General features: G+C 45.5%; 3 protein-coding genes across 9 annotated transcripts; 1 reads left to right on the top strand and 2 right to left on the bottom strand.

The window, feature by feature from the left end:
- Positions 1-37164: 37164 nt before the first annotated feature.
- HEMK1 (HemK methyltransferase family member 1) lies at positions 37165-62410 on the bottom strand. Of its 6 annotated transcripts, none has more exons than XM_053989452.1 (11): positions 61959-62407; positions 59425-59842; positions 58882-58973; positions 57812-57905; positions 46173-46322; positions 44072-44136; positions 42217-42266; positions 40899-41004; positions 40071-40166; positions 38218-38331; positions 37165-37878 (listed from the first exon to the last, which is right to left on the bottom strand). In XM_053989452.1, the coding sequence occupies exons 2-11, from the start codon at positions 59683-59685 to the stop codon at positions 37842-37844; spliced, it is 1065 nt and encodes a 354-aa protein (XP_053845427.1). In that variant the 5' UTR covers positions 59686-59842; positions 61959-62407; the 3' UTR covers positions 37165-37841. The 6 variants fall into 6 exon arrangements, 5 of the variants coding, with proteins under 5 accessions (XP_053845427.1, XP_053845426.1, XP_053845429.1 ...); XM_053989451.1 differs by having other exon boundaries at positions 62261-62407; XM_053989454.1 differs by having other exon boundaries at positions 59757-59842; positions 62261-62405.
- A 183-nt stretch (positions 62411-62593) lies between these two features.
- C13H3orf18 (chromosome 13 C3orf18 homolog) lies at positions 62594-73281 on the top strand. Its single transcript, XM_053989633.1, has 5 exons — positions 62594-62678; positions 66006-66400; positions 67748-67773; positions 69296-69425; positions 70716-73281. The coding sequence occupies exons 2-5, from the start codon at positions 66167-66169 to the stop codon at positions 70794-70796; spliced, it is 471 nt and encodes a 156-aa protein (XP_053845608.1). The 5' UTR covers positions 62594-62678; positions 66006-66166; the 3' UTR covers positions 70797-73281.
- A 2680-nt stretch (positions 73282-75961) lies between these two features.
- Positions 75962-126586, bottom strand: LOC128814176 (high mobility group protein HMGI-C-like). 2 transcript variants are annotated; one of them, XR_008439285.1, is made up of 7 exons: positions 126259-126586; positions 99819-99986; positions 82958-83169; positions 82281-82397; positions 81793-81840; positions 79961-80051; positions 75962-76936 (listed from the first exon to the last, which is right to left on the bottom strand). XR_008439285.1 is itself a non-coding variant. In XM_053989776.1 (6 exons), exons 2-6 carry the CDS (start codon positions 83045-83047, stop codon positions 76851-76853), a joined length of 432 nt encoding a protein of 143 aa, XP_053845751.1. In that variant the 5' UTR covers positions 83048-83169; positions 126259-126582; the 3' UTR covers positions 75962-76850. The 2 variants fall into 2 exon arrangements, 1 of the variants encoding a protein (XP_053845751.1); XM_053989776.1 differs by lacking the exon at positions 99819-99986 and having other exon boundaries at positions 126259-126582.
- Between the last annotated feature and the right edge of the window lie 17593 nt (positions 126587-144179).

Raw genomic sequence — 144179 nt, 5'->3', positions numbered from 1 at the left:
CTCCCCCCGGCAACGGGGGACACGGGGGGGCCAGGGCACGGCAGCGGGACAACCATGGCAGCGGAGAGGCCACACCGCACAGACCCGTCAGCTCTCCAGACACTCCCCTCTCCTCCTTCGTGCCAGTCCCAGAAGGATTGTTCTGACCTGCTTTTCTCGGTGCTGGCAGTGTGGACGAGCCCAGCTGCAGGCTGTCTGCACTGGCAGCCGGCAGCAGCGGCCCCCACCTCTCCCCCAGCTCCCCTGCCCGGCGCTGCCTTCCCTGCCCCTGCCATAGCCCAGCTTTGCTTTCAGTCATTTCAGCCCCTGCGATTGAAAACGACTCTGCCAAAGGCAGCAGCCACGCCTGGGTATCACACTGAAAATCCTTTCTAGCGTCAGCACACATTATACCAGGAAACGTCAGCGATAATAAATATCGCCAAGATGGAATCGTGCCATACAACAGTGAGGTCTGAACTAGGCTGAGCCTAACACAGCCAATCCAGGCTGGGCATAATCTCCAGTACCAGGTGGGCAGCTGTACACAAGGACCACACAGCAGTCCAGTCCTGGGCCCTCGTTTTATAGAGCACCTTTTCTACCCCAGGCTTTTTCAGGAGCCACCTTGGCTCCTAACTCTGCTCCAATCAGCTGTGTGCACAGCCAAGCACACACCTAGCTGTAAAATTTATTTCTAGATAAATAGATGGCTATAGCATGAGCCAAGACATGGCTGGGACCAAGTTCTTAGCTAATCCCATGCAATTTCTCTGGTTCAAGAAAACTGTGCCAAGCCGATGGAGAAGGAACCTGGCCACAGTCTGGGTTCCCCCAGCACAGCATTTAGCTGCAGACATTTCGAGTTTACAGAAGGAAGCTCACTGAGCACCTGGCTGACAAGTAACAGCCAGAAAAACCCAGAACATGGTAGATGAAAATCAGGAGCTGAAGTAAATAAACTAAATTGATTTCCCTGCTGTTGACAGCACATACTTTTCCTTCAATCATCTGCACTGCCATGAAAGGTGATGATATTGCTCCATTTACTGCGTTTTTCCTGGCCTGTCCCCAAGGCCACAATACTGTGTGTTTATTTAGTTTTTCATAAGGTCAAAGAAGCATATTGGGGTAAACCAGAAAGTCTACTATGGACTTTCACCTTTGGGACCTTAAACCAAGTGTGACAACTGCAATGAAAAATATTTACAGCTGTCTACACATATTGGGAGGGGGGGCTTTAGGAAGAAAGAGGGCTTTCAATCCCACATCCTTCTCAACAGCTTCCTTAAATATTATTTATTATATGCAAGAGGAAAAAGAAGAAAACATCAAGATTTAGACTATACAATGATCCCAGGATACACTACTGATCCTTTTGAGCCATGAATCACAGATCAGTGAGGCACTGGTCTGTGTGGAAGAATTCCAGCAATAAGCACTGTTGTCAGAGAGCGAGTACCTGGGGCCTCTGTGCTCACACACCAGCTTAAATGGGGGGGTGGGCAGAAACTGGAATAAGCAAGCGATGTGCAGTACTGCCTTTTCCATGGCATCCAAAGAAACACTGGCTTGGCTAATCAGCTTACTTTCCTTGGAAACCTCAACAGGCTGGAACTTCACATACTTGTACACCTTGAGATGTGGTTTGTAAAATCAGGCCATTGTAAAATCATGCACAGTGCCCAAAAGGCACTCTGGCCTGCTCTTCACAGCCCCATGGTCTCCATGGTCTATCTGGTGGGCAGTCCTTTTCCTGGTTGTAGAGGCCAAGGAAACAGCCAGAAATCAAGAGGACCATGAGCCTGACACCAGTCCACAACTTGGTCTCACTTTTCCAGAACTGCAAACAAAACCATCCCTTGCTACGCAAGTGGAGAACAAACAGCAAAAATCCACATTCCATGACACCTTGAGAGGTCAGAACATGGCAAATGGGGAAGGCCAGGAGCTCTTGCTGAAAACCCACTCACATGGACTCTGGAAAAACCTGCACTGGCTTTGACCCAGCAGCACAATGTCTACAGTGACCCCATGGGAATGCAGAGTCTGACTTCCCTCAGATCCAAGCCTCTTTCTGACACAGCAAGAAAAGAAGGAAAGACATAAAATACATACCACCATCACTAGAGGCAGCTGTCTTAACCAGCGGCTTTTAAGCTGCAGCCCTTAGGACAGGGCAGTTTCCATGGATTACTGCTGCCATCCACAAAAGATGACTAACTAGAGCATGCCTACTGCCAGGAGGACTTTCTTGTGGCAAGTCTTGAGTTACTCATGTTGAATGTGTTGACAACCAGTCCCCTAATGATGAGTGGCAAACAGTTTCCCTGAGTCTTTGAATGCCTTGGGTGGCAGCTGACAGGTGATGCTCCTCTTCCTCCACCCATACACTGATTTATATTCACTCTTTCTTAATTTAGCTCCTTGTCTTAAATTCCAAGTAGCTTCCTTGAGCAGTCATCTCTAAAACTGAGACTAAAATACAGCAGCTCCAGGAATGTGAAACAAGTTACAGATTCATCCCAGATATGTGAAAAGGTTAACCATGTTCATAACCCCCTCAGCACCATCATGTAAAGCAGAACCTCTTTTTCGAGTGGCAGAATGGCAGCATCAGATGAGCTGGGCAACAGCTTTAAGGAAAATTCTTTGGAGGTGGGAGCTGGGCCTCATCAGCTCTACTATGAGGACCCTAGAAGAAAATGACCTATTAGGTATTAATGTCTGGTATGTGTGGGATAAACATGCAATAGGCAGTTACATAGAAAACGTCTTCAATCTATTTAAGTTACAGCTGCTGTAACTCAAACTGCTAATAAGTTACAGACCATACAGCAAATTTAACTCTCACTCAGGCAGAACATGTGAGGTGATTTTACTGATACAGGAGAAAAAAGATGTAGAAAGCACTCCAAAAATAAAACCATCATCCTTTTTTCTTTCTATTTACAAACCCAGCCATGCTTTTTCCTTATTCCTCACTCCAATTCTGCTAGCCAAAACAGTGAAATTTTGAATCCCAGAAAAACAATCCCTTATGCAATTCCACCCTTTTAGCAACGTAAAACTGCACAAATTGAGTACATAACACACCATTTACATATTAACTTCTCAATACAGTGTGTACCATCACTGCTGCCAATCTGCACACAAAGGGTACTCAAGCCTGAAAAATCCTTGTCCTTAGTTCCTTCTCCATAACTTTGTGCTGCTATTTTGTCTTGCCTTTGACAGGACCTCAGAGCTTCCACCTTTTTTCAGAAAACAACTGAATCAGCTGAACAAGATGTTCCTTCTTTACTTCTTCATTCTGGATGTACTCTTTCTGAAGCCATCAAGGCACAACTACAACTAATATTTACTACTCAAGATGGTGATTAAAGTTGCTCATCACTGCTACAGCATCAGACACCTACCTGCCTTGTACCCTAGGTCCCATGGGATGGGAGTATAAGAAAAGAAGCATCTAGGAGGGAAGAGCTGTTCTCCACATCCCTCTTTAGTCCTTTTGGGTTCTCAGAGTTTATGCACAGCACCAACTCTAAGTCTGTTCAAACAACCATAGCCCATTTCTTAGAGAACCCCTTCAGCCAGCACTCAGGTAACTGCTGAATTTTTCCAGCAAACACCGGTGGCCCAGGCTCACCTCACAGGATTTTAATTCTATACACATCCCCAGCAGGTCTTTCTGCCCAGATAGCATAAAATGTAAAGTCATTCCCCACAGTGCTGGTTGCCAAACAGCGTTTGGATTGCCAGGATTTGACTTCATCGATACTCAGAAATTCTCCACTTTTCATCCCCCAGCTACACCTATCAGAGCTGGGCAGCCATGAGATTTATCACACCAGTTTATCATCCCTCTCCTGTGATGAACTGAGTTCCCTGCTGGGATTGGTGGAACCAAGACATGGGCAAAAAACCTTGAAAGCCTGATCCAAGCATATTGCATCAATGCTCAGTGCTGGCAGTGTGGCAGTGCTAATTACTTCACTGCCAATCAGTTTATCAGGAGCACCCAGCCAGTGTGCTCATCTTTCCAGTCCTCTCCTGTGTCTCCAAGTGCTCCACCTTTCCTTCCTCCCCTGCTGAAACATCTGGGTGGCACCCAGAGAACACCTTCTCAAAGGGCAGTTTATAGAGACAACAAGGGCTCTAAGGAACAGGCTGTAATTAAATACAGTGGAGAACACAGTGAGAAACCACAACATAAGTGTTAAGATGCTTTAGGTCCAGACTGGAGCATCTTCTCTGTTGCTTAGCATAGAAATATGGAGCTAGTGCCTATACAGAAGGGTAGAAGGCAGCTGGAACAGTGCTGCGTGGGAGAGATGCATTCATTCTCCTCCCTTTCCTAGGAAGGCTGGGGAAATTAAATCAGGTCCAAGAACTCTTTCTTCTCCATTAACACTCATCCATCACCACCTGTTTTGCAAGACAGTCTCTCCCATCCTCCTTGCTGCAGTCACTTCAGCCAGCAGCCAGGCTCTTCCAGGAAAGTGGGGAAGAGCAGAATCCCTCATCTGCCAACCACCCAATCAAACAGAGGGACAAGAGATTGTAAGAGGAAACACTGTTTTAAAAAGAAACTTCTTACTGATTCTTGGGATCTGGCTTCTATGTAGAATGACACACAAAGAAACTCTTACAACACACACAGTGAGGAATTCAGATTGGGGAAGTACAGACAGAAGCAGAGACAGCTCTGACCCAAGCTTGAAAACTTGCAGATCCTCAACAGGCTTGTGCTAGGAACTAGAAGGAAAAAACAACCTCTGTTAAATGTTCCTACTTGAGGAGCTGCTGAAAACGTGGTTTAAACTGTTGGGGTTTTTTTGACACAGACAATCTCCATGCCTGAATTTGAGGTGGGAGGAGGAAGTAAATGGCTGCCAACATAGCAAAGTCAGATCTCACCAGGGACAATCCTGAGTAATTGATCCTGAATGGAAAAAATGAACTCATGTCTTCTAAAGGGGTGACTTTAATTAAAAAAAAAAAAATCTCAAAACCAGTCAGAGCTCTAAACTCTTATGCCATTAATATCTTGTAGAGTATTTTCAATACTTCTCATCCATATGGTATGTATACATAAAAAGAGGAGCAACACACTTTTGTGAGATTCAGTTTTGGAAGGGTTGAACAAGAGCTGGTGAAAAAGTCTCTAATTCTATAGTCTGGGTAGCAGTACTGCCAGTGCAGCAGAGGGAATGCTTATTTACAGCCTGCAGCCAACCTAAAGAACAAGTGATCAGGGATTACAACTCACAGGACTCTGGCAAACTTGATTAGATTTACCAAGTGAAGCTTTCCAAAGCTGGTCATAAAACTCCCTTTCATCTCCCCGTGGATCATATGCAGCCAAATACAGCTACACCTGAGGGTGCCTTTGCCATGCTGTCCAGAGGCTGGGATTCAGCTCCTAAACTTTCAAAAGCACAGAGTCTCCAATGGCACAGGGGGCAAACACACACTGACCTGAGCTGCAGGGAAAGATGAATAAAACAGAAAATATGGAACAGTTTACTATAGGTTTGGTCTATGAGTCAACAATTTGTACAGTGTGCCCAGGAAAGGCTGGCAACCTGAAACTGATATAAAAATAGAACCTTTAAAAATAATTCCAGAACCAATCAAAACCCTGTAACAAACCCACTGAACATCAGGTTGTCACCACACTCTGTTGCGACATTGTGGAACTTCCCAGAAAAAAACATCTGTCCTCAGGATAGAGCCACTTGCACAAAGCAGAAACAGCCACTGCTGTCACACACACAGAACCACTGCTGTCACACACACAGCCACTGCTGTCACACACACAGAACCACTGCTGTCACACACACAGCCACTGCTGTCACACACACAGAACCACTGCTGTCACACACACAGCCACTGCTGTCACACACAGCCACTGCTGTCACACACAGCCACTGCTGTCACACACACACAGCCACTGCTGTCACACACACAGAACCACTGCTGTCACACACACAGAACCACTGCTGTCACACACACAGCCACTGCTGTCACACACACAGAACCACTGCTGTCACACACACAGAACCACTGCTGTCACACACAGCCACTGCTGTCACACACACAGGACCACTGCTGTCACACACACAGAACCACTGCTGTCACACACACAGAACCACTGCTGTCACACACAGCCACTGCTGTCACACACAGCCACTGCTGTCACACACACAGCCACTGCTGTCACACACAGCCACTGCTGTCACACACACAGAACCACTGCTGTCACACACACAGCCACTGTTGTCACATGGTGCATCCTGCACACACACACAGCCACTGCTGTCACACACACAGCCACTGCTGTCACACACACAGCCACTGCTGTCACACACACAGAACCACTGCTGTCACACACACAGCCACTGCTGTCACACACACAGAACCACTGCTGTCACACACACAGCCACTGCTGTCACACACACAGCACCACTGCTGTCACACACACAGCCACTGCTGTCACACACAGCCACTGCGGTCACACACACAGAACCACTGCTGTCACACACACAGAACCACTGCTGTCACACACAGCCACTGCTGTCACACACACAGAACCACTGCTGTCACACACACAGCCACTGCTGTCACACACACAGAACCACTGCTGTCACACACACAGCCACTGCTGTCACACACACAGAACCACTGCTGTCACACACACAGCCACTGCTGTCACACACAGCCACTGCTGTCACACACACAGAACCACTGCTGTCACACACACAGAACCACTGCTGTCACACACACAGAACCACTGCTGTCACATGGTGCATCCTGCACACACACACAGCCACTGCTGTCACACACACAGAACCACTGCTGTCACACACACAGCCACTGCTGTCACACACACAGCCACTGCTGTCACACACACAGAACCACTGCTGTCACACACACAGAACCACTGCTGTCACACACACAGAACCACTGCTGTCACATGGTGCATCCTGCACACACACACAGCCACTGCTGTCACACACACAGAACCACTGCTGTCACACACAGCCACTGCTGTCACACACACAGAACCACTGCTGTCACACACAGCCTACTGCTGTCACACACACAGAACCACTGCTGTCACACACAGCCACTGCTGTCACACACACAGAACCACTGCTGTCACACACAGCCACTGCTGTCACACACACAGAACCACTGCTGTCACACACACAGAACCACTGCTGTCACACACAGCCACTGCTGTCACACACACAGAACCACTGCTGTCACACACACAGCCACTGCTGTCACACACAGCCACTGCTGTCACACACACAGAACCACTGCTGTCACACACAGCCACTGCTGTCACACACACAGAACCACTGCTGTCACACACACAGCCACTGCTGTCACATGGTGCATCCTGCACACACACAGAGCCACCACTGCTCCTCAGCAGGCAGGAATGGTACTTGCTTGAGCATCTGCACATGGGTGCAGCCATACACAAACAGACCAAACTGCATGTGCAGGTGTTTATTGAATTGTACCAGCAAAAGCTTCAGTAAGAGATATTTGCAGTCATGAACTCAGCAAAGCAAAGAAATAAGATAAATATACAGTATTGATGTATCCCTCTTCAGGGAGGGGGTTTTGAGAACATGGAGTCTGCAGACTCAATTTTTCCTGGGCTCTGATGACTTTGTGGTAGAGACAGGTGAAGTGAAACCTGAGTAAGGTAACTCGAGCCAGAGAGTGAGATAGAAATAAACAATATTATTCCTGGAAAGAAGGGATAGTAGCTGTCCCTCTGCCAAAGTGCACTCCAGTCCAGAGTCTATTAGCTGCAGATTCTTTTCTGGGCTCCACCTCCCAGTGTCAGGGCAACAGTCCCAGGTCTTGACGTCAAAACTGCCTTTTGTTTGCTGCACAGACTTTCCCCGTGTGCAGGTTTAGCAGACCGAGGCACCGCAGTAGATGGGCAGAGAGCTCTGCTCTGGCCAGATCTGCAAACTCAACACAAGCCTCCAAGGAAAGTCCCCATCCCACATTACTAATATCAACCATTCCAGAGGGAAAAAAGCAATAGTTCAGTACGTCTAATTTGTTTTACATCTGAGCTGCCCTTTTGCTAACCTTTCATTCGATTTGTGCCCTGGGTTTTATCCTGCATTATTTAGACTGCAAGTGCTGCCAAGTAAGGACTTTTACCATAAGTATAAGACAAGGCTGTAAAACTACTTCCTTAGCTATTCTATATATTAGGAGAAAATCCTTACAGATGTGGGGGATAAACTGCCAGTGCTCCAGAGAGCTTGGGGGGCAGGAATGTCAGAGGGGGAATAAAGAATGAGACCAGGTTCTATCACAAAATCCTTCCACCTCTCCAAACCTAGGACAGCTATAGCCAAGTTTGGTGGTTTTCCAAAGTCAGAAGAGCAGTCTCCTCTACTCTCCTGCAGGGTGACCTGGACACACACAAAGGGTTCCTTGTCCTTTCCATCCACCTGACTCCCTGCCCCCAAACACAAGCTATCCAGTGGGAGCATAAGGGAAGAGGGACCTGCAGTAGAACTTGCTGTGTTAGGTCAGGCTTTCCCTGCTAGAAGCCCTTTAAGATACACCTATAGCAGTCACTGTAGGATTACACCATTCCCAATATAAATTTGACATTCTATTAGAACCTATAGCTTTTTTTTTAAAAAAAAAAGGTTAATAAACAGGAGACAAAAAAATTAAAAAGGAGCAGCACATAATGCACACAGAAATGGGCATGGTAAACACTTGCTACAGATTTCCAAGAGGAGATGCCAGTCACCTCACATGCTCACAGTTAAGATCTGACCATGTCTGCAACCCCTCCTTTTGACAGCAGTGAACCTGACATTGGCTGGAGCATTCCACAACACAGCTCTTCTATTCCCCTGCCACTGAGCATCTCCAGACCATCTCCCTCCACCTAAAGCAGAGGCCAAAGCTCTTAGTCATGTTCTCCAGACACAGATGTGCTCAGAGGCTCTCCTTGTTCCCCCTTCTGAAAACTGGGAAACCTTTGGTATGTCTCAGTTTTGTAAGACACTCCAGCTGGTGCTTTGTGATTCTTGCAGGAGTGCTGTTACTGGCTTACACACCTGTAATTGAGTGAAAAACATGACTATTATCTCTGGCTTAGGCATGGGGCCAGCACTGCTGGGATGAAGCTTTCCTGGGCTATTAGTAGCTAACAAGATGAGCAGCATTTGCTCCTGCTAATGAACACCAAAACAAAACCAAACCAACAAAAAAACCCAAAACCAACTTTCTGTGATCCCTGCTGTCAGAACAACAAAAAATTCTATGCTCAACCCAGGATAAAGCATTTCATCCCTTGTAGAGTGTTGATTTGGCAGAATGCAATCCTGGTGTTTCAATAGAGTCTTGTTGTCCATGTTCTCCTTCTGACACCTGCACAGAAAGCCAAACTTCCCAAAGAACTAACCCACATCCAGTTCCCTGGGACAAGCTATTCACTGACTAGTGTGAGTAAATCTTCATTCAAAAAGACACATCCTGATTAGGAGGAGGGAGACCTCACACAGCCACACTTCCCTCCCTTACCAAGCTACAAGCACACAAACACAGGAACTGGGTGTCACATTTATTCTCTTTTCAGCTCCTTCCAGTGTTTTCAGAGGAGTCATCTGACACAGAATGGAAAGGCCTGCTCATTTCTACTTGCTCTCTACCAGCAGGGAGACACAAGCTGGAGGTCAGGAGAGTGATTTCCTACTACTGACACACAGGTGGTATTGGGGGCAGATGTCAGAAGTCCAGCAGCAGCTGGAGCCTGATCCAGAGCTCTGCAGGGCAATGCTACACCAAACCAGGCTCTGACTTTCTATCAGCATGTCCTGGAAACCCACACTGCCAGGCAGGTCACAGTGGAGATAAGCAGGACTTAGACCTCATATGGATCCTTTCTTTTTTCATAAAGGCTTGACAAAATTGAGCCCTGGGGATGACTGACAACCTGAACTTATTTATGTCACAAAGTGCACTCTAGAACTAGGCTGTGATGCAGAGAGAGAATATTTCCAGGTGCTGAAGAGGCAGCTATTTCAGTAGCTCAGCAATCCCCTCCCACTCCACTGAAGTAGGTGAGCAAGTGCACAAGGCTTATTCCAAGTGCTCTCAATGCAGGAGTCAGCTCTCAAGAACACAATAGAACAAATGCTCATAGTTGGGGTGTCAGGGTGGAGCAGCTGCATGGGACTGGTTATTGGCCTTCAGGCTGCTGATCCCTCACAGAGTCGTATTTTCCAACCTCTCCCTGTCACTACAAGGGCTGAGAATATGCTCAAAAAAAAAAAAAAAAAAATCATATCCTAAACTATCTCATGACAAGAGAGACTTAGAAATCCAGAGGCTTGAAGGAAAACAGCAGCTATGCAGAGAACACCCTGATGCTGGAGACTGAAAGCTGGCACCAGCCTAAACTAAGAGCCAGCAGCAAGGCAAGCCCACCATCATTGTTTAGAATATCTGGTTTCAGTAATCAGCAGGCTCCATGCCACAGCAGCTCTGCCCACTCCCAGCTCCTACCCCTTCTCTCCATTCCAGACTCAGATGATGCAAGAACAAACTGCCAGACACAGGAGGATGATCACTGGTGCATTTAATTTGTAGATATATGATGGGGTGTTTCCAAATTAAATAATAGAAACCAGCCATGTAACTGAAAGTGTTCAGCTATATTCCAGCTGTCTCAGGGAGCCAAACAAAATCCTTACCACCTCCTGAGCAGTGAGTGGCTCTCCATACACTGCCTGCTGAGCAGAACTGCCTTCCCACCCCAGCTCAGAACACACAAGGAACATGGGGCAGGCACTTCCATGGCTGCCTTGACTTCCCTTTCTCTGTCACTTTTCTTTTTTTCTTGTGATGTTAGTGAAAAGACCTAAGGAAACAGAAGACCTGGGAGGAAGTGAGTCAGGAAACCTGTACCATGTTTCAGGGGAAGTGTGACTCAGAGTGCTCAGAGCAGAGCTCGCCTCTCCCTGGTGCCCTGGAGGAGGTGATAAGATTGTGTAATCCCCAAGATAACTTGCTGCACATCCTAATTCTGCTGATCCTCCCAGGGGAGGGGTGCTTCTGCCGAGTACTGTACATTAGCTGATTTCTTAGAATAAACTGTGACAGCTCCCTGTGAGCTCACTGCGTGGGAGGGGGTGCTGGGCTCCCTGCCTGCGCTCTCGGAAGAACCAGGAGCAACAGAAACACCAAATTTGTCAAGAGCACAGCAAAGACCTGGCAAACCTTGTTTGGTCTGTTTGTTCTCCTTGGGGACAAGAGTACTTGACAGCCACAAAGAAACCAGCTATAAAGTGGAGAAAGGATAAGAAAGAGAGAATTTAAGAAAGAACAGGACAAATGTGGTGGACACAAGAAGCGAGGAGGCAGTCTGCGCTGCTCAGGACTGGGGAGGGGACAGTCAGGAGCACAAGATACTGGAGGAAAGCAGGCCAAGCAAAGGAAAAGAGAAGGGCAGGGAGGATGGAGATAAGATCCCTGGGAGAATCCCTTAGGAGTGATGAGGAAAGTGCAGCAATAACAAAATGCCCCTGGGATGGAGACAGCAAAGAAACCTCACACTGAGGGAAAGAGGCCTCTGTCCCTTCTGAGTTCTCAGAGCACATCAGAGCCAGAGCTGGCATTTGTGGGTCTCTGCTCACCTCTAAGTGCCATTCCTGAAAAACAACTGAAGCCATAAAGCCAGGAGATGCAACAAGATACAAATCATCACCTTTCCCAGCCATAGAGGATTCTCTCTCTTTCCTCCTGGCAGAGCAGGGCCAGCACTCCCAAGCTGTGCCGCTGCAGCACCTGCTGCAAAGGCTCTAGGACACCAGTAGGCTTCTGGAAATTTCTGCTGTGCAAGTAAAGCTCCCAGGCACCTTTGGGAGCTTGATGGCAGCTGAACTCTCAAACTCCAACCCTCTGCTTTCTGGAGACCTACAAAATTGTTTGGCAAACAAGCTACTGAATATGAATGAAGAGAGAAGGAGCCAACAGTGATCAATCCACCCATTTCAGAGACTTTTACCCCCCGGTGAGAGGCAGCAAAGCTGCTGGCTGAGACTCAGAAGACCTAGAGCTTATTTCCCTTTCTTCCCAGACCTGTCAGCTATCCTGAGACAAACCACTTGTGCACCCTGGGCTTCCAGGCCCCTTTTCCCCCTTTATTTGCCTCACTGGTATCAAATACAAGCTTCCTGGGAGATGGCTTCCTGTAACATTAGATGCATCCCAGATTGCAAACTGCTGAATGGGTCTGTAATGGAAATGATAATGAGCACTTTAGGTTTCAAGCCTCATATTTCTAGGACAATTGTCACAGCTCATATGACCAAATATCCCAGGGCTAGAAAGCCTGGGAAGAACTGTGGATAGGACCTGTGTGCAGGGGAGCAACTGACCCTGCAACTTCTGGTTACAAAAGAGGAACATTTTTATCATAAAATGTAAATCAAAGAAAATTCTCATTCTTCCCCCATGAAAATTCTAGGCTGCTAGAAAACAAATTTGTTGGGAATTTGTGAGAGTTATCATAGTCTCATTCCTTATTTCACTGTGATCAACCTGTTACTCAGAAATATGATACTGTATTTTATTCTTGTGGGTGGTATCTGCGAGGCCACAGTGCAGGGACCAAACCCATCACTATCATGCCTGGTAAGTGTGTGTTAGTTATCCTGCACCCTGCAAACACTCACCCACCTTGTGAGCACAGCATAGAGATGGAGCTCTGTTCAGACAAGCAGATACACTCAGATTTCTGTTTAATGATGTTTTGTGGGCCTGACTCAGCTGCTGACACCTCCTCACCACATAGGATGCCTGCAGTCTTTTGTAGCAGCTCTGTTTTTCCCTTTGAATTTGTGCTAAAAGGAAAATATCAGGTGGAAGCTATTTTTCTAGTTAGTGTTTTTCAAGATGCTGCCTGGCCTAGATCAATTCCAAGAACTGAGGCAGTCAAACAAAGAAACCCTTACAGGCTGATCAGCAGCATGAGCATTGCTGCTCTGGCACCTTCCCACGATGTAAGAAGAATGAGCACAAACCAAAATAAGACCACACACAAGAGAAGGGCTGAGCTGTGCACTCGGGGAATTGCCAGTGGCAGCACCTCCACCCCCTTTGCACACCCACAGCTCCAGCACTGTGCCCCTGCTTCCCTGGAATACACACTCCAGGAGAAAGCTGCTGCTCCAGGCAGCTGCCAAAAACACAGTAGGTATGGGAGCTGCAGATGGCCTTGGTCACTCAGCTCGTTCCCCAGAGGCCAGACCCTCACCAAGGATCACCCCACAGCTTCTTCCCTGCCTCACAAGACTATGGGATGCTGGCTCTGAAGCCTAAAATTCAACTGAAGAGCAGTGTCCTTTTAGGGGACAGGATGGGGCAAAGCAGAGTCTTGTAGGATCCAAGTGCTTCAGCCCTTCTTCCTTCACCCTCCATGACAGGGGGGAAAAAAAAAAAAAATCTGTCACTTCCATGAACTCTGCACAGGTACAAAAATCATCTCAAGAAGTTGTCTCATTACATGCAGCTACCAGAAATGGTGGTTTTTGACACCCCAGGTTACCCCAACACCTTCTCTCCTTTGGGTGCCCTGTGCCAGATGCCCATGCTGGCACGCATGACAAGTTTGTTTTCTTTCCCAGGTTACTGCAAAGAGGAGCTGACATTAGGGGCCAGCTCTCATCAGAGTTCCACTGAGAAAGTAAAGTATCAGTGATGACTTTCTCCACTGAGAAAGTAAAGTATCAGTGTCATTTGAGAAGTCAAAGCTAATTTTAAGTACAGGAAAAGAAACAGTTTTTTTTTTTTAAATCCCTTGAATAAAGACAGTAAAAAACATTGAAAGAGAAAAACCTTTGGACTACTTTTATTAATTGCATCCATGGAAGTAACACCAGACATGCCTACATCTGCCTGTTCTGGTCACTTTAAGCTGTTTCCTGATCCCATCAGACTCAGCTAAATTTGGCACTGGGGCTATGGCTGTGACATTCACAGCTGGGGAATAACAAGCTTTGAATCAGTCTAAGTAAAGAAGCAAATGAACCAGTGCATTTCCAGTGGTCTGGTAATATAGAGTGTGTTTTTGAAGATCTCTCTGCCTGGGGACCCCACAGGCACTAATAAACTCTAATGATACCCAGCTGAACCACAGTATCAGTATATCCTACACTACTCAGGGAAACTGAGGCACTGGAGAACCCATCAAGCAACAAGAAACAGAATCCAAATCACAGGATCATAAACTGTAAACTCTTCCTCTCTATCTGTAACCCTCATAAAAGCAATTTCATTTAACTGACTGGAATTTACCCGATGGCACGTTTGTTATATGGCTCTACAAGCACAAAATCAAACATTCTATGCATCAGTGCACAGCATCAAGCTGAAACTGCCCTCTCAAGGTTTTTCTTAACTAGGGCAGTTCTGGGGAAGTCTGTGGCTGAGTTCTCTGCTCTGCAAAAGGCACTTCCCTCACTGAGCACAGAGGAGGACATGGCCACTGGTACAGCCTGGCTGAACATTTGCTCTGCTTCAACTCTGATGGGCAAAAAAAACAATAAAAGGGGTCCCAGCATAAACCTGGACAGCTTGAGTTACATCAGGGATGCATTTGCTGATGGTGTGACACTGCATTTCAGAGTGGCTTCCAGACACATGGCCACTCTGAAAGGGCACATTTTGTAGCCTGTCTTGGTGCAGTGAGGGTTAATGGTTAGTGAACAAGCAGGATCAAGATCAGCTCATCTTTTCCATTGAAGCAGGGAGTGCTACAGAAAATGCTGGTTTCTTGATGCTTGTTGTCTCAGTGACTTCCAGGAACAGTGAGCTAAACTCAGCTGCTCTTCCCAGCACCAGCTGAGGGGGCGGCAGGGGATGGAACATAGCCTGTTCTTGGAAGGCAGGAAAAAATAAGGCTCTGGCAGAGTTGTGCAAATTCTCCTTTCTCCCCCCTCCTCTCCCCAAAAGATTCTTTTCAACATCTCTTAATGCCTCACAGTACAGCTGGGTTGGTTTTCCTTTTATCATCAAGCAAACATAAGAGCCATGCAAGAAGGCAATTCTCAAGCAGAGAGAGGTTAAGTTAATCAAATAAATAACCAAGAAGCTCATCTCCATGAGCCCCCACATGCCCCGTGATCTTGCTCAGTTTAGTCCATGACCTACTGTACTTCCTAACATTTTCTTGTTAGATAAACACAGAAAGTTATAGAGCCATCCAGCTCATAGAACCTATTTTTGGCTGCTTTATTTTCAAGCATTATGAATTTCAAGGGATGATTGGATATTTGGACTTCTCCCAGCCTGGCTGACTGTGAAGGGAGCAGACAGTAATCTCATTGCTATTCTTCTGTGGAAACAAGCATCTTTTAGAGATGACAAGTATCTGGCTTGTAGGTACAGCACTCTGAATGAGACTCAGGGAAATGGAGCAGTCACCAGCTGTGAGGAATGTGAGAATGGCCTTGAGGCAGAGAAAAAAGGAACCAGAACGAGTTTGTTTCAGGGTTCCCCACAAGCTGCCCTAAAAATACAAGGCAGAAGCACAGAGCTATGAACAGAGGGAGAAATCCTGCTGCAATATTTGCAGTCAGTGGCACAGATGGCTGAGAATTCACACAGCTTTTACAAAATTCAAGCCTGATCTTGCTGGAAAATACAAGACATCCTGTGCCAGCTGTGCTGGGAGGTGTGACACCCGTGTGCCTCTCAGCTGGGCACTCGCAGCCCCGTGCCCTGAGCCAGAGCCGGGGGTGGCAGTGAATGTCCCCGGCAGCGGCTCTGAGTGGCGCTGCCATCCTGGGACAGGGCCTGGCCCGATGCCACCAGGGGCTGCTCCCCAAGATACGGGAGCTGCTCAGCTCACAGATAAGGCTCTGTCTCCACTGCAATCAGTCCCTCACCTACTGCAAGAGCTCCATGCTCTGGTTTTGTGTCTGCTGGGTGTCTCAGCTGCCGGATGGAAGGAAAGTTCCAGTCTGCCTGGTTACATGGGATGCTGGAGGTCCCTGCCATGCCAAGGTCTGGGAGACAAGCAGGCTGCATTCTATCTTACATGGATTTTAGGGATACTAAAAACCCACTCGGGGAATAGAACAGAAAGCAATGTAGAGTGAGCAGCAAATCACAAGGCCAGGTTACAGGCTGTTGAACATTTTCCCCTCTCTGATTTTCAGGTTCTCAAGCACCAGCTTAGAGATTGAAGCATCCTGCTGTCCCTCCAGGACTTCTGAACTCCACAGCATGATGCACCATTTATCTCTGCTCCCTTCAATTAGGAGCAGGAAGCAGAGAATTGGGCACTGGGCTCATTTTTAGCTGTGCCAAACTGATGACCCAGCTCCTTGCCTATAAATCAATGTAGATGTGCTCATTTATGCTCTGTGAGAAATCGCTTCATTAGCTAGAATTAAACAGAGGCCCAAATCATGCCATTTAAACTTGAACAGTGCTCTTGAACACCCTGTTCTGCCCTGGATCTGGGATTTGCTTGGTGCCTTCCTATATTTAGCATACAGTAATGTAATTGAAGCAGTAAAATTAGACCCACAAATAGACTGGTTTCTCAGTACTTAATCAAGGACCTTTTCCTAGAACTGCAGAGGGCTGAAATTAAAAGAAAGGAATGTGTGGTAATCAGCCCCATGGAGGCAGGAGGAAACCACCATGAGTTTAAACTCCAAACACACACTTTGGCCAGCTGAATGTACTCTTGTTTAAATTAAAAATGGCTTTACAGTGACCCAGGCCAGGGTCACATTGCACAAACCCCTTGAGAATGCACAGCCCACGTACAGGGAATTAGTGAGCAGATACAAATCATGGTCTGTGAGTCAATGAACAAAAAGAACGTTCTTGGAACCCCCATCTATAACAGATGAAGGAAACAACAGCTCCAATAACAGGTAACTCTGCAGCAATGCTAATCTGTCAGTCCTGTCAGTTTGTGAACAGCAACAGGTAAAGAAAGAAGTGACTGAAAGACAAACCCAGTGTGCAAACTGCAAAATGCATAAACCAGGCAGCAGTCGTACTGCAGCTGGAAAAAATGGCAGGAGCCTGCAGCACAGCACTCATTCAGATTCACTGATAACAGGTCTTAGAAGATAAATGGGAAGACTTCATTTTCTGGCCTTTTCTTCTGAATAATATATTTTTTACTGGCAGAGTGCTAAATAGGAGAATTACATTTAAAAAGAATTATTTTCTATTACCAGTTTTCATGTGCTTATTAGGGAAAATATCCTCTTCACATTCTAACCTAACAACTGCTGAAAGAATAAGACAAAGAAAATATTCTGTAAGCAGAAACATAGTCGGACATTTAAGAAGTGCTGAAATGCTTCAGAAACTGCAAAGCTTGTGGCTGACATCTGGAGCTTTGTTTTTATGGATTCCTACAATATCAGCACCCCAAGCCTCCCAGTGCCAGTTAGGACATGCAAAGAGGTAACACCTAAGGAGCTATTTTAAAATTCATTTCCAAGCTATATTTTCCAGCTTTGGTGATACCCTTGAAGAGGTCAGTGGTACCTCCCCATCTCTTCTGCTCACAGCCTGCAACTGTTCTGCAAACAGATGGAACAGCCTGTCGCGCTCACAGTATGCCCCTAAAAACATCCTCCAAGCAGCTTTTGCCAAAGAAGTTTTAGGACTGAAGTTACTTCCCAGATGTAGAAGCTACTGATTCCTGGAAATTTTTTTCTGCATAACATGAGATCTCTGCTAGATCAGACAGATAATGTAGAGATATTAAGAGTTTCCCTGAACTGGCTTCATTTACTGCATTCCACCCCCAGAAGAAAAGGACAAGCAGGGCCCCCAAGCTCACTCCCCTCCATCACCCTGCACAGAAAAAGCAGCACTGGGCTCTAAAACTGCATCTAAAAATCACCTACTGAAAACTCCAGATACTGAGAATTTATTACATAAAGCTGCACCAGGAAAAGCACTCCTTGTGCGGTGCAGATCTTTTCCAATGCAGGTCTACAAAACATTACAGCATAATTAAGCTTCCATAAATACTAATAATTCCATTTGTAATTAAATTTCTAGTTCCCACCATTCATCCAATGATTAATACTGCTTTTACATCAGCATTACAGATAGCAGCCTGATAATAGGAACAAAAGATTAGGCTGAGAAGCTCATTTGTAATGAATGGAGATGAATAATACCAGGTGCAAAGTGCAAGAGTACAGAAATTGAATGCCCCTATCTCAGAGCTAACTGAACACACAAAGGCCTCTCTATATGATACTCACAGGTACTGGCATTTCCTAGAAGACTGAGAAGAAATAATTTACCCTTAAATTATGAAACACTCACTGGAGATGTCTGAAAATACACATTAAATAGCAATTCAGGGAAAAGCACTCCAGCGTTTTAGGAAAACCAAATTACCTTCCTAGCAAGGTGGCTTTAAGAATATAAAGTGGAATTACCACCTCTGCCATTGTGGTGAACCCATCCAAGCAGAGGCACAGGAGAAGCTGTGAGACAAAGCTGATGGGGAGGTGGGGGACTGTGCATATATTTATATATTAAAAATACAATACATGTTTTGTATCATACAACTGAAAGCAGAATGAGCATATGAACAGTGTAATGTTTCATCCTTAGCCTTGCCTTCTTGGCAAGGGAGACAAGCAGGCAAAAGCTGTTCCTTTGATGAGGTTTCCCTCTCCTGCTCCACCCTTTTGCAGTGAGGAGCTCAAAGGCCTTGGCTTGGAAGCAGCACCCAGGCATGTCTGTCTTGTATCTTTGAAGCCTCCTCGGGCAGCATTTCACCCGTTTATATCCAGTTTGTTATGCAGGAGCAGTCTGGGCTGCCAGATCTCATCCAGGCCTCCAGCCCATAGCAGGGAAGCCCCTGGTAGTGCCCAATGGGGACACAGCCAGCACACAGAACCTTCCTGGAGATCATCTTGCAAATCCTGTCCTGGAGCAGGTACAAAGGTGGGACAACTCCCTCAGTTCACAGGCTGCTCCACAGAGCATCCAAGCCCTGCAGCTGGACAGTCCATGGCAACCCCAAAAGCTCACCTGCCAGCAGACCTTTCCTTCAGAGGGAAGCTCCAAGCTCTACAGACTCTATGGCCCCTTTCTCACCCATCAGAGGAGGAATTGCTGTCTTCAGCATCTGTATCATCATTTAGAATATTTCCATAGGAAATGAATTCCTTTGTAAGCAGGAGCTTAACTCACTGGTGGAGAGAATACCCAGGGATAAACAGCATGGGACCACCCCCACTACCTGTGAATCCAAAATCCACGTTGCTTTGGGCAATGGTGGCCTGGAACCTAAGCCAGCCCACTTGTCTCTCAAGTCAGCAGCACTTTGGGGCTTTTCTTGATCCAGAGCCTTTTAAAAATGTATTTATTTGATTCCATGACTCCAAACAACCTGTTCCTAAAGAAGCCAATTCGTCATTCTGTCCTGTAAGAGTCAGGAAAGGCTGTAAACTCAGCAACTACACAAAAGGATCATCTCCCTCAAGGCTTCTCCCTAAGCCCACAAAGAAAGAGTGAGACAGGGAAGGAGTCCTGTTGCTGTTGACCTTACTTTTAGAGAGACAAGATATATTCTTTTCATGGAGTGAAAAAGGTCTTTTGTTTATTCACATATTCCTCTATACAGAGTTTTACAAACATCTCGTGTCTATTCCCAGCTGGTCAGTAACAAGCTGTTACCCTGTAACAGTTCACCCGAGGTGTTTTAAGATATTGTTTGCATTCTTCTGGAAGGTTTGGAATAGTTGATGCAGGTGGCAAGTAACAGTCCCAAGCTAAGAATTTTTTCTTAGGGAAACAAGCTGGTTTTCACAGTTACAAGATGATATTATCAGAAAAGGCTGGCAGTTTTCTTACAGCTATGTCAGATCAAGTCAGAAGTCAGTTTGTGAGGCTTCTACAGGCCTGCTGCTTAGCCACCAGAGGCCTTCACTCTGAACACCCCACATGATTGTTTTGCTTGGCTAATCCAGTTTTCCTTTTGGCACATTAAAACCCCAGTGTACTGGATTTCCCCACCATTAAGACCTGCCACATGCACAGCACCTATCCTCTCAACACCTCTGCTGCGGCTCTTGCCTGCATGTTATCTGAACATGTCCTTTCTAAAATGCTTATTGCTAGTTAGTATTTTATAATACTTTTCTTTTCCTGGTGCCTAATAATTGAGAAATTAATTCATTGTCCTCCTGTGAGTCTAGTGTATTATTCTGCTGTCATCCAAACACAGATCAGAAATACTTACTAAATGCTTCTACTTATTGTCATCATCATTAACAATTGCAGCATTTCCATTTCAAAGAGACCTTATACAATTCATTTTTCTGTTTCAAGCAGAATGTTTAAATTCTTTAGTGTCCTTGAAGATAGCAGCCAAGGATAATTTTACATTTTCCTTTTCATTTCTAGTTTTCTGCGCTTCATTTCTAATTTATATTAACTGTGCTCAGCTCACCCTCCCCTTCCACATTGCTTTCACATTTTTGTTCCTAATGCTGTCTTCACCACTGAACAATGTTCAGCTTATGAAGATAACTCTTTCCTGAGGGCAAATTACACTTTTTTGCACTGTTTTAAAATAACACCTAATTCTAATATTGTTTTCTTACACAACACTTGCCAAGTTTAACTCAAGAAGTCTTTTACCTTTGCTTAAGTTATATTTTACAGTATTAGCTGGGAGAGTCTTCTTTTTATTTAGGTTTACATTTACCAAGGTCACAGTCATGCTGCCACTTCCAGCTCTAAAATCCTTCACTCCCAGATGTGCCGTGTCTGTTAAAACACTATTTAATGGTTTCTTGGAGTCCACACTGCACACCAATCCTTCCACTTGAAGAAGCAGCACCTGCTGATCTGTGTAACCAACCACCACATGTTTATCTTCTCAGGATGCACATTCCTGGACTCCCATTGTCCCTGAGTCCATATGGCATGAGGGACTAACATGTACCTTCATCCCCAGCACCAGGTCAGGACACTGCTGCTCTCCTTGGCATGCAGAGCATCCTCCCACTGCTCTCACTGGTGCTGAACTACATAAAACTGTAAGAGTTATACCTTAGAAGTGTGCTCCAAAAATGGGTGTGAAGGAAAGGAATTAAAATATTATGGCTGGGAAATTGCAGAGAGGGATAAAGTATGAGCCTGAATTCTGCACAGTGCTGATCCTGACACAGGCTGGCAGGGACCAAGGCAAGGACAAAAGGAAAGGCAAGGGAAAAGAGTAGAAATCTTCTTGGGTCTCTTTTGGCACAAAACCCTTCTAGGTGGAAGCAAGAGGAAAAAACAAGAATAGAAAAGGACCACATGAATAACAGATTTCCTGAAAAGCTTTAAACTCCCAGGACCATGGGTATCTCATGCCACCCAACAAGAAATTAGTGCTCTGTCTTGTCAAACTGTTTCCTCCTGACACCTTCACTGAATCATCCTGTACAAAGACAAACCTCCTCGGGGTGGCCAAAACCAACTGCACAAACACCTCCAGCAGGCTGCTGTTAGGCCCATCAGGATTAGAAAAGCATTCAATGGGAGGAAGCACATGACACTAAAGGCACAACTTCCTAGAGGTATGAAACAGCCCCTTTGCAGCTCTGCCCTTGCCTCCAGGACTGATGACAGCTGTCACCAATACCTGTGGTGACTGTTCCTGCTGCCTGTGCACTAGAGCAGCACAAAGCTAGGAACCCCTGGCACAGTTACAACCACAGGCAGAATTCCTCTTTGCTACCACTTAAGCCAGGAGGAGTTCTGAGAAACTGCTGCCACATGTTCCCTCCATGACTCAGTGCTTAACCAGCAGCTCTTACTCAGTGCTGGCTTCATTTTCAGACTGATTGCAGTGTAAGGTCCCACAATCAAAGCCTTGCAGAGGAAAACTGGAGCTGGACAACTGTGGCAATACTCATGTCTATGAAGACATCTAAATATTCTTCTGGCTACAAATGAACAGGAGCAGTGGTACTCAGGGATGAGATACTCAGGAAGGCTTTTGTCCTTTGGGTCCCACTTAGGCCCTCTTACCTGTGAAAAGTCTGTCCCAAAGCCTTCAAAAGCAGCCCCCCCCCATCTCTGAGACTCTGGTGACAGCCTGGCTCTAGCAAGAAGCCACCACTGAGGTCAGTTTAGCTGTCTGCCACCTCGGCCACGCCATGTCCTTACTGGCAGTGCTGTCACTCTGTAAGGGGTGAAGGGCCACTTCTCCCACAAACCCACATGGCACCTTCCCTTCCCCTTGCTGGCCATGCCTGGCGGTGGAGGTCACAGAGGTCTCCAGCAATGACTCACTGTTGACAGTGATCAGGGAATTCTGTGCTGATTCCCAGAGTAAATAGGTGTTTTTGTGGGTAAGTTTTTCCAGATCAGCACCCTGACCCTCCATCCAGGAGAAAGGCACTGAAATTCAGTGCTCTCCCCTCCGTGCAGAGGGAGCGTGGAGGAGGAGTGGGAGTGCTTGGCATAATGGGAAACAGCTTTGAGGAAACCAAGGAGCTTCTGTTCCACTTCCTTGTTCTCTTCTGACCAACCCTTATTTTACCCAACACAGGTAAGGCTGGATTTGTTTCCTTTCACTGCACATGGAACTGAGAGACAAAACAGTAACAACCCTGTGAAGTCAAAGCTTTCACCTATGCTTAGGTTAACGGGGGAAGGAGGGCCTCTGACTGCTACAGGGAAGGAACACTAGGAAAAGGAATATATTCACTTCTCAGAGAACTCTACAATTAACTGCACTACTCTAAGTTAAGATTAAGCACAATTCTCCACTTCTTTCCCTGCTCACACAGAAACAAACAGTGCTATTGAGGAATAAATATTTGGAGTGAATCAACACGAAGCCAATACAGCACCATTTTGCTGCAAAGTGCTGCAGCCTCATCCCCACTCTGTGCTGAGCAGCACTGATCCTGCCACAGTGTTTCCCTACCACTCTGTCAGGGAGGAAAATCAAACAGATGAAAACTTAATCAGTAACTGCTTTGAGACACCTTTACTCTGCCAGAGAGATGTGAAGAAGCACTTTTGTAAACCAGACCTGTGCCCAAGCTGCTCAAACACCCTCTGCAGGTGACTAACTCCTGATTTACACCCAGCACCTGAATAACACCTGCATCAGAGCAAGCACTTAACAGCCCTCAGCAGCCAGGAAAAGGCACTGGTCACAGGTGTCCCCACTCACCACATCAGTCATCAAATACTTCACACAAAGGTCAGCCACCCCCAACATGGGCCAAGCTCAGCCCACAACACTGGCAGAACACAAAACCAAATAAAGCAAAACCCAAATAATCTGGCCATAGTTTCTACTGTCACTTAAAAGAGAATGAAAAAAACCACCAAACTCTTTGATGCTCCACAACCTATGACACTGTGTGTTACATAAATGCAGCTCTTGGATCTCTCTGATTCAGGTAAAGTCACTGAAAAGCCCAGGAGCTCGATGTGAGCTGTCAGCTTCAAGTGAGATACCTTCCAGCAGAGCCAGGGGTGTGGAGACAACACCCACACAAGCTGGTGTGATCAGAGCAAGGGATCCTCTAAACAGCTTGGCAGAGATTTTATCAGAGCTGGGCAGGCACCAGTCATGGCCTGAGTCACTTGGCAGGAGCCACCTACCATTAACCCCTGCCAGCAGGGATTGTAGGTGGAAAATCTCAGGTGTGTTGCAGATCAAGGCTGTGTACCAGGTCACTCTGAGGGGTTGTGCTACAGATGCTTCACCAGGTGTCAAAGTGAACTGTGAAGGTATAAAGCCCTCAGAAAATGGGTAAAACAAGAAGTAACAGGCTAGAGACACCTCACACATATATCACTGTGATCCTCCATGACATTTGCAGCTGAACTTAACTTTTACCAGATGATGGCCTGTCTCTGTGTGATAGCCCTTACTCTGAGCCACTGAAATGAAAGGCAAATGCCTGCAGAGACTGTGCTGCTTCTCCTGGCCAGCAGCAGCCCAGAGGAGTCAGAACAAAAGGCACAACGCTGAGGCTGGAATAGTTCCTGATTTGTACAGTTCTTTTCAGGGTATTACATCATGTTAGTTCACTTCCTCGAGCGGATTTCCTCTCCAAGCTCTGGGACCACTGCCCTGAACACAGATTGCAGCATCATACACAGATCCCTTCCTTCTTGTCCTTCCTGATTGTTCAGCTGCATTTAGATCCCACCTCTGCACCCTGCTGACTGCTGCCTGGACTCCCTTGCAGTCTGATGTACAAAAGAAGTGTCAGTATCCATAATCCTAGACAGAGAAGTGGACATCAAGATCTACCTCCTCCTTAGGAGCTGGGCCATACTTCCCAGCTGGGCACTGAGCTCTGTATTACCAAGACTGTAGAATCCCAGGCGTAGTCAGGAGAGGAAAGATGGGGTAATCCCCCTGCCTGCTGCCTTCTTCCTCATTTCATTAATGCATCTTCTAATGCCCATCTGCTCCATCTTTTGATCTGCTGCATCCTCACAGAGACTGCGAGCAGTGATTGAACTGAGCATGGGAGACCCTCCATGTCCAAAATTACCAAGATATTTGCCCCTTCAGATATTTTTACAACCCAATGGTACAAAATCTAATGGTGTGGCACTGGTTATAACTGATATAGTTCAAGAACAGGCTCACTTCCCTTGAATCTGAACCAAGTCAAAGAGTTGTGCCAAGTTCCCTCCTGCCACATTCCCCATCTGCCATATGGAAGGCAGATATATATCCACATAGCTGGCTTGTCTTTCAGAGAAAGCGACAAGGTCCAGTCCATTGGGTGTTGGAATTGAGCACTGCACAAGAAGCACTAGGCTCCTAATGCCTTATGGATAATGGCATAGCTCATTTTAGATCTTCACCTTTCCTTCAGAGCAGGAAGAGACCATCTCAGCACAAGTGACCAGCCACACTGACACAAAGAACAACCCCAGCTGCCAAGCTGAGTGTGGAGACAGGAACAGCTGGTGGGAGCACAGGACAGGAGATGGGGTGTCCTCTGCACCAGAGCTGCACTAATGTTCTAACTGACACACAAATGGGTGACATAACTTCTAGGATAAAGGCCTTTCATTATTCAGTGCAGGGATTTTATCCCTTTAATGGAAATATCTTGACAGTTATGGGTAGGAGCATTCAGATTTTCAATTTATCTTGTGCACATACTTCAAACTCTATTTCTTCTGACTGAAAAAACTGTTCTGAGTCCCTTCAATAGGATTTAAGAATGCACCTTTGGGCATTCATGTACTCCACCCTGCATTATTTACTGTCCAACTGAGGCTGATGCAACCAGAGGAGGAGAATCTCATTGCAATGACCCTCACCTCTCTCACCAGTGGAAAGAATGAAACTCAGCTTGAGGGAGGTGCTAAGCAGGTCATTCTGACAGGATAAGCAGGAACTGTGGTAAAATGACCCCTTAATTGGGAAAAAAACACCTTGAAATTTCTTTTATCCCAGTTATGGGTACAAACCAGCAAACACCATTCACCTTCCTTCTCTTATTGGAGAAGTCTGCCTGGATTGCTCCACAGCTGTCTCTCCATCCAGCTGAGGGTGGGGTCTGACACTCACTGGTGGCTTTCACAAGCTCCCAGATCTGTAGGGCAGCCCTGTGGTTGTGTAAACCAGGCTAAACAGGATTTTGTGACTCAGTCCTATAGGCAGCAGAGAGATGTGGCAGTGACACAACATAAAGAGACACGGAAAACATTTTCCAAACATCTTCCATTATTCCGTGGGTGCTGCCACTCTGGAACATCCATAGGTGATTCTCTATATGATTTACAGAAACACACAAACTCTTGAGGATCCACTGTTCTCAGCTCAAACACCTGCAAACCCATGAAAGTTTCAAAACTGAGTGTGTACTCAGGGCAAAACCCCAAGTTTACAACTACTAATTTTTCAGAATTCTTTCAGTCCTCTCTTACATCCACTACGATTGATTACATCCCCTGCTCCAGTTTGGAGTGAACAGTAACAAGAAGGGAAAGCAAATGAGATTTGAGTCCTTTGTTTCTGTTACTGCTGTTTGTTGAAACTAATATAATAAAAATAGCCCCTCAAAGGGCAAAAGTTTCTTACATTAACTAAGAGAATTACAAAGAAAAGGCATGAAACCAGTACAACAAAATCACCTTCCTTGGTTTCATTTAAGATGTGAGGGAAAGAAGAGAAAGAATGGAGTGGCAGAGGAAGAAAAAAAAAACATGGAAAGAACACCAGAAATTTGTGTTGACTATCTCCTATACAGATTATTCTCTATGTTAAATTGACAGAAAGTACAAAAGAATTTGGGGGAAGTCTCAGAAGGAGATAGATCCATCTTAATTATGATTTCTCAAAGCTTTCAGCTTCTTAGGGAGGAGCATTTGTTGTATTCCCCTCTTCTATTTGCCAAGAGAGAAGCCTCTATGTAGGCAGCTTCTCCAAATGCCTCTGTGTTGCTAAGGCAAACATCCTACAACAGCTTAGAACAAAGAAATTCTTGTCATAGCAGAACAGGCATTGTTTGGAAAACTGAGGAGAAAACTTTTGTCTCTATAGAATGATAAGTCTCTAACTCCATTTTTCAATTACTGCAGAAAAAAGCAAAGTGCAAGAAAATCCCTTCTCTCTGCAGACTACAGATGTAGGACTCACAGAATCCAGGCACTAGACACAGTCAAAACTGGATGTCTGCAGAGCTCAGCTACTCTGAAACTCTCCTCAAACTGATTTGTACCTTGGCTATTGATTCCTGATTACAGCTGCTTCATCTGCTCCTGCAAGTCACCCTCCTGTCTGGACTGCTGGGCCAGGCTGTCTAAGGCATCTGCATGCATGAAATGAAATGAGACTGTGTCAGAGAGAAAATTTGTTACTGCAGGCTCCTCAGGCTCCTTTACAAAGCTCCCTTGGTTTCCATTTCTCCCTTTGAGACACTGCTCCAGATCTCACTCCAGTGGTTGAAAATCTAATTTCCAGGCTAAGTTTATTAATAGCAAACTTGTACCACTATGTCCTTGTGCCAGCATTGATCTTTGTAATAAAGGACTTTTCGTCCCCTCTAGTATTTACTTGGCAATGAAGTGTTTACAGAGGGACAACCCATTCCTTCCCAGGCTTTGTTTCGTAGGCAAAACAAATTCCTCTCTTTTGGTTTTCCCTCATTTGCCAGGCTTTCTGACCCTCATTCCTCCTCCCAGCCCTGTTCTGCACTTGCCCATTTTTCAGACCAAACCCCATGCAGAGTTCTTGGCACACTCCTGCAGCTGTGTTTAAACTCCCTGTTTGCAGCAGGGCTGTCTCCCTGAACCCATCCTACAGCCATGCGAGCCCTGACTCTTCTCCACCATAGATTCTTTCTAAATCTGGAGCTTTTCTGGCTTGGGCAGTGGTGACAGAAGGACACCATTAGATCCTCAAGCCTCAGACCTGTCCTACTCAGAAGTTCACAGCCTTTACCTGGACTCTGCAAGTTCTAAAATGCAGCTGAACACATACATCCAGAGAGTCCTCTCTGCTGCCATGAACAATGGGAACATCCTTCTCCTAACAAGGCTCGGTTTCTCTCAGGCTTCCCTGCTAATGAAACATCTATTCCCTACTTATGGGCAAACTCCCTGCAGCCTGCACTTCACTGGGGGTTCCCTGCAGTTTTTAGGAGCTTGTACATAGCTGTGCTGTCTCCCAGATCCCAGCCTTTGCCTTGCCTTTCCAAGATCCACTTTCAGTATAAACCCAGGCTGGTAACAGTGGCATATAAAACACCCATTAAGAATAAGCAAAGGCATTTTCATACACGCTTAAAGAATCAATTTGGACATAGCTAGACCCAGATGTTAGCCTAGGAAACAAATTCTTCCACAGCCCAGATCTGCTCCTCCACTGTGGATGCTACTCCCAAATAGAACACACTTGTTTATAACAAATGAGCTGTTTCTGCAGTATCAGTTCATTTTATCTTAACTACACAGTGTAATAGCTGCATAAATTTAAGACTGATACACCCTTCACCTATGCTGGGATCCACACTAGAATTTGGTTCCCCAAACCACGGGTTCCCAGCAGTATCTGCAGTGACAAAGGCTGCAAGGTAACCACAGAAACACCTTCCTCCAGAAGAGAAGCCAAGGCCTACCCACCAGACATCCCATTTCAATGTAAATCAGAACAGGAAAGGAAACTCTGACTCCATTAATTTTGTGCCCTGACAGTCACACAAGCCATCTTCCTATCACAGAACATGTCACAGCTGAGATGGCCACCATACACAGAGTATCCCCATACAATTTCAGAAAGCTTCAGCCCATACACAGTAATACCTCACCACTTCAGAAGGCCTCAGGTGTCTGCCCATGCAGAGTAACATCACACCACTCCAGAAGGCTGCAATGGTCTGCCCTTCTTGTTCTTCAGCCCAGCCTTTTATCCCCTCATGTTCATGCAGTGCCCCTGTGTGCCCTCTGCTCCCTTTGGTGCTTGCTCAGTGCCCCTGGGCACTCCATGGCTCATTGCTGTCAGTGCTGCTCACAGCTGGAGCCACTGGGGATGAGGCTGGGCCAGCCCCATCCCAATCACCACAAACTCTGTGCCTACATCTTCCCTGCTCAGGACATCCTGGGAATTTTTGGAACTTCTTTGTGCTGAATGTTTGGGCAGCACTTTGGAGAAGAGAAACAGGCATGGTGACATTTGGCATTTCCTACAGGTGGAGGAGGCTCCACGAAGAAGTCCAGCAGAGAGAGCAGGCTGTCCTGTCCCCTGCGAGGGGCAGGAGGAACAGCAGCAGAGCAGCACATTCCTGCCTCAGGAGAAGGAGGATTCCTGAATTCCCTGACACCTGACATGATGTGCCACAAGCAGTGCAGAGACAGGGAAAGGCAGCTGGTGCAGTGAGGGGATTTTCAGAACTTTCACTATGGAGCCTTGGGTTTAAGTGAGAATATCCAAGATTGATGCACTGTCAGAACTCAGGAGTGCAATGAAGAGGCCTTTCCTGGGACAGGACAGCAGAAAAACATCAGCAAAACAATTTCTTGGGAAGAACATCTTACAACAACAGACCTTTTCTTTGATTTGTTTTTTGAAAGAACATTGATAAAAGTTCCTGCTGAAGCTCCTTGGAACAGCCTTGCTTCTGGCAGCTCAGAAGCTCCATTCCATAACTTCCAAATTTTATCTTAAGAGGTCTTTATGCCACATGCATCATTATTACCTTGTCCTAACATGATAAAAACAGTGAAATATTTTATTACTTTTCAGATCATTAAGGTGAGTTGCTCTTTACTCCATAATAAAACGTTACCCAGTGTTCTAGATTAAACCATTGCTGGGTGTTGTAACGGCAGTGCCAGATTCTCATTACATTGCAAACAAGGCAGTTCTTGTTCTAGGGAATGAGATGTTTCAATCATATTAAGCAGCTGCTGTTGTTATTGATTTTAAAAAAAGTAACTACCATTTTTTTATATAATACACGTACTGTGACCTGCTATTAGGCTTTACTTAGCAAATGAACAGGAAGCATAAGCAGTACAACGACTTAAAATTGATATAACTCAAAACAAGAATTCAGAAATTCCAGAACAAAACACTTCTAAAACTCTAAATCTGGGACACAGTGTCCTCATAGGAAATTTTAAACATTATTTCATTCAGATTACAGGGAAAAGGAAAAAAAAAAAAAAAGCCAAACAATCTTTACAGCGTCAGAACTTCCCAGGAAACAGCAATTCTGAGTTAGACTCATGTGCCTTAATTCTAAGAAGCCTGAGCAGGATTTTCTGCTGGGAACAAAGTCCAAGAGGATCTGGATGGAGGGAATTCTGCAGGGATCCACAGCACAAATAGGGAGGTTACAGCAGGGCAGGCACAGCTGGCCCCAGGCTGAGCAGAGCCTTGCTGAAGCAGTGAGGCACTGCCAGACTGGAGAAGGAAGGAGAATGGGGGTTCCCTTCACCCCTCTGCCCTCCAGCTGCACAGAGCAGCAGGCCAGACCTGGACAGGGAGAAATGTGCTCTGTGTGGGATGTACGGCCCCATCCACATGGGAATGCTCACGGCTCTACTGGCAAGTGCCCACAACTTCCAGAGGGGCTCAGGAAAAGGCCCAGCATGAGTGAGGGATGGGGCTTCCCCTCCTGCCTTTCCAGACTCTGCAGAGGAAGGTGCCAGCAAGCACCAACCCCTGCAAAGATGGGACTCCAAGCAGTTGTTTTGTGGTCAGGACTCCAACAGGCTATAGGACATTCAGCTAGACACCTTCATCTTTTAATTTTTGTGCTGACCATAACCCTGTCCCTCCTCAGCAACAAAATTATGTAATTACTAAATTAAATACTTAATTTAATATTTGACTAATGCTATTAAGTTATCCAGCTTTCACAAATTACCAAGACCACCTCTCTAAAGACAAAATTTTCCCTCTCCTAGGACTTAGGGGGTTTTTTTTCCCCACATAGGCAACAACCATGGATGGAAAAGCCAAACTAAATGAGTAAATAACTACCTCTGTACTGTTGGCTTTATTGCTGGTCAGTTGGGCACACAATCAAGCCCTGAAGTGGAACAGACAATATATTTGCTGGAGTTTATTGCACAACTCAGGACCTGTATCACGTGCGTGTATGCGTTGCTGAGGTGGAAGAAGTTGTGCTGCTGAACAAAGGGCTACTGTCTGCTGACACAAACAAGACAAAAAACCCACTGACCTGGAAGTTAAAGTACAAAATCTACTTTCAGCCTGAGTGCCTGCTGCCCATCCACATTAAATGAAGCCTTGTTTGAATGAAGTATGAGATTAATTTGCTCTTTTCAAGCAGAGCACATGCCAGCACCAGGACTCCACCCAGCAAACCTCACCAGCTGCCAAATCACTGAAGGACAATGCAAGACTCAACTGCATTTTAGAGGGGGGATTTTCTGTCACAAGGTTACTCCAAATTATCCAGCATCAAGACATTTATCTATGCAATCCAACAGCACTGGCTGGGGGAGAGTTACACAACAAGATACTGGCGGGGGAGTAGAGAAAGGAAAACTTAAGAGAGAAATGGAGCAACCTGTGAGGAGTTTCTAAGCGCTGTGGCAATACAAACAACACAAAATGCAAAGGCTCAGAGAAGGATTCCAGAGAGGCAGCAAGCTCAAAGTCAAAAGGTGTGGTGAGAAGGTCACTCCTGGTAAGTGGCACAGCAATCAATACAGGAGAGGAAAAATATTAACAGCTGAAGAGCCTCCAGTCACTGGAAAGACTTAAATCAATGACTGGATGCTGGTTTCACAGAATACAAATACCACACAGCACCAGGTGTGCCAACTGGAATGACTTCGATGACTCCACTGAGGTCAACACAGTTGTAACAGCTTGTTCTGGGTTTACATCTGGAACATCAAAGTACTACGCAAACCTAGGTAATTAATCATCAGCCAAATGTCAGGCCAGGAATTTTATAATAATTCAAGCCTTTTTCAACGACCCAAGCAACTGTGTTCACATTCCAGACAGTCTCACATGAGTATTCCAGTAAGAACAGAGAGGATGGCAGAAGCCACTCTCCCTGCAGCACTGCTGGGTACTGCAGCTCCTGCAGCAGCTCAGGCTGCCAAGGTAAGGACTCCATGGCCACAGGCACTGTGCTACCAAGCTGATGGACATGCCTCACTGTGAGCATGCTGCTGTGCATATACAAAACATGGGAGACAAGCTGACCACCAAGAAAGGAAGAAGCAGCAGGTGGGGAGCTAAAACTGTAGGCAGCAGCTGACGTAATGTGGGAATTAAAAATCTCCCACTGCTGAGGACATGCCTTGAGAAGAGTTTTGCCTCCCCTGTAATCACACCCAGCCTGGCAACTTCCATAGAAACTGTGCTTATAGAAACTCAGGCCAGTGGCATCTTTGTGACACTCAGAGTGCTCTGCTCCTGATGAACAAGAGTGCTGTGCTCTGTCCACTGTTGCTTGCCATCACCTGTGGCCCACCAGGAATCCATCCACACTACAGAAGGGGCTGCACTCACCTGCTGAAGTGCAGACATTGAGCAGAAATGCTCACTTTGCCTCCTATATACAACTTGCACCTTATAGAGACTCAGTCCCACACTTCTACTTAGGATTTCAGAGTGGCAAAGCAGTAATGTGGCAGCACAGGCCTTCCCTCCTAAAACCTCAGCTTCATTTTAACACATCCGTTCCCAAGAATCTCGTCTTCCCTAGATGAGCTTCATGTAATGTTTTCTTCACCTCTCCCTTCCTCCAAACAATCTGCTATTTGTGTGCCTCCAGGTTGTGCAGCATTTAGCAAAGGCTGTGCCAGTAACACATTGTGAAAATTACTCTCCTGTTCCATCCCAACACCACAGCTCTCAAAATCAAACATTTCTTGGTAACACTGTCCATCAAGAAATAACAATCACTGCTTTCTGCTCTCGAGGCACCATCATCCTTCCAAGGAACAGCTGAGATGGACACTATTTAAAATGCCAGTAAAGGGAGGAAGAAGTACAGCTACAGCTGGGTTTGCCAGAACTGCCACTAAGAGCATTTGAGCTCTTGCTGTGACTCTGCCATGGCTCTTCTTTTGCTGTGCCTTAGTTTCTCACCACACCTGTTGCCACTGGATATTTGGATGGCGAACTCTTCTTTGCCATGTTGCAAATTTCAGCCCAGGACCTGAGAATCCCTGCCACGGACAGGATGATTTCAAAACATCCCAGCTGTCACAAAAGAAAGGATGAAGTGTGAAACTACTTATGTAGACCTTTGAAGCAAGCTGAACCCAGAGCAAACATTGAATAGAGCCAAGGCTCCTTCCTCCCCAGGCAGCAGTTTGTTCACATGCAGTGGTTTCTAAGGCCTTCCACCCTGGAGTAACCTTGCTCATGGTTATCTCTATAATGCTGACAGGGCAGCTGCCACTGAAATCACATCCATGCTCACTCTGCCCAAAATGCTGAGATGAGCACACAAAACACTGAAGGGTGACCATTCAGGTGTGCTGGTGAAGGGACCAGATGAAGCAGATCTCTAGAGCTAGAAGTTGCCACTTAAACAAAGCTACAGTTCTGACATCAGCCACACTAAGGAGACAAACCACAGAGACCACAATATGTGGCAGCACTTCTCTGCACCTGTCTGCAGCACAACACATTTGACACTCATGCACTGTCAGAGCAGCAGTGGCTGCTGTGCACAGGATGCAGCTTCCCAGCCCTCTGCAGCAGCCCCGTCACAGTCTCGTGCTCAGAGAGGCACTCGCTGCAGAGAAGTGACTGCTGGTGCTCTGCTCACTCTCACATCCTCTGGGTTTGCATGGGAAAGCAGCAAAGCCAATCTGGTTTATCACACTGCAGCAGGGTGCTGAGTCCTGTCACCAAGCAGCAGATGAGATGAATTTCATAAAAGTGCCCCTGTGCTCACCAAAGACTGGATGGACGACACTGAGATTTGCCAGCAGCTGCCAAGGAAAAGAAACAGAGAAGAACTGTAGAACTGTGACATGACCCTCCACAGAACAACATCTGAAACTTCTGACACTGAACTCAAAGCATCTCAAAGCTTCTATGGAAGAGGAAATAGCCTGGAAGCTGGATTAAATCTCTCTTGGTACCTCATTATCTGAGTATGAGAAAGAAGCCTTCTTATTTTTTCATCAGGACTGCATTTTATTAAAACTTAAATACAGTTTTGGTAACTTTCCCAGGCCAAAAAACAAAAAACAAACAAACAAAAAAAAAACCCAAAAAAAACCCCCAAAAAAACCAAAACCAAAAAAAAACCTCCCAAAAAAAAAAAAAAAAAAAAGCAAATTTTGGCATGGTCTTCACTTGGGAAATGACTGCTCTATACCAGGGTGAGCTCTAGCAGCTCTATTATCCCACTCACTGCAGGCACAAGTATTACCTCTAACAAGTCTGAAGCACACATGGTCCCTCTTACATTTCACAAGCAGGGAAGGAAGGATGTGCAAGTCGCCTACAGAAAGAAGTGCTAGAGTTCTTTGTCTCAGAAATGAAGACTGTAAGGAAATATGGGAACAGACTACTGCATGGAAGGTGCTCTAAGGAGAGAGACAGCTGTTCTCCACCTCAGAACACCTCAGAAGTGCTCAGCTTTAGTCACAGCAAAGCTACCATGACAAAAGAAAACTTTCTAGCAGATAGGAGCACAAAGCACCAGGACAGATTGTGTGCTAAAGTCCTTACCAGCAATGGGAGCCTCTGGGTCAGGCTGGGCAAACATTTGTCAGGAATGATGAAAGGCAAGTTGATGCTTACTTAGATGGGGAAATTGGGCTAGATGACAGTCAAGTTCCCTTCCAAGCCATTTGGATCTATGGCCCTACACTGAGGAACTGAGTGCTGGCCAGTAATCCACACATACAGGCGTGGGACTCCAGAGATGCCCTGTGTCACCCTAATGCAGTCCCTCTGTGTCTGTCAGTTCCTCTCATGGGAAGCAGTCTCAGCCCTACAAGAGCACAGGCTCAGCAGAGAACACTGGGAGGCTAAATGTTTGTCTCTAAGGTCCCTGCAAAGTCACTTTCACCCCATATCTCAGGTGGAGACTTTTCATGGTCAGTTGCTTGCACTTTGGGGTGCTCACATGGACATTACACCAGAACAAGAATGGAATTTACCTCTGACCTCCAGCCCTAGGGGGACTTTGGGTCTCCCATTCACAGCAGGAGGCACAACCCCCTCCCATGTCACAGCTGAGTCCTCTTCCAGCCCCCCTCCAGCCCACTGTGGAAGTTCTGTTTCCCCAGCACAGGAACTGAGCCTAAAGCCCCATTTGCAGCTGCACCTACACTCCAGCCCTCTGCCGACCCCAGTTCCCGCTCTCCCTGGGCCTGCACCTTGCCCGAAGTGGGAAGGCTGAGGCAGGAGTGTCTCCAGCAGGGACACAGCTAAACTGGGACCGCAGCTCCATCTGCAGGGCTCTGCCAAAGCAGCTATTCCTCGGGGAAGGGCAGTGTCACCTCAGCAGATACTGCACACCCAGCAACCCCCAAAACACAGATGTGAGCACAAACACAAACAGGCTCCTCAGGGTCCTGAAAGCAAACAAAGCCCTGCTCTGACAGCATCACCTCAGGAATCAAATCACCATTTGGATACAGTTCCCAAGACCCAGTAAATTCCCAGAAAATTCAATGTATCTTAGATACTGGATGATGCAGAATGCTGAGTGAAGCCTCAGCCTTTGTGGCTCCAGGGAGCAGCTCATGTGCCTGGGGCTCTGCCAGTGTCAGCTCGGCCTTCTGCTCTCAGGCAACATAAAACATGGCCCAGGGCTCCACAGCCAGGCTCCTTAAAACCTCCAAAGAGCTTTCCAGTGCTTCTGTACCAAAAGGAGCCTGGGCCAATCTGTGTAAAGCAGAGGAACACACTGTACTACACCAGCACATTCCCTCGGATGCGAGTGCGACAGGAACATCCAGCCTCCTGGGAGGAACAGCAATTTTTCCTCTTATGAAAAGGTCAGCAGCACCATGTGATTTTCCAAGATATATAACCAGTATGCAATGCAAATACATAGAAATGCAAGTGTTTTAGTGGTAAGTATAGGAATTTAACACTTGTCCTACTGGATTAGACCAATCGTCTGTCTTGCAGGGGATTTGTCCTGCTCAGGGCTCGGATAAGGGATTGACTGATGCTTCCAAGAAAAAGCACACTGCCTTCTGCAGTCCAGCCACTGGCACTCTTAGAGGGCCACCTAACACCTGTCTGCTGCAGGGAACCAGCCCACCCTCTAAAGAATACAGCATGATGCTGTTTAACATCCCCATCAGCCCAGGGACTACCCAGCTTTTAAGGCCTCCTGCAGAAGCAGGCTCTGTATAATGCTTTGTTTCATAAACAAACACTGCTAACACCCAGAAGAAATCTGAGAACTAATTTCTTTAAATTTAATTTTTAAACAGAGTCTGACAAACTGAACTTAATGTTCCTAAATTACTATTTAAGAAAATCCACAACCACACAAAACACCCTTTGACTGTACTTTGCACTCATGGCTCTAGGAGGCCTGAAATCAGCTGTACTGAAATAGTATTTCCAAACCTGTGCTCAAGTGCACTTTAACTGATCTATTTTTGTTCTCTCCTTCCCTAGATTTCCTCTACTGTGTTTAACCAGGGTAGGTACTGAAGGCCAGAGAAGACTCACAAATTCAATTAAAGAGTGTACAGGACAAGGTAAACTACTGGAGTGGATAAATGTAATGTGAGATGCACAATGGGTGAAAGGCAAGTCTGTGAACAGAGCTGTGAGTAGGGAAAGGTTCCAGAAGGAACCCAAGTGCTGGTTCTCAGAGAGAGCTCAGGTGTCTGTGGGAAAGCAGGGCCAATGCTCAGGAGTGAAGGGGATGGAGAAAACTCATTTGAGGAGTGAGAGAGCAAGAGAGGCAGAGGGGAAAGGGAACAGATGTATCAGGGCTCATGTAACACCCTGTGAACCCGCTGCAGCCTTCCAACAGGCTCAGTTTGCTGCTGCATGTCCTGCCTGATACTTCTGGCTGTCCAGGCCAGCCTGGACAGAGCCTGAGAGCTCCTCCCTGGCGCACACACACAGCAGGGCCTTGTCTGGATGCTCCCACCCCTCCTGAGTGCTCACCTGCACTGGCCCAGCATCTGCTTCCATCTGGACTGGCAGACCAGCCCCTTTCCTTGGCTTGCTTTCCTTCCTTCCCTGGCTAGCTATGGTCCAGAAGGGAACCTGCAACACTGGAAACAGCAGCAACAGCAAGCAGCAGCTTGAATTTAATCCTGCCATTATTTACACTGACATGATGTTGACTGTCCACTTTAGGGACTTCTCTCAGTGCTGTTTCAGGCAGCCCTAGTCTGAGTCATCCTTCCCAAAGAGACAGGCCTCAGCTACTGCCACGCCTGTCAAGAGACTGCGTCCTACTCCAAACTCAGCTTGTCAAACTTTGTGCAGGTCATTTCACCTCCTGTTTTTCAACTTCTCCATCTGCAAAAGAAGAGTAGTGACTCCGGTCTTCTCTTTAAAGTGTTGCAATTAAATGCCTCATGTGGAATTTAGGCATTTCTATTACTATCAAAGCAATGTGTGGGTGCCAGATGTTTATTCAGGCCTGCCAGCATCTCTGAATAGTTGCAGTGAAATTCTTTTAAGGACCCTGGTCTGAAGCACTGTCTTTATTACAATGTATTGACCATTTCTGGCAACATCCACCAAATGTCAAGGGCTGTAAATTCAGGTGCTGTAACATGTGCACTGATCCTTCAGGGACAATCACTCAGCAGCAGTGGGAAGCAAAGGCTGCTTTGCTATTGGAGCATCAGGACCCTGGAACAGAACTGCATTTGAAATGTGCACAACAGTTATGTCCTGTTATACCTGCAAATCCATGTGCCAGTATAAATCAGGATTTGAGCTTATCACCCCATCTGGTCACATTTTATATAAATGTATCTCAAGGCCAATTTAAAAAAATATAATTAATTTCTTTCTAGGCCAAATGGGTGATTTGGCACGTTGAGAAGTTGTATTTTTAATCTGGAGCTGTGAACTCTTCTATCTTAGGTCCTGAGATGATTGAGTCACTTTAGCAGAGCAGACTAAAATGTTTCATGCAGTTCCCTGAGGAAGGTGAAACACTTCCACATGCTCAGCTGAACTTCTGCATCTCTGGATGAGGTCTGTGTCAGGATATGAGGGGTCTGTCACTGCATGAAAAGTCCAGCACTCTGGGGAATGGAGATTCCTTTCACAAGGCAGAAGGAGTTTTCAACCAGCTGTTCAGCTGGGCTCCAGAGCAAAAAGCATCCTGCAAGGAGAGTTATGTCTGACACAGCTGTCAGCTGCTTTGTTTCTGGATGTGCAGAAACCTAGGCCTGTGGAAAAAAGAAAGACCAGAGCTTTAAGTCTCACTAGGGACAATGTGCCTCTACCTCCATCCTATAAAAGCAGTAACTTTCCAATGGCAATAACCCCACCAGAGCCAGTCACCCCATCAGAAATGCTCACCTGGGTCAGAATTTCTGACTCAAACACTTGCCAGACTGTCTCAGGATATCAGAAAGCTGAGATACAACCAGGGAGCCCCTGTTTTGTCAAAAACTGGCTTCAGTTGTGAAGCTGCTCTGAGTTCACTCAATACATAAAGGTGCAGGGACATATTCTTCAAAGGACACAAAGCCTCCAAAAATGCAAAGGCAAAAAAAAAGACTTACTTGCCACAGAAGTCCTTGTGAATGGCACAGAGGGTGAGCAGTAATTCTGGGTGTGACTGTAGCCAGTGCTCTACCATATTTGGATGCCTGGGATCAACTTCCAGAAACACACTTCTGAAAAGACACATTTGGGAGTAGAATTGGAGAAATGCACATTTAGGTTGCTAAACTGATAAAAATTAAGATCTTTCTTTCTGTATGACTCTGACCAGTGCAGGAAATGAAAAGGTCAGTAAACACACAGCAATCCAACAACCCTAAACCAGATCATAGCTGTCCACATAAGATGCAGATCCCAGCTGCCTCCTTTAGGGGAGAAAGTGTTGATCCTGGGGGGAATTCTCATGGTACTTTTGTGAGCAGTTAAAGCCTTGTATCGAGATGTAATGAGCCCTTCTGAAGCTCACCCAGAGATACCACCAGCATTGTGTTTCTGAACCCCCTCCAAAGATTTAAAGGCAGAAAGCAGTTTTTATGCTGCAGGAACACTGAGCAGTGGCCTGGCAGCCTGAAGTCCCTCTGTGTATAAGCAGCAAGAGACATGAAGTACAAGTCAGAACACACATTCTTCCACGGTAAATGTCTCCATAAATCAGTTATGAAAACAACACCAGCATTCAGGCCTACATAGAACTGATCAAATAACCTCTGTTAGGGCACCAGGGCCAGGCCTGGGCACTGCAGGGCTGTTTCCATCTCTGCCAGGCTTTATGACACTGGATCATTCCCATGTTCCCTCCCGTGACAAAGCAGAACCACCCCAGCTCACAGGCATGGGGAGTGATGGAGCTGGTTATGGCCTGGGACACAGCAAGAGGCATGTTTAGGAGGCTAAGGACACAAGCCAAACCCCATCAAATGCTCTCCTGAGAATTCTTAAAACATCCCACATTGAATACTCCCTACAAATTCACCAGGCTAACGACAAGCTGGGTGTGGATCTAATTTCTGACCTTAAAAAACTTCCACTCCTCAATGGGGGCTTGACCTTATTAAACAAGTAAAAAGAGAAGGAAAAGAAATAGTCTTAAGAAACAACCCCAAAGGACCAGTCTCTAATGCTGGGAAGTTCTGAGGAGCATCTTCTGCTCTTGTGGTCATGCAAAGCATGAGGAATGAATTCTGCATGCACTATGCCTCTCAATATTCCCATTCTTCTTCTCAAAACAGCAGATTTTCAACAACCACTCTTATGGTGGCCAAATGTCAGGAATATTCAACAGGATGTGTGAATGCCCTGGCACATGAACAGTACACGCAGACTTTTGGGTATCAGCATGTTGATTTTCAAAATGGATCCCGTGTGACAGAGAATAGGAACAATCAATCTTGAATATTAATCATGGAGAAAGTAAACATTTAAGAAACTATCCCTGACTGATCCTTCTTTCTCCTGGGATATTCAGCATTCTATACTGTACAACAAAGAAGTTTCCCCTAATGAAAGGCTGGGAGGGAAGTGGGGATCTACATCCACCCTCAAAGAGTTCTCCATTGCTTCTCCTTCCATCAGCTACTCCCCTTAGAAAGCTCCCCTGCTTTCTGCACTCTCTTTCTTGGCTGCTCTCTTCCATGTTCTTTTTGTTGCTGCTTTCACCTTCAAAGATTCTCATTTCACTAATAACCAGGAAATGCCTCCAACAGCCAAGGAAAGGGCTCACACCACTTTATTAACCAATTTCAAGCTAATTTTGCTTACACACATGACATTTTAAAAACTGCTGTTATTAACTGGGGCAACGAGGGGACAATTTGGCAAATATTTTCCATTTGTTTTGTTTTCATACAGGGAAGTACAGAATTTACAGAAGTGTAGATAAAAGACATGAAATTCAAAAGATGGTAGTGCTTACCCAGAAACCTTCAGAAGAGAAGGAGCCAAAGCCAGAATTGTTTTGATGACTCTCATGCCATCATCTCCCCCATCCAGGGCATCAAGATCCTCATAGCTGGAGTGTGGGAAGAAAAAGACATTTGACAGCCATTCCTGTGGCCCTTGAAAATGCATCACCCCACAAAGAAAGGTGCACATGACACACGTGAACTCCAGTGCTCCCAGAGCAGGGGACGGCACTCACCCCTTCTATGGGAAATACAGGGAGGGAGAAGACAGCTACCACTGGGCTGAGAAACCCCACATTCAGCACAAGGAGAAATCACCCCCTGAAGTATTTCTGAAAATTAGGAGCCAACTATAGCTGGGATCTCACAGTTCCAACACATAGGTTTGTTCTCTCTAAGCTGGCCAGAGAGCAAGGTGTTGTACAGCAAGGGCTTGATTGATCCATGCCAAACACCAGCTCAGGCTGTGGCTAACCCAGCAGAGCCAGCTGGGATGCAGAAAGCTCAGCTGCCAGAACCTGCTCTGGTGCACATCTTGTACAGAGGTGGGGGCAGGAATTTCTTCTCACATGCATGACAGTCAGTTTTGGATTGGGAACTTGCTAATTTCAAACTGTGTGCTTTTTCTATTTTAATAAATCTTTAAAACACTTCCATGTTGTTTCAGGCCTGTAAGCAGTATCAAAGCAAGCCTGTATTATTATATCCTAAATAAACACACCTATATTTTGTGTATATTACATTTGCATGTTTTGTGTGCAACTGTGTGTAGTACAAGGAAGCAGACAGAAAACCTTGCTTCAAGGAACAGGAAAGGAAAAATCTCTTTGTTTGATTACCAGAGGATTTCTGCATCCAAGGAAGCCATGTCTTCATGGAAAACATATGGGGGGTTACTGACTATGACATCTATGGGGCCCCAGAGCAGCAGCTGTTTGGCAGAACCTAGAAAAGAAAAAGAATCACAAGCAGCTCTCAACCACAGCATCTTCCCTATAAGATCAGTGTGAAGATCCTCCCCAGGAAACTGTCTCCAGGCACATGTAAATGTCTTTGGCTCTGCTTTGTGATCATAAAATTTTATTCTATTTCTTTCTGCAATAGCGTGCCTTGTTCCCTGTCCCAAGAGCGCAGGAGTGATACAAAGGAAAGCACATATCAAGAGCCTGGTTAACAAAACATGTTAAAAAGCACAGGAGCTTGATGCCCTGGTGCTCTGTGCCCACCTGGATCTAAAGCAACAACCAGAACTCAGAGAGCCCACAAAGGCCTAAGTGGGAGCTCAGACTGGCTGTGCAGATCAACATCCTTCCTTACAGAGCTGCAGCAGGACCTCCAATGAGCTGCAGAGCCAGGGCCCCTCAGCAAAAACAACAATGGGCTGCTCTTCTGCAGACCAGGAGCAGCTCCCTACACTCCTGCTGCTGTCTGACACAGGCCAGCCCTGAATCAGACCTCATGGAACCACGTGAGTGTGGCACTGTCCTCTTGGCACAGGGCTTTCAGCTCTAAGAGGTAGCACAAAGTCAAAAACAAGTGTCAGAAAGGTGTGCTAATGAACCCACAGTGCTGCAGCTCCTGGCTCCACAGCTGCTAACAAACAACCAGGCACTACTGACCTAACTGGATAGGTTCGCCAAATGCTAGTTTTAACTGGTTTCAGCTGGCTCTGGGGAAGAAAAGCACCCTTTCCTGGTTCAACTAACCTAATTTCAGGTGAATACAATTGGGCATTTAATCTAAGCTAAATATATGGGCTCCCTCTACCATCAATGGAGAGACAGGCATGTACATGTTTATCTAAAGTCTCCATGTCAGCATGGAATGAATTACACTCTTTATATATTTGCCTCTCCCCAGCAACAGTAAAAAGGACCTGGACTCCCAGCTCAGATACAAACTTGGGACACCTAAACCCAGTAACAATTCACTTTCTGATACAATTAGGGACTTCTGTCAGCTGATCATCTGCCCTGGAAATCTCTGCAGAGAAAAGCTTCAATGGCTCACTTCTTACTGACCTTTTTCTCTATTAACTTCAGTACTCTGCTGCCTGCATCTCAGAATGGTCCCTTGGCTGTCCCTCAAGCCTCCCTCCACCCATCAAAGACAAAAAGGGAAAAAGACAAAGGGGATTATAACAGAGAAAAGAGTTACTGTGTGAAACATCTTGGTGGATGATATGAATCCTTTCTTGGAGTTGCAGCCTGTAAAATTCCAGATGCAACAACAGGAAGAAAGATTAGGAGGTGTATTTGTGTTCATGAACAGTACATTCTACAAACAGATAATTAAATATTGCACCTCTTATCTGATACACATACATTCACAACTGCCAAGATCTTCCCAGCATATTCTCTCCTCCTACCAGGGGCCTTACATCCAAGTTCTACTCCCTTTGCTGAGAGCTGTGGCCCTGCCCTATCAGGATACACAGGCATCAGGAAAGGGAGGGGTTCCTGCAATGTGTGCCACGTGCCCAGATGGATCTGGCACTGGGATTGATCCGCTAAGACTCATCCAAGCACCTAGAGAACACAGCTGGGATAAGGGAGCTCTAAAAAGCAGGCAGGATCTAAGCTGGGTTCAGTCAAGCAGTAACACAGCTTATCCTGCTGGCTTCTGTCCCAAGAGCTACAGGGCACCATGCCAGGGACAAGATCACAAAGACACAATGAAAATACCCATGGAGAAATATGAAGCTCTCTGACATGGCATTTATACTCCCTCATCCACACTTGAGCCAACAAGCAATGTTAATAAGCAAGACAATCTTCCCTAGAGGCCAGAGTTATTATCAAGGAGACAAAGATCTGGCCAGCTTTTATTATATCTATGAAAAATTGCAACAGAATTTGGTTTGACACATTAGGAGGAAACCTCTGCTCCTCATTCTTTGTAAGTGGGCTAGGAGGCAAAGGGTAACAGTGAGGTGACCAGTTTGGGAAGGGCTTGTTCCTACTCAGCTCTTCAGACTCACACATAAGCTGGGATTTGCAAGAAGTGAAGAAATGCAGCCCAGTGCAGCCAGCACCAGAGGTAGACCCCCAGTGCTGACAGCAGCTTGGGAAAAGAGGGGTATGTGGGCCTGAGGACAGAAATCCCAGTTAATGAGCACCTCTTGAGGCTCACAGCTGTACTGGACTCCATGAGAAATAGCAACAGGAGTTCTTTCTGAGATGGCTCCAATTAATGCCTAGGGCCCAGCAGTTACTGAGGATGTGAATGCAATCTGGAGCTCATTTGACAAAGCCTACAGGACTCAGAAGCATACTGGAATTCCAGCTCTGGGGCTCTCTGTGATAGTGACGGTCCAGAACAATGTGACAGAAAACCAGCTGAGGAAGTGGAAAGTCTAGGAAGGACAAGGACAACCTGACAGACATCTCTTCGACTTCAGCATAAAGTGTTTGAGCCAGCAGCTCTGAACATCCATCCTGCCACAGCACAGGTGTCTGAACTGCATGGGATCCAGCAGCACCATTCCCACCAAACCAAGACTGCAGGGAGGATGCTGAGGGACACCACGCAGCACGTCAGGGGAAAAGTGCTACTTGACTGTGGAAGCATTTCTGGAGGAGCAAGGACAGAAACAAGCACAACAATAATGACTGAGGGAGCAGAGAGAGAAAGGCTCTGGATATACTTATCCTTAACCTCCTAAGTGACATAAACATTACTACTTCAGTCCTGAGCTTCCTGAGTTCACAGACAGGGGTAAAGAGTAGTTACCAAAAAACACTCTGAAAAACCTTGACAAACAGCATGTGAGTACCACTGCTTTATTTAGGCTGCTGTCTTTGCAAAGCACATTGACAAGCCAAAGAAAAACACTCCTGTAAACATAAGCTTTTTTTTTTTTCTGAATTGTTACACACTTTAGGAGCTCAACAACTAAACAGTCTCTGGTTTCCAGTGGTGATAAACATGAAACACATGTACAAGTATTGATGACTCTTAGTCTTTCTCAAGCAACAATTTACAAAAAAATGAGTAATATGTGGTCTTGTACCTATGTGCATTCTCCCTAGTGAGATCCACGGCAGCCTCCTCTTTATCCATGGCTATGACTCTGCTCTGGAACAGAAAAAAAAAACCAAACCCCACCAAGCAGGTGTTATAACATCAAGATTCCTGAGCAGACATGCTCTGCCAAACATGCAAGATCAAAACAGACAAGAGATTGCTCACTCTTGGCTCCTGAAAGGAACAGCTCCTGAGGAATGCATGCAGGGCATAGTTGGGATCATGAGTGATGTGTGTAAAGCACTAAGGTGACTGAAGGCTCTCTGCAGCACAGCCAGCAGCCCACCAGAACAGACAACAACAGAGCCACAGTGACTCAGCTCACTGATCCCTCACTGCTCCTGGCAGGGTGAGACTCAACACTCTGGCTAGCCTGGGCTAGGCACAGACTGCAGGAAGGTCATGTTGTTGGATTTATCCTTCCTAGCACAGGATCCCTCCTGACACTAACACAACCACTTGGACACAGATTCTGGCATTTCCCATCTGTTATGCAGACACCTTTTACCCACTTACTCCACTGCAGTCCTTAGACAGATTCACTGCCTGTATTGACTGCATGTACTTGACTGTGTGTCAGGTATTTAAAAGTTCTCCAGCATAATGATAAGAGACAGGGCTCCACAAAGAGAGGTTTGTTTGACCTTCAATTCCACCTTGGGGAAACCACAGACAAAGGCCTAACTTGGTTTTGCTATGCTTGATGTTTATTTAAGCAGAGATGTTGGTAGGATTTACACAGAGGACACATGCTTGAAGAAACTGCTTTGCATTTGGAGATGACAGTGTGATTTGCCATCACTCCTAAGGGGATTAATTTCATGGTCCCAGGCCAGCACCCACACATAATGAAGCTCACCCTTAAGGTGAAGGACACAGCTGAGACCATAAATGAAAAACTGCTCCTGATTTCTCAGTACCTTAGTGCCGAATTCTGCCTCAAACACTAAGGAGATTACCCAGAATGTAACTCCACTTAGCTGTCAGGGTGGCTACCACTAATTCTAATCAGTCAAGGCTCCTTATTTCCCTGGGTACAGCAGATTGGGCTGGGAAAGGACTGTCATGAGCTACAGAGACAGACTGACACCGCTCTTTAAATTAACAAGCAAGGAAAAGAGCATGAAGCCCTTCTCCTAGCTCAGGAAATTAGAGCAATTATACTCTGAAGTCATGAAGCTCAAATATTAACCTTCTCAGGTCACTGGGAGGAGGAACACCCCTTCCATTAGAGGCATCAACCTCTAATTCTTACACAGCTGGGTAACTTATACTTCTACAAGAGGAGGGGCTGGCCACAGCAATTCTCATTCCTGAGAAGGAACTGGCTGGTCTGCAGTTCTGAGGAGAGGGGAATATTTTTCCCTTGATCACAGGCAATGAAATCTTGGATTCATTTCTCATTTTCTTGACCAAGAGCATCTCCATAAACATGTCACACACGACAAGAATCAGGGGCAAGTAGGGCTTTGGTCACCCAGATCTCAGTCCCCTCCTGCTCTTTTGATTCTGTTCAGAAGATGGGGGTTGTTACTAGGGAAGAGAAAACTACAAAAACATGGTTTGGCAATTGTGGCAGTAAGATTTGCTTGTCTTATTGATCCCAAGTACTGACACTGCTATGGTAATCCCTTTCCTGTATGATTTAGTCTTCAGTTTCCTAGAGACAAGATCTTTTGATTCATAACAAGGTGGTTTTTAGAGATGACTGCACCATAAATTCAACTAATAGAGTGTGTGCCCATGGCCTCAGTCCCTCCTGTCCTCAATCCAGGTTAGTATCTTAAACCAACACCCACCAGTGCTTCAAGGTAAGGTGATTATTAGTGAGCTGCAGCAGCTCAAGAATGAGCACATTCACTTCTTTCATTCTGATTACGCCCCTGCTATTCCTGCAGACAGATGGGGAGAGGGAGCAATTCCCAAATATCCCTCCTCTACCTACTAGGAACTTACAGAGCCTGTCAGAGACCTGAGCTGCCAAAGCTCCTTCAGAGAAGTTTGTGACATCTCAGTGAAGATGAGCAGAGTGGGATTGTCCTCTAACACAATCATTTATTGCACCAGGAGCACTGAAGGGAGCTCACCTGTGGCAGTTTACAGAGCAGACTCAGAGCAATTGCTCCAGAGCCACAGCCAATTTCCAGGATCACCGGATGAGGAACAGGAACTGGGAAACAGAGGGCTGAATTCTCACATTTCTGAAATTCTTCTTCCACAACTAAAGAGACAAGGTCCTAAGAAAACAAACAAATAAAATTACTAAGGGAGCTGTTTTGACTCACACCTTTGTGATCTGAAGACTGAAGTTCAAATTTCCTGACTCTGTACCCAATGCAATGTATTTTTGTTGCTAATTTAAAAACCACAGATGGTAGTAATGGAACTGACATGCCAGAAGTCACTTCAGCTCCATCTGCCCCACAGGGTGCTTTGATCAGTGACCAAATCCTCAGGATATAATCTCCCACAGATCCTCTGAAATCTTCTAGCACTGTTGGGAAAAACAATAACCAGACAGCTGGAGCACATTTACTCCAAAATTTTGGCTTTCTGAATTTGTAAGCTTCAAAACTCAAAGATTTCTACACAGTCTCAGTACAGTAGGTGACCAGGAGGCAGTTGCACAGCTCCTGACAGCATCCAAACCAGTAATCCAACCTGCAGATGAACAGACAAACCAATTAATGTTACTAAATGATCCAAATGAGTAGATCCCTGCGTGGATTTCAGATTGTGGACTCCTACTGCATTTTGTTGCTATAAAGTCACATGGAAGAGATTTTCATCCATGCTCCTGGTTCTATATGCAGTTCTGCCATTTCTGCCTCCTCCCTTACGTCAATCTTTTTTAAATCCCTTTGCCATGTTATATAAAATCCAATACAGCAGGAGAGGTCTCAAAGATTTCTAAGGTTTGTGAAAATGAATAAAAGAGAAAGCACACATGTGCCTCCCTCTGACTGCAGCATGAACTTCCTTTGTTATTCACTGGAGAAAACTGTAAGATGGAAACCTTATGAACACTTTGAGTGCATCAACAGCTCAGCAGGTGCTCTCAGCTTCTTCCCATCCTTGTGCTTTCAGGGCACAACAGCACACACAGGCCTTCTGCCCAAAGTGTTCCCTAGGATTCTCTACTTGAGAGGGCTGCTCTTGGATCTCTCCTGTAAATCCAGAAAGTTTAACAAAATTTACAAAAAATAAGTGGCATAAGCTGGAATATTTAAAAGGAACAAGTCCTGGCAGGCAGGTCAGCTTCTCTTTTACTTTACAATGGCTTTTGTCAGGAGCCTGAACTGGACAGGCTTGTGCATAAGGGCAGAAGCCTCTCCTTGGATCTTTCACCCTTACTGGGGTGCAGAAAAAGAGATGCCTTGTGCAAAGCTGCAGTACCTCTGAAGAGATTCATAGCTGTTGGTCATCCTTCATGACGGGCTACTCCACACGTGCCGTAAGTGAGATGCAGACAGGTACAAAAAGGAAGCATTCAGGTAGATGAGCTTTGATGAACTATTCCTGGAGCAGGCAAGTTTGGGGACTGATATCTAAATATACTCAGCTAGGGTTGAGAAGCCACATCACAATGCCCTACCCTGGCCACCATGTCATTACTGGCATTGCCCTCATATGGGAGTTTTTCTAACAGCCTCCAAAATCACAAATTCCTCACTGATGCTCTGGGATTGCTTTCCTAGACAATTATGGATGAAAACAGTCTCACAGGCTCCGAACCTGGAGGAAACTATTACAGGACTCAGACAGCAAAAAGGAAAAATAAACACCTGATCTACCCATTTCTGTGAGAAGTGGCTTTGGCCACTCGAACAGCTCCAGATGAATCAGCCTGAAAACTCTCAGGCAGTGCAGACAGCCAGAGACTGCAATCACAGCTTGCTTTGGCAAAGCAGGTGAGGTGCTGAGGATTCCAAGACCACAGAAGAAAAGGCACACAAAAAGTTCTGCTTGGCTATTAAATCACTTCTTTAAATACCAGCCATTTCTGGACACTTACAAACATTTCCTGGAAATCTCCACAGTAACTCAGAACCATCTGTTCCCAGAGTAGCACAAGTTACTGATTACAAATGTCCAAATATGACTTCCATACACTAGAACTATTCTAACCATTTATTAACTTCCTTAAGGTTTCTCATTAGTAATTTCAAGCTTGATGGGTTTGAATGGAATGCCTACTTTACACATTCCACAGTGAAAACATTTTAGTGTGCTTGCCAAAGCTTCCATTAAACATGACTGATTTCAGGTTTTACCCCATAAAATATAAATAAAATGGGACGTTGATATTACTTAGGCTTTGTGTCCTGCTTTCTGACTGCCTTGCCTCATTGTCTTGGTTATTTCATTTCAATTCTTACTGAGGGCAAAGGCTGGTTTTCTCATAATACACATTTACCATAATAGTGCAAAAGTAAAAGACAAAAAATAATGGGACAACCTAAAGGAATGGCATCATTTTCCAGACATTAGTAGCTCACTACAATAAAAGGTTGAATAATTATTTTCAACCTGAATGACCAGCAAAGAAGAAGATGTATTCAGGAAAATCCAGCAACCATTTACAGAGAGCATGTCCAGTCATCCCACTCCCATTGCCACCAGGTTTCAGGAATGATTAAATTATCAAAAATTGTTTTGATAATTCATCAGATTAATGATTTATCAGATTCTTCTCAGTATTTTTTATCTTCTAGCAAATGACCCAGCCAAAATCTGTACTTCTCCCATCACACCATCACCTCCAAAATATCACCACTGGAAATTGATAAATTACAGCATTTTGCAGAACACAGTAGAGCCCCTTTCAAATCTTATCTTGGAAGATGAAGTATTTCTGGCTGAGTATTACAGTGTTCATACAAAGACTACAAAATAGACAAATCAGACATTCCCAGCCTTTGCACGAGAATCCGACTGGAACCACAGTGAAGGGAAAGCCACAAAGTGGTTGATGGTGCTAAAAAGAGGTGCCTGGGACTGGCACAGAGAAAGTGGGAATGGGACAACTGCAACTGGCCAAAGGCTGGGGTCTTTACTGGGTAGGATACCCCATGTCTTCTCAGACTGAACAGATTCAGAGCACAAATGCCTGCTAATGTAATGCCAACATCACCAAAAGCCATTTTAACCATCAGTTTGATCACCAGCTTTGAAGGCTGAGATATGAAATTACAGAAATTCCACTGGGAAGTAAAAGAAAACACTTTGTGACCCAATTCCATATTTGCTCACAGAATGCCAGTCACTGGGTAGAATGAACTCTCAATTGTGGAGTTATTAACATTCAAATTATTGCTTACAGTATGAGTCATCATTGTCACTTACAACCCAATCTACAACAAAAAAATTCTGCTAACCAGTACTACAGGTACTGGCAGAACTACTTTCATCCTGGAGCCTGGAATACAGACATGTGGGTATCAGTGTGAGAATTGTGAGAATGAGGAAATGGAACATTTTGAAGAATTTTTCTCCTCTAGTCTTTGCAAGAAGCTCCTTCCTGCAGCAAAAGTCAGCTTTGGAAGGAGTGAAGGGACTGAATGGCAAACAGATAGAACCAGAAAGAATCTAAAATCCTCTGCCTGCTTTTGCTAGCAATGGCAGCAAGGTGAAAGGGAAGGAAAGTCCCCTACATGGTTTGGGCAGCCCCATGATGGAGCTGGTGACACCTGCATGCACTGGTGACACCTGCACATTCCATTCCATAGATAGGTGAGCAGAGGTGTTGGAACAGCCAGGAAGAAGAGACAGAAGTCACATGGAGAAGTAGGTTCAGTAGCCCCTGTTTTTCCTTGAAGCAAATCTTATGTATGGCCATAAACTAAAACACAAGAAGTTTCACCTCAACATGAGGAAAAACTTCTTTACATTGATGGTGACAGAGAACTGGAACAGCTGCCCAGGGAGGGCACAAAGTCTCCCCCTTGGAGATATTCCAACCCCACATGGACACATTTCTGTGTCACCTGCACCAGGTGGCCCTGCCTTGGCATAGGGATCAGACTGGATGATCTGCAGAGGTTCTTTCCAACCCCAACTGTTCTGTCATTCTGTGGTTACCCTGTGCTTACATGTACAGGGGACACAAATATTTGCTTCTCATGCTACCTAACTTCCAGCACTCAAGAGGCTCTCAAGTTTTTGTCTCTCAGCCAAACCACTCACAGGCTGTTCTCACCTTGTGATTCCAGGAAATCTTGCTTCACTGCCAGAATCACCCTAAGTTCACACTGTCCTTGGTTCCACCCCCCATCTTCTCTTTGAGTGCAACAAATGCAAAACTTTGTGAACACCTCCAGCTTCCCCTGAGCCTCTGCCTCACCCTTCCACCTACAAGTGCAGTTCCCCCATGCGCCCCAGCACCCTCTCTGTTCTCACAGGTTCTTGGTGTCACCTCTGTCCTGTGGCCAGGGCTCTGGTTCACTGCATTTCTTGGAACTGCAGCTGCCCAAAGCAGTGAGAGGCCAGGGGCTGCCAGCACCCAAACCACAGAGGCTGCACAGCTGCAGCCCAGGCAGAACCAGCACAGGCTCAGCTGGGTTCCAGCCCCAAGACAGTCAGGAGGAGGCAGCAGAGGTTCCTGGGCTCAAGGCTGGCTGCAGAGCCGAGCACAGGGACAGAGCTGAGGGGATCCTCTGCTATAGCCCAGCACCTGGGAATCACTCATCATATGTTTCTGCCATCAAAAAGGACAAACTAAATAAATAAAAAATGAGGAAGTGAGGAATGGGAAAGGGTGGAAGTCACAAACTACTACTGCATTCCCTACAAGCACCCTTTTTCCATGCCCCAGGGAAAGCAGGGAAGACAAGGTTCCAGGGGTAAGAGCCAGGGTGGCAGGAGACTCTAAATTCCCAGGTCACTCAACTGCTCACAGAATGCCAGTCAACTGAAGATGAAAAACAAAAAAATCCAGGAAAACCCTGGTAACCTTCTCTCTGCTATCGCACACTTCCTGGGAATGTTTCACTTATTTGTGTGCTTTCCAGAAACTTCTGTTCTCAGAATCCAGGACTTTCCATAGAACCTGATCTGATATTAACCCAATCACCTCTCCCATCTTGTTTGCCCACTTGGCTGCCAATCAGCACATGACAAAAACCAGGAAGCCAAGCTGGAAACCCAGCTCCATGGCAATAGCCCTAGAAAATCCCTGCCAATATCCCACTTCCAAAACCAAGCCATCCAACCAGCCCACTGCTTCATGGGCAGGCAGGGCTTTTGTCCTGGGCTCTTCTGCCTGGCACTATAGTAGGAAAGAGAAAAATCACAGAATACTCTGAGCTGGAAGGGACCCACATGAATCATTGAGTCCAGCTCTTAAGCGAATGGCCCACGTGGGGTTCAAACCCCTGGAACTCCCACTATAAACATATGGGAATCAGAGCACCTGAGTAACTCCACTGATCCTGAAAGAAGGGTGGCATTAGGCATTAGCAATGAGAGAGAAGCATGTCAAAGCATGCCTAGTACTGAGGAAGGGGTTTGGCTTTGGTCACACAGCAGCTGCTCCTGATGTCAGGGCACATGCCACGTGCTGCTTCATCTGTTGGAGCAGAGGCTGTGACAGCACCCAGGAATGACTTTACCAACAGGCAGCAACCCCTATGTGCTCGTGCCCAAGAGAAATTACCACAGCTGTCACATCTAAATTTAGCCATGCCCGAGGGGCAAGAGTGGATCCAAGTCACTGTACACTGGCTGTACCTCAGGTGTCCAGCACAGAGCTCTAGCCAGGCACACCTCTCCAGAAGAAAGGTATTTTCTTTCTCTGCAGATACAGGTATTGATCACTGCCAGACACAGCATCTGGACAGATGCACTAGTCTAGCTTGTTGATCCCTAGCTCTAGTTACTTGGATGTTTGAAAAGAGCATGGGGGAGGAAAAGGATTTCCCTCCTTCCACGTAGGAATCTCCTTGAGTCCCATCTGTCACAGCCGTTTTAAAGCTTGTTTTTCTCCAGTTCTAGTCCTACATCCTGCTTTCACTGCTGATGAGCTACAGGACTCAGTGGAAATGCATGGAAACAGGAGGCTCAATCACAACAGGGAGATTAAACCCCCCCAAAAATACAGGCATTAACAACAGAGAGATCTGTGAGAACATATTAGAAAAGTCTATAAAAGTTAACTTGGGGGACAGGTTTGTGCATGACTTAAAAAGAACAGCTGCTGCTTTCCCTGCCTTCAGCACAAATTTTAGCTTTACATTTCCATTTTTTGTCTGAACTGAAAATCACCAGCTTGGAAGCAATTCTCTGCACTAGCAGAGTCTTGTTTTCTTGCATAGAAAGCCAGCAGAAACTACCACCACAGTTCATCTTGGCCAGCCAGCCAGGAACAGCCCTGTTTCTTCCATCATTTCCTTTTGAACAAGAAGAAATCTGTCCGGGGAAAACATTCTGTCCTGATTTTCAAGTGGCCAGCAACAGACCCTTGCTATGCTATTTCAGCATTTAATTAAACTCTCTGCTGAGATGTGCACCTTTTCTTCTGCCCTGCATTTATAGTGCTTATTATAAACTTGTCTGTATAACCAGAGAGACTTCAGTTTTCAAATTTCTGCTGTCTGTGCCAGATAATTTACCCCACAGCTTGTCTTTGATGAGCTAGACAGTCTTCAACAACAAGGCAGACTTTTTCAACCTATTAGTCCACATACTGTTTTTTCTCCAAATCTAATTTTCCACTTCTTCCTCAAGCAGTCAGTAACATAACTGGACATAATAGTTCTGCAGCTACTCCACTACTGCAATACTCATTATTTAATGCTGCTACGTGCATGTGGCATTCCCCTGTCTACATGCAAGGATCCCATCAGCCACTGGGCAGCAAAAAGTGGGTACTCCTGGACAGCCAATATCCCTAAGACACTGGCGATCCCAAATCCTTCTCCAAGCCCTTCTGGCAGCACAAGTGCCTCAGCCACAAGGCACAGGCTGCTCTATTTGTCTCTCTCTATATGATCCTGTTAAACACTTGTGCCTAGCTCAAAGGGGCAGTTCCAATTGCTCTGCAGCAACAACAGGCTCCCTGCGTGACTTCCATTCCCCAGCCTCTGTGCCACACCCCACCTGCAGAAAATATTTTTCTCCTCCAACACATGGATGAAGTATTACCCATCATATGGGCAAAATCTGATCTGTGAGGCCACAACAGCAGTGCTCCATCTTTAGCACATTTGCTTACAGCTCTATTTTGACAGATAGCAGATAATTTTTGATTTATTAAAAAATGCTCTACTGCATTTATGTTTAATATGCCTTATACAAGTCTACACATATTTCAAGAAAGGACCTTAAGCTATGTCAAGACAGGGCATTATTAGCCTTTTCACTTTCCATACTGGGAAGCCCATTACACAGAAAGGGGATGCAGCCTTCCCTTGAAGAGACAACTGCTCAGAGGCAAAACTATGAAAAAAAGCCAATCTCCTCACTCTTGATTAATGGCTATACTCACTAGACAGTGTGACCTTCAGACCCTTCCAAGAAGTATCCACCTGTGGTAAAGAAATTAGGGAAATGAAAGGTCATTTCTGCATCAAATGCTTCCTTTCAGCACTGATTGGAACAGAAAATGTGTCACTGCTTTGCAGAAAACACTGGAGAGAGAAAGGGCCCACCTTGCAATCTGTTTATTTGCATATACAGGTCAGGAAAAGAAAATTCTCCCTTCTTTTTGTGCTGGACCTTCTTGAAAGTTTAATCATTATGTTTATCTAGAAGTTAAACTTCATGAAAGGTTTCTCAGAGCCAATCTTTGACTCAAGTGCTTTCACAGAGCACCCCACACAATGAACACCATTCCACAGGCAGGTGCAAGTAAACAGCAGTGACTTCAGCTTTCAAGCATGTTATCATGGGAAAGAAACAACCTATTTTGGGAAACGAGCAAAAGAGCTTAAAAGTCACAGGTGGAAAAAGAATAGACAAAGACATTACTAAAAAGTACAAATGCTGTAGTGAATTATTTAAGTGTTATACGGTAAAAGCTAAAGGTTTTCCTTTATGCTTAAACAAGCAGGCAGCACCTGAAGCAAAGAATACACTTTTCCCACCTACAAGATTTGCTGTCACATGATGCCAGGGAGGTTAGACATAGACAGGCTCCAAAGAGGATTAAACAAATCAGTGGGGGACAGATCCATTAGCAATTACAAAGCAGGATGGCCCCAAATCCAGCTTTGGACAGTCCTTTACTGCTGACTGTCAAGAGAAGAAGGGACCCTCCCACACCCACCTTTTCTCTTGTCATTTTGCTCCCACCATCTGCTATAGGAGCCCGGATCAATAGCTGCGAGGCACAAAAAATGGCCATTTTTGTTTCCACTGAAAAATTAAGCCTTCTCAGAACCAGCAGAAATCCTGGGATAACGGATAGGAACGCGAGCGCTCGGCGAGCGTGAGCCTGGAGCGCCCTCTGGGGGTACCAGGCGGGTGTGCCGCGTATCCCACACCCCTCCCTCGGAGGAGGCCGGGACCAAGAAAAACCGTGGTGAGGATCAGAGAGCCCGCAGTCACCCGGGCAAAACAAGAATGCCATATCCACGGCTGGTTGAATTCTCCTCTTCTTTGTCCTATTTCTCCCAAAGCAAGGCCTTTTAAAATTTTAGAAGTTCACAAAAAGATTTGCTTTGCGAAAAGGCCTTTCTTCTCCATTAATAGTGAGGGAGCAGTGTAGAGACGGGGATGCCTTGACATTACAATAACCACCTAACAAAGATAATTCATTGTGTACACCCCATAACTTTGGTCCAAACATTTCCCAGTGCAGAAGCCCGGCTCTGGTGCCACAGGAGGAAAGCTGGGAGGATGCCAAGTTGCAAAGGCCCTCACAAACCCACTCAGCACTCGCAGCAGCCAGTCCAAAGCTTTCCTCCCAGCAGGCCAGAGCTTGAACAGGACCTGCTCTTTCCCTGCTTTTGGCTGCCTGTCCCCTCCCCAGCCAGATTCCCATGGAACAGAAGAACAAAGCCACATGTGCTGCAAAAATATTCCCGGAGGGAGCGAACAGGAGAGGGCTCAGCTACCAGAGAGAACTAAAGAGATGACATGGGGGCAAATTTCACACAGGACAGAATTAAGTAGAAAAGGGAGCTTCTCTCTGTGTGTCTCTGTCCCCAGGCCTGAAACAATGCTTGTGGTTTGGGTCATGCTGTGTTTAATGTCATGCCATTACCAAGGCACTGTGAGCAGGAGTCATAACCCTTCCGTTGCAGCCAGAGAAAAAACGTGTGTCATAAACATGGCTCCCCTTCTCAGACTCCAACCAACACACAGGAGCACCTGCAGAAGCTGCATACAGAAAATTAGGAAGAAAATTTTGAAACTGCCTGTGTATCTGCACTGAGTCAGTTTAGGGAGTCACATTTTCTCAGCCAAAAACAAGACACATGGCTTGTGTGTGCAGTCACAGATAAACTTGAACCTGGGATAACAATTAACTGCTTCCTAAATAACAAGGATTATTTACAGAAATTATCTGGTGAAAAGTTTCAGCACTACTGGTTTTAAGAACACTGCAGACAAATTCTAAACAAATGGAAAGCAACAGATGCTTGAACATTTCTGAAAGCAGGTATTTCCACTGCAGTTTTCAAGTCCAGTGAAGGCTGAAAAAAATTATTCTGATGAAACCAAACATTGACAAGGCCCAAGCCAGACACATCACACAAAGAGATTATCAACCTTTCTTTCCAGCAGAAGGAAAGGATCTGGACACCACTTTGTGCACAGCTTACACACAGGACACAGCTCCTGGAAGCAGCATCAGTCTACAGCCATGTCCTGCCAGGTGCTGCTAACTAGCTGGATTTTGTCTCCATGGCTCTCCTGTCACAGGAACCTCCCCAGCACATCACAAGCAAACTCTCTATTGCCCACAGAGCTCCATTCCTGAACCATTATCATAAACTTCTGGTCTTCTGTAATAAATGTGCTAAAAATGTGCCTTCATAGTAAGTTAAGTGACACAACAAATAAAGTTTGCCAAAGACTAGTCTGGGTTAAGCTGTTTACACTCCATTTTTGCACCAGGGTATGTTAAGTGGTTTCAAACACAGCACTGCCCTCCAGTTTGGGCCAGTAAAGATACTTTTACAAAAATCAGGCATCTGGGCTCAATTAACAACATTCTTAAGCACTGGCCAGCCCAGCTTCCACTCCACACAATAGGCCTTTGTTTTGAGCCTGGCACTGCATGGGGTGAAGAACCAGAGCATAGCTCCAGAGGAAGCCTCACCAGTAGATATTTTGACTTGCAGAACATACAAGTTTTCCCTGATTTCAATGCTCCCATTGCATCCATGAACTGATTGGGATTTGAAGGTTGGAAATACTCTCTTGGATCATCCAGAGCAGAAATACTGTTGACAATAACAAAGGCAACCATTGCTGGCTCCAACTGGCAAAATTATTCCTTGGAGCTCCATCTCCAAACTCAATCAGTACAGAATGATCAACCCAGACCAGGCAGAGAGCTCCCAGCTTCCCTGGACACAAGTGTCAGCACTATGATTTAGGGCCCAGCAGATTCTCCATGAAGCGCTGCTCATGCTCCACACCAAACCAAAACTGGTTCTAAATATTCTTCCTCTCTCTGACTTGAGAGGATGTCCATGTTGTAGCTGTGCTGATTCCCACTAAATGCTCTGGAACCCCCTCATGGATTTCAATAGCACCCTTTCCTTCAAAGGGCACAACAGAAGCACAGGTTGTCTTTATCCTTAAATTTCTGTTTAACTTTTGCCCATTTCAACAGGCAAACAACTGAATAAATGACTACTAGACTGAAACAGGTTTAAGCTTCTGGGACTCATAAATAGACAAGGTAAGAAGACCACTTCACCTCCAAAAGTTAACACAGACTCCAAAAGAAAACAAATTCTCAGAAAGTAAAAAAAACTCCAAACCAATCCAAAATAAAAACAAACAAAAAACCCACCTTGCAAATCCCAAGCCCTCCTGAGGACTAGTAAAGAAAAAGTTTCCTTGCTAGGATGACCCATGTGCTGAAAGTGAAAGCTAGGCTACTGTCAGAGCAAGTGTCACCATGTAGATCTTAAGTTCTTCCACAGCAGTAGGAACACTGGGGAACACAGACTTTTAACTTGGCCATGTATGGATGTCCTTTGTATTCTTACGACTGACAGTCACATTTAATTCCAGCCCAGGTCAGAACTTACCTTTCAGTTTCCTGTATTTGTCCAGAAACCACCATGGAGCCATGAGGCAGATGGTAGATGCCACTTCCTACCAGCAAGCACACGGACCCTCAGGCTCTCCGGATTCCATTACTGTTTTCCTACTACTGCAGGGTTCTGCTGGCAACCTCTGGACAATGTTCAGATTCCTGTATGCACTAAGCCACTGGGATATAGCAGTAGATGTTTTGAACTTCTCAGGATTCCTTACTATAGCAGAACTAAGGAAAGCAAAGCCACATCATTCCACCAATGGCAATTGATTTCTGTGTAATTAAGGGATACATCAGTTTGTAACATCCCTTCCTCTGAGGCAGGAGGCAAAGGTTACTAGCATCAGCTCCAGATCACAAGCTTTGAACCACCCCCATTCTAAAAGAAGTGATCTGATTTCCTCATCACTGCAGCCTCACAACATACAGGATGTCTTCACAGCAATGCCCTGATTGTATCATGTTGTGTAACTCATGCATCCAAGGCTGCCCCCAGCACATTCATACCTCTGTTTCAGGCCGTGGAATAAATACTGGGGGCCTCATCTTCAGGGTCAGGTCCTGGAAGTCCCACTCTCCAAGCACGTACTGCACTGGCATCCTGTGGCAGGCAAAAGGAGGGTCATCGCTTTGGGACTGCGCTGGGTGACCAGGGGCGCTCTCATGCCATGCTTTCCTCACTGCTAAGCACAACCCCTGCCCAGGGCCAGCAACTGCGTGAGCAATGTGCATGCTGAGGGAACAGGGGGAGCTCCCTTCCCACAGCCCAGTTTGTTATCAAGCACTAGAATTGGGAGCTACAGATCAGTCAGCCTCATTTTGATCCTGGGGAAAGTGATGGAACAAAGAGTCCTTGAGGCTGTGTCCAAACATGCCAAGTGCAGGAAGGTGATTGAGACTGGTCAGCATGAAAGGAGAAATCACTCCTGACTGAGCTGATAGTCACCCATGACACAACGAACCAGTTAGGTGCACCAAAACCACATCTTGATTTTCCCTAGAGTTCTGACACTGTCTCCCATAACATTCTCAAATACAAGCTGATGCAGTACAGACCGAATAAATGAGGTGGACTGGAAACTGACAAACAGTCAGGCTTGGAAGGCTGATTTCAGCAACACAAGGCTCAAATGAAGGCTGACTCCTAGTGAAATACCCCAGGATCAATACCCCATAATACCCTTAGTGGTCTGGGTGAAGGGACAGAGCACCCTTGGCATGCCTGCAGTGACAGAATTAATTGGGAGGAGTAGCTAACAGACCAGATGGGTGTGCAAATTTTCAGAGAGACCTCTGGAGAAATGGGCTGACAGGAATCTCACAAAAATCAGCAAGGAGTAATATAAAATCATATAAACAGGGGAGTAATAACCCCATGCACCAGTACAGGCTGGGGCCTGACCAACTGGACAGTGGCCTTGCAGGTGGACAAGTTGTGCCCCTCATTTGAATCACCATGAGACACCACCACAGCACAGCTGACATCTGAGCTGCCTCCCCTCTGCTGCCATTCTCCTGGCTGCTTTTAGACTGAAGGAAAGCCCTCCAAAGGAACAGGTACAAGAGGATGCTCCTACCTTTGTAGCCGCTTGTAGCTCAGCTGCTGGATTTGCTCCTGCTGCAGTGCTGTAAGTGGAGTGTGGAGGCTTTTAGAATCCAGACTCTGAAACTGAAGACAAAGGCACTTTAAAACCTGCCCACCTGTGCACTGGAGGGTCCTCTGCCACAGGCATCCTCCAGGTTACACAGGATGCTGACAAACACAATTGCCTGGGACTGCTAGAAACCAGCTGGAAAGCCATCAGAAGAACTTATCTGCATGTTTGGAAACTGTTCTTCTGCTACTTTTTGGGGTTCACAAGAACAAATAAAATTAAGAATCACTTCATCAGGCAAGTCAGGGTGGATGTTTATGTTACACTTCAGTGTCTGCAAAAGAGATCTTTTAAGAGACTCCTGAGTGTTCTACTGGCAATAATAAACTACCCCTTACCCCATCTGCCATCTAAGGGAGGATAAGTTGTTCTACTCCCTCTAAATGAGATAAAAAGGTAAGAGATTCAATCAAAATGAAAAAGTGAGAAGCACACACAGACTTTACTCTTTTCCTATTACTTAACTGTTTTTGCTCCCAGGACAAATGACACAATATATTGACTGGATTCTTGTGCTTCGGGGATGCCATTTGTCTCGAACACCTTCTGCCAATAGTTGACCATATCAGTGGCAGTCATGAGCCCAGGCCCTGCTCTGCAGCTCTGCCTCAGAAACAGCTGCTTTGGACTGAGGACAGCACCTTTACTTGGAGTCCCTCGCCCTGGCACACACTGAGGTGGGAGGCTCAACAACTTCCTGAGCAGCGGATGGGTGAGGCATCTCATTGTGGTGAAGTTTCTGGCTTCCACACCCGTTCCTCGTTGCCACCTACTGATCTGTCAGTGCTGAGATTCACCTGGTGCTACCACAGGTCACTGGCTAAGCACCAACTGACCACAGTCAGTGGGTTCTCCACAGGACAGCATTTGCAGCTCTTCTAGGCTAGAAAATAAGGCAAGAGAAGAGCGTGAGTTCCTCTGGCTACTAAATAACAGAATGTAGACTGCTTGTCCTAATCCCAGCCCACAAGCACAAAACCAATTACTCACACCTTACCAGTAACAAAGGACTACCCCCATAAAAGACTCACATGACAGCCAACCAGCTAAGCCCTGCAACTTGCTTCTTCCCAGAGCTGCCCAGCTCCAGAGGTCAGAGGCCAGTTGTGGCCATGGCAGGGCAGAAGCAAGCTGCCCACACACAGGCACAGCTCTCCTGCCTGTCGGTCCCAGAGAGCCACTGACACACCAACCTTCAACTCCAGTCCTTGGCTCTCCACCCCACACGTGGGTCACCTTGGTTTCCCTGTAGGAAGACCTTCAGTCTCTCCTAGATTCTTTCTTTTATTCCTCTCTTTATTCATAAACCACAAGTCAGAGGTTGGCAGGGATGCTCACAGAAGACCTGGACTTCATGGATCAAGGGTGTTTCACACTGTTACCATCCCCAGAGGGCAAACAAGGGGGCACAGAGCCAGAGCTGAACTGCTAAGAGTAGAGGAAGGGGAAAACCTCATAACATAATAGAGGGAAGAGAAACACTTGAAAGATGGAAAGGCCAGAAAGGGCAAACCCTGCTAGAGGGAAGTTGGTCTCTTAAAGGAGAGTAGAGGCAGAGCCAGACAGAGAGGGAATAAAAACAAATAAGATGACTGCAGGAGACAAAGGAAATGAAATCTTACAAAACAGCTGCTGCATATCACACTTGGAACTGTTTGAGACAAACAGAACAACAAGCACATTTTCCTGCTGTGATCCATGAGAAATGAGGGCCCCTCTCTTTTCTGACTCACACTCCCTGGAGCAACTATGGGTTTCCCTGAGCACTCATTGCCATTGCTCTATTGATGGCTGCTTTTCAACACTGTCTCAGAGAGGCCACAACCTCCTCTACTCCAATTTCTCCCAAAAATCACCACACAAACAACTACTGAGCAGCTGGCAGCTGCCCCCTAGGAATGCTGCTGCAGGGAGAGCCGGGGAGACCAACTCGGTTCCAGCCTGGCAGACACTGCTCCTGCTGCACAGGGAAACCCTGGAACAGCCAGGCCTCCACTGCCCTCCTTTGTAAAATCAAACACAGCCCAGGGAAGCAGCAGAAGGAAAACCCTGCAGCAAAAAATCTCCAGATTGTCTTACCTGTAACCTCCTGGCAAAGGGGTGGATGCTGTAAGAGCTCAAGGATCCCATTTTTACCATCTGCATTACTCTCAGCAGAGAGACAAACAGCCCCCATGAAAACTTGCCCTTAAAGTCTGTCAGCTACAGTATCTATTTGGGAAGCTTCCCACCCCAAGGCCCTGTTTACTGCTACAAGAGAAACACTAAAAGAATTAAACATTAACAACCATTAGCGTTCTAAGGGAGGCAGAGAAGACTTTAATTGGCCGCAGCTGAAACAATTTGCACAAAAATACAGAATTGCTGGGGTTAGAAGGGACCTTTGGAGATAAATCAGTCCAACATCCCAACCAAGGAACGTGACAGAGGAACATGGCCAGGTGGGTTTAGCATATCTCCAGAGAGGGAGACTCCATGAGCCCCTGGAGCAGCCTATTCCAGTCACCTGCCACCCACAGTGTAAAGAAGCTCTTCCTGATGTTGAGGTGAAGCTTCTTGTATTTTACTTTATGGTCATTACTCCTGATTCTGTTGCTGAGCATCACCCTCTTGACAACCTCCTTTGAGATACTTATATGCATTAATGAGATCCTCTCTCACATTTCTCTGGACTAAACAGGTCCAGCTCCTGCAGTCTCTGCTCATAAGACACATACTTCAGACCCTTCATCTTTGTTGCCCTCTGCTGGACCCTCTCCAGTGCTCCTTGTCTTGTCTCCCTTAATAAAGGAGACCAGCTACTTATGTAAAATCTCTGCATGCTACTTCTTGGTACAAATACCTGTCTGCACCCAGGGAGGAAGCAGATTTCCCTTTCCCCTCTGCAGTTCTGTGGTTCAGTCCTTTCAGCCCCAGCTCCCCCTCCCTGTAGCCTCACACGTGCACAGGTGGCTGCGGAAAGGCCCAGCCTCTCGCACTCTCGGTCCTGCCCCACTCACAGGCTTGAGCAAGGGCTGGAGCTCGCACTGTCCAGGTCCCGTCCCAGCTGCTGTCAGTGTCCGGCTGAGCCAGCGCCGCACAGCCCCGCGGCCACATCGCGGACGGCAGCCAGGAGCTGCCGACCCGCGGCGGTGAACGAGCCGTGTGAGCAGCGCCGGGACCGGAGGCGGCTCCTCTTCCAGCCTCTCCGCTCTCGCTGCACATGCAACACCGTGAGCACGGCCGGGGCCTCCCTTCACCTGAGGGGCGAGAGCGGGCCCGGGGCTGCTCTGAGGCGAGCGCGCGCACACCGGCGCCTCACCTCATGGCTCCCGGCGCGGCCGGGGACACAGCCTGCTTCCTCGGGGGCGGGAGCCCAACCGGCTCCCAGTGGGGCTGGGGGGCACAGCCGGCTGCCTCGGGGACCGGGACCGTGGGCAGCCGCCTCCCGCCCCGCGGCAGGGCCGTGAAGGAGCAGCCGCGCACGGAGCCGCTCCAGCGCGCGCCGCCGCCGCAGCTGCGAGCATGAGTGACAGCCGCGCCGACCAATCGCGAGCCTCGCCTCGTGGGCGCCGACCAATGGCCTGGGGCGGCGTGCGGCGGGGCGGGGCCAGCGGCGGTGCGCGCGGAGCCGAGCGGCGCGGCCCGGCCCGGCCCGGCCCCCGCGGCCCCGGGCGCGGCCCCCGGCGGCCGCTCCGCCCGCGCCCCGGGGGGACCGGACACCTCGGCGGCAGCGCGCAGTAAGTGCCGGCCCGGCCGCCCCGGCGCGGGGGGCGCTTCCAGGGAGGCGCGGGGTGGGCTGGGCCGCGCTGCGGGGGTGTCCGGCTGCGCCGTCCCGTCCCTCCCGCGGGCACTGCGGGGCTGCCGCGGCCTCTCGGGGTCGGGCCGGGCCCGGCGAAGCGGCGGCAGCGGGGAGCCGGCTGTGAGCCCGCGGCTGAGCCGGCGGCGCCTGGGCGGCGGGAAGGGCCCCGTAACCCGTTATCCGCCCGGAAACTTCTCCTCGGGATGGGGAAGGAGGGGCTTCCCGCAGGGATGGGGTCCCGGGCAGCGGTGGAATGCCACCGCGCGCACGGGGACAGGGCTGTCGCTGCTATTCCAGTGTGTGTCAGAGCGAGGAGCGGTGACATTGCTGCGGAGGGTCCCCGCGCCTGGGCCAGGATGGGATGGGACCGTGTCCTTCTCGGACAGCGGGAGGGTGACAGCCGGGGAGCTCCGGGGCAGCGGGCACACGCTGTTGGGGCTTGTCCCGCTGCGCTGGAGCCTGGTCAGCTCTGGAGAAGAGGTGGGGGAAGCCAAAAGTTCACCCACTGGGAAGCCACATCCCGTTGCCAGCAGCAACACAGTGCCGCTTGCATTACTGAGTTACTACTGATACTTCGTCTTGGCGAAGTAATGAAGAAACTATACTTGTTATTATTCTTCATCCAGAAACCCTCTGACCCATCTTCATCCCTGTGACACAAATCTCTGTTTCTGTCCCACCCAAAATGAAACAGCAACACAGAGATTAAAATCAATACTTCAGAAAAGGCTCAAGGTCGGACCCAAAACAGTTTTCTGCATCTGAGAAGTGAGCAGCACTTATCAGAGATCAGTTTGGAAATTCTGGCTTGGGAGAGAAACAAACGTGTCCTTATTGGCAGACCCAGCAGAGCCCAGCACAGAGCAGCCCTGGCTGTGCAAGGAGCTCTCTTGGTGCAGGCAGTGGAACAATGCCAGCTGGCAGCAGCTGAGGATCTGGTTCCTCTTCTGTTCTATTTGTGCACAGACTATGCTGGAACCTGCCAGTGATAGGTAGTAGCTGTCCCTGGCCTACAGCTGCCATCAGAGGCTTGGAGTGTGCCCAGCCTGCAGATCAAACTTCCAGCACCAGGATGACAACTGGGAAAGGAAGGTGGTGGGGAAAGATGATCCCCCCAGCTCTGCCGTGTAAGCTGTGGGCCCTGGGCTGTCCTTGCACTCAGCCTCCCTGTCTGACCGTCTGCAGCCTGGACCAGGGGGAGCTGGGGAGCAGAAACAGCCCTATCTGAACCTGGGAGTGGTTGTCTAAGCCAGGTCAGAAACCTTTGACACAGGACTGCTTTTAGAGCTAGATCTGTGGGCATGGGAATGCTTCAGCATGAACAGGACACCAAGAGCAAGAAAAAGAGCACTCATTCTCCTTCGACCAGATTTTCAGCTGGCTCATTTCAACCCAGCCTTTTTTGGTTTTTCAGAACTGATACCACATTCAGCTTGAAGGCCTAACCCATTTTGTTTCCAAAATTTAGGAGCTGTTCAAGATCTAGAGCCATACTCTGCAAAGCCTTTGGGCCTGCTTCACTCCTTTCATTTAGGCTCTTTTTCCACTTTTTATTTCCTTGGTAGTGGCTTTTTAAAAATGGGTATTATTATTATGGAAAGTTTCCCTGAATAACACAAACTGATGGATTCTGCCTGAGCAGCTGCTCGATCTACTCAATAATTCCTTCCCTTTCCCTGCTGGGCTGTCGCTGCTGCTGCTGTTGTGACACTGATTTCAAATTTGCCATCTTTGTGCCCAAGTGTGCGCTGCACCTGAGCTCTGCTGTGGTCAGGAATGGCTGGAGAAGTCCAGGTGCCCCGTGGTTTAAGCAGAGTGCAGGGCTTAATGGTCAGTGAAGGGCACAATCCCCTTCAGCTGCCATGACTTGTGACCCAGCACAATGTTAGGAGGGACCAGACCAGAACTGTTACTTACTCACATTTCTCTGGAAACTCCAAGGAGTTTGACAGTGTCTCCCAGGCACTTCAGAATTCCCCTTTGTTTTGGGAACAAAGTTTTTCCAGGGGACTGAGACAGACCCTGCATGAGTAGCAAAGCCTTTACCTGCTCAGGGAGCTGCAGGACAAGTGGAGGTGACTGCTCCAGGTGCTGATGGCCACAGCACAGCCTGGTGCTGCTTGCCTGGGGTGGTTTCCCTGCTCCAGTTGTTAGTGGCAGATGTTGATCATGCTGCTTCCTCTAGTTGTGGACAGCAGTAAGGCACCACAGTATGGGAACTGCACAGTAACCTTGCCTGGAATGGAACAGAGTGGAGCAGAACAATGGCTTGTTCCTCTTTGCAGGCACATCTTTTTCTATTCAGAGCTCACTAACCCCTCTGTCCCAGCTGCATTCCAGCCCAGAGATGTAATGTCTGCTAAATTGCAGGGAAATTACCAGAAAACTGCTACAGAAGTTCTCAGGTCAGCTCAGCTCCAGAGGTAGCTGTGTTTTCAGGGAAGCAGCTGATGATCTAAAGTTACATACAGTGCTTTTATAAACAAAGTGTGCAAATACTTCCCATAGGCTCATCCCATGGTGTTTTGCAACTCTTGATTATTTGCACAATAGAAATACGAAGCAATTAAAGCCTTTCATGTTCTCATCATGAACAGATCTATCAAATTTCACAACTCCAAAATTGGACTAATTTTAAAATTAATATTGATAATTGCCAGTGCATGACTAAGCTTGAGTGGGTGCTTTCATGAGGGATTGAGAAATACTCGGTATCTTTAGATGGAGGACTGATGCAACCCACCCTTTCCAGAGCACATGGGATGAGCAGCAGTGGGACAATGGATAGTGCAGGGACTCAACACAACAGGGAACTCCTACTTTGGATTCAATAAAAAACATCCTGGAATATGGATGCCTCACAGCTGAGTGTCATTTCATTGGGTATGTTCCCACTGATAAGGGGATCAATACAACTTTTCAAAAATTAAAAGAAAGAGACAGAAGCAGGAAAATGCTCTATCCTGGAGCAGATAGAGACCACCTGGTTCAGCCTGGGGCACACCAGAGACAAGAGTTCTGAGGTTGTCCCCACATAGATCTCCAAGGGACTGCAAGGAGGCAGAGCTGGAGTAGTGATGGGAGAGTTATCATCAGCTCCAAGTGAATCAGGCATGACTTTGGGGGCTCTCAGTAAGCTTAGAAAACATTTTTGTTATTCTGAGCAGGCATTCAAAAACTCTGCTGGTGAATTGGGGATCTGTAGGAAAGGTTGTGCCTGTCTCCAAGAGCTCTGCACTGCTCACTTGTTTTCATTCTGTCCTAGGCTGAGTCCAGTGTGGTTCCTGGCCCGAAGAAAACCCATCAGTGGTGATGCTGCAGGAGAGGTCTCATGTGGGGCCCTCGATTGGAAGGGCAGCTCTGCACTTCTGTAGCTGATGGGAGAGGACAACAGCTTGGTAACAGGAGCTACCAAGAGCTGGCAGGATGAGTTACAGCTCACCCTCTGTGCATGACTTGCATCACAGCACCCCCACCACGGCCAAGCCAGACCCAGGGACAGCTCTGGACGTGACTGTACCACAAACAGCCACCATAAGCCCTGAGACTACGAGTTTCAACAGCACCAAAATCCCAGATATGGCCAGCACTGGACCTGGCATGAGCACCATGCTGCTTTCCTTTGGGATCATTACTGTGATTGGGTTGGCTGTAGCAATGGTAAGTGAGCCCAGCTAAACATTCTTGTCTCTTGAGGGTGGAGGGCGGCTAGAGGTTCTAGGACTGATTTGCACTGAATAATTTATTTGCATTCTATTAAAGTCTCACCCAAAACTGCTGGGAACTGATAGTTCCTGAGATTCCTTTATTTTTAAGACCTTTATTAAGTGCTCCAGTATTTCTGCAGTCTCCCTGAGGTCTGGTCCAAATGGGATGCTCAGCAGGCCTAGGAGCAGCCATATGTAGTATCAGTATTTGTTTTTAATAGCAATAGGAAGTTCAATTAAAAGGAAAAAAAAAGCAGATTCTGTTCTGACTTGTTACCTGGAACAGCTGCATTGATTTAAACCTTCTCTTGAGCCCCACAAGAAAGTTCATCCATATTAACTTTTCAAGCAGACTGCCAAAACCATGTTAGTCCCCCTTGTGGACATGGGGTAATTCTTTTTGAATTAAAGTGGCCTGAATCCATCTTAGCAAGACTCACCCTGGACTGCATTTCCAAGGTTCTGCATGCTGGGTATCAGTCCTTGAAGGTTTGGTGTGTCACTAGCCTTGCCATTAATGCTGTGGGCAGAAGCTTTCAGAAATCCTAGTTCTGGGCGCACCATGGGCAGTGCAAAGGCTGCAGCTCTCATTTTATGTAACCAGATCATTTCCCTGCCAACAGAGAACAGAAAGTAGCAGCAAGCTCCCATTCCTCGTACGAGGAAGGGCTTCACTAATACAGCCATCAGAGGAGCCTACTGCAAAATTTCATTGCAGGCCTCAGGAGGAATTTTTCCAAAAGCCCCTAAGAAAACCTGGAAATGGTCAAAAGTTCCCAAGAGCAGGATCCAGCGTTCGTAGTTCTCAGAACAAGGCTGTGGAGGCCCAAAGCCTCCCTTTCTTCCCTGCACAGGCTGACAGAGGCAAGTCCCTGAGCATGCCCTCCCTCTTTGCTTCTTCCCTTTGTACTGGGGAGGGGGTAGCAGCACTTCTGTGCTGTAGGAAATCTACATGTGAAAATCACAAAGGGAAGCTTTTTCATCCACTCTTAAATTGCAACATATGTCCTGCAGCCACAGAAATGTGCTGAGCTACACCTGATAATCTACCTAATACTCTTACTCCTACTAACACACCTAATAACAGGCCACTGAGCACTTAGTGTCAGACATGATGTGCTGCCAAGCTCACAGTGATGCATATGAAGTGTCATTTTCATTGTCACTTCTCCCTTCCTCCACTTCAGTGCACAGTGACACCAGCCTTCTCTACCTCTTTCCTGTGTGCCCAAATTTTCTCTTCTCAGCTATTCCCCATCCTACTGTGACTGCTGTAATGATGCTTCTTTTTCTCCTTCAGGTTCTGTATATCAGGAAGAGGAAGAGGTAAGTAAGATCTGTTATTGGCTGAAGGGAACTCAGTGCTTCAAAATGCAGAGCGAGCTCAGGAGGAGACTGGGAGATGGGGAGAGTGTAAGCCATGGCTGTGTGAGAACACTGTGTGACTGAGGCTGGCACACTGCACTCCTGGGACTGGGCATCCCTCTGTCACCAGAGTGTCAAAGACTCCTCCACAGCTTTGGAAGGAGAATAAGGGTGAGCAGGAGGTCAGGGATCCTACAAATTCATCACACTTCACTTATGAGATGCATCAAAACAGAGGGGAGAGTTATGGGTGTATAAAGAAGCTGGGAACTCCATCATGAAAGGTGTAGATCTCAGGTTTCAGCCATTCCCAGATTCCTATGTTTTCTAGCAGCCCAGGCAGTGACAGCAACTGGCAGCAGCACAGTGCAGGGATGCAGCTTCAGCCCAGGAGTTAATATCTTAATTTCCTTGCTAAGCTCTAGGCTGAAAATAGAGAGGAAAGCAGCACGCAGAGAGAATCACATCTTGGTTCTTCCATCTCACAGCAGGGACTCTGGTCAAGATCCATAAACTGTGGTACCTCCTCCCTCCCTCATTCCTTGGGGCAGATCTGGCCAGGCCACAGACTTCCAGAAAGTGCTGCTGCCCCCTGTAACATTTCCAAGCCCAGCCCCAAAGCCCAGGTCTGGCTGCTGCTGCAGGAGCAGCCAATGCTCAGCCTGTGAAAGTAGCGCTGCTGGAGATAATGGTTGTGCTGGTAAGCCCATAGAGAAGCAGAGGAAGAATGTGTCATCCTAACACTTGCCAAAACAGATACTTGTGGTGACACTGCCAGTAACTGCTTGTGTGTTTCCTTCTACTCCAAAACTCAGCTATAGCCAAAGGGAGGACTCTGTTCTCCCAGAAGCCACCCCATCCATCACCCAGCTCTGAGGAGACCCTTTGAGTAATAATTCATAGCTCTGTCTCTTGGAGCAATGATACAAGAGTAGGAACAGTATCCACAGGCATCAGCTCCCTGTGAGAATCTCTCTCTTTCCTATTTTCTATCTATTGTTTATTATTTTCTGTTGAATTTTATGTACTTCAGCCCCAGAGTTAAAGTACTCTCAGGCCACTGGAGCTGGAAGTGAACTGCTGCTGGCAGACTGTGACATGGCAGGACAAGCTGGTGTGGGCAGAGGGACAGGGGGAGAAGTCACAACATGCCAAACCAGTATGTTCCACTGTTTCTTTTGTCCCTCCACATAAAGCCTAATCTTTTAAGGTCTGCAAGAACTTAAATCCTGATTCCTCTGTGTGTAAATGCCTGCCAGCATAGATTAGTGATGGCAATTAATCCCTGTAACTGCATTCTGGGTGTCTTCCACTCCTGCCAGCTGTGTGTAGTAGGTTCTTAGCCTCATCCAGCAAGAGCCACAGGAGCAGAATCCCTGTGCAGGAGGAGGAGCAGCCTGCAGAAAGCCTCAGCAGTGGTGTGGGGAAGCAGCCTGAGCCCTGTCCTTCTCAGCCAACCCTTTCCCTCCCCTCCCTTGGGCAGGTTGGAGAAGCTACGGCACCAGCTCATGCCCATGTACAACTTTGATCCCACCGAGGAACAGGACGAGCTGGAGCAGGAGCTGCTGGAACATGGCCGAGATGCAGCATCTGCCCAGGCATCACAGAGCAAGGTAGGCAGCAACCACCAGGAGGGCCACTGCAGCCACTGCTACCTGCACTGCTTGCCTACAGGGCCAAGGAGATTTTGTAGGGCTGCAGGGTAGGGAAGCCACGTTACACCTCAGGAGGACTTCCCCATCTCTGCCTGCCCTGGAGGCAGGGACTTGAGCATTTTGGAGTGCTTAGGGTGGACTGAGGAGTCAGGCAGGTCTTTGACAGGAGGCTCTCTCCTGCCCAGTGTAACAAGAGGTAGGAGAAATTGGAAAGAAGGGCTTCTCACCACTGTTTGGGTCCAGCTTCACAGTGTCCAGCTTCTGTTCCCTTTGTCACCACTACCACACAAAAAGCCTTTTCTAAAAGAGCCAGCAGGATTGGTTGGAACAGGTGTCCCTTACCCAGTGACACAGCCTGTCCTTGGAGCAGACATACCTTTCCTTTCCTGCATTCCTTTCCAGATACTCTGTGTTGCCCATGTCATCCCCTGCTTTTCCCGTCCAGGAGCAGGAGTTCTCCCAAACAGTTCTCAGTTTCCACACACTTTATACTTTCAGAAAATCTGTAGCAAGCTTGGTGTGGGCAGAAAAGGAATGAGGAAGAAATAAATACAACTGTAATTATAAAATACTTACCTTGAGACATTCTCAACCTGCTAAAGAGGCCAAAGGAGATGTTTTGGAATATGAAAGATGGCCAACACGAAATACACTAGTTTGGAAAACAGGAAATGTGGTGTATAAAAGCAAAGGATCTTGTTCTCCAAGTAGCACATACTAGGACAACATCAGATCCCTCTATTAATCCACATAGGGGCTTACCTGGAGGTAGTAAAGGGGGGGAAATTGTAAGGCCAGAGTTAACCTCAGCCCAGTAAATCCAGAATCATCCTCTCCAGGGACAGACTGGCCAACAGGATACCTCAGATCCCTCTTGCTTAATGCTTGGGAAGTACAAGAGTTTAAAGATTCAATGTAAAAAGAGAGGGATAGTCTAAAACAACAGCTCAAGTTCAGGCAAAGGCAAATTTCCAGGCCTTCTTGATATCTCAAGCCTTTTCATGCTGCCTTGTATATATAAATAGTGAGACCCAGTAATCCAATGATGTGGGGATTTTAAACTGGCAGGGATGTGCTGACTTACTCTCCAGCCTGTTGTATTTTCCTGTCACAGCCTTGTTAAGGCCTCGTTAGCCGGGCAGCCTCCCCTGGAAGGGGTGAATGCTCTTCCAAGGTGCAGCCCGTGCTCCAGCACAGCCCTGAGCCAAGGCAGCCGTGCTGGCTCTCAGCTCTCCTGCTCCCCTGCAGGTGCTGCTGTCGAGCCAGGGAGCCCTGCAGAGACCCAGCCGCCTCGTGTTCACTGACGTGGCCAACGCCATCAATGCATGACCAGGACCTGCCCTGCTCCGGGATCCTGCTGAGAACAAGAAGGATGAAGCCAACAAAGCAGTGACTTCCCTCAAGCATGGCTGATCCACTGAGCCCAGCTGGTCACCTGTTGGTTTGTGTTACTCATGGGCACAGGAAGCGCCATCACTCTGGGAAACAAACCCTTTGTAAGGGCAGTGGTGATTTTCTGGTGTGTGTGTTACCACTAAAAGCTCCTGAGCTCCAGTTTCTGGGCTGGCACTGTCTGACAGCACCTGCCAAGCTTTGTGCTTAGGAACAGTGCCTGCTTTGTGTAGATTAACCTGTCAGAACAGGGAGCTGTGCTCTCTAGGTCAGGGAAGGAGAGAGGTGCACATTTCAGAGAACTTCTCCACTGGCCCCAAGGAAAGTGATGGATGAGCCTCTTTGAGCCAGGTGAGCTGCCTGCCCCAGCTGAAGGGTGACCTGGGGCACAGCAAGGAGAACACAACCATGGGATTATCCCCTCCCAGGCCTGTGGCTGCTGGTAAATGTGCACCAGGGTGGTGTTGAAGCATGGGGGATTCACTGGCTTGAAAAAGTGAAACAGTGAAAATTTGGCTGATAACATCTTAATCTGAGGAATATTTGGCTGAATATCCCAAAATTAGAGCTACTGTATAGACAGAGGGGATTTCACACAGCTAGAGCCAGGGACTATCTCTATCTGGCTATGTGAGCCCTGCTGCTGAGCTAGGAATAAGAGTGCTTGGGCCACAAAGAGGAGTTGAGCAGAACTAGGGTTCCAATACCATTTATCCCTTCCTGCTTTGGCTCAGGGAAGTTTCCACAGTGCAGAGCATTATCCAGGAAAAAAGACTATGCTTTGAAATACTTTCTTTTAAAAAAGGAAAAACGTGAATTGGCTCAACAACAGCCCAATGTCTGTCCCCAGAGATGACTAACAGCTGGTTTGTACTTCCTTACCTGCCAGGACCTGCAGTCAGAACCTTCTCTTCTTCCTGCTGAAGGGAACACAGAGCTTTGCATTAGCTTCTGCTCGAGTTACCTGCTAGGAACAGGTAGGTGGGACTAGACAGGTAAGCCAGGGGTTTTCCTGTAGCCCTGAAGCATCTCTCTGCCTGTGCATCCTTCAGGGCTGCAGGAGGAAGAGAGTGCCAAGGGGTCTCTGGCCACCTTGGCATGTGGCAGTGCAGTGTGGGGGTCTGTTGGCTGAAAGCCTTTTGGTGGGCACTGGCCCTGAGTGCTGCAGACCAGCACAACAGCCAGGGAGCAGCATCAGTGCCCAGCCATGCCCTGATCACCTCCTCATTTTTGTGTGGTTACAGGCATTTGTCAATCAGATTTTATTCCATCCACAGCACCAGTTAAAAAGGGAATCAGGGCAAGCCAAGATTTGAATGCAGATCTAAAGCTTTATGCAAGGAGTTGTTTCAGAGTGGCAATTCAGCTATCATGTGCTTTGTTGCAAGTTTGGACCTGCCAGTTAATTTTTGTTCTCCCAAATATTTTCTTTTCTTCCCCTCTGTGATTGTTTTTCCATATTCATTAAATGCAGACTCTTTCCTGGGTCTGTGCCCCTGACCCCTGCAGGGCACAGCTCCTTAACAGCCTTCCCTCTTCCAGCTTCCCTCAGGGCAGCTTTGCAGGGCCAAGTTACTTTAGTTTTTCAGTATCCAGCTGTCTTTTTAGAACTAGGGAGTATATTAGGGGTTGGAGTGTGAAAAACAGCCCAGTCCTCAGTGCCAGAGATGTGGCAGGAGGCACTCCCAGGCTGCTGCTGTTTGCCCCTGGGGATGCTGCTGGAAGGAAGGTGCATGGGTACAAATACTCAGTGTAATGCAGATTAGGTCCTTAGAATTTGGAGTCTGTCTGTGGGTGTTCCCAGCTATCAGCTGAGAGACAAATACCTCCCAACACACACACACACACACACACACACACACACACACACACAGACTTCCAAGCTCCTTCAAGTGCTCACTGAGAGCAGCCACACATCTGATTTCTCCCTTCACTGCCTGTCCCCTTTCCAGGCTCTGCAGCAGCACGGGGATGCACATGGCAGTAGGGATGTCCAGCTGTCTTAAATTGCAGCATTTTCCCTAGGATTCTTGGGATTGGAATTTCAATGGTTGTTATAACTCAACAAAATGCAAGTGTGAGCTGAGCTGTTTCCTCAATGCCTCAGCCCAGTGTGTGCCCTTCTTCCAGCTCTGTGGGCTGCAGTGCAACAACAGACACACCAACACAGGAATTCTCTGGAACCATTCTCCCTGTGATGGTAGGCTTTGTCCTGTGATGACTGCCCTTAGAGTAAAGAAGTACAGATAATAAGATTAAAAGAATATTATGGGTAATTGCTGGGCTCATATTCTTTTAGTTCCCTAGCGCCTCCTCTCACAGTTCTTGGATGTATAATTTAGCAGAAGCATTATGATGTAATTTAATTCAAGTGTTTCTGTGTTTTAAAGCATTGAAATATAATTAAACTATTTACATGAAAGTCAAGTGTGATTGTCTTTTTCCTCTGTCATTTGCAATTGCCCCACAGAAACTGCTGGAGTGTTACCCCAGTATCTGCTGGTAATTTGTGTGCAGTGAATTCCCCTGCTCTTTAAAAAACTGAACTAAATGTGAAAAACTTGGAAGGGAAAGCTCTGTGGGGGTCAAAGTTTAGTGTTCTACAGCACAGAAACTCATATCCCTTCAGAAAGGCTTGCTGGAGAAGTCAGGAGGGAAGGAGCTTCCAGCAGCCAGTCCTGGGCATCCAGAGTACAAAAAGAAATCCCAACTTACCCTTAAGCTGAATTCCTGTACAAACCAGGTGTTCATCAGCTCACCTGCAGCTCTGCCCACGTCAAGGGGAACAGAACATGACGACACTGTCAATATATTTCAGATTTGCTCCTGCTTCATCTGGCCCACAGCCCCAAAACTTGGGACTGGTTAGGAAAGCTGTCAGATGAGCTAAAGAGGCAGTGCACAGGCAGAGAATTAATTGTATTTCAAGCTAAATAGCTGTATAGCCCACAGAACAATGTGGGGGAGAAACAGACTCGACTGTGGACACTTCTGGGTGAAGCAGAACTGGCTTGTGTTCAATCAAGCCTCCAAGACACACAAAAGGATGGAATTAGGCACCCACATTTGGGCTTAGGAGCCTGTCTGATTTTCTCCATGTGTGATTCCTCATGCTTATTATTTCTTGTTTTCACATCAATCTGGGGCTGCTCCTGAACAATCAAACTTTTGTTTATAATCTGCAAAAGTCCAGGTCAAGAGACACTCACCTTATCTAACCACGTGTGTGCTGAGGGTGCTGCACAAGGAGGAGGCAAAGCAGGAGCCTGAGGGCATTTGTTTAAGACCTTTATTTAACAAACTTCAAGGCTAATTTGCAAGTTGCCAACACCCTCTATGCCTTCACCAAAACCATTTATGGGAAACTTCCAAACTTTGCTAGACAACAAACCTCACTCACCTCCTGTGGTTTAACCAACTGTTATGACCTCTTATTTTTGGCCAAGTCAGACCAAAACTGCCTGACCTTAAAAACACTTGACATGCACTTGCTTAGAGGTAGGTTTGTCTACACAGAAAAGGTAATGAACCACTTATAATTTCAAAAAAGACAATCCAAGTGATCCAGTGTGAAATCCCAGCTCCCTGAAGATGTCTGGAATTCTGCCCACCTTTCATAGGCATTGACTTCCATTCTAATTCTCTGCATAAACATGGAAGCTGCATTTGGGGACTGGGGTTTCATCTATACACAGAAGAGCTCCTAAAAGAGCGGAACTCTTCTCCTCCAGCACTTGCATTTTTATGGAAACAAGTTCTGTACTGTGGTTTTTCAGCAGAGCGGTAAGAGGTAGCAAAGACTAGATCTGTTTGTTTGTTTTTTTTTTAATTTTAAGAGAAGTACTTTGCATGCACTTCCCAGAGGAATACTGCTGACCTAAAGCAGATGGATTTACTATCTAGCCAAGGCAGTGTGCACCCCTATTCTGTGCCACCAGCTGAGAAAGGACTGACTGATGTCACAGGAAAAGCTTGAGTCTCTTACAGATGTAATCCCTAATCCATTTAGAAGCTGAAGTTACAGTCTCACACTGCAACAGCTACTGCTCTCAGGTAGCAGGGGTTAATTAAACAGGCGATATAGCCTTGCAAACAGAGTACTGAACCTGCCAAATCAACTGAAAATCAGGCACAGAAGTTGGTAAAATATTTTGGTCTGCTACTTAAATAGCCTTTGAATGCAGATATGAACTGCAGCTGAACTTGTGAGTGCACTGAAGAGCAGCAGAATTCAGGGGAGCACCAGCTGCACCTTCTCATGAAACCATCAACAGTACAGATTCACTTGTGTCATGTCCCACCCAGAGTTATCCCCACAACAGGAGCTGGGGGGTCAAACTCCTTGTGTCTGGCAGCACAGCTCATCCTATAGCACAGGATTTAGGTCAGTCCCTGTGATCTAATCCACTTAGTCCTTGATTTCTCTGCTATTTGGTAGTGGAGGCACAAAGATTATCTGTGATGCAGTCTTCTGCTGTGACCACCAAGCTCCATACACAAGACAGGTCTGCCTTAGGGCAAACCAGATACCACACAGAACTGGGGAGGTATGAGGGCTGGGACTCTCATCACTACTAAGTAGAATTAATGGGATCAGACTCATCAGTACTAAACTAGGTGGACGGGACAAAATGACCCAAAAGGGAAAAAAACCCACTTTCCCCCCACATTATCTCTCCAATCAGCCCTTCTTAATTCTGCATACATTTTCTTGTGTTAAATAAATACTTGCCAAGGGAACAGATCTCTGATGAAAAGATAATAAATGAGTCCAATATATACAGCCATTTCATGGGTTTCTGCTATGCACCACCATAAATTTAAAGCCAATTATGTTCTGTTTAAATATTTAACACTGTAAAGCTAGCCAATTTTGCATCCTGTCAGAGATAATTGAAATACCCACTTTGTCCCTTTAATAAGCAGGCAGAACATCCAGGAGATGGAAAATACCACTGGGATTTCACTATTTGCAACTGGATATTGGAAATACCCTCAATTCCTCAGAATTTAACAGCTCTGACACCAAAAGCACAAATCTGCAAACAGTGTAAAACTGAGAGCAGCCAGCAACAATCTCAAACCAACTGGCTACTGCTGTCTCCCAAAACTGAACTATCAGCAGCTTTTATTTGCATAGTTGTGACACTAGAGGACCCCACACACGCATGTTAGGGACTGAATTTAAACTAATTTAAATTGAATCCCGAGGTTCTGCAAGGAAGCAACTTTTGTATAACTGGTTCTTTACAGACACTCCTTTGAAGAGATGAAATCCAGTGGCTGTGACTAAGCTCGTAAACACTGTGCACTTGGAGCTGCTATCAAACTCAGGGGGAGAGCCACCAGGCCAGAAGTTATGGGAGAAGGCCCTGAGCTGATCACATTAAGCTAAAAATTTCAGAATCAATCCCTAAGACATCAGGGTGCAAACCTTCCCCTAAAGCATGCAAGTTACTGGCCACTGGAACAGCAGTACAGGGCAAGCTGGAAATGCCATGAAGGTTTTTCTTCCTGAAATAGTCAAGCAAGGACTCAAAGGCTGTCTTTCAGATACAGTCCTTATGGGCAACACAGCAAAACTTCACTCCTGGCACTGCTTCATCAGTCTGCCAGAGGTGATATGGCAGACAAGCTAGCCATTTGCTGTGTAAATAGATTTCCTTTCCTGTAGCTGTATTGCTGAGTCAACTTCTGTTGAAATACTGCTCTCCGTGGCAGGGTAAGGCACCAGGTTATCCAAGTATTTTAAAGAGAAATTATTATACTCACAGAAGATATACTACAAACTGTAAAAGGCATCTCTCCAACGAGGCAATCTGCCATTTCTTCCCCTAAATCCTTGTTTGGATGTTTGGGGTAAGCAAGTCCACAGGCAACAGGAGAGAGCTTGGCTAAAATTATCACAAATGAAAAATCTAAAATACAACATTAAAAGTCCTGTTTGCTTTCCACTCCTCTGGCTTCAGCAAGGCACGAACAGGTGGGACACTACTGAGCTGCAGCAGGGATGTTACTCAGACATCTCCTAAGACCAGTGGTTTTGGCAGACCTGGAGCCGTCTTTTCCAGTGATGTCTAAAGGAAAGATCACAGGAGACAGAGGGTTAGAGCTTTGGGTCCAGGAGCCCTGCTGCCCAGTATCCCTTACGGAGCCAGTACAAGTTTGAGAGGTGACAAGGCTCTACTTCTCAACAACCAAAGGTCTTCACAACAACATTCCCATTGCTCTTGTACCAGCTCCAGAATAAATGGAACTCCTGACACAAAAGGCTTCCCTGGCAGCAGGGCTCAGCATGAGGCTACTGAGGGCCCAGAAGTGACAGTCTATGTCAAATTGTCTGGTTTCTGCTCTGCAAACACTCATCAACCACCTCTGCTGACAGCAATTACATATTTCCTTGAATCCTCATGAGACACCAAGTAACCGAAGTGCCCTACCCAATATTAAACACCAGGGAAGTAGATGTGCAGAATGTCTGGAAATGGTGTGAGTGGGGAATGTTTCTGGCTACACAGGCTTGCTGTGATCTGTGCCTCACCCCTGGCTTTCAGGGCAGTTGAGGTGACCATTGGGGCAGCAGAAGAAACAAAGTAGACAAAGTTTGTATGAAAAAGAATGCAGGGATAGCAAGACAGACAAAAAGGAGCAAGATCCCAAGGCTGCTTCTGGGCTTTGCACTGGCTCTTGGAAATTCTACCATAAAGCAACCTCTTTCCCCCTCATATCTACAGTCCCATAGACAAGAAGAGTTATTTAGACAAACCACATCTGCCACTGTGGCTTAGGAGCCTATGAAATGAGATTCATCAATCCTTCAGTAATGGTACTCACTGAAAAAAACCCCAAACGCTTCTTGACCCAGAAAAACAGAAATGTTAATGCTGGAGTTGTGATTGACAGCATCTACAGGTAGCAACACAAGTGAGCCTGATCCATTAACAAACTCCTGCCTTCTCTTGGATAACCTGGAGCCCCCCATAACCAGTGCCTTGGGAAAAGCAGAGCTAGATCCCCAGGCAAAGGCCATGGGAAAAAAAACAGCTGGCATTAAAGCAGCCCTCTGCCCCACTGGAGGCTCGCAAATCTTGCATATTTCTAATGCAGCTCTTGCTGTGTATCTTGATATTCTCCTTAACAGACTGAGAGACAGAGTCAGTGCTTATTTCACCAATTCATCTGAATGCTGCAGACACAAAGCCCAGGGCAGATCTCTTTCCCACTCAGAGTTGTGCAGTGTACAACCTGCAGGATGGGCAAGCACGTGTACTTTCCCATCCCCTCCCTGGTGCAGCACCTCAAAAATCCTCACCTGGAAGGGGAAAAAAAAAAAAAAACCACCAAAGCCTTCAATGGCCAAAGCTCTGGCTATGTCTATAGCAGATCATTATGCGATCACAGACTCCTGCTAACAAGTTTCAGAGCAGCCCCTGCACTGAGTAGCTCAAAAACTTGCAGGCATATAATACCCCAGTTAAACCAGACCCATAGAATGGGTTAATCCAGAAGCTACCTGTCTGCAAGCTGCTACAGCTGCACTGTGCTTGCAGACAAGCCCCAGGACCTACAGCTTCCAATATGCCAGAACAGCATGCTTCCCCTTTCCAGTCAGAAGTTTTAAACCAGGATTACCACTCCATCTCAAGCTCCTGAGCAAATAACTTAAGACCTTTTCCAGAGGATTTCCTGGTTTCATGCTGTACATTCTGATCCCCACTGATTTCCTGGCCGTTTTTTGTTGTCACAGAAGTGCAGACGTTCCCCAAGAGCAGAAGTCCCCGCTCCATGCCCGGCGCGGGGCGAGCACAGCGGCTGGGGCCGCACTATCATGTTCTGCACGGCCCTCTCCCAGCAACCGCAGCATCCGCTGTCCTGTCACATCTGCTGCCACCCCACTGCGACAGCAGGGAAACGGATTCCTCCTGCCACTGCCGCGGGCCCCACTCAAACTGAAAGGAAGAAGAAAGGACCCGCGCTGGCTGTGGTTTGGGGCGATGTTTAACTGTACCAGAGGCGGCCGGGCCGGGCCGGAGGTGAGCTCATCCCCTGTGAGCCTGCGGCTCTGCTGATGTCAGCGCACAGCTCCGTGGCAGGAAGTGATACGGGAGCAGGAGCCCCAGAGGAAACTGAATTGAGCAACTGAGGTTAACTCCTCTGGCATTTAATCATGTGGCATTTCCAGGGACTTTCTAAGAACCCGGGGCTGGGCTGGGCTGCCCAGTGTCGCTTCGCTCACCATTGGCAGGAGGGAGCGGCTGTGCTGCCACATGGCAAACCAGGCAACATCTGCCTCCCCTGAGCTGCTGGCCCCTTCTCCCCCCAGGGAAAACATTTCATGAAGAGCTTCCTACGAGGCCCACTGAAGGTAGGACATAGATGCACACAAAGTTTGCTGGAATCTACCTCAGAAACAGTCCTGAATGGTATAGACTCAGATTTGTATTTTTGCAAAGTTCAGGTGAAGCTGGGGCTCTGGATGATGCATCTGTGCATTCCTACAACAGCAGTAACAGTTATCTGGCATCTCATCTCAGAGAGCCTTAGATAAATTGGAGCCTTCCATAGAAACTGGCCAGTGCCATCATTGTCTGTGCTGCTGAGGCACCTCTGCCAGTGCCAGCCACTGCCGGAGAGCTCTGCCTCAGAGTACAAGCCAGGAAGGAGAGAGGAAGACCATCCAAGAAGCATTCTGGAGTTAATCCACAGTACTAAAATGTCCCAAATACCAAGGGATCTTCTATTCATAAAGTTTTTCAAGTAAGGCAAGACATTAACAATAGACAATTTTCACTTTTTACACACCAGCCAGACAATTTCACTGAGCTGCACCTGTACCAGTGACCAGAACCTCAAATGTGGGACTTCTTGGAAAGAGACAGATTTTCTTTCCTTCCTTTTTTTCTACCTCCACTTCTGCTGAAGTAGTCACAACTGAATTAGAGGGAAGGAATGTGCCTGGAAGCCTTCCAAATGCTCCTCTCTTCATAGGGTTTACCAGGAAGACTACAGCCAGTGCTAGAGCTTTGTGGATAAGTGCATGGTTTGCCAGAGCGTGGCTCCACTGTTTAGTCTCATGTAATTATGATTATCTAATTTCAAACCTTGTGTGGCTGGTGCTGAGTTCAAATTCAAATCACTGCTTTCCAGAGGATTTTCTCCCTGAGACTCTCCTTCTTGGACCACTGCTTGAGGCTACAAAGAAAAACACCAAAAATAAACAAGCTCCCCCATGCAAAATTAGTATTGAAAGACAAAATTGCAAATACGCAAAGTAGGTGGATTATTACTTAAACAAGACTGTGCAGCCCTGAAAGCACATCCATTTGCCACCAACTCCTACATTCAGCAAGAGCATATACCAGGGCATGTAGTGTCCACACACAATCTGAATAGTTGTTTGAATCCATAATAAACCATCCCAGTATCAGCCTTATGAGACACAGCCCAACACTTTGAAAAACACTGCCCATTATGCAGCTGAGGAGATTTTTTTTCATCAAGAATATTTTCTATATTTCAAGTTCTGTCCGTGTCTTGACCAGCTAAACATTTTGTCTATTGACAGTTAAAACCAAAATGACTGTTCTTTTTCTTCTGCTTTGGTTTTGTCCCCCAAACATTCTTCAGCTGTTTAATTCTGAACTGAAACATCAGAATCCTTCACTAACCAAAGTTAAAATGTCACATTTTGAAATGTTAAAAACTCCTGCTTGTCTTTGAGATTTGTCAGTCCACAAATGACACCAGCAGAACTCATGGGTAAGGTTTTGTTCTGTAAGACACGCCCACTTGTGCCTCTTATGATTTTCCATAGAGCTTGAGGATCCCAGTTTGCACACCCGGTTGCTTTAAGCACTGGTAACACAGGCTTCCCTAATCAGTGCATTTAAATGACATAATATAAATGGGCTTAGGGAAAGCAATGGGCTTTGAGCAAGAGCAGTGTGCTGAACTAGACTGTTACCTTCTCACCTGGACTGCAGAGAAGGAACAGATTTATGCAACAGTTCCCTTGTCTGGCATGTTCTGCACAGGGTTTGCAAACTGTTTCCCACTATCCAGGAAATATCTGCATGCAAGGTCACTGTCACACTAGAAAAGGCTTCTGTTCTCTCCCATATCCTGGCACTTACTTGCTGGTGAACGTTTCCCTCCAGGCCTTCCGCATGGCCCTCACAGGCTGCTCTGTCCCTCTGGTTCTGCTGAACCAGAAGTGTTCCTTTGTCTCCTGAGCACTTCTGTGCCACCACATCTGCACAACAAACCTATGGAATCCTGCAGCAAGTGCACAGCTTGGGTTTGGATCTGGCAATTTTTGTGATGCACACTAAATAATGGCTTGTGGCTGTTGTGGGGGTTTTAAATCACTCCTAATGACAGGTAAGATACCATTAGTAGTTCATAGGACTGAATATCCATCTTGATTAAAAGATTTTGTCTTGTTTTTACACCTGAAATGTTTTCTTCTTAGCTACTGATTCTACTAATCCTTTGTTTGTTGCATAAGAGTCTTCTGCTGGCAGGACTTAAAAGTTTCTCCATTCATCAAATTTCTCTTTTAGCTTAATTTTAAGTTTCTTCTTTTGAGACAAACTGACATGCTAAGCAATCACTTCAGTCTTTCAAGTCTCCTGGGAAGACAACCCCTCTCTCTAAGAAAGGATGGAATCTCTTGTCTGACATTCCAAGCCTGAGAAAGCGTGGAAGTCTGGTATGTCTTAAGTACAGCATCTCCCCTGGGCTCTCAGCATTCTTCAGTAGCTGAATCTTGGAGGCCATCAGGAAGGCAGTCAGAGTTTCCCTAATTATTTCCAGGCTACCAAGGCTCAAAGAATGTTGTGGCAGACACAGAGTCTGAGAAGGGCAAGCACAGCTGCAAGTTCTCCAGGATCTGTGACTGGAGAAGAGGGAAAGGACTGAACACTGTACTCACCCACTTGCGGGGCCTCCCTCTTCGCCTCTTCCCAGCAGAAGGTTCTGCCTTTATTGAAAACAAAGGGGGTGGGGGGGGAAATATTATCAGCTCTCAGATTTGCTGGGCATTGTGACCGAACCACTGAACATGGCCAAGGTGACCTTTGTATTAAAGGTCTTGTCTCACAGGTAGCAGAAAAAGCAAAAGTTGGGGATAGAAGACAGTTGAGGAGGAAACACCTGCCTGACTGCACTGGTGGTGATTATTTGGCAGTGGTGGAGGAGAAACACTGGGAGGAAACTGCTGAACAGGCAGTGGCAACACAGGAAGGCTGGGAGGTGAGTAAGGACTAAAACCACAATAACTGATTTGTGCAACGGTGGCAATTAAAGCTGAGCTGAATTAGGGGCAACTTTCACTATCTTTAAGCTAAGAGAAACATCCCTGCTGAGCCCTCTGGCAGTGCTTCTCTCCCCTATAAATGAGCATAAGCCATTTCCTCTCACCGTTCCCCCAGTTAGAACAGTCATTTTCTTGCTTCCTTTTGGCCTTCCTCGTGGTTTCTTCACTGGCTGTGGTCCCACAGCATCCTGTGGGATATCAGCTGTGTTTCCACCATCCTCCTGGGATAAAAGGAGAAAAACATTTAAGCAGGACAATCTCTGAAACAATTTACATTCTCTCATTCTGACTGGTCTTGGACTGTCTTATCCCACTTAGAGCACCCAGACTCCTAAAGAGTTGGTTGTCTGTGCTTTTCCAGATGTGAAGTGCATTAGAAGATGATCAGCAATACTCCTACCTCTTTGTCTGTCTTTTGGGCTAGGAACATGAGTAAGTTCCAAGAACTCTGGCCAAGGGGCCTTGCCTGCCTATCCAATTACTGGTGCAGAAACAGAGGGTGATGACATGTGAAAAGTCTCCAGGCTAGAACAGAGACCTGGTCAGCCCCTCACACACATGTCCTGGCTGAGCTGTCACTGCCTGTCACATCAGAGGTGCCTCTGAGGCCAGGAGCTGAGATTTCCCAGGGTGCAGATCCTGGGTAGCCCCAGCATTTACCCCAGAACACCTCTCCTTCCCTTGCCCTTGTTAGCAAGCAGCTTCCCAGGGCTGCCTGCAGATCCCATCCAGCTACTGCCATGGCATCCTCAGGCATCTTCTTGGGATGGTGTTCTCTCACCTGTGGCTGCTTCTTTGGTCTCCCCCTCTTTCTCTTCAGGCCCTGGGTCAGTGTGGATGAGATGGGATTCTCAGACCCTTCGTTGCTCATGCTGGTACTCTCCACTGTTTGCAGATTATAATCCAACAGGTTATTTTTCCTAGACTGGGAAAGAAAACTTGTCTCCTCTTTTTTTGCTTTATCTTGTTATGGATTCTCCTCTACCTGCAAGGCTGAAATGAGAAAGAATCAGGCATGGCAGCTTGCTATTGTTCTCATCAGCTGCAAGAGTTCAGGACCCAGCAGACATCTGGGAGCATAACTGTGCTTTATAAATATTCTAGAACCATTCTTTTACCTGGCTTATTCCTCAGCTTTCTGAGGCTTTTGTCCAAAGGACCTGACTTGCTCCAGGCATGGACTATGCTGGTACCTGCATGTACCTTTCCCTGTTTAATCTGAATCAAAAAAGATTATGTCTGCAGCTCTCTAAACTCCACTCTTTGGAGGCTTCCTCCAAAAAGGAAGGAAGTGGGAGATAAAGTGGTGGTGGTGAGTTATAAATGTAACAGTCAAGGGCAAAACTTCCTTTGGAGCTCCTATACTGTCAAATACCAAAGCTAATACTGAGACTAAAATCTACAGCTAACAGAGGAGCATCCTTACAAGAGGATGCTTGAGAGAGCAAGTCCCAGGGTACAAACTCTAAGAAGTCTGGCTCTGGAGCCACCCCTCGAGAGTTTGTTCTTAATCACTGATCGAACAGGCACTGTCTGGAGAGATGGCCTGACCCCAATCAGTGCACTCATCCCTTGGTCCTACATGAGGCTCACTGTTTTCTACAGGACAACACAAGCCCCTAGACCTAGGGTTTTGCTAGGCTCTTGAGCACTAGCTTGTCTGCTGGAAGTTTGAGTCGGCAGGCTTGTCAGCCTCCTCCCTGATCCCAAGCTCTGCTTAGTGCCTGCTCTGCTTGGAGTGAGCCCTGATCCAAATTGTTTGCTCTAAGAAATAACCAAGATCATGAGCTGTTGGGAGTACATAGGAAACCAGTGACTTTCCCTGCTTCTGCTTGAGGTTTCTCCTCTGGCATGTCTGCCAGAGAAGGTGGATGTCTGACTGCAAGCCTGGACACCCTCACATCCCAAAGCAGGAAGAAGGGAGACCTTGACCAGAACCTCAGCAGAAACCTGAATCCCAGGCACATTAGGAGAGGTGGGGGTCACTGAAGTTTTGCTTGCGTGCAGAGCCAAAACCTAGCCAAGGATCTGAGCTCAGTCCACTTATAGCACCTCCAGATCTTGGCCTTCCTTTCCTTCTTGCACACAAGGGAGGGCTCAAGAAGATGGGAGGGGATGAGGAGGCTGAGCTCAGCTGGACAGAGGCCAGCAGTGCTGGCTGAATCCTCTTTTGTCAGTAGTTCTTATCACAAAATACACAGCTGCGAATAGTGCAGTTAGGAAAGCAACATCATTTATTGTTGCTTAGGAAAGCAGGAGTATCTAGATGAATCATGCATTTCTACCTTCTCTGCTAAACCATCACCTGAGAATTTTTTTTTTGCAACTCTTCACTTTACCTGTTTTACTTCTTCTTTTCCACCTGCTAAATGAAAGATAACAGCAAGCATGAAGAGCTCTTTGCCCCATTGGCCTTGAGCACTGCTGAGTCGCCAGGTCCCTCCAGCAGGCTCTACCTGAGGCAATAAAGGCAGTACTAAGTAAGGGCACAGCTGCACCATGTAGAAGAGTGTGACTTTTTTGTTCAAAATAATGCTGGAGGGCAGCAGCTGGGCTCAGTTCCAGTTCATGCATGAGCAGCCCTACGGAGAAAACTCACTGGATGCCCCTTTGTGCACATGGTTGGGCCCCAGCTCACAGGTGCTGCTGCACACTCAGCTTTTCTATCAAACCCTCTGATGAGAGGGCGATGGAAAGACTACAGCTCAGGTCTCCGAGTTCAGGCTGCATCTGGAGGAGAGGCAGTTAGAGGAGAAAAAAAAAAGTTTTTTCTACTTGCAAGCCACGCACAGTTACCACCAAGTCCCTGAGAGACAAGCATGAAACACTTGCAGTCTCTTTCAGAGAAGAGCTGTGCTTTTACAGACATGGCTTTGTAGTCTGATCAGATGTTCAAGTTCCAAAGATGAGAGGACCTTAACTGAGGACGACAACAAATATTCTACCCTCTGGCCAGGTACAGTTCCTTAAACCTGCATTTTCTGGACAGAACTGGGGCTCAAACCAGCTGGTGCCAGCATCTGGAGTTGGCTGAGGCAGGAGGGGGTCATTGAGGCTCTGGACTGCCCTCGGAGGAGAGAAGCCCTAGTGCCTCTTCCCAAAGGCAGGTCTAAGCTAAGCCCAGCTCATGTCACACACATCTGCTCCTGGATGAGCCCAGTGTGCTGCAAAGGTGGCTTGAAGCCTCTAGAGCCTGAGCCTTCCCTCAGCTGCCAGTGGAAAGGGAACAGATATGGCCACAGGAATGGACAAGTGTGAAAGTTCTGTCCAAGCTAGATCCCCGAGCAGAGATCACATCTCCTTATCTGAGGAGGCTGTGCTGAGAGGAGGGTGGAATTCAACATCATCATTCTATTTTTCAGTCTCAGCTTGCATTTCCTGCTTGGTCACTAAAGGCTGGACATGCAGAAGCTGACAGTGTCACTGACATGCAGCAAGGGAACTTCCAACCTTCACTCTATATCCTAACACAATGTGTGCAGTCGTGACAGACACTGAAGCCATCACTCTTACTGACACAACCTCTCTCAAGAGTTCACTGTAACTGACACCTGCATGGAATCCAAATTTTGCATGTCATTATTCAAGTGGGAGCAACCACAGTGCACAGAATTCATTTTTCCCCAGATGTAAAGAAAGCCAGCTCTTGCACAAAGATTTTTTGCTAAACCTTGCTAAACAAATACACTCTACAATGCCTTTAACACATCTGGTCAGGACTGCAGAAGACAAATGCCAGAGACTGCCAGGATATAGCAGTTGATTTGTACATCTCTCTTCCACCTTTCATCACCCACCAAAGGCATATCCTTCTCAAAGCCTGGTGTGAGAAGAAAAACACACAACCAAAATGATACAAGCATCTTCCCTTAGGGCTTTTGTCAGCTTTACATGACTCAAGTAAGATGCAGACAAAGGAAAAACACCCACTGCCACTTTATTTCAAATTTCTCAACAACTTTCCATGTATACATATAAACCGCCAAACCAATTCTGAGTCACACTGTACACCAAAAGCCAAGTATACCTTCCAGGGTCACTGCATTCCCTGCTGGGATTGGAGCCAGCAGGGCTAAAGCCCAGGCCTACACTGTGTCTACAAGGGCACAAGATATGAAAAACCTATTGAAATGTTTGTGGGCCTTAGATCACCTTCATGTCAGCCATATACAGAATCTTTGCATGGTTTTGGCAGTATTGAGACCTCTGTGTTGCAGAAATGTCACCTAAAAGAAAGTCTCATGTCCCAAATGCATTCCCAGGCACCTGGCAGAGGGCAGGGAATCCTCACAGTCATAGCAATTTGCCTGATTTAAGTCCTAAATTGTACAAAGCCAGATTTTCTCATGTCACAAATTCTCAGGAAAGCTCCTCCTGGGGGCAATGCAGTCGTAGCCTAACAGAGTATTGAACAGTATTCTTGAGGGACTTTTCCCTTTCCATAGACTACAGAGGAAGCCTTGGGGATGAGGCTGCTGACTTGGGCAGATAAATTAAAGGGCAGAACCCCTCCCTGTTTTGTTTCCTCAGTGAGGTAACATTTTAGGCTGTGTCCTTGGGACAGACACAGTATGGCACAGGGATGCTTGAGACATCACACTGAACCTCCCAAACCATGTGTGTGATTCACTGCCAGAAACACTGCTCTGGCTGCAGTGCTCACTTACAAAATAAAAGCTTGCAAAGCCTTTTACAAAGCATAACAGGAGTGTTATTATTATAAGAGACCCTGCATTATAGCCTTAACTCCATCGCTGTCTCTATAATAACATGAAAAAGTATCTCCCAAGCACAACGCCCACTTAGCAGCACAGCACCATTGTGCTGCTGTCATGTGTGACAGCAAAGCCAGGGGAGCTTCACTGGCACCAACGTGGTCACTCTTTACCCCTTCTGGTAAAAGACAGAGGGAAAAACATGGCCCAAGCCCTGCATCAAGCAGAGGAAGATAAAAGACTTTGTTAGTCAAGACATCTAAAGAAGAGCCAGGCAGGGAGAGAACTCTCATTCCAATAACTGCAGCAATAACAATCTGCGCTCGTATTACGAGAAATTACTTTCACCTTCCGAGAAATCAAATGCTCACATCTTTTCAGATCTCGCAGTAGATCAAGATATAACACAGCTCATTTTGGTTCCCCATGGACAGTTCTACCAGAAAAGCAGGATAGCCAAGCACTGGAACAGCTCCCTTGGGAAAGTACAGTGGCAGTAACACTCTGGCAAATGTGCCTTTTCTGCCAGACTTTTCTGTAAAAAGAGGAACTTATGAGCTACTAAATCAAGTTTGTGGGAACAGAAGGTAACTGCCACCATCTCATAAATAATTTCTCAAAATCATAACTAACCTCTCTAGGTGATTTCCCTGACTACTTTGAGTGGCTAAATCTAAAGCTTCTTTGATCTCATGCTTAAAAGTCTCCTAGTTCCTTGCCTGTTTGGTTTTTTTTAATGAACAATTTATTGTCACCTGTTCTTGCATCACCAAGTCCTTCAGCAGCAACATTTCTCTCTCCTCCATTTTTAAACTCCACCAGATTACACATCTCCCTCATCTTGCCTGGCTGAATAAACCAGCACGTTTGTTTCTTGGATGCTATCGTATCTCCTGATCATTTTGGTTGTCATTTACACCCTTTCCAATCTGATCTCAACACTGATAAAGATGCTTACTCTCAAAACTATTTTCAGTGAGGACAGCCTGACTAACTTCACATGAATCTGAGAAGCATAGGCTAAGCAACACTTCACTGGGGAAAATCGGTTCTTGTGTAACGTTAATAGCATTGGCTTCCAAAATGATTCGACAAGCAAGCTATTCCACCACCTCTAGCATATCCTGACTGATAAAATACCCAGCTCAGAAGACAGAAACTATTTAAGTTTACAGAGGACAAAAAACACAGGACCCATAAGGGCTTCCACACATCACATTAGCTCTAGAGACTTGCTCAAGGTCTGAATGAGAGTCTCTGTAGCTCAATAGAGCTACATTTCCAACTTTGTTATCGACTGCTCTGTGGCACCAAATCAAAGTGCCCTTGTGTGTCTCAGCTTTCCATCCACAAACTGGTGTGCAGCTCCCTGACTGTTGAGCCACCCTCCAGATGGGGCTGGGGGCAAAGAGCCTGAGCGAGGCAGGCAAAGGCCATCCTGCCTGGGGCTGCTCTGACACAGCCAGCAAAGGAGGCAAGGCTGGGACAGGAGCTTATGGACTAATGACCTACCTACCAGAAAACAAGGCCAAGAGCCTTTTTTTTTTTTTTTTTAAACATTAGTGACATACACAGTTACATGGGAAAAGGGCTGATGATTACTGAGTTTCAAGCAATGATGAGAACATGAACAGGCTCTGTTTCCTCTTTCCCAACTCCTAAGTGCCCAGCATCAGCACAACATCTAGGCACTGCAAGAGCTCTCTTGAATGAGCCTTGCTTGATGCACTGTCTGTCAGCTTCTCTTTGTCCAGATACCTAAGCCAGTCATTGCTCTGAGAGGCACCATGTTCACCTTAATCCATATCCCTACTAGTCATAGAAATACCACCATGGTTCTGCTGTAGTTAGCCTAAAGTATTCCCAGCTCTTCCTCAGAAAAGTGAGGCTTTGCACTTGCCTGTGCAATGACTCAAGCCACACATACAGTCCTGGCTGTGCTGAGGTCCTGTTCGTGTCCACTTGCACAGGACTTTCCCTGAAGGTTACCACAGAATTCCACAGCAAAGGTTCAACCTCAATCCTACCTCAGCATCATCAGCTTTTAAGCCCTATCAAAGCCCCAGGCTTCCTATGGTCAGAGCAGGCAAACCAAGGAGGCAGTTAATCATCCCAGGGAGCCATGGAAAAGCACTGTGGGGATACCAAGAACAAGGAAGAGAAAGGATACCAAGAAAGGAAGAGAGATCTGGAATCTCTTCCTAACTCTGAACTTGGCAAGTCATGTCATCTTTCTGCGCTTCACATTCTCTCTCTATAAGGTTATGGAATAGCACTGAAGTATTAACACTTCCCTCAACCTGGGGTGGAAGGATTGAGGATTAAGTAATTCCTTTTTTGCAGAGTGACACTAAGAGCCCCCAGCAGCAGAGAACAGAGCAAGGCATCATTAGAGGAATGAACCAGCAGCTCCCCCCATGTCGTGTTCAGGAACACAAAGGAGAGGCGGTGGCAACTGAAGAAATACAGCTCAGGATTAGCCACATCCTGCTGAGCAGCAGAACACACCCTCACCATCTTTCCCCAGGAAGCTGAAGGCTCGTGGGACCAGTTTGGCCTAAAGCTGTCAGCTGGAGTTCCCTGCCCTGGGAACCTGGCACAGAGCATTTGAGTGGGAGCTGTGTTCCCCAGATCCACACAGCACTTCCCACCCACTCCCAACCCCAGCAGGCAGGGGACACGGCTCAGCTCATTGTCTCTGTCCAAGGAAACCCTTGTACCAGACCCAGGATCCCAAAGTCTTGAGGCCTGGGGTCTGAAATACCTATCATTCCTATTCAGGACATTTCCAGCACTTCTCCCAAAATGATCAAGCCAGATCAGTGAGACTCCTGTGTGTATTGTAGACTCCCTAGCACTACACATTATGAGCCTGTCAGAATTCTCCCTCAGGGCATTTGTCCAAAGACCTAAATGCTAGCTAAAGGACTCTTTCTGATAATAAAGTCTCTGTCCAGACACTTTCATCAAAAAAGCAAGCACCCCAAGCACCGCAGAGTTAAATTGGTGGAGAAAAACCCAACAGTATTTACAGGAAAATAACAGGAAAAGGAGAAATCTGTGTTTACTAAGAATTTAAAAATCACAGTTATTTGATTCGAGATAACATCAAGCCTTTTTCCTCTACAGAATATCTTGTATAGCTCAACTACTGACATCTGCAAAACACTGTCCACTTGTGCAAAGCCAGGAAATGGCCCTCTGCACTTCCTGACGAGGACTGGCATTGTGGCACCTGGCACAGGGATGTACGAGGCAGCAAGTTCTGTACCTTATACTGCTTGAAAGTAGCTTTTCCCAATTACCAACCTGCAATTAATTAATCCCCACACCTTAATAAACCCCATCATCTTGCAGATGAGCTCTGCATACGCATTTCAGATGACGCGGTAAGAAAGGAACAAGATTTACCTGTTGAGAAGTTGGGCAGCACCGCTTGACTCAGCCCCAGCAGAGTGAAGGCAGGAGAGAAAGAGAGGTACCCAGCAGCTGGGAGCCCCCTGCAGTGGTGAGAGGCAGCTAACCCAGGTCTCTGCACACACTCATCTCAGGAGCCTCACAGCGAGCCCAGCACCGTGGGTTGCGCTCCCAGTTTGTGATATGGAAACAGCGCGAGCGCTGCCGGAGATCTCCGGAGATGGCAGCCCTGAGCAGTGACTGCAAGTGAAACCCAGCTCCCCTTGACACGCCTGGAATCACACACTGAACACAACAACCAACACCTAGAAAAATCCCCAACCAGACCACTTACAACAGCCAGCTTCTACGTACTGGCCTGATTACTGAAAATAAGGTCACTTTCCAAAAGTGAAATGAATGATCTGAGTAAAAGGGGACAAATCATTAATGTACTTCCCTCTTTACAAATGCTAGACAGAACCATGCTGACCCTGCTTTATGAAAGAAACCAAACCAAAACCCCTAAATGGGCAGCTCCAGGAAGGCTTGTGATGATAAAGTGGTTATTAATCTGAGTGCAAAATGTGCTCAGGGCATTTACTTTAAGCCACAAATAAAAATGGGAAGCTGAGCTCAGTTAAGCATAAACATATTTAGAAAGGAGACGTTGCATAGCCCTAAGTCAGGTATTTTGTATTAATTATGTGAACAACCATTAGATCTCACAAAAGACCCCAAAAGTATTTTGCCAAGAAAAACGCAGACTTTTCACGACTGCCTTGACATATTTGAGACACCTATACTGGGTTTTTTTTGGAACATCACCATTAGCAAAACCATAGACTTAAAATACTTCAATCTGTACCTGCACAAAACCCACTGCAGCATCTCAGAGACAAAATCTGAGGCTTTTCTTTATGTCAAGTAGTAAATTGCTTACAGTGACAGTACCACTGAATAAACTGAAGACAAGTTTTTTTCCTCAGAGCCATCCATATAAAAGGTTTGCATCATTTGAGCTCCTCAGTAACTTCTCTAAATCTAAATATGGCACTTAAATAATTTACTGCAGTCTGGAACAATACTGATCTTGACCTTATAAACAGGGCATGATCTTCTGGTTAAAGCTGTTCACAGGGGCTCTAGAAATGTGTCCAGTCCCTGGGGCTGCCACATGTTTTCCCTGTGACCTCAGGAATGGCGCCTTTTCTCTGTACTCCATTTCCCACATGTACAGTGGGGATAACAAACCAGGTAACATCTGGCTTATTTAGACAATATTTCCTTTGGGAAAATATTCATTTCCCACCATGTAATTTAATGTCTTAGGCAAAGTGGCTCAAGATTTTGTTTAGAGCTCCAAACCACTAACAAAGCAAAATCAACATGAAATGCTAACAGAGCCCTTTGATCACCCCTGCAATGATGTCTAATCCAAAAATCATTAAATAGTGTATGAAATCAAGTACCTGAAAATTATTATCTGTTAATTTAAATGCATATATATATAGATAGATAATTTATCAACTATCCTCCTGCATATGCACTACTGTTCCATATGAAAATATGCAAACTTTTTCCATTTTTAAATGACTTTTAAAACATTTTTTTTTCAAATATCACTAGAGACAAAGCTGCAAGCATGCTGTATGAACATAGTGTAATCATGACTGAGTCAGAACTTGAATTGTTACATTTGGTACAAAATGAAGAAATCTTCATTTTGTACAAATACCTCCCGGCAAGTCAGTATGAAACTTGAGTCTACAACACTAAACCAGAGATGGTTGACAGTCCTTAGGTGCTAAAGAACATTATTAATATTCCAGAAATTAAACTTCCGGTTAGGAAATGTCAGATACAAAATTGGAACATGGTGTCCTATTTAATCTTTATTGGGCACATATTGGAGAATAGTGTCTTTAATATCTACACTTCATCATTTCTTAAGTATTTAAGGCTAAGAGAAATGATTTGATCATTCTGTATATAAATGACTGACATTTCATCATTATTCTTGAACTGAGCCCAAAAATCTCACACTTGACAAAACCATCAGTCCCATAAAACGTGTTCTGGAAGACAATCACAGAATCATTAAGATTTGAAAATACCTCCAAGAACATGAAATCCAACATTTGAACAAATGCCTCCATGTCAACTGAACCATGGCACCAAGTGCCATATCCAGTTGTTTCTTGAACATGGTGACTCCAGCACCTCCCTGGGCTCAGCCCCAGCAGAGTGAAGGCAGGAGAGAAAGATGCCTGACAACCCTTTCTGTGCCTTTCAATGCCTGACAACCCTTTCTGTGAAGAAATTCTTGCTGATGTCCAACCTCAACCTCCCCTGGCACAGCTTGAGGCCATTTCCTCTTATCCTACCACTGGTTATCTGGGAGGAGAGCCTGACCCCAAGCTGGCTACCACCACCTTTCAGAGAGTTGCAAAGAATGAGGTCTCGTGGGATGGAGAAAGCACCGTACCCTTGGACAGGCGTTCCAGTGGCTAATCCCTCTAAACAGGGTGCCTAATTTACAGTTTGGTTTGTGTTTTCAGACTGCAGGTGCTGGTTCCCATCACACTTTTCTCAGAAAAGCACCCAGCTTCCCCTGCTCAGTTATCAAGTTGACTCAAACTATTTTTGTGCACAATTAAGCAGACAGAAATCCTTAAGTCCCACACTCTAAAGCCTTAAAAAACAACAACAACAAAAAAATCATTGTTGTACCCCTCTCCTCAGCTCCAAATATTAGTACCTTTAGGAAGAGGGGCACCAAAGCAGCGTGCCCACTTCAGGAGCAGCCTTGAGCCCTGTTAAACCACTGCTGTGGTTTAATGCCCACACACTACAGGAGTCCTTTGAGAACATGGAATAATTTTTTTCATTTCACAAGCTGTCCCTTCCATCCAGTAAACACTGCTGTTTCTTTTCACTCTTTGGCCAGTTCTTCATTGCTCTGTGCAACCCTGTTTCTGTCCCAGAGCACACTGGAGAAGAGCAGCTCTCCTGCCATGGAGATGAGGAGCTCCTGGCCAAGAGCTGAAGCCTGGTCTCAATTGCACCTTCTGATGAAATGTCCCTTTTGGAGGTCCCATGAAGGAGGAACAAGCATGACCTACACCAGTCAGCAGAAAAGCAGCAGCAGCCAAATCTAGAATACAAGGATTCCTTAGATGGCATGGGGTCAAATTAGCATGATTTGAGCGACCTGCCAAGACATTCATGTTCCCAGAGGGTATTTCAGGTATTTGCAGCAAGACTTGACCTGCACAAGGGCTAGGTTATGCCTGCAAGACTTACTAGTTTCCTTTAGGAAGCATTCAGATTTTACCACAATGCAGTGCATCTCTGCCTGTATTCCTATTCCTTATCTTCACTCTTCCAGAAACCAGACCGGTTACTGGGGCACAGTGTGAGATATGTGGGCTAACAGCAACTGTAGATTCATTTGTGTATAATCCCTTTCTGTTAGAGACAGGTGTGTATAAAAAGCTTCATTCACTGCTATCCTGATCTTGCCAGAACCTCTCATGTGCACAAACCTGTATCTCCCTAAGTGTAAGGAAAGCTGGATTCATAGTAATTGTTCTATGTGTGCTTATTATTCAGACTGTATTAATGAATATTTTAACTGGAGATTAGGCTGAGGTGTGATTTCCACAAGATAAGAAATAGATTTGCCATGCTCTAGTTTATCATTGTAATGGAAGTGTGCCCCACAATACTATACTTCTTAATTCTTTCATTCAAACTCTCTGGATGACATAGGGTTACAAAATCTCACTTTGAGAAAGTTGTGGACTTGCTGGAAGGCCTCCAAAAAATCAGAGGCTTAGAAAACATGGCCTGTGAAGAAAGATTGAGAAAATGGGCTGTTAAACCTTGAGATAGGAGAGCACCAAGGACACGATAATGACTTTCCAATACACAGAGTAGTGCAGCATCTAGGAAAGTAATAACACATGTGGATAGGATAAAGAGTTAGTTTAAATGCAAAAGTTAAGTTGAACACTGAGGGAAGTCTAATGACTTAATGGTCAGGATAGCAAAGCACTGGTATAAGTTATGAGTTTGTGGAGCCTCTTCCCATGGAGAAACTACAAATGGGTCACACAAACACTAGGATTGGCATAGATGGTGATAATAATTCCCTGAGAAATGAAGTATGTCTGGCAACTCCTCTTTTCTGTGACATGACATTTCTAACTGAGTTGTAGTTAAGTATATTTATGCAGAATCATCAATTAAAGGGCCAGAATGAATTTTTACTTGTCCTCCATGGCTGCAAAATCTCCTGAACTGGTTGGGTATTACTTGAAGCTTTAGAACCCAGCTAGTTCTACAGGCTACAAAGCTTGTGATTCATACTGGGAAAGCTAAAAAATATTTCACCATTTCAGACCCCAAATTCTGTCAATTAATTACTGGAGGTGATAGAATCTGATTCTTGCAATGGGAAGAATAAATCTTGCCAAAGTAATGCCATAAGCACTGTCAGCTGGTAAAAAGGGTGACCTTTTTCTACCTTTATAGCAACAGACAGTTACTGTTCCTGACAATGTGCAGACAAGGAAGGTGGGACAACTGAGAATGTGAAGAGGGAACAGCTTTGCTGCAGGCAAGAAAGGTGCAGCTAGAATTAGAAAGAGCTCACACTTTGGTCGATAAAGCCATGTGGAGACATTGTGAAAGATGGCCTGGGGATGGCCTTGAAGGACCTTTGTAACGCAAAATGAACCTTCCACCAGCAGATAGCTGGGTATGAAGGAGGACTAGATGGGAAACTAAAAGACTGGGGGTTGATGGAATATGGAGGAAGATGTGTATTGCTGAGGGAGACAGTTCAGGCCCATCCCTTAGGTTCCCTCCAAGAGAAGGGAAGAGCAGCACACAAATAAAGGGGGTGTACGTATGTGAAGGTGCAATGTAGTGCACCCCATGCTCTCTTCCCTGATTTAACAACATGTATCCCATGTGCAGCTTCAAGACACCAGTAGCTGAATCCTCCTTACAAGAGTGAAAGGGACAGTGGAAAGGGGAAGCTCACATAAACTTCTAAATTCTACCAAATTTCTTATGATCAGGCTGAAGAGCTCATGAAGCCTGGCTGCTTTGGAATGATATCTGCAAAGACCCACTAAGCATATGGATGGTTCAGCTGCAGAGCCAGTGCCTGGTTTATAGCACAGGGAAAGCCTTCAGGCTATGCCCTTGGCAAGGTGGCTGCTGCTTACTGCTGTTCTCTTTTCCACTCAATCTTACAATAAACAACTTCAGAAGGAAGCCTTCCCTTCCCTGGAGCAGAACCCAAAGCAAATTATCCACAGACTTTATATATAAGCTAAAAAGCACTGAGAAGCAAGAATTAAGGTGTGAGACCTATTAGTAAAGCCAAACAACCAAGTTATGAGGATGCCAGGAAAAGCAACTAAGACAACTTCAGTCTCAGTATAAGCACTGTGGGTGCAGAATTCACACTCTATCTAATAGAGGTATGATCACAGTACAGCCCTGGCATTGCTGGCACAGGTACAAGAAAGCACAGCCCCAAGTACCTGATTTTTTGTTGTCTACAGCCGAGACAATTTATAACACAGTGTTTGGACAAAATTTCAGAACATGGCATATTATCTATACTCTTACCTCTTTAGCTCCCTGTCTCTTGAGGAAAGGCATGGCATTAACACACAACTGGAAAAGAACACGTTTTGCTTTACCTTTGTCAAACAAAATATAAAAGCCTGGAGTGCTGCTCCTGCTCCTTTATCAGGTACAACCCAAACCCTGGGAAGAAATCAGGCATCCTTCCACCAACTTCAAAGAAATGCTCTTTCAACCCCCACCCCGTGCCAAGGACGCCGTGCTCCGTGTCACCACACAGCGGCACTCTGCCCACACATTTCCCAGAGGGAAACCTGCAGGTTTTTTCCCCATTACCAAGATACCCACGAGCATTTATGCTCATTGCTGAGCAGGCAGGGCTTTCAGAAACCTCCAGTCACTGAGACACACAACGTGGAACCCGCAGAGATGGTCAAGCACCTGCTTTGACAGCACAAGCATTAGCTGATTACAAGCTGTTAAAAACCAAACACTAGGGAAATCTAATTTTAAATCTGCTGGAAAATCTATTCTTAGGATCTTTTTTCCTTCCACCTTTTTTCTGCACACTTCAATTGCACTTCAACATTCTGACAATACCATTTTGACATCTCGGGTACTTCCACACCACTCTCTCTTCCATAACTCCAGCAGCACCACTTTAAACTCTGGCAGACCATTTATTCTCCATAACTTCCTTAGAGGAAAAGCCCCAAGGACTCCTAAGCAGATGCATATCCACCAAAACACCTCTCTGCTAGACACACATGGATTGATTAAAGGTGACAATAATAGCATGCTGATAGGATTGTGTCAGAGAAACAGGACTGAGTAAGGGGGAGTAACAGAAGAGTAGAAAAGAGTTGGGAAAGAGCTATTTATACAGGCTTTTCTGATAAGGGCTGATTTTTCTCCTTAAGTCCAGGGGCAAATGCAAGACTTAATCTTTATGACCTAAACATTACACACACCTTGCACAGAGGCAAGGTGCAGAGCTTATGTCTGTAATGATGCACATAAAAGAGAGGAAGCCTACGTGACAGGAAAATGTCCTGCTCAGCCTCCCAAGTGACCTTTAGATGGGGCCATGTGCTAATGTAGGTGGGAACTGGCCTGCTAGTGATAAAACACTGTCCACCCCAACACTTTCCCCAGGTTCTTTAAACCACAGATGGATGGGGATTTGCAGATAGCAAATTCAGTATATTTAGCATCCAGTAATACTATGCAGGTGCTCTGAAGTCCACATTGAGCCCTGCCCCTTCTAACTCCCTGTGCTCACTTTCCCCCCCTCACCCAGCTCTTACGGAAGGCCCTATGCGTGGGGACAGAGATGACACAGGGCAGTCTGTAAGCAATGGTGCAAACGTGGCAATCAAGCATGCAACACCTTCAAGCAAAAGGAAGAGAGGTCTCCAAAAGGGTCTTATCAATTTCCAGCTATTTCTAGCCAGTCTCCACCTTTGCAGCTGCCAGTTGTGATGAGCCAGGCTGGCTGCCAGTTACCCAAGCAGAAGAATCCCAGATGCCTACAGAGATCAAAAAGATTATCATGCATGTATGCCATAAATACCAGTGAGTGATTCATCTGGGCGAGGAAACTCCCTCCACAGCCAAACATCTATTTGGAGGCTGGGCCAGCATAATGAATGCATAAATTATCACACAAGATTTTACCTAGGGGGGCTTTGTCTTCCTTTTTCAGCAAAGAAATTCAGTTAGGAAAGCAGTATTCCTACGGAGAGATGATTCTGCTGTACATGAGAAAAATGTACAGCATTTTTGTACAACAATGTACCAAAAACCCTACAACAAAAGAGGTAAGAACACTCATGATGGCTCAAGCCAAGGCTTTCTTTGGAAACTCCTTGTTCTTGTGCAGGGGAAGGCAGTCAACAGCTCTTCCACCTTTGCTACACTTCTCAGACATGTCTCCTCCAAGCTGAGGACAATTTCTCATTCAATCCTATACAGAAGCTGTTACTGGAATTTTCCCATGTCTAGTATACTCCTTCAGCATGCAGCAAGCAGAACCACGTGTTGTGTTCAAGGTGAAAGCACATCAGGCTTTCTAAAACTAAAACAAACAAGCCAACCAAAACAAGACTAAAACCAAACACCACCTCTCTCTCCAGAACTGTGCAACAGTGTTTTCCTGGCTTAGTCTTTTTTTTTACCTCTTAGCTTCTAGTATTTGATTTACCTTTCTCTTAAGCTTGACCTGATGCTTTCACAAGGTTATATGACACAACCCAAAGATCTTTGTCAACTCCGAGCCCATGATTTTAGATGCACAACAATCCCTATTTCTCTGCATACCTCATTTCACATTTATTTACTTGAAATTTCATCCACCATTTCACTGGCAAGCTGCTCAGTTTCAGGATTTTTCAACAATACTTCACTGTTAACCATCATCTTTGCTGCCTTGGAAGTTTTTATTTTAACAGGCTAGGTTGAAGACTTGCTCTCCCCGTTTTCAGGTCATTCCTGAATAGGTTCAACATTAGAAATCCCAGCACTGATGTGTGAAACTCCCTGCATTGTCCCACCTTGTTTCCAATCTCTTTGCCAATTATTTGTACATCTCAGGATGGTCTCTTCTTTGCAGGGTCTGTACATGTTCCCATTAAGTTATTCTGAACTTTGTCAAAACCCTTACAGAAATCTAATACCAGCTCTTTCACTCTTTATCAACATTCTTTACAAAGAACTCCAAGAGGTTTGCAAGACAAGCATCCTGCCTTCATATAAACCACACTGACTTTTCCCAAACTGATTGTCTTTATCTCATTGTCAAACATATTTTTGTCTATTACAGCTTTTACTAGTTTATGTACTACAGATGCCAGGCTTCCAAGCTCTTGGTTTCCTGGGTTCTCCCAAATCCTTTTTTAAAGATTAATGTTACATTTACCCACTCGCCGTACTTCAGGTGCCAAGAAATTTTTAAAAGCAATGTTACACACTGCCTTTGGCAATGCAGCTATTTCATACTTGAGTTCCCCAGACCTCAGGTGAAGCCTTCCAGTCCTGGCAATCTGTTAGCATTCACGGCTGCTCAAATGTTGGATTCTGGATCCAAATCAGAAACCTGTTTCGCCAGCATTTTATGTTCTGTGACGAAGTGGGGGAGCAAGAAGGTGCTATCAACACCCTCAGCAAGCAGCCAGTGGGAGCTCAGAATGAAAGGAAGCCTAGGGAGAGCTGGGTATAAAACCCCACACAATCTTCCTACACAAAACCATGCCCTGTGTGGGAGGGTGGGACTCACTACAAATGTAAGAGGTACAGTGATCACTGCACTCAAGACCACACAGTGGAACTACATGGCATCTACCCAGTTCTGATCTACAACAGGCCTCGTGCTCCCCCATCACAGAGCAGCAGCAGTCACAAAAGGTGTTTCTCCAAATAAGTTAATTGTCCAGCCACTGACCAAATGAAGCATGTTAGTAAGTGGGTGGTTATCTTGGAACAGACACATTACCATTCACCTCAATCCTTACAGCCTGATCCAGATCACATCAGACAGTAGGACCCTGGTGTGGTCTTTGCCAGCCAGCACACCAAGGTGATAATACACATGGACAAAGGTAACATGTTCGATGAAAGAAAAGGGAGAAGTCAAAGGTTGCATTTATTAAGTCTTCATGTTATTATGGGCTGAAAGAGGAGGTGTCACTCCACTGAAAAATGCAGATGGGAAGATGTGCACACTTCAACTGGTGTGCCAAGACAGTTGGGGCAGAGGTTGTGATCAAGACAGAGTTTACTTGCCTTCCCCACCCCTCCATCACCCCCAGATACAGCCATGATCAGGACAGACAGCAGCACAGTCCAATGGTACAAACACAGCCAGTTACCTTCAAGCAGACATTTCATAAATGGGATAGAATAAGGTTAAAAAATAAAAAGTCTTACTGTACTGTACTCCTCTGCCATGAGTGGCACCCTCAGTCTTGCTGACCTCCCAGGAGCACACAGCTGCTCGGGGTCCAAGCCCTAACTTCACCCCCCAAGACTTCCAGGATGAGACTCTTGGGCTGCACAGAACAAGCAGGGGAATGGCACAGACCAAGTGCAAGGCACCTGCAGAAGGATGCACAATAGGTTTTAACTCACACCTCAAAATAGATGTTGTTCTTTGGTTATACTCATGAGTGTTACAAATTTGGGTGCCAAAAGATGGCTGCAGTTAGAGTATTTATTTTATTTCAGCTTGACTGAAAACCCAGTAAAACCTCTAGGTCGCATGAAGACAATTTCAGCAACACAGCTTGTGCTTGAAAAGGAACAGACTTGAGGAGCTGTAGTGTCAAATGAGATTGGGCCCAGGTCTCTGCACTATAATTTAGTTTGCCATCTGCCCAGGACATTCCCACAGGCTGCTGCCTTTGCCCAAGTGCAGGTCTCCAGTGCTGGTGCCCTGTGACCCCTGAGAGAAGGGACCTCTCATGCTGCAGGAGGCCCCTGCATCAAGTTACTCTACTTCCACACCTCTGTAAGACTGCCCTGTCTCCCATCCTTGTCCTCACTGTTAGTGTATTTTGTGAATTCTCCACAAGCCTTTCCTTTTTCACACCAGAAGCTCTGGGAATTCATCATTCTTCCAAAGGAGTCTATTTGCCCCATCTCTCCAACACGTGCACTTCACCTGTATCCCCTTATTCCTCTGTCTAACCACACTTCGTTTCCCCCGTTTCTTTACCAGGGCTTTGATTTCCTCTCTTTCCAAGGACTTCACATGCCATGCATTTCATTGTTTTTAATCTCACTGACAGGATCACAACTGCTGGGAAGTCGTTTTCTCTCTTCTGATCTTAAACAAAATCAGTGGCTTTCTATCCAGAAATCAGTCCTGAATATTACAGCTGATCAGATGCAGCAGCCACTGGCACCTTGTCACAGACAGATAATGCAGAGACAGGCAAGTTCTTACTCTTTTCACCTTGCTTCTCTAACGGGCAGATCAAAAACACTAACTGTGTGACAGAAATGAAAATAAAGAATTTGGGCTTCTCAAGATGTATTCATTAACCAGGTGCTAGGTTTGCCAGGGATTTCAGTGGCTTGGGGTTTGAGATACAGGCTTTGAATTTTGATAACAGTGGTACCATTTCAATTGAGGTAGAATTCAGATTCTACAGATATGAAAAGTGTTCATTAAGAAGAAAAGGGAAGGGAATTAAAAGAAAAATCCTGCAGAAAAATCAATCTACTTTGAAACATTGGCTCAGCCACAGCAGGAAATGAAGTCCTCAGTCTGTTATCCGGCTTTGGACTCTACTATCCCAGGAAGAAAGGAGAGGCCAAGGCATGGAGCACCAGGAGCTCTGTATGCTTTAAGTGCCTATGGATTAATTTGAAATAAAGTAGCTCTGGTTTTGGAAAGTCTTGTGCTAGGCAACATGATTGAATAAAAGAACCTAGTTTTGCAGACTGCTTGAAAGTTGAAGAAAACAGACAAACATGTTTGACAAACCAACCTGTTTTCCTTACAATTATCTCCAGTTCCTGGAGAGTTTCCTCTGGGTTTATCAGAAAGCTAGCAGCATCTGGCTCCTTGGAATTACGTTTCTCTCTTACTTCTGCAGTATTCACTTGGCTAACCTGGGTGGCTTTTAAAGCCTGATGTCTGCTATCCTGCAGGCCACCAGGAGATGGCAAAGGTTCATTTAAAGGAGAGGTGATCAAACACGGAGGGGCAGAGGGGAGCTGACAAACACCAGTCATGCATGTGGGAGCCCATAGAAAATTTCAAACTGTCTTCTAAAGGAAATCAGATGGAGAGCAGGCTTGGTATTCATTTGCAGGAGAACAATTTGTTTTTTTAATCTGGCCCTCCATTCCTATAGCACACCTGTGACGTGATATCCTCCTCCTCATCTGTCTCTGATTCCTGATCCAAGCCTTCCTTCTCCCCACACAATGCTGTACCATCCCACCTTCTCTCCTGGCTCCTACCTATGCCCAGCGAGCCCAGGCACAGGCACTTGCTGTGACTCCTCATTACTGCTCAGAATTTTCCATTGCCCTCTGCAGCCCCCATGGTTATTATACTCTCATTGCCCGGGCAAGTGAGCTCATTCTTCGCTTTTCTGATTTTCTATTGTCTGTTTATTAGATGGGCCCTTTGTGAACTCAGCAGTTCACACTCTCCTGTGGTGCCAAGTGTAAAATTAATATTGACTAAAAAATCTGGGCACTTCTTTCTGGCCAGAAAGGAGACATTTCAAATTAATGGGAATGTTAGAGTGTTTCACACCCACTGCCATCCTTCTGAACCCTCCAACTCTTGCCGCTCATTTCTAACTGTAGGCATTAACTCTTAATGGGCCCTGTGTGTTCCAGGTAGTGTGTGCCTCCCTCAGCCAGCCCAGTGCTCACACCCAGGGCTCGCTGGTCTCCTCCCAGGCAGCCAGCAGAAGTGGTGGTGTGTCAAACAGCTGCCTGGTCCTGCTCACTCCTTCAGAGGCAGGCAAAGCCACTGCCTCTTCCGTTATGGAATATCCCAACAGCCTAATGGGGTTTGGCTGAGGGCTCTGCTGGCACCCAGGGACACAGCCCAAGCCCTGCTGTCCACCTTGCTGCTGCTGAGCTCCCAGGCAGGGCTGGCACAAATGTCTCAGAGCATGGAGATGGTTCTGTGTCCATGGCTTCAGTTCAGCTCTCTGGCTGAGAGGTGACTGCCAGTGACTGAGGGGACAATTACTGACAAATCTGGTAGGCTATTTACCCCCACACAGCAGTTGATACCTGGTCTACAGCTGAGACCACAAGCTTTTTTGCTAAGTATCACCAAATAGCCCCTAAAGAGGTGATAATAACTTCTGCTAGCTCAGAAATTGTTGAGAGAAGAAATTTTCTATCAGCCAAGCACAGGCTGCAACTCCTGGTGGGGACACCCATGCCAAAGAGTCTAGTTCCTGTGTCTCTCTCCAGACATTGCCCTGTTTCCATAGGGAAGTGCCAGGATTTTCTAAGTGGTGTATCCCCCTCAGGCAGTTATGGCCAAGTAATAGATTTGGGGTTTCTACTTGGGGATCAAAACCCCAAAGTGGGTCAAGAAACACAGTCCAGGGAGAAGAGGATTAGAGAGATGCTGAACATGCAGCTACGACTTCAGGCAAAAGGAATCTTGCTCTTGCATTCCTTGAACATCCTAACCCTTTAGAGCCAAGAGCTCTTTGCCAGCCTCTTAAAGCAAACATACATTGCAATTATACCAATGTAACACCATTACCATTATTACCTCTGTGCATCTGCATGGCAAGTGTAAGAACAGACAGTTTGGACTTTATTAATTTCATCCCTTCAGGTTGTGTTGCCAACGTGAATCATTTGAGAAACAAACGTGAATCATCTGAACAACAAACCAACCATTTATTTGTTCCCGTTTTCCTCACTTTCATTAACTGTCCCTACTAAGACCATGCCTGCTACAGAAGACTCCAGTATCACTGCTCTTACTTTCAAAATGAAGATAATACTGAATAAACTTTTGTTCTCCAGTGGAACCAAACTAATGACAGAGGTCTGATGTCAATCTCTTCTGGTTACCTTAGACAAAGTGTAGACTTCTGGCCTGTTATAAATGAAGAAATGCTGGAATATTATTGCACATAGGAGAGAACCAAGGCACAGAGAGGTACTTGTCACATCACATGCCACTGGATAATCAGGAACTGAGCTCCAACCTCCAGCCATGACAAATAAAGAATTTCCTTTTTTTTTTTTAAACAGAAAGAACACATGGTCTCTAATGCTTCACCTGTGGACACTTAAAATAATTGGATCTGGACAGAGTAAAGACAAATGGCAGTTGCTCAGATGAATATAGTGTACTATATGGAGCTATGAAAACTGCCAAAGTACTTGATTTTCAGATTATACCAGCCATAAAAAAATATGGATCACAGAACACTGTCAGGAGAGGACAGCAAATGCTTTCCAAATGAAGTGTCAGATCAGGCACTAACAAAACTGCACCTGCAAAGCAGGGCCATGTGCAGTGAACCCCCTGCCCAGCACAGCCGAGCTGCAGGTGTACAGCCACAGCTCACACACAGCCAGCACAAGGCTTTGCAGCAGCACAGATCCATATGGGATTCTGTCCTTCCCTTCCTACAAAGGTGGAAAATTTCCAAGCGTGCAATTGAGTTCAGGTTTCCTCACACCACAAATAATGGGCAAGACCAACAGTGACAGGTTTTGAAATCCTCATCCTCTGGCTCACAGGAGGATCTATTATAGTGAAGGCACACAGAGATAAAAGCCTTCATGTCCTATGAGGAATTTTCACTTTACTAAACCAAAAATTAAAAACCTTGTCCTCAGAAAAAGACAGCAGGTTCTTCTTTGTCTTGCAAGATCTTTACAAAAAAGGAAAAACCATGCACTCCAACTTCTCCACCTCATTAAGATAACTTAAGAGGTATATTCTGCTCCTGTGTGGTCCTGTACAACCTACAAATCATACTGTCAAATTGGTGGCAGATCAGGTGAGGACAGGCTGGGGAAACAGCTACCCAGGGTGCAGCCCCTTGTGGGCCAAGCAAATCAGCCCTGCTGCACACCTGACAAAAACCTTTCCTTGGTCCTTCGTGTCTATGCTTAAAAGAGAGCAGCTTTGAGAAGACAGGCCCAGCCCTCATGCTAGAAAAAACATGTATGTCAGTCTTCACATTAAATGTGTGAGTAGTCTCCAGGAGCAAGCATCAACCAGAGCAGGAGTGGGAGCTCCTGAAACATGTTGTTTGTATTGAAATAAACCTTACCATATAGCAATTTTCCTTCTTCAGATGAAGCCAAAAAGGTAAGGAACACAGTACCTGTGCTTGGTATGACTATCTCCACTTAATACCAACAGCTGAGACTTCACATTATGTCATTTGCTAACTGATACTTGCCTTAGTTTTTCACAAAATGGCCACAATGATCATTATTATTGTGCTATTTGTCTAATAAAAATGTAAAAGGCATGTTTTACTTAGCAATTGTTTATGACTGTGATGAAGATAAACTTCTTCAATAACCACTCAGTAATGATTAAGGCATGTTAGAGTTTAAAGCTCTAGATTACAATAACCTTTAAAACCAAATTGTTTTCCTTTGCATTGCTGCAGGGCAGAGTAAAGGAGGTTAAGATACCTTAATTGCATTTCCACTCCTAGCATGTTTTTAAATCACTTTTGGACTACTGTTCTGGAGTTTCTAAGGCTTCAGTTGAAAGGATGCCATCTGAACTGCAAAAATGGAAAAAAACCCCAACCAAACTAAGCAAGAAAACATAAGCATTTCCTGAAATTAAATCTCAGGCAACTGGGATATGTCTGACACTCAGCAATGACGCAGTACAGGGGGTTAAACATCCATACAGCAAAGGACAAACTATCTCAGCTGATCCAGAAAGGTATGCCAGGTCATTCCACATCCAAATGGTCCAGGGCCCCAGAGTTTTCACCTTGGCAATCCTGCTTCCATTCTTCAGCATTCTTCAGCAGCTCAGACATTTCTGCGCTGCAGCACAGTGTTGACACCACTCACTGCACATCCACTCACACCTTCTCCCTGTGGATTCACCAACCAGCCAAATTTTACAGGCAATTAAAAGCTATATTCTACAATGGAGGCAGGGATAAGGAGAGGCAGAGCAAAGTGCTCCTCTGATTCCCTGAAGAGATCTTGACAGAGCAAGTTTGTGACAGATACACTGATCTCCGAGTGACACCTTACAAAGTTTTGTGTGTTAATTCAGAGGGCAGAAGTTAATCTGGATGCCACTGGCTGGAGGTAGATGACAGCATTTTTTGTTCTCTAAATGGGAGTGGTTGCTTCAAGCACAAGGGCACCGTATTGGCAAGTCTGTTTCTCACCACAGCTTTAATAAAATGTATGGGATGCACTCACTCTCAATTTGTGGGAAATAGTTTGAAAGCTATTCTCTACCTCCCAGGCTCATGTGTGATGTGGTTGGGATTTACAACCTCAGTTAACCTAATGCAGTTTTTCCAATTTGCATCTATTTCCTGAAAGATTCAAGCCTAAGGAAAGTGGATGCTAATGTAGGAGCCTGTATTTGGATTGGTGAAGCAGATAATCCAAGATTAATTTCATCTGACAAAAGAAATCTATTATTACAGTGTCAAACTCCAGTGTGCAGCTAGTAGCTCTCAGCAAGGTTGGAAATGCAACTCAGCACCTGCATTCTTGCACACAGGTACTACTGGAAAATGCCCAGAGCAATTGGAGTTATTCTGACAGGGGCAAAGCCCCTGGCCAGAACATCCTGTCTTATCACCTGCCTTCTGGATAGATGGAGCATTGAGCTGGTGTGGACACTGCAGCAATAAGATTAAGCTGGCCACTGATGGGCACAACAGTCCTTTAGAAAACCATGGAGCAGATCCAGCTCTTCACCACACAGAGCTCCATTCAACAAATCACCCACTGCAGATGATTCCGGTCCATTGCACCTCTGCTGCCCGACAATCATCTCCCATTACATCTTCAGAAAAGATACTATGGTAATTTTAGCAATTATTATAATATTAGCTGCTGTTCTGACATTCAGAAGTGGTTGCTAGTGTGATCTCTGTTGTAGTGAAGATGTTTTCTTTCATCCAGGCTTATTTATGTGCTCATGCAAAGCCTACAGCAATACTGTCATGGCCCTCAGTCCCCCAACTCCTGCATTAGAAACCAGCATTAACCCCAAAGCTTCTGCAGATGTGAGAAGCATGTCTCTCTGCTTCCTCGGCTGGGGAGGGAGAGGAAAAGTAAAAGAACACCTGCCCATGGACACACAAAGGCAAATCCAAACAGCTGGTCACGACAATAACAATTATAAAGCTTATTAATAAATTTTTTCCTGCATATTATGGGAGTCCTCCATCTACCTGCCAGAACCGGGCTGTTGGCGCCACTTTGGGCAAGGCAGCAAGACAGGTGTTGCACTTCCTGGCTCTGTCCTGCCCAGCTGAGATCAGTGGGAGCTCTGCAGCCACTTGCACTGAAAGCAGAAATTCCAGCATTATGAAAGTCAAAGTCTTCTACAGGCTTCAAATAAACCTCAGTGTTGCTCCCAGCTCACAATCCCAGAGTGTTTTACCAACATTTACCACTTTACTCAATATTGTGTTTAGGACCAGCAGTTTGAAAAAAGATGCAACAGATGGAGGCACTTTCCTGGCTCAGCTCACTGCAATCTGGTCAGGATGGCGTGGCAAGGAACAGGCCCTCCTTGGCTCGTGCAGCCCCGAAGAAGGGTTCCCAGTACTGACAGAAGAACCATTTGTGACCTGGCCATTGGGAACTGGACTGTCATCCAAACCCCATGGCAGCAGGGAAGACTGATTTTCAGTTACTGCAGCTGGTGACCAGCGAAAGCTGAACAAGTACTGAGGGAGGAAGGGCAGCACAATTCTACAAGTGAGAAGTTTTCAAGCCACCTTTGCCTACTGGTAACACCAGAAAGGTCCTTTGAGATCAGCTCCTATGGATCACTGTTACAAGGCCATCACCTAGAGGAGAGAACCGAGCAGAAAATACCCATAGACAAAAAATTAATAAATATCCAACAGCAGTATTAACTCAATAAATCTAAACTATGAAACAGAAACTTTACAATTGGGTTTGTAACCCTGGTTACTGGGTGAAGACCATGTCAACCTCCTGGCATCACACTAGGGATGTACCTGAGCACATGCACCCCTCCCTGAGCAACAGAACTTGGGCAAGCCCAGAGAAACCTCAGTATGTAGCTACAGGATCTCCCAGTCCAGGTGATCCATGGAAAAGCATTCATGCTATTTGTCACTGACTGTCAGAGCCCATTCACCTTCAGCACCTTGATTCTTTTAAGCTCAAATATTTCCACCTTCAGGGCAATGCAAATGCAACATTGAGGGGAGAGCGGGGACAACGCCACCTTTCCAACCTCTGCTATGCAAAGAGTTTACAGACTGAAGCACAGGATTTATTCATACCCATCCCAGAATGAATAATGCCAGACCTCAAGCAATCCATCCTTCAGACTGTGCCAGAATGAGCTGGTTCAATGACCTAGTGAGGTAGCAGTTGCCCCTTGATGGTTACAGAAACAGAAAGTCCTGTCGGATCATGCCCTGGAGCTCATCTGAAATCCCCATGCTTGCCTGAGAGAAGACAAAAGGATTGCAGGCTCAAGCCATCTGTGTTGGGGTCCTCACTCCTCATATATGCCCCATGGTGCAGAGAAACATGTCATGAGATATGACACTGTCTTCCTCCTGTCGAGCTGAATCTGTCTCCTTGGAGGCAACAACTCACAGTGACATGTCACAACTACATGAAGATGCAAAACTACCAATACGGTAATGATCCATAAGTCTCAAAACAAACCTTCCCTCTTTTTGCTGGACGCAACAAAGATCAATAGAAAAAAAACAAAAAAACAAGGAGTCTCTCAGACTGTGGAGAAGGTAACAGCTCAGAAAATAAACCCTGGGAAGGCAGGAATACAGGGGAGATACTTTTACAATGACCCACATCAGAAAAAAAAAAAAAAAAAGAGAAAAAAATCACCAGGGTCTGACAGAGATCCTCATCTTTCCCGAGTTTAGCTTTTGTGTCATGTTAACTCAGCTCCTTGTCAAAACAAGTTCTGTTTTGCTGCTCTCAGCACAGTGGGCTTAACTTCGCTTAAGAACAACATCTCACATTATTCGTCATACTTCATATATCATCTCCAACAAGCCAGAGAGCAGAAAACAAGCTGCTAATGTGCAGCTGATTATTGGTGATCATGTAAGCAGGCAGCCCCTGCGATGGAAGAACACTGTCAGACTTTGCTGAGCTCTGGTTTTAGCTCTGCACAGAGTAGCAACACAGGGGGAGCCTTTGACTCAGGGAAACACCCAGACTGCCAACTACAGAAACACAATGCAGCATTTTCAGCACTAACAACTGCACCAGAGAGAACCAGTCTGACAAGTCCCTTTTACATGGTACCCATTGTTAAAGAGCAACACGTTGTTGACCATACAAGACATTTTCACATGCAAAGACTATTGGCAACAATTTGAAAGAAAAGTCAGAAGATTGATATGGAATAGATGCTGAGAAAAAGTACTGCTATTAAAAATGTCAAAGCAAAACTTGCCATTTGGTCTTTTCCTTTTTTAAATAGTTTGGCTGCTAATCTGTTAGAAGCAGCAAGTCACTCCATTCTTCATAGTTACCTTACTTTGGCCAATTTTTTCTGCATGGTGTCTGTCTCTGCACATACAGTAATTTAATACAGCTTCTGGCTTCAGTCACACAATGCTAACCAGTTACTTATTTTTGTTTAACTGCAGAGAATCAGAACATTCTCCTAACAGCATGTTAATAAAAAACTTGGGGGATACATCCCTGAAATAATTTTCTAAAGCATCAGCTATTTAACTTAGGAGATTCCCAGAAGACATGAAGATGATTCCTGATACCAAAGTATTCCTGCCAGTGTTTCACTGTGCACTGTTTTCTTTTGCATATCTACCCTGTGAAAATATCTCATCATCATTCTCCCCTGGTACTCAAGAGGGATCTTGTACTGCTCTCAGCAGTCAGCATTATAGTCTTCATACTCTCTGCTGAGATTTGATGGTTCATTTCCTCTGCCCAGACTAACTTCAGCTTGTCAATATTGCCCTGCAGTTCTGTAAAAAAAGTACATGCAAAATATACTTATTTGTACTTAGAGCAGATAGTTCATCTTGAAATTTCCTTACACAGCAAGACAGTGGTGATAAAACAGGTTTAAATACAGATTATTATTAAACCTTTCTTCCTTTTCAAAGCTTCTGTGCTAAATTCTTGGATTTTGTTGACAACATGCTCAAAGTGGTCTCGTTCTGCTTCTTTGTGAAGGACCTGAATGTAGCTGCAATGTTTATTTCTCACCACTTTTCACCAGGCTGGGAGCTCAGCATGAAAAATTAAAAAGCATAGGATCTGGGGTGTGGCTCAGAAGGGGAGTTCTGTGTTTTCAAGTCCAGTCTGTGCTACTGCTGGCACTCATGCCCTGTGATACATCAGCAATGTCCTAGACAATTTGTTTTTTCTCTTCCCTGTTCCTATGGGAAAGATGCTTCACAACCTCACTCTGATGATTGGAAGCATTTTTGTTCTTTGCAGTCTCCATTTGTTGAGGACTAGATTGTACATTCTTATGCTCACATTTCCCTTCAGCTTAAATGAGGCAGCCCTTCCCCAGTCTTCTCCTAGGATTCATTAGTAGACAGCTTTCACAGACCTATCAGACTTTTTTTATTGCTAGCTACATTGAGTCAAATTTTTAGCATTCTCTTACCAGACTGGGTCTCTCTTAGCCAGTCATCTCAGCTGTCCTCATTTCCCAAGCCAAATTCAGAGCATGAGATGGGGTAGTGAAACAGGGCTCAAACATGAACCTTAATCCTGTTGGATCTACCCTCTAGTTCCTCATTCCCATCTCTGTGCAGAAATTCAGAACCACCTGAGGTTCAAGACAAAACCCCTTTTTCCCAGGTGTTACAGATACCAGCAAGAACAATTCTTCCTTTTCCCCATAGAAGAAAAAGTTTGCTTTAAGCTATACCATACTGGTGTTCCAGTTACTGTGTGGTGACAAATAGCCAAGAAGGCAGGAACAGCCAAGCTGGCTTCACTGAAAACAATGGGGTGGGTCTCATTAAGACATACAAACTCTTGAGCAGCCACCTCAGGACAGCATTGGTCTGCCTGAACAGGCAGCACCACAGAGTCTGTTGTCAGGGTATCCTCATTAAACCCCTTATCACTTCACCAGACTGAGGTGATGTGAGCTCCCTGTCCTTCACACATGCTTGCTTCACCTCTTCTTTCACCCAGACATTCATTAGGCCACAGAGTGGAGAAGCTATTTCTTGTAGGATTCAGCACATACACATCACCTTCCTGTTGCAGATTTTTTCACCTTATGTCACATCACTGAGAAAATTTGGCAATGAAATTGTTAAATGCATCATGCCAAACAAACACTGCCAACCTGTAAAACCCCACTGGGCAGCTGCTGTACACACTTATCTCTATGCAGCCAGGCTCTGCCATCTTGCTGGCTTAAAAGAAATGTTAATTTTCCCATGTAGAATATAGAGCTGGATTCAATTTCTATTCCTGATCCTTTCTTCTCACTCATTCTATCACTACTTCTCTCCCCCCCTTCCTTTGTAGCCACATGCCTACAGCAAGAGCAGCATCCTGGCAGACCCCTGAGGCCAACCAGTCCAAAGCTTTCCTGAAGCCACAAAAAGTTTCACCAGCTTACACTGGAGTAGGGCATGGAGTCAGGACTCTTGCTGCTGGTTGTGGTACCTCCCTTTACTTTAAAACAAGCTGCCTCAGTGCTAAAACCTGACTCATGTGGAGCTGACCCAGCCTCACTGCTGCACTCCAGCTTAGAAACAGAGAGGGATCCTGAGCAGCCAGCAGGGACAGACACGAGTGGGCATCTCACTCTGGCAGCCCTGTGCTCCAGGACACCTTGTTGGCAGTAATACCATGGAGTCAGTGCTCCATTTCCTGCCTACAAGCAAAGCTGGTACCAGACAGCAACAGAGCAATGCTTGTGTCATCTTGCTGTAGCAAAACATCCTGGCAATTCAGAATGCTACACCAAACAGCAAAGACGTTTTGCAATTAAGAGCTGGATGACAGGAAGCAGAAAGTTCGCACCTGCCACTGAGCCTTTCAGGCCAAACTGAAATAACCCACTTGGATTTAATCTCTTCTTCCTAAAGACAAAGCCACAACTCATATGTTTCCATTCTGTTGATGACAGGCAGATGATCTTGTCAGAAAGCCAAAGTCTTAAGTACTAAATTCCTGATTCCTGTTCCTAATTCTGTCACACATTGTCTTAGTCAAGTCATCCCATTGCCGTTGCTCAGCTTTCCCCCCAAGAAGAAGGGGAGGGTTTTACTTCACTGGGCTCTACTGAGCCGCAGTCCTGCACTCTGGAATCCATCACTCCTACCACAGAGTAACTTGCTTTTGTTTCTTAACACTGGAAGGAAGGTATTGTTATTTACACACATGCACACAGAGTAACCCCATCTGAGTAGCTGATCATACTGAAGGAGGCAGAGAAGAGCACAGGTACCATGAAAAGAAAACAGCAATGTTCTGGATGTCTTAATCCAGATCAGAAATACAGCATCACCTCTCCCAGGCTTCAACTCCCTTCTCTTTCCCTGTCTGAACTGGAGTCTACACCCAAAATTGTGCTGGTCTACATTAGGGTCTTTAATTTTCACCCCAATATTCTCCTCCTCTCCTGGATGTCCCTGCAGAGCTGTTCCAAGCACACATACTATACATTTTTTGCCTTTATTCGAGCTATAAAGAACATAAATATCAAGCTGGTCTGGACAGAAAACCAACAATGTGTCCAGTTCTTCTAAATGCAGCCTAAAAGCACAGTCTTAGCAAGGCCTGTGCTGCTAAACAGAGACTTCGAGTTTTCATGCTAACTAGGGATGTATGGGTGCACCAATTAACAACCACTTAGAGACAAAGGAGGAAAGCAAGCGATGATAATAAGTCATCAGATGGAATAAACTGCCTTTCACTGAGCATCACCACCTCTTCAGGGAAGTCAGGCTAAAATTTTGAATCTCAATTTAGTAAGGTGAAAGAGATTGTGCAGTTCGCAAAAAGAATTGTATGTATGTATTCTACAAGAAATAAAGGGACGCTGTTTCTGCAAGGAGTGGGAAGAGGAGGGAAGTGGTATTTTTAAAATCCTTAATGCATAGAAAAGCAGAATGGATAATGATGAGTTCCTTGTGTCTCAAAGCCCTAAGAGTACCCATGTTCTTGTTCATCTCAGGCACTATAAAATACTCATATGCAGGGGAGTAATTTTGTCCCTACTTTTATTATTTTTTTAATTGCACCAGTACCATCTCCTGCCCACCTGCAAACAGCTCCCTCCCCTCGGCAGGGAATAGAGGAGACTGTCCCCTGCCACACTCTGCTACCAATGAAACCAAAGAGCTTTCAGTGCTGAGAATTTCAGCAACATTCTTCATGGCCTAAGAAACAGAAACCCTGTGCAAGCCCCTGTGCAAGCCCAGGGTTTCTGGGCTACAGCAGTGTTTTTTGACAGATGTACATGGAATAGCTTACTGCCTGGGTTGGAGAAGGAATCTTGTTTATTTTATTTTCCTGCAAGCAAAACTGAGAGCTGCTAAACAAGCAAAAATAAGAACCACTTCTCTTACAGACAGTGCTGGTATCCAGGAACAATACAGTAGCAATCATCTGTGTCCAGTGTTTCCTGATGAGTTCTTACCTGATCCAGTAGGACAAAGTCTTCATTTTCCTATGTCAAACATATTTTTTAAAGCACAGTCTTGCGCTTCTGCCAGCTCAAATCTGTGTTTCTATCAATGCTGGCAGCAGCGCCAATTGCTCAGTATCACTGCTCTTGAGGGCTTTTAGATCCTGACTGCTTTCAAATTACACTAGATATAAAATAATGCCCACCTGCACACTAAACATTTATTGCCAAAACTGTACCTCTCCCTGAACGGGGCTCTAACAGGCAGTGGCCAGCAAGGCTGGTCTCCTCTTAGCTCTGTCACTGTCCCTGTGCCATCCTTCCCCCTCCTAGCTTCACCCAACACATCTATTTGAAGAGAGCTTGCATTTTGGTTGGACACACTCGATGCTTCCACACTGTAAGGACAAATGGTTTTACTTCTGTCAACTGCTCTACAATGACTTGCTGCCACGCTACAGAAATTCCAACAGTCCTGAAGTCATTTTACTGCCTCTCACAGACTTCAGTTCATTGCCTTAATGGGAAGGCAACACTGTTTGGGGTATCCACAACAGCAAATGATAGTGGAATGCATCTGAGTTCTGTAACATGATTGTTAGACCTTGTTTTCTCTTTCCAGGAGCAGGACAATCTAATGAGTTGTATTTCTATTCCAGATTTGGAGTCTAGCTACATTTTGCAGAAAAAAGCCACACCATGAGACCTGGGACTTCCACCACCAGCTGACCCTTTGTCCACCAGGGAACGCTTGCAGGACAGTCTCAGGAGAGTTTACTGTTGCCATTTCTGATGTAAAAGCAAACACCCAGCAAGGACTTACTTCTGTTAGCTCCACCCAAATACAGGTGGAACTTCAGACCTTTCATTGCAGGCTACAAGACTGCCTCAGCTCTCCACAAGCTTTAGGATAGTGAAAACAAGGATGTCTATGCCAGTTGTGAAGGGAGACATAGAACAAAGGGCAAGTTAAATCACAGTTGTAACACAGAAAGCCCTGCAGAAGTGTAATTCCACATGGTGGTCTCTGGATTTTGAGTGGTCTCTACACTTGACCCAGAAGACACTGGGTGAAACAGGCAGATACATAACATTTCTTACAGGGAAAAAGATGCCCATTGTCACCACCATAACACTTTACCCATCAGCAATATCAGACAGAAATGAATGCCAGGAATTCCTGGCTGACATTCCTAGTCTTGCTGCAGAAATCCACTGGTAGGGAACACAAATCCAAGGCACCTTCCTGGTACAGAGATGGCACTGGAATGGGCACAGGTTGTTTTGTGGACGGGAAGCCAACGTGTCTGTATATCCACTTCCTGCACTTGAATGCAGAGGTCTGATAGGTGCAGACAAATACCTGCACATGCATTTTCAAAGTCTTTTTAAAACTCAAGTGTTTGTGCAGCTGTGATCAAGTCACTTTAATTCAACCACAGGAGAAGCATGGTATGGCCATGTGATTGCAAACTGAAGTTTCCTTGGCTTGGCAAATTACTGTGTCCACTGGGTTGTGGCAGCATGCCCTTTTAATTCAAATCCAATGCAGAACAAGGCATTTTGGTTTAAATCACTGGGAAGGCAGTAGGTTTTAATTTCAGTGGTTTAAACAAAGGCACTACTCTGCTCAGTGAGGATAACAGTGCCCATGCCAGAGCTGAGCTCTGGTATCTTAACCACATACAATTATACAGCCTTGGAGTGTAAAATAATCTGTCTAGACTATAGAAAAGTACTACCTACATAGGAAGCTTTTTTTTTTTTCCTCAGTGCAGCACTGTTGCAAACACCTAAAGTCCTGAATTTGTTTCAAACCATTAAACTGCCAGGGTTTATCTGAATGTTACCACAATCCCTCCTTGTCTAAGACCTGGGTGCAAAGAAGGGGCCTGTAACCCACTCAGTAGCAGAAAATGCTTCAGACAACCCAGCTGATCCTGCTGGATGTCCAAAGTGTCAGCATCACAGCAAGCCATGGAGCTCTACAGGACATTGGGACTTTGGCTTGCTTTAGGCTGTTGCAAAAGCCACCAACTGGAAGAGTTTTACCCACTTGAAAGCAAGAAAATCCTACATTTATCCCAGTGGTCAATGCAAGTGCTTGGGAGCACTGCCAAATAATATTTATCAGCCCAGCTGAAGGTTTTATAACTCAGCTGTGTAAGTTCACAGAGAACACCCCGATACAGCAAGCAGCCAGTCTGGGAGTACTCAACTTGCTCTTACACTATTTCATTTTTATTAGTTATTAGACACAAGTAAGAGTTTTGAAATGAGCTGACTTGTGAACTGCACAGATCTGCTCATGTGTACAACCCAGCAAGGAGAGGATCAGTCAATGTTCCTGTAACCAAACTGGGGTAGCTTGCCAGTGCCTGTGTATCCAGCACCAGGAGGTTTTGTTGGCAAAAAGGGGAGAGTATCAACACACTTAGAGGTCTGAAGAGGGAGAAACTGAAAAGGGAGGAGTTAAGTGTCTGCATCACGTTCCCCTGTAAGTAGTAGAGCCACACACAAATTGCCAGCCTAGCTGTGCTGGTTTTCAAAACATCACTGCAGATGAAAGAGGTGTGGGATGGCTCTGTACGTCATCAAAGCAGCAGCTGACCAGGAGAGCTGAGGGGCAGGATGGCTGGGGAGCCTCTATTTTGCCCTCTACAACACAAGTGGCTGCTGCCAAAGCAGGGACAGGATATATAGGCCAGTGACTTCTGCTGGGAATAAGCATGTAGAGGGAAGGCCTTCCAGAGCAGCTCTTATAATTATTATCTCACCTTTTTATTTTTGTATTTCTTGCAGCTGATCTCTGTCACTTGACTGAGTCTCATCAGCTGCCTCACTCCCCTTAGAGTTTTTCTTACACCACCCATTGCAGGAATTACTCTGCACCACTCTTCTTGGGACTGCAAAATGCAGTTTCATCTGCACTGCCAACTAATCTTGAACCAAACTGTCAAAAAAGCTGTGTGTGCTGCCCGGACTCCTCAATTCCAGGGAAGAAAGATAATTAAACTCTGTTCTCTCTCACCTCAAACTAGTGCCCAATGAGAGTAACAGAACTCTAATTATACATGATGGCTGAGCAAGTTAAATAATACCAGCATGGTGGTAGCTGTGGCAGTCCCTGCTTCCTCATCTTGCTTATTAAAAGGTGCTAACATGACTGCAGCCTCTCCAGTGGCTCCAGAGAGCTGAATCACTGCAGTTAGGACATGACTGAGCCAGAAGGGATGGGGTAGGAATGCCTTTATTCCCACATCCTACTAGTGTTATGTAGCTGGGAGTGAGCTACCTACACCCAGCTGTGCAGATATGGATCTACAGCCTCTTCAGCACTCTGGTAAACTCATTGAAAAGTTACAGAAAAATTACAATTACAGTTCAAATTAGCAGTAATATACCAAGCACAGCAGTTGGCAGTTTTTTCTTCTACTACAACTGTTTCCAGAGCAGGCTGAAATGAAGAACACACATGTAGGTCAGTGCTTGCCTAACAAGGCCAAGATCTCACCTGCAAAATTCAAGAGCTAAAGCAAAACCACCAACCCATTACCTTGGCCCTAGCCTATGCTATTGACCCTGCACCTTCCCTGACATCACTTCACAACTTAAAAAAAGTAATAAGGGGATTAAAAATATATCTCTGAACCTCTAAATCCCACAGGCCCAGTCCTTCCTTCTAGTCCTCCCAGAAATCCAAGCCACTTGCTTGGGAACGTATCACCAGCAATGGCCACAGTGAGAAAGCAAAAGGCCCTGACCACGATATCAGCCTCACTTTATAACCCAGCGCTGTCCCCGCAGGAACCGAGTGCTGCAGCAGGGAGGCTGGAGGCAGCAGATAAGCCTTAGCTCGGTGATAGGGATCAGCTGCCCAGTTATCAAGGGAGTACAAAAATCAAATAGATTTTGATTTAGTAGTTTTTCATATATTTTCATATATTCTGGGAAAAGAAAAGAGAAGGACCAGGGAGGGGGAAGGGCAGTTAGAAGTCTTTTTCCAGGGTGTTATGATGTCAGATCTTTTTAGCAACGAATTTCTAGGTTAAGCAGTTACTGAGACATGTGGCTGCAGAGAACTGCAGTCAGCGCAGGCGTTTGTAGGAGGAAACTGAAAGCAGTGGAAGAAAGGATTGCACATCTGAGGGCTGCAAACCCTGCCTGAAAGAAGCAAGACAGTATAGCAGAATCATTCCCAGCAGCACAGAAACAAAAGAACAGCAGCACTGCCCCCTCAGAGAGCCACTTCCCAGCGTTACAGTTCATCTGTCCGATCTAGGGTTGGAAGCTCACTTAGTCCTTCTCTCAGATGTGACCCAAACTTTGGGCTGCAATGCCAACTACAACATCCACTGCTCCACGCCACATCTCCAGCTCCACAACTCTGTGATGGGGGCAGATCATCACCAGTGGATTAGACCAACAAACATCAGCTGTGTTGCTGTTTTAAGTCCAAAGGAAAGCAGATGAAGGTATCACACTGGATTTGAGTGCCAGCAACAGAACAGGCAATGAGCCAGGCAGAGCTCAGTAGACAAAGTAGCAGAAGCAAAGATGAACCTTTGATTACATGAAATTTGACCCAGTAAAGCTTGGCATTCAGGTACAATTCTGCTGTCACAGACATGGCCATGACAAGGGCTCAATTTGTAAATCTCCATCTATTCACCAAATATTAGCACTTCTGGCATAAGCTTCTAGTCAGAAGTTTTGGAAGCTGCAGCCATTTCAGAGAAATCTTTCCCACAGCACATAAAAAGTATTAACACATAATGGCTTGCAATTAGGCTTACAACCAAAAACTACAAGAATTTAATTCAGAATTTTCCCTGACATCATAGGATCAAGTGCACAGAGAAAGGCAGACCTCTGGAAAGTGGCAGCAGGGCACCATAATTCAGCCCCCAGAGCCTGCTCAGCACCTGGGAACAGCACGCAGCCCCTCTGGGCAGTGCCAAGCACCAATGGCACAAGGACCTGACTAAACAAAGACAGGCCTAAACAGGGAGACAGTGTTTCCACCACACTGCAAGTGAGACTCACAGAGGGAACTGAGCCACTCTTCATCCTCAGGGAGCTACACACTGCATTTGTGCTTCTGTAAGCTGCTTCCCAGCCCCATCTCCACCCCTGTTAATTACTGTCACAGCAGGAGAGTTTCTGGCATTTCAAAGAATTGTCCTTGTTATTAAGCAGGAAAACAGGCAGAAATAGCAGGCAGCACTATACACACGTGGAAACTATAAGAGATGCTCTCTTCTTCCTGCATGGCACAGTTCATTTGTTTCCCTTGGTTAAAGCAGAAGGAAGGGTGGAAAAGCTGCTCTAACTGGTAGGGAGCTCCCAGCTTCCAGGCCTCCAACCAGTCTGCTGGGAGAGGCTGATGAGGCTGGGATGTACTGGCAGTAGTAAATCCCAGCCCCACAGTGTCAAGCATCTGACATTCCTGGCAGGAAACTGTGTAGGACCACCGACTGCAAGAAGTTTGGATTGAGCCTTGCCCACCTTCTTCGAAGAGGGCCTGCCACAGGGCAGAAGGGCTGGGTCTGGCAAGAGCTCCACATTATTGTAGTTATTCTGCACCTAGCTGATTCTGTGGGCACTTCTAGATCAATTTCAGATATATCTGCTATGGAAACAAACTTTAACTCTGGTGTTGGCTGGGATCTTACATAAATTTGGCTTTTGAAATAATTGGTCCTCCCTCAATCAACTGAATGAGACCATCACACCCTTCTGCAGATAAATCTACTCTTTTCAGTTAGGACCTGCTTCCTGGCAACCTTGCTGGACTCAGATTTTAAGCACTTCTTATTGAACAAAACGGGTTATTTAAATGGGGGAAAAAGATGTAAAAAGCACAGCTCGCTCTTTCCAGCTGATTGTCTTTGGAAACAGGAGTAGAGGCTGCTGTCCCAGAAGACTGAGCTGCCCTTATCTCAGGCACTCTGTTAAAAGATTTGGAATCACTTATTAATTTAGTGAAAGCCCCTTAATTTTGATCTTTTGTCTGCATTAATTGATTTGCTATCAATAACCTGCATTGATTAGACCTCCAGACCTGGCAGCTGCTGAAGATGAAGAGACAGACTTTCTTTCAGAGCAGGAGTTCAAAGCCTGAAATGATTAAAAAAGACAGCACCAAAACGGCTGATAACAAAAAGGTGTCATTCTTTTTCCATTCAAGTATGAAACTCTGTGCAGTTAACCCTTCTGTACCTAAAAACACTCTCAGGTCTAAGGTATTTGTATAACCTAGAGCTAGCTATTAGATTTACTCAATTTTGCCATTTTAATTAAAATATTATGGATGCTCTTAAACACCTGACAGAATGAGAACCAAGGGAAAATTTTATCTGCTTCAGCCACAAAGAGAGCTCAGGGAAGGCAACCTGACCCAGAGATTGGCTCGGGTGGTGCTCTCGGAACCCTTCCAGCAGACAGCATTGTAAAGAGTGGTTCATGAAGTCAAATTTAATTTGCAGCAGTTCCAAATCAAATGCAACAGTGAAATTTAACAGTCATCAGTTAAAATTTTGACAATAAAGTTTTGAAAGCTGAGAACAGCTTGCTAGTCCAAGATGCCAGGAAACCATTAACAAACCAGCTCCCTGTCAGAGACTGTGCTGGAACACAGCCCTGGGTTGCTCCCAACTCAGTGTCCCCCCTGCATGAGCTACAGCAGGGGCAGGAGGTCTGAATGTTCACATACATTGTTCCTCCACCAAGAAAACCAAAGGTGCTGGCTAAGGAGAGCTCTCAGGCCACCTAAGAGAGGCTGGTTTGGGACAGACACTAGGCACACAGTGGGGACACCTGAGCTACCCCGTGTGCATCTAGGGGGAAAAAAATTACAGCCAGTGTACATATCCAAGGATCCACTGTCTCAGGTGTCTTTGTCTGCTTAAGAGTCCAAATCTCCAAGTAACAGCTTGCTAAACAGTGCAAGACAGCTATTCACTCTAGCCCAGCATCTGAATAAATCCAGGTGGCCACTGTCCACCAAAGACACTTAACTGTTGTTTGAGACATCCAGCTACCTTAAGAGCAAGGCAGCATAGCAAGTTCTTTTTTCATCCAAGCTGTGTCAAGAGCTCTGGCCACGCCCCAGCTGTGACAGTACAAACCTTAACAGCACACCTTCCTACACCTGCAGATTTCCCTGTGAGCATGCATTCCACTAGAAAAAAATAATGTAATTCCTCTTACAGTTCGTTTGGTGGCAGCACAGAGCTTGGATCAGGTACAGCACAAAGTAAGTGACACTTTCTGCCCTGCAGAACAAGCTTATCAGCTGCTGGTCCTGATCAACCTGGTTGGACCATTCCCCCAGCATCCTACCCAAATGTAGCAGAATTCTAACTCATGGCTCAAACACACCCTGTGTGACAGCTTACAGAGCAGCACAACCAATTTGCATCGCAGCACTTCTGCACTGGGAAACTGACACAAACACAGATTGTACTGAGCTTCTGCATTTCTATTCTGACAACAGCACACAGCCACCAGGACTCTAAACCCCTTCCTGTGCATCTCTGCCAACCCTTCCTTATGTTTTTAATATCCTTCCTCTCTTCTTCTCCCTGCCCTCCCTGCATACATTACACGTGGGTGTTAAATACCCCTGCAGCTGCAGTCCTGCTCTCCTCAGGGGTCTCACATGTAAATGCGTATGGTCCTGCACATGTCCAGAAATCCCATAAAATTGGACCACACTCCTAAGTTCTAGCTATACAAAATTTCTGGGAGAACAAAGAATGTATTGGCACCCATGCTGTGGTCTCACACTATAAGGAGGGGTGAGTTCCTGAGCCCTCAGGCTCACAAACAGCTCTGGATAAACCTAAGCACTGCCACACCTGTGTCTGCTGGGAAGGAACCATCTTACACATCACAGGAGAAACAGCCCACTGAAATTAATGATCCTGTATTTTCTAAAAGTTCTTTCCTTTTGTATGGAAAGGCTATGTCAGCCTTTATCCTCCACAGATTAAATGTGAATAATGATTGGGACAGTTGAGCACTGGAATAGATTGCCTTGGGAAGTTGTAGTCTCTCCATCATCTGAATTTTTCTGAACGGGCTAAACAGTCATCTGTCAAAAATGGTCTAAGTATTAAAAATCCTGCCTTGGGAAACTGAGGGAAAGGAAGAAATGGCCTCATAAGCTTTATTTTCTGTTTCTGTAATTTAAATAGAACTTCTGGGGACTACAGAAATTCCACTTGCCCCCTCAGCAAGGGGGGCACAGCACACCTTCTCCTAAGGCCTTGTGTTTCATGCTCATGTGTTACAAGATCTCCGTTCCGCAATAAGGGTGGCCTCCTGCTCCATGCAATGGTCCAAGTGGTCCCTCCACATTAGCTTCCTATATTGATAAAATGCAGAGGGATGAAAAGCACAATACTGCAAATATCTCAAAATCTCTGTATTTTAGAAAGCAACTTTTATTCCCACTTTTAACACATGACTAGTAGATCAAAGTAACTGAAGGCTTTATCTGGTATCTCCCAGATACTAACACCGGGTGTACATACATCACGCTGATGTGCACAGGATGAGAACCGAGGGAGTCAAGTTTTTTTCCCACCCACAAAGAACAAAAATAGGCTTTTATTCCGAATGACTTATTTTAAGCTAAAAACGAGAAAGAACAAAAGCAAAGGCTCCAGGAAGTGGAGTCTGCACCCGCATCTTATTTTAAGATGCAGCTTTGACTCTTTAGAAATTTAAAGCTGCATTGCACAGAAAGAAGAATCAGTTCAGAGGTGTTATACAGCTCACTATTTCCAAATATCAATCTAGGATCTCAGAAGCAATAAAGATTCAATAACACTCCACAGTCTCCAGCTCTGAAAATGCAAAGATAAAAACTGTAACAATTAAGGACAGATACAGATATGCAATATACATTGCACAGATGTTTTATTTCCCTGCAATTATATATATGTCCTCCAAAATAAAACCCAACCTTCATTAACTCCACATCACAGTGTTGTATATTCCTCATGAAAAAGAAATCTGTAAAAATGAAAGTACTCATCAAGATAGCATCAGCATCCAGACTAATCACATACACATTCCACCAAATTAATTTCCGACATGTTCAGATGCTGGCCCTCCATGAGTAATTATTACACAAATATTTCCAATTTGCCTCTTCAGTCGCAGAAGATGTATCTAAAGTAAATATATTTGTGCAAAATTGGCAGCATAGTTTTACACACCTACTGAAAAACACCACATATACATCCTTTGGGGATACACACAGTCATTTATGGAGACTCCACACAACCACATGCAAACTTATTAGGAAACAGAACTTCAGCATCAGTTAATGAGAAAAATCCCTGCTGAGGGCAGAGGCTCTGATGCAGATTGTTAATTCTGACCTCAGCACCTCAGGATTGCTGGCTGATGCCCACAGGCAGAGCAGGGCCAGAACAGCTGTACACGAGCAGCATGCACGGAGCCACAGATACAGATATTCCCCTCTCAAAGACAGGAACACATCCAGCACTGCCAACTTGCTGGCAGACACCAGTGACTGTGTCCACAGCAGGCAAATGCAGCCATGCAACAGTCTCATTTTCTGAGGTGCAAAAGCAAAAAGCATTCAATTTCATCTTCAATCAATTTACTTATTGATTGGTTCTCTCAATGGATATCGCAGAAATTCTCTCAGCTACCGAGGAAAAAAAATGCCAAATTGCCTTGTTCCTTGAAGTTTTTCCTAATCCAAGGGAGAAATTCAAGGGAAATAATTTTATTTGATAACAGCTGGTTCCCCTTTCCTGGTATCCCACCCATTGCTTGGAGAATTTCTCACTCCAGAAACAGCCTAACCCTTCACAGCATTCAGCCTTAATAGTGGTTTAGCTGCAGACTCACAGGCAGAGCAGTAACACACATTGCTTATTCTTCCTCTCCAGCGGTGTTTAGGACAGCCCACAAAGACATTTAGGTACCTCAGTTTCCCTTGAGCTCCATAAAGAAGGTAGTCAACTAAACACTGTACAGCTCTGAGCTTGCACTTAAAAAAACAGCTTTTCCTAATTTTGGCAAGTGACTGGAAAACAAGTCTTCCAGTTCTGATGAATAATCTTCTTTGAGTTAAAACCCACTGCTGAACTGCAGATTCCCTCTAGCTTTAATATGAAGGGATAGACCAGCAGAGACTACATTTCAGCACACAAATTAGGAGGGGCAAGCTGTAGGCAGGAGGTGATATATTGCTATTGCATCACCTTTTGTTTGATTAGTGATTAGGAAGTAATTGCCTCTCTGCCCAAGAGATGAAATCTGGCAGAGTCCTTCTGAAACAAACATGGCATTTATATATTCCTCTAAAAGCTGTAAAATACTTCAGTCTCCAAGCACTGTAGTCCTAATAATCTTTGAATATAGTTTGATACAATCCCTGTGTACAGCTCATTAGGCACTGAATTCTTTGAAATAAGAAACCCTTTCCCATCATCCATACACAGATCTAACACAGATGCCCCCACTAAGCAGATGCAAAATGCCACTGCAGTTAAGAGGTAATAATAAAGGAATTTGATTGGGTTAATGGAGTCACATATGGTGATGGTGTGGTCCTTGAGAACATTCCCCCTCAGCTTCAGCTTCCTCTCATATTAATCCTCCCCAGGGATTGAAGGAACAGAAGCATGGACAGGGAAAAAAATCAGATTTATTGGCAGAGCTGACATTTTTGGAGGAAAATACTATTAATCACAGTCACTGAGGCAAGATCAATAAAAAATTCATAAAGAACACATCTTGTAACGTGTACATATTCCAAGAAACACTCACAACCATACCAGCACCATAATACTAAAATAAACCCAATGCTTTTCCTCCCCTGAGTTTTTACTTTTGTCTCTTGATCCTGTGTAGCAGAGCTCACAGTGAGGATGCTGCTGAGTGTGCCCTGTGACTGTGAGCACTGATGCCCTTCAGCAGCTCCAGAGGGTGCTGTGCTATACACACGGGGTTTGGGACATGCAGGTTTGACAGGATCAGCAAAGAGGGAAAAAAAAAATGCAGTACTTTGCTGTGATCAGTGCTCAGACTTGAGGGAAGGGGGTGGATGAAGTGAGAAGACTACAGATTGTACAGTACTATACATTTCCATATCTGCTTCATTTCTTGACCGCTCTGCAATTAACTCATGTTCCTGAGAGCTGTAGGTCTTGCATGCAGAATGAAAAAAATTATCTTTTCACTTGCATGCTCATGCCTTTTCTTGCTGTAGGTCCTTTATATGTAGGCCCATCTGCAATGGGGCAAGAACAGTTTCCTTTGCTTGTCAAGAATGGCAGTGTTTCTTGCATAAAATCCCATCCCGCTGGAGCATGAGAGAGGATATTGCTTATGACAGTGGCCTCCAGACCTGTAACTACAGAGCCTGAGCAAAAACCAACCCTATTAAAACACAGTTCATCTGCTGTCCCCAAAAGTCTGCTCTCTCTCCCAGATCAAACCCCCTGCTGGTCAGAATAATAAATTTCTGCACATGTTTATTTTTAGGGTACAGCTAAACACTGATACCAATCCTACAGAGCACCCACAGCACTAGCTCTTAATTACAATAAATTCACTGGGGAGGAAAGGAGCCTGAGAAAACAACCCAGGCAAATCCCTAAAATAGCTCTGTCAAATCTCACCTATTTTATATAGGATATAACCATACCTGACCCTTTCACTAAAGCTCCAGTGTCTGGATTACATAATTAAACAGTAATTTAATTTTAAATAAAATGGCTAGAATAACTACATTGAAAAGGAAACTATGAAAAAACCAGACAGTTGTACGTCACTTACATCCTTTGTAAGACACTAAAGAAACTGAATGATGTCTCTGAGTGTATATGTTAGTAAATATCACAGAATTTAAGTCAGCACCTTGATTTTAGGAGACCTGGCTTATAATGTTTTGACGCAAACACCTGCTCCAGATTAATATTGCTATGAAACGCTCAATAAATTGTCTTCTGTTCTCAGGGCTCATTGCTGCCTGAAGCACAGCTTAACCTCTCTTGAGAGAATAGCCCAAAGTGGAGGAAAGGAAACTTGTTTTCAGATAAATCAAATTTCCAGGGCACAGAAACACCCAACAGTTACCCCCAGAGAGTGAAGGTTCAAGATGGCACTGGAATAAATGGCTTTCCTGTGCCTCTAAAAAGCTAAAAATGGACATGCTTATTATTTACATCCAAACCAGCTGGCATGCCTAATATTTCAGGAAACAGATTTTGCAGCTGTAATACAACTTGAGGAACACCCTATATTTCACTGATATGAAGTACTGTAACAGCTGAGCAATATACCTTTTTCTATACATCACATTCAAAGCAGGGAAATACTTTTTTGTTGTTGTTTGCTGCAAACATGCTTTTTCTTATCTATAAAAATAGACATAATAATGATGCTTTCTACAGCTCTGGAATCTCACAGCCCTTTCAGGGAGCTCAGCATCTGAGTCGTGGAGCTGAAACAGTACCAGCAGCTCCACAAATCAACCAGTGAATAGAAGATAAAACACTTGTGGGGGAGCCAAGACTACAACTTAAAGCTTTTTCCTGCTGGGGAGCCCAACACTGTGAAACACTTATTTTCTATAATTACAGAGGTGCTAGCTATCACAAGTTTAGAAGCTTGGTGATAAGAGGCAAATAGGATACTGTGGAGAACATTCTGAACTGATTAAGAACATTATAAATGTGGCAAGGACCGGGTTTTATGGATAGCTTTTTAACTTTAACCATGATATGGGACAGATATTTTGCCAGAACATCACTTTTAACGTTAACTAGAACCCTCAGTTCCTGGGAGACATATTAGTAAACCATGCATCACCTCAAGAGGGGGAAGTACAGGCTGCAGGACCCGTAGAGCTTCCCTTCTACCTCCATTCTTTTGCTCTATATTACTTCTGATTCATGTCAAAACCACAAAAAAACCCAGAAAACAAACCACCAACTCTTTCAGGGCAAGTAGAGGAAAGGCATTAGAACAGCTGCCGCTGCTTACCAGCACAGGAGAGGCACGGAGCGAGCGGGATGCGGCGGCCCGGGCGGCAATTGACGCGTTTGAAGGCCCAGCACGGGGCAGATGGGCCGGGCCGGGCCGGGCCGGCCGGGGGCAGGGAGGAGGCCGAGGGGAGGGAGGAAGGGAGCCTCTGTGCCCGGGCAATGCCTGCGCTGCTGCGGCACACCCCAGGTCTTGGAGCTTGCCCTCGGCACAGGACCCTCCCTGGGTGTTGTTCAGCCATTCCAGTAATTCCCTGGAGCCACGGTCACTCTGATGCATGGGCTGCAGCAGCAGGATGGCTCCATGATGAGATGGCTGCTTCTAAGAATTACATGACACCGCAAAGAAGTACACTAGAGATGGATACTATTAATAGTTGAATCACATACACCTCCTTTAGATAGTAAACCAGAGTCCCAGGCTGTCTGGGCCAGAAGGGAAATCACCTGTAGGCAGTATTAGCAGAAAGGCCCTGACAGATGGTGTCACAGCCTCTCCATGACACGTGGATTGCATTTCTATGCAGCCATTGGATCTGTCTGAGTCTAAAGGCACCAAGTTTTCAAACCAGTTAGCACTGGAACCTGCCAGGAAGACAAAAGTGAAAAACTATTGCTTGCTCAGCAATTTGGCCCAGACTCAGCCAGCAGCTGGCAAGCCAGAAGTGTATCACTCATCCCATGAGAGTGTTCTGGTCTGTGGGTTATGCTGCCTTAACCAATACTGTATGCTCTCTAAAAGGCAAATCCCTGCATCCAAGTCATTCTCATTTTGCTCATCTGCAGAGATTGGTGCTTGCAGTAACAACAGTGGGACGCTGAGTTTGTGTTCTAAGCTGTAAATAGAATACATGGCTGCAGTAGTTCTTTATCCATTACAGAAAAATTGCTTCAGTGCATGAGGTGCTCTTACTGTTTCACATTCCTAGGCAAGAAAACTGATGAGCAACTTGAAAGCAGATGGGTACCTGGAATAGTTAGAAGATAGAACAGCAGGTGAGAAAGCAAGCAAGCATGACAAATGTCTGTGCCTTTGGAGGGGACAGTCAAAGGGAAATCCTCCTGAGAACAGGAGCTTCTCCTGACATTACACAGGCAGCATCTCCCTGGCATGTTCCATAGCAAGCATGTGCAAACAGGGATTTTCTAGTTGGTGACAAGTTTTGTGTCATCTGTTGTCACCTGAGGATGTGGAGTTACCTTCACTAGGCATGGTAACCTTCTGCCACTGGCCTCCATTCCACCTCAGCAGTCTCAGGAGAGCTGGCACTAACACCAGAGCTGATGTGGGTCTTGGAGAATTTCACAAAGACCATATAGCACTCATACACTCCCTTTAGCTGGGGAGTGTTTCTGACTCAGAGAGAGACAGAGAGAGAGTTGTCTGCAGCATCCCTGCAGCTATATTTCACTGTTCACCTCCACACCTCATTTCCCCACCATGGTTACACTGTCGTGTGTGCAGGGCTTCTCTGTGAGTGTGGAAAGGTCATTTCACTGGCTGATCCTCAGCCGAGTGCCCCGGGCAAATGTGAAACTCTGACAGTTCTCGATCTTCATTAGACATTCCTTTGCCTTAGCAGATGAACCCTTCATGATATCTGATGTGTTTCTCCTTATCACACCTCTCTGAGATGGGCAGCTCTAACCTTCTCCTTAGGACTTAGAGGTTAGGGCACAGAGAGTAAAGGCACATTTTTAAAGGTCCTTAAGAAACTTATGAATGCAGAGTTGGCTGATACACTTTTCAAACCATGAAATGCATAACTGCAATTCAAATTGCTGAATTGAAAAGCCCTGGGGAGTCTATTTCCTTTTGATTGATATCAATGGGAATTAGATATGTTTGTTTCTGAAAATCATCGTCTTTAAGAATCTAAAAGCTTCAACTTCAGCACCTTTCCTACCACATAGCAGGAAATGGAGTCAGAGTTTTCCAAGCATGAAGCTACTGCTCTGGACACAGGTCTTCTTCTTAATTTATTATTATTATTATTATTATTATTATAATTTTTTTAAATTAAACACAAGTCACCAGCCAGCCTGCAAAGGAGGAGTAAGGAGGAGTGTGTTATTAGACAAATTCAAGAACAGGTCTACAAGTGGCTACTGAAAACAGGGCAGGGATGAGTCCATTAGCATCACTGATCCAGCATTTCTGAACATGGAGAGAAAGAGCAGAAAGTGCCACAGTTCCCAGGCTCCCCCTGAAGGGCATGTGCTTTTGCTGTGTGGTCCAGTGCTCTGCTCCAGGAAGCAATTCCTCATACTCCCATGTTCTTATGTCTCAAGCAGTCTCTGCTGTGGCAGTATAAATGTACCAATAGCCTGCTCTAAGCACCAGCTTCTACCACCCTGCAGTCACTCTTTCTGCTGTAATTCTCCCAGCTGGACAGGAACACATGGACCTTGAATGATCTACTTGGCATTTTGCTATGTAGACTGCTTTTTGTCCTGATCCCATAAGTTTTTAAATTAGAGTCTGAGCTGGTTATCTTCTTTGGAGCTGTTTCATTGCCACTGTTCCAAAACTGTGAATACACTCTGCTTTTCTCTTTCTTCTTCAGACCCTTTTACATTCCATTTTTTCCTTCACAGCACTGTTTTTGTGGCAGTGGCTGGCATGATTATTGCTACTTACTCCCAGTCCCCCAGTGGCAGAGTAATACCTCTTTAATTGGGTATTTTTCCCTCCCGACACTAATCTCCTAACAAATGCCAATGCCGTGTTAGATGCTGTGTGGGGATCTCTCATCACTATCTCTTTAAGCAGGCAGTTGTGTGTGGAATGAATGCACAGTCACTCAGCATGGATGGATTTGTCTGAGTCCCTGTCAGCTCCCTGGTTTTGTCACTGAAATCTTGCATTGCAGATCCGGATTTCTATTGCTTTAACTTTTTGAGGCAGATTTATCTCAACCCCTGTCAGATCAATGGGTTTTGTCACAGAAATCTATGTGACTTTGTTCCCTGTGGAGATCTGGCCAGTCAAGTTTGTGGAGGCTGATTTGGGAAGCTGAACCCGAGGCCATGTTTGACTATGTCGGGAGTGGGTGGGGGGAGAACAATAAGAACTAAAAAGAGCAGAGGCCTAACGACCAGAAAAACTTAAATAAAAACTGCAGTAGCAACCTCCCTCCAAAGCCCAAGACAATACACGCCCCAAGAGAGCATATTCAGTCTCACATCCATGCACACATGGGCTCTCTATCTGCTGGCATCATCAGGAGCTGCTGCTCTGCCCATGGACTGCAGCCCTGGGACAGTGGCTGAGATCTGACAGGACTGTAGGTCTGAGGCAGATCAGCTTTTCAAGCCAGTCCTCTGTGGTTGCTCAAAACCCCCTGGAGCTGTGGAGGCAAGAAGCCCATAGGAGGCACTTCTCCTTTAATGCCCCACAGTATATTAGGAAACACTGTGCTATCAGAGATGATCCTTCTTCAGGGATACAAGCCCAATTTTCTTTTTGCCTGTAGCGATCAGACTGCATGATTGTCTGACACTGCAACAACACAGTCTTCCAGATAAAGAAGCTTTACTGAACTGCTACATGTCCATCTTGTCACCTTGGCTGATTCAAAAATTTCCAGGAACAGCTTCAGTAAATGGATGTTTCCTGATTAAAAGTACATTGTTCAAATAATCTTTTTGTTGGACTGAGGAATAACATTAATTCCTTTGCTTATTACTACTTGAATTTTTTTAATAATGATTATCACAGTTGAATTTGACCATGATCAAAGTCTGAGTGAACTTTTGGAACAAAATGGTAGTGGTAATAATAATAGCAATAACAGTAATAGGAAAGCAAGTAACATACATTAAAGGAAGAGCCTGGTGTTGACTGATAAAGACTCAGACTTGTCTGGAACAGCCAACTCAACCTGAAAGCTCAACACAGCAGGGGTGGATTCCCTGTTGGTGAAACTGCCTCAATTTTGTATTTGAAGCAGAACATGTCAAAAAGAAAGGGTACCCCAGGAAAGAGGAGATTTGGGGAAGGTAGCCATTAGCATCTCAGTATTAATGAGAAACAGTGCAAATTTTTGGCCATGGGTCACCTCATTGTTCTCTTTGCAATATTCCAGTCACAGGCTTTCTTTAGAGCAGATGCTCATTTTTGTGCCTACTTTGTGGTATTTCCTTTCTTTCTTTTTAATGGAACTCTCCTTTTGTTGTATGCTTTTCTTTTTCAACTTTACCTCTGGAAAGTCTCCATTCCCATTTTTTACTTTCTAATCCTTCTTCATCCATCCTTCTTTCCCTGCTTCATGTAAACATTCATGCTTCTGTTTTACTTCTTCATCTGGGTGATTATCTATTTAACTGGTGCCCCTCCTTAGTTTTTTCCTTTTGCCATCCTTTCATGTCCCTCTGTCCCCTCTGCTGCTAAGGAAGCTCTAGTCCTTAAGTTGAAATGGCATGTGTAGTTCCTGCCTGTGATTCTGTGCTAGGTACCTCTGTGTGCCTGTGCAGATCCAGTGTAAGCCTGGCTAAATATAGGAAAGCAGGAAGCAAAGCTGAGTGAAAGGTTGCTTACTTGTGCCTGTGATTTGTGGTTGTTTAATAATGGCCTCCTGATTAACACAGACCTCAATTCCAGAAATGCCACAGTGATAGATACTCAATATTTACCTTAATAGAGACACACAATTCCCTTAACATTTAAAGCCAGTGCTAGCAGTACAACTATTATCCTGGAAGTTGTTCACGCCGCTGCCTGCGTGCGTATCGCCTGGTGAAACACAACTTTAATTCTGCAGGGGTCCCCAAGGACTAACAAGGTGTTAAATGATCACTAATACATGAAGCTGTCACCATACCTGCAGTTCTGTCAAACCACAAGAATGATGTTGTAGCTTTCCTGTTTCACTTCAGAACAATGCAAAAAAGCGTGGCTTCAATAACACTGCTGAAACTGTCCCCTCAGAAGTCATCTTGTCTGCTACAGCAACTGCTTTTCACAGAGGTCCTCGTATTTTATCTGGTTATAGGTAGTTAACAAAAAAGAATTACAAGGCTTGACTAGACAAAAAGTGATGAGATACCTGTAGACATCTGATTGCTTTAGTCCATCTCTTTTGGTACATCCTAATGTACAGCAGGGTCACTTCAATAAGGAGCTTTAAAGTACTTGCTATTGCTGCTTTTAGACTCATTCCAGAAGCACAGAAGATTACTTTAGTCAGATCATCTCTCTGTAGTCTGCTTCTGCAGGAAATATGTCCCAAGCAAGTAGAAAGGAAGGGCTAAAGGACAATAGCAGATAAGTCATTAGTAAGACAAGAACAAAAGCTGCCTTTTCTGTCCTGAGCTAATTTCTGTCCTGCCTTCACCATAGGAATAAACCATGCTGATTAGCTCAATCTGCCAGCCTGGCTCAATAGACCAAGCTGAGAGTTGCTGTTGCACACTCTGCTGGGGTTATGACTATCTTTTAGCAAAGATCCAGGTCTAGGAATGAGGAGGTGCAGAAGTGCATTCACAAAGATGAATATGTACCTGGATTGCTGCAGCATTGACTGAGAGTGCCTCTGAGAGCACACCTCAGGTGCTGTCACATGTCAGAGTGAGAAGGCAACATTTGAAAACTGATTTGGAAGGGACTTTAGCACAAAGTGTGGGAGGCCACACTTGGAAAAAAAAAAGAAACCCAAAAAACCCAAACTAGACTAAGTTACACTAGCATTGCTGTAGGAGGAAGACTTGCACAATGCCTTGACTGCAACCATGGCTGTTTTTCCTCACATTCGTGGGCTCTTATTCTACATAAAATAAGAAAAGGGGGAGTGAGAGACAACACTGCATCATCTTGAGATTCCTTTCTAAGTATATAAAAGATGAGCTGTAAGTTCCTCAGTGTCTTGCTACACCGCATAAGCCAGCAACAGCAAATTGCCATCTCTAGAGCCATGCAGGACAATGACAGACTGGGGAAAGACAGCCTAATTCTGCCAATGGCAGTGTCCAGCCATATTTTCCAATAGTTGGCTAATTAGTAGAAATACAGATTTCCAACACACCGGAGATGATTAGGGAGATCTGTAAAAGCCTCAAGGCTGCCTATGAGACAAATCTCAGAGGACTGTGATACAGTCTTTGCCTGTGTGCCCCTGATTTTAAGCTGGCAGAAATCAGTGTTGGACTGAAGGCCTGATGGACATTTATTACCTAAAACTAGCTGATGTTCTCTGGAGCTGTAAACTGACCATTAGGGCTCAGGTATCTTAGCTGCCTCTGTACAGATCTACTGGTTCAGGACTGAGGCAAACTGGCAATGTGTGGGGAGAAGGAACTTAGAGCTTTTGCTGCAACTGTGAAAATTAAAGAGAAGACTCATTTCTATGTCTATCATATAAATTTCTTTGTTCATTTCTATACTTGCCACACACTAAAATTCTATAAAACTTAGAACTCTGGAACATTCTTGCTAAATATCATGGGGCACTGGTTAGTAAAAGGTCACTGGGGGAGCAGAAGCATCAGGGTACAGCCTAAATAACAACTTCAGCAACCATGGAAAGTCAGGTGGAGTTACTGGTTGGGCTACCCCAAAATTAGCTTTTCAAGGGTTGTAACTTGGGACAATATTATATAGCAGTAACTCCAACTTAAGCACTTGTGTAGGGCCCGATCTTTAGAATCATTACGGTTGGAAAAGACTTCCAAGATTTTCCCCTTGAAATGAGTGATAGAAGTCACTAAATTGTTATACTCAAAGTAGACCCCAAAAAAATGAAGTTAGTATTTGAAGAGAGCTGCAAAATAGGAAGTTTCCAGTGATACCAGGAAGGTTAAGTCCTCTCCAGTTTGGAACAAAACAAGCAATTGTAATTAGTATTGTGGTAATTACTTGTATGAATACCCAAAAAAAAGGTCTGGTTATTTGTCCAGAATCTCTTAGGTCTGGAAATTGTGTCAGAATGTCTGGTCAAATCATCAAAATTCTGGTTACAATGAAAATGTAAGGATTGTTTCGGAGAATCCTGACGGCTCCAGTAAGAGAGCCTCCAGTATGAGGCTGTTTTGGTAACAGTCTGCTGTCAGTTCTGAGCAGCAGGGAAATGTGATGTGTGAAAGACAGACTTTGAGAAAACCTGGGCTCACATCAGGTGCTGCTGTAGACTCCAAATCTGTTGCTTTGAGCTGCACTCTATAGGAAACCAGCAGCTGATACTGTCTACAGAGAATTGTGGTTTCTGAAACTATTGAGTGGTCTTTTAAGGCAGTCCCATACAGAGCCTCCATTACAACAGGTAAACAGAGTAAGAGCTTCTTCAGAGAGAAAAGGGGTGAGTTCCTTGGAAAGTACTTGGAAAAGATCATTTCAAACTGTCTTTGCAGGAAAAGATCAAAAAGAAATAGTAGATTTTTATCCCTCTTAATAAGTAATTCAGTAATGGAAACAATGCTGCATGTTCCTGTTTCTGAAGGAAACTGGCCCCAGTCTAAAGTCTTCTGAAATGGCCAGGCTGATCCTCATTAAACAGCAGAATCATTACAGGGCATAGAAAATTATGCAGTCCAACTAAGAAGGACTACTATTGCTTTTAGATTGGAAGACTCATTTAAATTAAATTAATCAGACCACTGTCATGTACAATTAGAACTGTATCTCTCAGTGATTCTTCTGCTTTGAGAACCCCATGACCTTCAGGAAAATAGACCTTAGCAAATTACTGCTTCTGAATTTTATATATTGAAAATTTGGTAGGTCACCTGCAGACATGACTTTTGGGTGTGTTGAAATGGTGACACAGGCAGGCCAAAGGAAGTATCCTTCCCCTTCTCCCTGCAGTGTTAAGCACAGATTTGCAGTTGTTTGGGAACAGCATGGGAACAGCTCTTGGTTTTGGTAAAACATCCCTCCCCCGCTGTAAAAGCAGATTTTTCACATCAGCTTCCCTGAAGCTTAAACATAATGGGTCAGGGCCAGCTGCTCATACAGCCTCCTTTTAGTCTCTTCTAACATTTGTGAGATCACCTGTAAGCTGGCATAAAAAATCAGGGAAAGCAACAGTGTTGGAAGCAGCTCAAGCTGAACGTCAGACTAAATGAACTCCACTGCAGTCACAGTCTCAGGTGGGAACTCTGGTAAAATGACAGTGTAGAATGATAGCTTAAGAGGAACCTGTGGGTGGGTAGGCATTAAACCTGTCTCAGACACACAGACTCATCACCTAAGTCACACAAGAAGAGGTTGGTGAAACAGCACAAAATTATCTAATTGTATTAGGAACAAGAACAAGTTATCTAATTTATGTGTTGTGCTGCCAGAAATCCAAATCAGAGCTCACAATACTGGAATTTTGGATATCTTAAGACACAGAGCAAAGTGTCAGATAAACTTTCATCTTTATTCAGGATCAAAAGGGACTGGATTTTTTTTGTGGCCATCTCAGATTCAGTCTAAATGAAGAATGCAAAATTTGATGCTGCCTATCTCCTAAAACCTTCTTTACCATAAACACCAGAGCAACAATATTTGGTGCTGAAACAGTCTTCCAGTCAGCCTCCAAGCTAGATGAAGCAAAATCAGCACCACAACTAAAGCAAAGTGAAGAGGAGCTTGCAGTGAGCCATCTTCATATTACTAGTTTTATCTTACAGTCAGGAAATTACCAATGTGTTTGAATTCTCTACAGCTTAGCAATGCTCAGTAGAGAAAAAACATTAAGAGTACATAGTGCCATTGCTTACTGAAATAGCTAATGGTCCCTTCACAAGGTAGCTCTTGCCCTAGACTTGATTTGTTTTAGCATCTAAACAGTGCTAAGAAAACCAGTAATTAATTCTCAAGCCCTTGCAAACAGCCACCTTCCTATTGTCAACCTTCTTTGTATGAGACAATGAATACAAAACTGTCAGAGCTTTGTCTCCACAGGGAATAGGCTTGGTGAGAGTGTGATAAAACACTCGAAGCTCTCTGGCCCTTCCTCTCACACAGTGCCCAGAGCAGCTGTTCCTGTAACAGTTCCTGAGCATCCAGAGGGGTGGATTTTGCCTAAGCCACAGTGTGAATGGCAGCCTTTGCCATCTGTGATCCACGGGAAGGTTGCATCCTTCGTTGCCCTGGGCCACGCCTGTATCCTCTCTGCTGATTAGAATCAGGGAGACACCTGCCTTGGAAGAGGCTCGCTTGGCATGCAGTGCAGCAAGGGATTTGCAGTTGAATTCACAGCTCTATGGCTGCTTTTAAATACCTTGCAGGAAAGAGGGCAGGCATTGCCATGGGGCTGGCAGAGTCCCCAGCTCACATGCACCAGGCTCTGAATGCACTTGGACATGGGAAGGGCCGAGGAGTATTGTCCTTTCACAGTGATGTACTAACCCAGACCCCAAGAAAAGCTGTAAGCTCCTGTGGCAAATTTGTTTATGTTGTTCAGTTTTTCTTATGACCTCTCAGTAAACCTGTTTTGAAGGCTTTTGTGTGTCCCACTACCCTTTGTCCAGTAGCAGAACTTCTCTGCATCAACTGTACAGACATCTTTCTCAGTTCAGTGAGGAGTTCTCTGGTAGCCAGTAATGCCCTGGTCTTGCAGACCTTGGTCTAATGTGAAGAGCACATTTTTTGGTAGCTCCCTGGATATATGTACCCCAGTGCACAACTGCGCATACAGAAGTCCAACTTCAGAAATGACAGACAGACTCTGGGCAGTGGGTGGTGAGCTGCACACACACAGAAGGATCACTGCTCCCCAGGGAACCAGCATGAAAAACATCTGCCAAAGGAAACCCTCCTAACTTCCTGCCAGGGCATGAAAAGGAATGACACCATGACCGACAGAGTGACAAGTGTGGAGTGACAAGTGTGGAAGGACAAGTGTGGAATGCCTCACAGCAGGGACTGATTTGTTGGTAATGCTGTGAAAACCCCTAATCCCCATAAGGAAGAGGAAGAACAAACAGCCTCCACCAAAGCTGTCACCTCCATGGTGTCCCATACCCTTTCCATATATTCGTCAATCACAAAGCCACATCCCAGACAGGCAGGCCAGTGACTCTGGGGTAACATACACATAGACATAATTTGGGTTCCCTAGGGGATATCTATTCTACAGCTGGGGCTCCTATTCAGTGCTAAACAAATTCCCCTAATCATGAGATTATACCCTTTCTCCTCTAGAAAGATACAAAGAACAGCCTACTTACCAGCAGCAAGGGCCTGAACCTTCCGGACAGGTTTATGTGGAATCTGTCCTTGAGACTCCAGTGGAACTGATTCCCATCTTTCACATTCTACAGGACAACAATTTCCAGCTGGAAATTTCTCATTCTCTGTCTCTGTTTCTTTTTGTAGGATGGCCATTAGTGCTGTAGCTCAATGCCAACACTGAGTTCATGCCACTTCCTTCAGTCAATATATGCCTGAGGAGACAGAATAAATAGTTATTAAATGTACTCTAGATTTGCTGTCATATTGTAACTAAGCACTAGAAATCAAATAAATATATCATAAGACAAGCAGTTAAAATGTCTACGGAAAAAAAAAAAAGATTCAGGCAAAACAGCTTATTCTGCAGCATTAATGAGTAACAGATTCTTCCATCAATAGTATATGAGAAGCAGCATGCAAGAAGGCAAAACTCTTACAAGTTGAGACTTGTAACCTTGTAAAAGGCCCAGTTCTGGAGAATACTCAAGAACATGATTAAGGTTAAGCACATGTTTAAATCCCATTGATTCAGTGAGACAGAGATACAAGATTAAAAGGGTTTTTTTTTAATCAAGGCACTTTACTAAACTGAAGAATATTCTGTGCGAAAAGCTCAAAGTCAGAAGCACATCACCTGGCAGGATGGCAGCACAGCTTTGTGCTGATGGATATATGCAGCCATCCTGCTGTCCCAGCTGTTAGGGAGTCATAGCTCTGTGTTTCTTTGACAGCCTAAGAACCTTCCCTAAGATGCACCTCTTAAGTCTTTATCTGTGCCGCCCATTATCTTTTTCCCTAATGTAATCCTCAGCATAAGGATCCAACTTTGCCTGGAACCAAGTGTATGTCCTGACTCCCTGCCTGCATGGGGACAGCTCACAGAATGTCCCAGCAGAGTCACCTTGTGCTCCCTGCAGCACATGCACAGTTGCAGATGGTCTGTAGCAGTTCCAGGATCCAAACGGGCCCAGGACCACACTATACATGGAATGAAAAACTAGATTCTTTCTCAAGGAGCTTGCTGACTTAATGAATGCTGAGAGAAGGAGAACAGAGGAATAAACATGAGAAATCTCAAGGCCTTGAAGGACAGAAAGAGAGGCTGAGAAAGGGAGATAGTAAAAACAGACGGATAATATTTTGTCTGGTGAATACATGCACCTAAACCCCAGCAGAAAGAATACAAGGATATGGATTTGTGTGTGCAGCCCTGCACACCAGAAAGGCCCATACCATATTAATTATGTCTGCCATGTCATTAGCTAGATGCTGCAGAGCAAATAATAAAATTGCTTCACAAAAGCAGTGAAGACAACTGGCCAGCTCTTGCTGTGCTTTATTCAGATGGACTCTGTGTTTCTCATCTATTATTATTGAGTTTTAGCTTATTCCTTTATTTCTCGTGCCTGATCAGGTGAAGCAATGTTCTCCTCCACACACCCACTATAATCTGTTCCTATTCCCTTAACAAGGAGGGTCACTGTGGACAGTGTTTAGGAAAGCAGCAAAACTCAGTGTGATGGGTGCTACTGAATAGCCTGCTCTTCCATGAATGCTTTGCTGCCTAAAGCTTAAGAAGCCACATGGGGTGTTTAAAGACAGGAGAAAATGTCATTAATTGGCAAAGCCTTTGGAGCCTAGGGCTTTCATCCTGCTGTTACACTGAGGTGAAATGAAGCCTCCAGGATGTTTGTAGATATATGGAGCTCTTGTTTTTCCTTTGTACCAAACAAGTTAGGTAAATTTGCACAAACACGGGGGAAGGGAAGGCTATCTCCACCATGCTCAGTGCAAAAATCCTTATTTTTGCCTCCCTGGCAAGACCAATTGTCTTGATATTTAATCTCTATGCGACCTTTAATCAACCCAGGGGTGTTAAATCCAAGCTAGCTCAATTCATAGGTGGGATTTCTGCAAAGACAATGGGCCTGCTGAAATGGGTTTGCTTCTATTCATACCATAGTCCCTCTTTAAATTCCTTGGGAAAGGAAGACTGAGTCTGCAGTCTAGAAAAAGAACACAGTGATTTCATTTTAACTGCAACTAGAAATCATTGCAATGACCTTGGATGAGTCAATGACTTCCTGGAGCCTGACAGGGAGGAAGGAGCCTTGCCTACATGAGGGACCATAAGGCTGGAGCCAGCTATTCTGACCAAGTCCTTTGACATTCTGGAGGGAAAGGTTTCAGAATAAGACAAGTCTCATCTGCACCTCCGTACAACTCACCCATCCCATGGAGGCGGTGCAATGACAAGGTCCCTTGGAGCTGGAGCTGCTAGGCTGACAGGAGGACTCCCAATTTGCCTGAATCCATAGCTACAGAGGTGTGTGACTCTTGGCTTGCATTTCTCCCCTGAACATGGAGTGCTCAGCATAAGTGCTAGTTGGAAGCTTTCACACATGCCAGGAAGCTGCCTTGGTTTGATGCCATGGAATAGACGTGTTCATTCTCCCAGTGTTGGGATCTGCCCAAGGATGGCAACAAACATTTATAAGCACAGGTGTTCCTGGCAGGTGTTTTGTTTCTGAGGAAGCTGCCTTCTGGCTGAGCTGCTGCCAGCCCATCTATCCACCTCCCCCATTGCCACACAACCTTGCCTCCCCCAGGGATTTTCAGGCAGGCCTATTTCAAACAGCAGGCACAGGCAATGAACACATCAAGCAATTAAATGGCAGATCAATTCGACTTAGCTTCTCTTGGGAAAGCAGCCCTTGGGAGACAGAAGAATGAGGAAGCAGGAGACAAAGGCAAAAAGAAAAATTGAGAGGTACAGGAGAGAAGGAGAAGAGCAGAAGAGCCAAGATGGAAACACAGCGGGCAGAAATGGCTACGCACAATGTGGTGTGAAAGCACAGCTGCAGGGGAGGAGGCATTCAGGGGAAAAGGGACATGGCTGGCATAGGCAGCATGAGAAAGACAGCATTTGGGAGAAGACATAGGAAAGAGAGAGTACGTCTAAGGGAAGGTAAGAACAAGACAGAGAAAAATGAGACTGGAAGGGGTGGGGTGATGAATATAGCAACACCAGGGAATGGCCTCAACTGCCTACCTGAATCTGCAAAAATGTACACTTAATGAATTTGGAACCATCAGCAAAAAATATATATTTGTAATATCCTATGCACTTTATTTAAACTCATGGAGAATCATTGGATATTGGCAGAGGACTTCTCTCCCTAAAATATGCCATAAACTCAGCAACTTCCTGGTACCGATATGAAAAACAGACAGTGGCACTGACAAGCAGAAGGAAAGGAAATTAAACAGGCTGGTATCACTCTAGCCAGCTGAGTGGAACACTAGAGGAAAAAGCAACATGAACTCCTAATTAGTTTTAGTTTCTGTCTTCAATAATCTGAGATACTGCTAGTACTAAGCCACTTAGTAATGCTAGTCGCCGGCCTTCAAGAAGCAGGAGTAAAGTGCCAAAAATCGGAAAGTCTTTTCTTTTGAAAAGTCACATGGCTCTTGGTTTTCCTTTATTAAAAAAAAACAAAACCAAAAATAAACAAAACTAGAAACAAACCAAAACCCCCCAACCCAAATAAACTAACAAAAAACTGCCTGTGATTTACATGTTCAAAGATGAAAATCTTGGGGAGAGGGAGAACACTGTAATTAGGGGACACTGAGAGTCCACAACACACAAGGACTTTTCACTGTATGACCTTCATCCTGTCAGACTGTCCTTCAAGAGAAGCAGCCTCTTGCAGGATGTCTCTGTTTGCTCTTCCTCCTCAGCTGGGAAGGGTGCAAAACCCTCTGTCCCTGCTGCCAACCCCAGTGCTGCTGCTCTGCAGGACTCTGCCCATCCTAGGGGTGCACTTCTCACTCCCTTTACAGCACAGCAAGAGCCAGGCACAGGAGGGGCATCTAAATGTCAGGCCTTGAAGCTGCTGTGCCAAAGGACAAATGAAAATATCTCACAGTGACTCCAGGGAAGCTATGTCTTTCCAGTTTTTCTGCTAAGGCTCTGTAGTACCATTCTATGCTCTTATAAATGTTCTTCTTGCATGGCTTCTCTCCAAGCCCATCGAGGCTATTTACATACACCCACCATATTTACAAGAGTGCTGTGAAGAAGCAAAAGACAAAACCAAACCAAACCATGCAATGAGTCAGTGCCAGAAATGATGATAAATCCAGATTCCTTGCTCTCTTTTTCCTTCTTATTAGGTAGACAATGCTGCCTTTGTTCTGCCCTTTTCAACTGTCCTGTGACAGATTTTGAAAAGTAAATCTGGGTAGAGTTAATATTTTAGTTTCTGCTTAAACAGAGGAGCCAAAAACATTAAATCCAACATTAGGGATGACCTGGCAATAGGTAACCAGTTGGTAAATCCTAGCTAGAGTGCACTGCTTCACACCTCAAGGTCAGCACATTAGAAATGCCTTCTTTCTAACCACCTTTGGCTTCTCTCTTTGCAGGAAAAGAATGAAGTTTCTGAGTCTGAAAATATCTAGCACCAGTTTGTCATATAAGGCAGAATGTGACCATGGTGTTTGTTTTGTTTTCTTCTTCTAATTTTCTTCTTCTTTCTTCTATTTTTCAAACCTTGTTTTCTCTCCCTCTTCTAGTCCATCTCCACAGCTGGCACTGTCCTTTCAGTGGTGACAAATTCTTTTAGTCCCATAGAGTCCTGACAGCTCTTGTTCCTCAGGCCGTGACATCCATGAAGCAGAGCACAAATTCCTGGCTTTCAGGGCCCACAGGTAGCTGCCATGGTGAGGCTGAGGATGAATTTATCAGCCAGCTGCCACCTCACTCTCTCTAACCTGGAGCCAGTGATTGGCACTGCCAAAGCACTGAATGGAATTAGATTGCTTGCACTACAACTAGAAGGGAGTTAATTACACAAATAGGAAGGTGGAAAGGGAAGAAAGCCAAAAATTCAAAGTTAACAAGAACCAGGATGGTGGGAAATGATGGGACAAATGGTCTGCTGACTTGCTCTATCCTGCAAGCATACACACATGCAGACAAGATGTGAAATACACACACACTCCTGTTTGCTAAATATGGGCATCTGGATGTCCATCAGCTCAACTCTACATCCCTCCTAAATGCAGGTTCTTTGGCTACCAGATCCCACAAACAAATTAAGCCATTATGTGAATCACACAGACCTGAGTAACTGTCTGAAATCTGCTCCTTCCCAAGGTCTGGCTCTGTAAACAATTCAACCTTTCAGCCTCTGCTTGTCTGTTCTTCTAAATTTTCCACAGTATTTAAACTGTAAATGGAAGGGGCACATTGGCAGAAGAAGCTGCAGCCTCAGTTCCCTGTTTCCCCACAAACAGAAGCCATGCATGGATTAGGGGTTGCATGCTCCCTAGAGAGCAGGCTGCACAGTGGCTGTGCTGGCACAGAGCTCTGTCACAGCCCTGTCCCTAGCACAGTCCTGGGGAAAGTGGCACCATGGCTTTGGCAGCTTTGGCTGCCAAGGGAAGCTTCTCCTGGGGCCAGAGTGGAGAATCCACACAAGCACCTGGAGGAGCCTTAGCATGCAAATGCTCCCATCTCTCCTGCCCTGCTGCAGCACTGGCATGATTTATATTCCTAATGCACAGCTGGAGACAAGCTGTAGCACAGCACTGGAGAACAGTTCCTGCAGCAAGGCAGAAATACAGGAGCTGGAGGTAACTAGAAAGGGGAGATGAAGTCTAAACTCTCAGTGAATCCTCACTTCCACTGTTCTTTGTCATTGGACAACAGGACTACATTGCACCTGCAGAGAAAGGTGCAGAAGTCCTGGCTATGCTGTAGTGGTCTTGCTTAAAGCAATCAGCTCTTTCTGACTGAAGTACACATCTTTTTTTAAATCATATATTTTACTACATTTACACTGTCATCAAAAGTGGCTGCAGCACCTGGAAACAGACCAGAGAGGGTTATCAATGCATGAATGATCCAGCTGCCTGCATTCCCTCATTCTCACCTACTGAATTGCTGCTCCTTCTCTCACATCATGAAATTAAGTTTTCAATGGGCCCCCAGTATGGCTTTTTCACTCCAGAATCCTCATCATCATGGTTCTTCTCAGCACCATGGAGCTGTATCAAGTTTTGACAGAATTTAATGGCTGCTTGCTCCCAGATATCTGCCATTAAATAAAAGGAGCAGATAAATACAATAAATATTAAATATGAGGAATGTATCTCCAGGTAATAAAAGCTGGCTAACCTTTGTAGACTTTAGTAGTATTCACTCACTTCTATGAGGCACTTTCTTTAAATTAAAGGTTGGTCATGTCTCTACAGCTCATGTCAAGACCTACAGGTTTTTCAAAAGACAGTTCATGAAGATACCAGACCTCAAAACTGGAGGAATATGGTAAGAACTTCACATGTGCCTTGGTGCTGGCTGCAAGAAAGCCATTGTGCCCTTTGTGTGTACCCTGGAAATTCAAAATCAAGTACCCAGCATCAAGACATTAAAAAAATATATAAAAATCAATAATTAGTTTGCTTAAAGTCTGTACATGTTTGTGTTTCCAAGTCTTTCTTCACAGGTAGACAGGTTAGAAACTGACATTTTAAAAAATGAAAGCAGAGACTTACATAATTGCATGACCTGAGAGCTTAGACTTTAACATCAGATTTTACAAGGCTTACAATAAAACCGTGGTGACTGGCAGCATGGGGGATTCATGTTCCTTCTTTGTGCAACAAAAAGAGAAGAGCATGCACACTCCAAATACCCCCTGTCACCTGTGTTCTTCTTGATCTTTTTGAATTTATTGAGCCTGTCAGCTGCAATGGAAGCCAGTTCCACATGTGATCCCCCAGTGGTAACATTCACAAATAGGTTTGCAGTGTGTGACACCACCCCTGTAATAAATGCTGTGGTTTATGAACTATTCCTAGGGCAGAGGAAAAGGAGCACTAAAAAATGATATAAATTACACTGGCCATGCTGCCTGGCTTTATGTCCTGTCTTTTTATACACCCTCTCCTATTTTCTTCAATATTTGTTTCATTCTAAAATCTTTACCTTCCAAAAGTTCTATATTTTAATTCTACCTTCAGTCTTTTTTTCTCTGCAGTGATTCTGATTTATTTTTGTTTCTCCATCCCCTTTTCTGACTCCTTCCCTTTAGCTGTCTTTTAGAATTTTGTAATGTATAATTTTTCTTCTATGTCAGGTTGGCACCAACAGAGTTGTGATCAAATATTTTATCCTGAGGGATTCAATGTCTCTGTAAAAAGACTTTGTGCCCTGCCAGAGCAGAAAGATTCTCTCTGCACCATCATTTCCAGATATGCCAGCTTCTTGAGCCCAATTTGCTTTCTGTGTAATCACTCTTCATCTGATTGCTGTTCTTAGTGACAATACCTGCATGTCCCTGTTCTAGTTACTGTGACTTGCTGATCTATGTGTGCTTGGGAGAAGCACATTGTTACCTAGTGCTGCATGTGGACCATCATGCTGGACTGGGGCTCTTCTGTTCTGTCACCAAGACTAGATCTGTCATTTACAAGTCTGTCACTTTCTTATGGACAGAGCTGAGGAGTGTACAGCACCCATGAACAGTCCAAACTGTCATATACTCCTGCCTGCCTGCAAAGTGCTTTCCTAAAAAAAAAAAAAAAATTACAATTATTTTTCCTGCTGAAAATTCCTAATTTCCCAATGGCAATTTCCCTACATTCTTTTCTCCCGAGCCCTGGGTCACTCCCTGGCCTTGCCTGCCTCCTCCTGTGCCACCAGCAGCTCTTCTTGATCGGGGTGGCTGCTCTGGAGTGCCTTCATAGCTGATGCT

Source organism: Vidua macroura, chromosome 13 (assembly GCF_024509145.1).
Source record: "Vidua macroura isolate BioBank_ID:100142 chromosome 13, ASM2450914v1, whole genome shotgun sequence".
In the NCBI taxonomy this organism is placed as follows: domain Eukaryota; kingdom Metazoa; phylum Chordata; class Aves; order Passeriformes; family Viduidae; genus Vidua; species Vidua macroura.
This window is presented reverse-complemented; position numbering and strand designations above follow the sequence as displayed.

Coding starts and splice junctions, on each gene's coding strand:
- HEMK1 (XM_053989452.1), bottom strand. CDS start 59,685: ATGAGATGCCTCACCCATCCGCTGCTCAGGAAGTTGTTGAGCCTCCCA. Junction 58,974..59,424: donor TTGTCCTGGGAGCAAAAACA/GTTAAGTAATAG, acceptor CTTTGTCTTCAG/TTTCAGAGTCTGGATTCTAA. Junction 42,267..44,071: donor ACTAGGGAGAATGCACATAG/GTACAAGACCAC, acceptor GGAATTTTACAG/GCTGCAACTCCAAGAAAGGA.
- C13H3orf18 (XM_053989633.1), top strand. CDS start 66,167: ATGAGTTACAGCTCACCCTCTGTGCATGACTTGCATCACAGCACCCCC. Junction 66,401..67,747: donor TTGGGTTGGCTGTAGCAATG/GTAAGTGAGCCC, acceptor TTTCTCCTTCAG/GTTCTGTATATCAGGAAGAG. Junction 67,774..69,295: donor TATATCAGGAAGAGGAAGAG/GTAAGTAAGATC, acceptor TCCCTTGGGCAG/GTTGGAGAAGCTACGGCACC.
- LOC128814176 (XM_053989776.1), bottom strand. CDS start 83,047: ATGAGCAACGAAGGGTCTGAGAATCCCATCTCATCCACACTGACCCAG. Junction 82,398..82,957: donor GACCAAAGAAGCAGCCACAG/GTGAGAGAACAC, acceptor CTTTTATCCCAG/GAGGATGGTGGAAACACAGC. Junction 76,937..79,960: donor CTCAGCACCAGCCACACAAG/GTTTGAAATTAG, acceptor TCTTTCCTTTAG/ACATCACTGGAAAAGACGGC.